Source organism: Dermacentor silvarum, chromosome 1 (genome assembly GCF_013339745.2).
Source record: "Dermacentor silvarum isolate Dsil-2018 chromosome 1, BIME_Dsil_1.4, whole genome shotgun sequence".
NCBI lineage: Eukaryota > Metazoa > Arthropoda > Arachnida > Ixodida > Ixodidae > Dermacentor > Dermacentor silvarum.
This window is the reverse complement of record NC_051154.1, coordinates 2,536,177-2,659,525: the sequence shown is the minus strand read 5'-3', so window position 1 is coordinate 2,659,525 and position 123,349 is coordinate 2,536,177. Positions and strand designations below refer to the sequence as shown.

Genomic DNA, 123,349 nt, shown 5'->3' with positions numbered 1-123,349 from the left:
AACAAATTTACTCCACTCGGTTTTATATGTTCAACTTATGATCGAATAGCTACTCTAACCCCAAATAAAGCTAAAGTTGAATTTGTAACCCGTAAACTGATACAGTGAAACCCGGATATATCGAATCTGAAGGAGATCACAAGAAGTTCGTTATATAGGTAATTCGGTATATAAAATAATAGGCCCTCAGGTAAGCGGTGGCTTACCGGTTAGTGCATCTGAGAGCCGCTAACTTACTGCACGCAACTTGGGGGAAAAAAGCAAGCACACTTTATTTACCCGCAAAAAAAAAAAAATGCTGGTTCACTTTCAACTTCATTGAAAAGTTACACTTGTAGCGGCCATCGCTTGCGGAAAATAAACTCGTGAATAGGCACTCAACCCACACGACGACGCCTCGAAAATCGGATATAATGAATGTGACGTCCGAGGTAGCATGATCGAGGGCTAGCTGAACAGCCTGACGGGGCTCAACTGACTGCACTATCTCTTCTCCACCTCCAGGTGCCAGAATACCTCAAAGTGTACAAAGGAGTGCACTATGAGGTCTTCTGCGTGGCGCCACGTTTGATATATCGAATGTGCTGGTGAACGAGCGTTCTTTATACGCGTGCACCAGCCCGATACATTTGCATGGAATTTTCAAGGGGATTTTACAGCTGTTCGATATACAGAATAATTCGTTATAAGTTGGCTTGATATATCCGCGTACGACTCTACCTCCGTCACCATATATATGGCATCGTATTGATCAGCTGTACAAAATACGTATCAGATTTAGTCACATTAACTTCCTTCAGCTCTTTCTGGCCTCACACAGCCCTTGAATGGTATCGCCTCCCCAAATAATCATAAAGAGTACAAATAAACGCAAGTTTCATGCAACATCAACTACCGTACGTTGTGTAATCTGAATTTGTTAATTACTTACTATGTTCCTTTTAAATTCTTTGTAAGGTCAGGTAATATGGTATAATTGTAAAGCTGCCTTCGTCGTGCGCACTGAACTTTTTTCCACGTACCACCAGCTAAAATTATATGATTAGAAACTTACTTTTTAATCATTGCATTATTTATTTAGCCTGCTTAACCCACTTCCTTCCGTAATGCCTTCGAGTGCTGACGGCGCAAATAAATAAATTATTAAACTGTAAAAAATATTTCTTGGATGAGAGGTGGTCACCTCCGGCAATGTTTCATCATCATCATCAGACTATATGTATGTCCATGGCAGGACGAAGGCCTCGCCCAGCGATCTCCAATGACCCCTATCCGGCGATGTATAAAATATGCGCATTATTTAAAGCTACATAGTTTAACACTACGTAGCTAAACTCAGTTATTCTTCTGAAATAACTAGTCAGTTGTTCCTCTTAGCCGCTTATTTTGTCTGTGCATGAAAGTCTCTCGTTTTATTTGCTCAAATGACAACCTAATTAACAAGCTTTTGAAACTTATATCGCTTTGGTAAATAAGTTGCTATGTGATTTTGGACTCACGCGCTAAAATAAAAAAAAAAACGTACATTGCTTTATAAATGCAGTGAATGAAATTGCTGTGAGAAGACAAAGCCGTGTAATACATTTGAGCTTTTCATTACATGCCTATAGCCAGGAAGTTTATGCAACCAAATGATTGTGTATTGTTACATTCTCAAATTCCTACGACATTTCCCCTATGTGGAGAAGCCAGTTTAACTTTTAAATGATTGACAATTCGACTTTGTGATGTTTCGACCATATATTTGATAGATAGAAATGTGCATGACCAATAGGAACATATGTTGGAGGCAAAAATTCTTAGCAAATTTTGCAAAATAATCTGTGTTTACCAACTGAACAGCATATTTCTACCCTGGAACAGATAGGAAATTGAAATGAATCACGTGCATAAAACTTTGCAGTGAGAGTATTATGAAGTACAGTTTCAGTTTTATTTATTTCAGTTTATGATATATGATAGTTGATGTGATGACTTCAATTTCTTGTTTTATGTTTAGGCTACTGACACTGCACAAACTATATTTTTTGTCATAACACGGAATACAGGCCCAGAGTGCGGCTCATAAACACATCGGGATAATGAGGTGTAATTTGTGGATACATTTCTCGCTATGGGTAATATAGGAGCCCCTTTCTCGCAAATATGTCTTGGTTGAGAGCGCGTGTGCTGAAAGTAGACTGATTGTCCTCGCTTTCCGTGCAGCTACCGAAGCGACTGTGACAGCCTTTCGCTGTTTAAAGGTTTAAGCCTTTCGATGCCAAGCACCTGAAATATACACAAACAACGCGCTTGTCCAGAACCAGAAAGGTCGCAAGCATCATGCGAAGGGAGGGATTACCCTTGTACGGGTTAGTTGCATCCTTGAGCAAAAAAGAAAAACCGGGGAGTGACAAGTCATTTTTAACGACGGGCTGTCACTCTTATCGTTATCACAAATGACGACTTACGGCAACGTACTGCGCTTTGTCGGGAAGCTGTTGTGGTTCATTCTTTAGAAAGGGTATTTATTTTTTTCCGCAACGTAACTTACGTCATCGGGGCAGATTTTAAAACATAAAGGTCTTGGGTCAGGCGGTGGTACCTAGGTGACATGAACGCCCGAGAAAAATGGACTTGTACAGTCACTTTTTTTTGGAAGCGCTGATAACGTTGTAATTTTAACCACAATAGCACTTCGTACATGGCAGTAGCGCACCCAGGATCTCTGCCAGGGGGGGGTTGACAGTTTGCCAATACCATCTAAACATCACTAATTTTGATTTCTTCACGGGAAATTGTCAAAAAAATGCGCTTTTTGCGAGTGTGCAGGTGATTGCGCGTCTTACATCTCAGTTTGAGTGCTCAAATGCGTAAGGAAAGAAAAGGGGTTAAACAAAAGAGGGGGTTAAGTTGGCCTCAGGGGGGGGTTACAACCCCCGAATCCCCCCCCGTCGGTGCGCCACTGGTACATGGTAATTTTCCTAACAGCTTAACAGAAGGCTAATCAGTCCTCATATTAATAAACTTATAACTTTTTACCAGAGACACTCTCAGATGACTTCAATATATTTACAATAAAGGGCTCCGTAATTTCCACCATGGCTTTACGTAGGTACGTTGGCGCACTTCATGTAATAATCCCAGTCAGCCTACTCACATATAGCACATTACTAATCACATCTACCATGGCCTCGGCTACATCCCAAGAAGCAATTTCCTACCTATTTTGATTACTTAAGACTCGGTAGGCTTAAGACAGGCAAAAATTGGAATAGGAATGCATAGTATGGAATTAGTATGGAACCTACAGTGATCTAGAACGTATGCATTACACTCGAGTCTGTCCAGAATTAGACAATAACATTCATTTACTCTGACTATTCATCTATCATCAGTGTTAATAAACTAAACGCATGCTGTGCCGATCTTTCCCCCCACCTCACCCCAAATTCAGCTGGGCGCAGGCTACCACCCTGCGTCTGCTACAAACAAATACGTACCCTTCACTCGCCCGCCTTCACCTTACATTCCCTGAAGTCTACCGTACACCCAACTGCCGGTGCTGTGGCACTCACCCGGCTATGCTTCCGCATGTGCTGTGGGAGTGCCCAGCACTGTACACACAAATTAACACCACGACCCCCTCGTCGAGGTTGCGTGAGGATCTGCGGAGCTCCGCCCTCGACGACCAAACCTGGGTGACCCAGCATGCCCGTGAGGCAGCGGCGAGGCAAGCCCTCGACGTCCCCTCATGGGAGGCTTAGGCCCGGCCATCATAAAGTGCTGGCTCTACAATAAATGTTTATTCCTCCTTCTGAGCTTCTATCGCTAGGTTTGCGTCGTGAAGTCGCCTGAGCTTGCACAAGTTCTACAATTCTACGCTCCAATATCCCATCACCAAGAGCTCGGCGCTTGTCATCACGAATAAGCTAAAAAGCAACCTCGCCTTCAGAACGTATAGTCAGCGTCAGAAGCTTTCGTACCCCGGAAGGTGAAAATATATTTATATTTCTACGCCTTAGTCACGCATCGTAGTATTCGGATTTACAGCGTATACTGGTCTAGAGTAAACAAAACAAAAGTTTTGCATAGTTTTACTGGCTGCGGGGTAGCTGCGTTGAAGATGAACTTATTCGCAGAACCTCGGCCGCGTAAACTTTTGGCGGCGACTGTGCGATTGAACACCTGCATTTTCTTTATTCTGCACACAATTTTTTTTAATGAATGGCCTTCCAGCCAACGTCATGCAGTGCTTACACCTGGTTAATTTTCAGGACAGCAGACTCAGACATGACTTATTAAGTAGAAGAACTGAACTATTATGTAGCACGTCATTATTATCACCAATCAGGTGTAATAAATATGTAAACAAATAAAGGATAATAACATTGCTTGTGAAATTTTACTAAAATCTCAGGACTACTTCAAAACTTCGCCTGTTCTTCTTGTGTACGTCCCTATACTTTCTAGCAAACTGAAAGGGAGAAATTCAAGGGTGAAATTGACATCTCTAGTGGCACCATGGCAGAAAAGGGAAGGTGTAGCTTAGTGGGCCCATATGAAAGGATCAGCTGCGATTGTGCTACTCACGCACAAGGAACGACACTTTTGTATTTTTTTTACAGGCAATAAAGTGATAAATGGTGTCCGTGGAAGCTGGAGTGATCATGACAATACCACCGTACCGATATGGGTGATAAACGATTCTAATAATGGAACATTTCTGCAAACCTCACGGTCCTTTCTCACGTTTCTTCAATTGTCCAAACACGTTAAATTTAGCGTAGGAGAAAATTCTTACAGAATTACTGAAGAATTGTACCAGTAATTATATCATGGTGCTGCGATCTGATTCAGCAATAGAGTTAGTTAAGAACAGAACAGCAGAATGCCATAGTAACTTTGGTGATTCTAGCCGAAAAAAATGTCTTCTTGCAACGCTTTGTGGGCATAACTCAAAAAGGGTGTGGTCTGTGATTGGAATGGTTCTCTATTTTTACACGACAAACTACATTAACACGCCCCGGTGTCTTTTCGCATTATTTCCAATACTCCTCTGCGTACGTCGTGGTAAAAGGGTATGAAGACCATTAGTATTTCGGGAATTTCGTGAAGGTATATGGGAATGGTTCAAATGATAAGACACGTGCGCTGCATATTGAGGATAGAATGTTTATGTTTCGAGGTATTGGTTTGTACTAAGCAAAAAAGCTTGTGAAATAATTCGGACAGCCTTCATTTGCACCGAAGATCCGGTACGCAAAAATTATGCTTTGATATAATGCAAATATACTCCGTCAAATAGCTTCTGTATTCTTTTGTAAGAATACTACGTCTGGGGCTGCAGCCAAGTTTTCTACTTCTGCGTCTTTTAATTGCACACACGGGAAGCTATTTATTTTTGTGGTACGTTTCAGGCTGAACAAAAGTCGCACAAACACGCCTTTCCATGACATAGCTGAATAGGCAAAAATATTTCTTAGTAATGTCTTCTTAAATGTTTGCCTTAAGAAAGAAATCAACTTTGAAAACACAAAGTTGGGTTTATTGTCTAAAATACATTACACCTAAAGTGCAAAAGAAGTTTGGAAGCACGTTCGCATGTTCACGAAAGCAGCCAGACATTTTTTTTAGGAAGACGTTGGTACAGTAGAATGAAACGAAACAAGAACCGCAACTAAATGACCTGCGTTTCGGAATATGCCATCTGGCGGGAAACCGCCAAACTAAGCAGCGACAAAGTGATAAAAAAAAATATAGCGGCGCCGCTGGCTTCGAACCTGCAAACTGCCAATCGTGGTATCAGCGATCCTAATCGGTGGTCGCGCAGAACGCTCGGCTATCGGTTTGAGTGCTGCCGGAGGCAAAAACTAGGTTTATATACGTACCACAATAAATTCTGCGACCTTGTTATGAAAACTGCGATTTTGGAACGACTTTTTTGCCATTTCAAGAGTTGCTGCTGCAACTAGCTGAAAGCCGAGTCATTGAAGTAGATAAATCCCCAATAATACGTCGATCGATGCAATAGGCTCATCGCAAATTGCTTTTTACTGGTCAAAAAAGCCTCCAAAATTTCGCCTTTTCCATAGACTCCCATACTTCGAACTTCGCCCGCAATTTGGAACGGGTTTTCTGTCGTAAGTAATGGTACCGCTTGCATGAGATGTCGGGCTAAGCTCCTAGAGCCTATTTCCACGGTAATATTTTGAAATATGGCTTCTAAGATTAGTTATTTGGGGAAAACGACGCCCTCCCATAGAAAATGCGCATGTTTTCAGAGGCGGCCGCTAGAGGCGCTGTTCGGCGATGTCCCAGATTCCTGGTATTGATCATTTTGCAATCTATCAGCGCTCGCGGCTTTGAAACTACAGCGTTGGGCGCACGCTTCTGATAAAGAAGCTTTGTGGTGGACACCAGATCGTTCGAAGTTCTCCGATTCGGCGCTCTCAACGGCTGAGCACAACAAGGAGGCCACCGACTGGGTGCGCCTAGCTGTGCCACTTTGATGGAAGTTCTTTCGCACATATATATATTTTGCACTTTTAATTTTCTGCTTTGAGGTACAAAGTGTGTAGGATACTTACGGAATATCGTACGTATCGATTTGATTTCAGACACGATTTATTGCGGTGAAGATAGTTGAAAACGCCGTTCACGATGATAGTGAACGTGCGGTCGATGAAACGGCTTTTTAAATACTTTTCACACACCACAGCAGTTGGCGTCTGCGTTTTGTCGTTTCTCTTTATCCTTCGTTCCCATTCTGCGAGCCATATGCCATCAGATGGTGCAGTGAACAAGAATACAAAGCCCTTCACTCGAGCAGTAACTACTCCAACACAACCACGCAAAGCAAGTCCTCTCTTCACTGTCGCTATGGTTTCAACATTCTTTCACCGCCGTCACATAGCCCTCCTCACAGCCACGGGGGCAGACAACCACAAACTCACTTGAAGCTTTTATGGCGCAAGAACAAACACGCAACACCGCAATGACAATGAAAACGCAAACACAGAAATCGATGCAACCACTGCAAAACTGCTCCAGCCAAGGAGACGACACGCGGAATCTGCACCCACACTGTATAGCTGCGACCCCTGTCGGCCACCATGGGCATTCATTGCAGACGGTGCCACGCTCCTCCATTGAAAAGAGTGGGTGGTCGGCACACTAGCCAGTATATTCTAGGCACTATAATCAGGCCGCTCACGTACGTCTACTACGGTGGCTAGATGGGTAGGTGTGCCGACTGGCGCGTCTGGAGCGTAGTTCACCGCTTCTCCGCGTCATGACGCAAAATTGGCGCTGCGGTCAGTAGAATGGTTCCGCAGCGCGCGTCGTCTGCTACAGGGGGCTGGCGGCGAGCAAAAAAAATTAAATAAAAATAAATCCCGTATTGGAATAGTTGTATGTCGTCTGTTCGTGTCAGTTTCAAAGGTGAAGAGCTCCGCGTCTCTCGTACTGTTTGCAAGTTCCTAAGCGATGTGGAGTGTTCCAGGTCGGAAAAATGACCGACGAGATTAGCGGCGGCATTGCGCGACCAAAGAAGACCACCAAGGAGACTTACCGCCGTATTCAGAAATGCAACTTAGCTTGAAGCCCATGCTTGACTTGATTTAAAGGACGCCTGGCGTGAACATGCTCTGGACGGTCATTGCGTTTTCTTCGGCGTGTTCACAATAGGCGTCACTTAAATCAAGTCAAGCACGGACTTGAAGCGAAGTTGCATTTCTGAATACGGGGGTTACTGTTTCGCTCCCAACTGCAAGTCGGGCTCTGAATTTGCGAGAAAGACAGCGGAAATGTTCGCCCCGGGCTGCTCAGTAGCTTGCTCAGTATCGGTGACGTTAATGAGCAAGCGGTACACCGAAAAGCGTACGTCCATGAGCCCCTCGACGTTGGAAATTTGCAAGCCGCACATCAGGTGCTCAGCGCCTGCGACATCGAGCAGCGCTGCGCTGCTACAGGGAAAAGAAAAGTGGCTCTAGGATGATATTATATATAGCAGGCCATGTAGCAAGGAAGTTCTTGCAAAGAACCAAGTGCTCCGATTGCTCAGGGACATTACTGAATTCAACAGAATGAGTAGGTCAGGGCTGTTGCTCCCTTCTGAAGCACTAAATAGACTGGTAGCAACACTCGAAGACGCCTTCAATCTGTGCTTCAGTTTAAATGAGTTACGAAGGAACAGTATCGCCAACTAGCTTTGCATCCTTTCTGCAGCTGAATCTTCCGAATTTGATCGGCTGTAAGCGGCACCAGAAAGAGCTCACAAACGATGTTGTGAAGTCCTATTCAATTACAGGCCTTTACTTTCTTGTCAAGGGCAAGAACATGGCACGCGAAAGCAACAGGGAGAAGAGTAATCACCTGAAGCGGGGGCCTGTGCTGTGAATAATGTTATGATGTGGTGGACCAACCTTGCTGGCGCTAGGCTATTTATGTTGGTGCGTCTGCTGACTCAAGTTATGAGAGCGTTTCTTGTCTTTTAAATACACTCATGAATGTAGCCCAATACGTATTGCTTTATTTTATTGCAACCAAACAGTGAACCATATGCACTTACTAACACAATTCGTCTCTTAATTAACAATTTCAATACCGTAGCTGAGGCAGCTTTAAACACAATAGCTAGATTTCTCGAAATTGAAACGTTAGAAATCACTAAATATCACGTAAACACGTTTGCATATACTGTATAAAACCACTGCAGTATTGTTTTATGCATGAAAAAAATGCATCTATGTATTTAATGCAATGGGCTGGAGCGCCGCAGTTATACCAATAAATGTGACCAATCGCCAAGCTAGAAAATTCACTTCAGCATATCGTGTCTTCTGACTAGACGACAGCAACAAAATCCCCATTCTGGCTTCGCCTACACTGCTCAAAACGGCATTGTATAACGCGTACTTCAAAGCTAGAGCAGAGGCAGCGATACTATCAAACACGCTGCTTGTCTACGCAGCGCCGCCGACGTTGCGCGCAGCTCAGCCGTTATACTGTCCGCAGCGCCACTTTCGCGTCATGATGCGGAGAAGAGGTGAACTACGCTCGGTCGGCACACCTACCCATCTAGCCACCGTACGTCTACGAAGCAGGGCTCTCACACTCTCAAGTTCAACAAATGGCCACAGAGGGCGAAAAAATCGACCGCGCGGGCGCGGCTAATAAACCAAGCTTAGTGCGTTTTCAAAAAAACTGCCCCGGTGAGTTCCGTCGTCTTCCGCTAGAGGCGCCGTAGTAAGCGCAACTTCAACCTACAAACTTACTTCCATGCTTATCGAAGTGTTATTTTATGACAAAGAGTACATATTTATGATTCTTAATTATATATTCTACTTTTGAGTAGTGACACTATTGTTATTTTGTCATTATAGACGCAAAATTACGTTCATCATCATCGACCTCTTACGTGACTTCTCGCCTGGATTTAAAATTTTACCGGTATTTTCGGGACAAGGCAAGCACGGATTCACTGGTCGGTACACTTATGCTGGTTGCTTACTTGTGCTAAAAACCACTTTATTACGCTTCGACACCTCGCGTTGTTTAACTTGGGGTGAAGTGACGTGTTTGCGAGCTGAGATGTAAGCCCGAAAGCTAGGTTTTGGTCGTGAACCATGCGGAACAAGTATGCATCAACCGGGAGCCGGATTCTGCTGCGACTGAGGATGTCAATACCGGTGAGTCGTTTAACATTGCTGCTTGAATCGTTATTTAATATTCATCTCGTTAATTCACAGGCGGAGACAAGTTAACGAACTAAATCCTGCATTACATATGGGTAGTCGGGACCCTACGTTGCCGTTTCTGAAATAAACCTGTAGTTGCGAGACCGTCGTTATACACTCACGAAAGAAAGAGAGCGATAGCGGAACGCGCAGCACGTTTTCCATCTCGTTGTAGCCGTGACCTTGGGCGACTGAGTAGCCTTATCAATGTATTTTTTTTTTCGTCGAGTCCGCCGGCAACTTCTTTCGTCCAGAAAAACCGATTAACCCTTTGGTAAACTAAAGTGAAAGTACTGAATTTAATGTATTAAACAATTGCAAGCATAATAATTAACCCATATTTCGTACTTGTTGGTTCCAAGTGTTCTTGCTGTTAAGTTTGGTTTACCTTAGGGCAGTTATTTTTGCAGTAGTGGAGCGGTGCATCGCAGTCATGCAGAAAAAAGAATGCATTATTTGCAATACATGAAAATTCATGTCTTTCATGCGTTTGCTTGTGGAAACAGCAGTGTGATTTCTTCTAGTGTATAAATGAGCGCAAAAAATGTTCTCATTTGTGATCCTAATAATACTTCAGGTGTTCAAGCACATTGTAGTTAGGCAGACATCAATTTTATGGACAGTAGCAATATTTGATAATTAACATGCTGCTTAAGCTCCCTAGAACAAACGGTGCACATTTACATGTGTTGTGCAGTCAGAAACCATTACAATATATATATATATATATATATATATATATATATATATATATATCACAGCTTTTTGCATTTCATATTGTGAAATTGTGTTTTTTTTTTCAATTTTTTGATGCAGTCAAAATTTCTCTTCCAGGCATGAAGTAAAGAGGACAGCACCAGTGTAAAGCAACACACTACACACACTAAAGAGAAGCTACTGCCTGCTACAACCAGGTCATCATGTGGACTTTTGCTGCTACTACAAGGTAAACAACACCGGGTTCAGAAATAAATATGCTTGATATACATTGTCATTTGTTTGTAGCAGATGATATGAATGTTTGTTCATATTTACGGTGCAGCATAATGGATTCAAACATAGAAAGCACTATACGAGTTTGGGTAACCTCTGCTGTATCTCATGTGTTACTGTTCTGCCCCAACAGAGTCTGCACCAAGCACATCTTGGCACTCGATCACAGGAGCCCTCATATATCTACACCGACAGGAAGTGGCTGGAGCCGAACTCACAAGGCTCTTACACAAGTATTTGACTTGGTATCTCATCCACAAGTATTTGGATGAGATACGAAGTCTACGTAGGACTGTATCAAGACTGAAAAGCGCCTCAGCCGTCATTCCACCAGCACGCATATTGGCAGAGTCATCCAGGTACCTCAACAAAAGGTGTTCCTCTGAACAAGCATGCACGATGCTGGCCAAAAGAGTTCCATCAGTTTGCCCTTCCTTAATCAGCTTCCTGGCCTTGTCAAATTCAATTTGTGCCAAGCATAAATTTTTTCTACGAATGCAAGCTTTTTCATTCCCCATTCTTGCTAGATATCATTCTTCTTCCTTATCCAAACATAAAGGTGAACTGATTCTTTGCTCATACTTAAGGTCTGTCATTGTCTATTAGCATAACATCTTTGTAGCAGTATTCTCTACTGTACGTTGCGATGTTAAATTCCTCTCCTGAAATAGCAGATGCGGCATCGGCATGTGTCTTGCATTAAGCTTTGCACCGTGTGCTATGTAGCATTTCACTTTTCTTAATGTTATTGGCCTTCACTGCTTGCAGAGCAGAGTGGCTTGCTGAATGCAAGCTTTCTCATTCCCATATTTAATTCTTGGTCTCGTTCAAAACTGCTCTTCTTGCTCAATAGCCTGGGTTTTTGTGCAAGCTACACTGAAGTGGTTGATTGCAGAATCTGGTTGCAGAAACTTGGTCGTGGTCACTGTGTTACGTTTTTCGGATGTGGGGGGCCTGATAAGTTGCATTGGGAAGCAGTCTCTCGAGGTAAGCACCTCCTCCTGCAGTCCGTACAGCGACATAGACTCCCAATTTACACGCACCGTGATTGGTGCTCCCCATTCTGTCCTTTCCTGCTGCAGCCGTGTGCAAATTTTGCTTGTGGCCTTCGTTGGCCGTGATTTGGCATCAACAGAGAGCAGCATACATGTTTACATGGTCTGAAGTGTATGAAGTTGATAGCCACATGGGTGGAAAGGCCCACAGAAGTGGCTGCTGAAGGTGATGCCCAAGAAACCGACTTGTCCATATTGAGACAAAGTGGGGCACCAAGTGTGAGCCACATATTAGCGGTCCCCAAAAGAAACGTGCAGGCTGGAAAGGAGTTAACGCTAAAATGCTGGGTAGTCGATGTCGCTGTGTTGGCTGCGGCAGCAGATGCCAGTGTGAGCCGAATGCTTCTCAATGCAAGTTGCTTATCTTCAACGATGACTGTCGGTGCAAACAGGTGGGATATGCTGCCCAATCGGTTTGCGTTTCTTGTTGTCGCTTGTTACCAGACCACCATGTGCAACGAAGGCAATCACAAGCACTGTGCCTGTCGTTGGACTGCTGAATGCGCCTAAGTGACCCGTGTACGTCATTCCTCACTGTTACCATGTGGATCTTAGCCAACTTATAGTGTATTGTCTGAACCTTATGAGGTGATTGAATGCGGAATCTCATTTTGCTGTTATCTCACTTGTTTATGGTCGCTGTATTACGTTTCTTGGATGTGGCGGCCTGGTCATTTGCGTTCGGAAGCAGTCTCGAGGTAAGCACCTGCTCCTGCAGTCCGCGCAGCGACATAGACTCCCAATTTACATGCACCGTGATTGGTGCTCCCCGTTCCGTCCTTTCCTGCTGCAGCCGTGGGCAAATTGTGCTTGTGGGCATCCCGAGCTGCAATTTGGCATACGTGCTTACATGGTCGTAAGTGTATGAAGTTGATAGGCCACCTGGGTGGAAAGGCCCGCAGAAGTGGCTGCCGAAGGTGATGCCGACGAAACCGACTTGTGCATATTGAGAGAAAATGGCGCACCGAGTGTCGGTGACATATTAGCGGCCCCGATAGACAAACATAAACGTGCAGCTTGGAAAGGAGGTAATGCTAAAACGCACGGTAGTCCATGTTTCTGTGTTGGGTGCGGCAGCAGATGCCTGCGTCACCCGATTGCTTCGGTATGCAAGTTGCTTATCTTCAACGGTGACTGTCGGTGCAAACATCTGCTTGCGCTGCTGGTTGTCGCACGTTACCGGACCGCCATGTGCGATGACGAAAGTGAGCAGTTTACGAGCTCGCGTTTGTTGTTTCAGCGTATCTCAACATGCAAGTTTTATTGCTGCTCTTCTACGAGAATGTGCACTGCTTGTCTTCGACCAATAAAGTCGTACGTCCTGTTCACTCACTTGTGGCTTGTTTGTATGGGCGTCAGTAGAGGCTCTTTGGTCTCCTGGCAATTAGAACGCACAAGCTAAGCGGCAAGGCACTGAGGCACGCCGCAACGCCAGCCGGGCGAGCGCGGCGCGTACCAACGTGCGTGACCGGTAAAAAACAGCCATATTGGATTTTGCACAAAAAAAATGATTTCCGCTTCCTGTTTGAGCAGCGCCATCTGTCAGGTACCCCAGTGAGTTCCATGCGCTGCCGCTTCTTATTTTCGTACCACTGTGAAAGGTACAGTTTCCCTTCTTTAAAGTTGGTCTTTATTCTATGTATGAAGCTCCTTCATCACAGCGGTATGGAGGGGCTTTAGTTTACTCTCTGGCTATCTGTCAAAACACCCAGCCCGCCTGTGGTTACCGGAATACCGGACACACTCGGCGCTACGACAGAACGCTCGCAACGCACGCTGTTTGATCGCTCTCGCAGGGGTTCGACGGCCGGGTGGCTAGCGGAGAGGTTGGAGAGTCTTCGCGCGCTGGCTCCAAAACAACCGGAAGTAGACGACAACGTATGTCACAACATGACGTAGAGGCAGCGAAGGTGGAGCTTAGCCCCGATCACTCGGCGAACGAGTTAAGGAGGAAATGCATGGCTAGGCAGGAGGGCAACTTGTAATCGTCCGTAGCTCTCTTATAATATGAGACGCTTCTCATATTGTGACGTGAATGTTTTACTGTAGCTGTATCCTACACGTCTACAAAAGTTGTCCGAACCGTTTCAGGGACTCTTTAACCTGTTCAGTCAAAAGTAGTAAGTGGTGACCGCCAGATAATTGTTTACTTTAGTTGTTTTCGTGGGACAGTGCTGGCCTACGGGCTTGGTGTCCGATGATAGGACGAGCACTCTACGCCCTAAGCGTTCGTCGGCCTCCAAACAAAGTATGTTCTGTTAAGCAATGCGAATTCGACACAAGGTCGATTCACATAGGTCGCGAAGCTTCGGGCGAAAAGCGATTCAGAACGAATTGTCACTGACATCAGCAATGGTGGTTATGGGAGCAGCGATTGAAGCGCGACTATGTTTGGAGGGAACAAACATTGGCAAAAAAAAAAGTGTTTTATAAATAAAGAGAGACACAGTTAGATTCATTCAACGAAAATGCAATTCCTAGTCAATTTTATATACGCATGGCGAGAAAAGAATAACTCTATTTCAATAAATACCTTTTTTCAGCGCCCACCGATAGCGGCGGGCATTCAAGCCGCTATCACTTGCAATGCAATGCAGCTCTTGAAGTGTGCAGAAAGGCGCGCTCGTAAAGTTAACCTATTATAATATGCCTCCTTCACATGTTGTGTTGTTTTGCTTGCCGACGTTTGTCTGAATTTAGTGACGCGGGTAGTCTCCTTGTTTCTTAATCTATGCAGTCAAAGGCAGGAAGTTGCGACCGCCAGATAATTGTTTAATTTAGTTCTTTTCGTGCGACAGTGCTGGCCGACGGGCTTGGCGTGCGACGAAAAGACAAGCACTCTATGCCCAAAGCGTTCGTCGGCCTCCAAAGAAAGTATTGCTACACGCGTGTGGTATTTGGTTGTTTGAACGAGGCGCGCGGGCACCTAGACGAAGAAGACGAACTGCTCTGGGCTCTCGAGCTATCGGCTGATCTGGCCAGCGCTGCAGCTATCATTTTTAAATATACTTGTAAATAGTCTCCTGTACTTAATCCTTCGTTCGCGTAACATTTTGGTGGAGCATGCCGTTCCCCGTCCTCACCACGGAGCTCCGCAGCGGCCGCACCGTCCAGCTTTCCGCCATGGCTCCTGGTAACACCTCGTCTGCTGCTGCTACTGCAACTCCAACCACAACGTACGTCACGGTAGCCACTCCCCGCGATCCTGGCATATTCTCCGGCCAAGATAATGTCGACGTTGATGACTGGCTACGCATGTATGAGCTTGTTAGCCGCAACAACCACTGGGACCCTACCATAATGCTAGCTAATGTCCTCTTCTACTTGGCGGAACGCCTCGTGTCTGGTTCCGGACACACGAGGAGGAGATCTCTAGCTGGGACGCTTTCAAGGAGCGATGCAGCGATGCCTTGGGGAATCGAACCTTGGGGAAGTGGGCCAAGTATGCGAGAAAGTATAAAAAAGAATGGGAGCAAGACCCCGAGTTCAAAGGCGGGTCCTGGTGCTTTTACTCATATATGGCTTGCCCGTAACGTCACAGATGCAGGTACTCATTGAGCTAATATCGAAACATGTTTGCCACGATGACATCAGTGCACTACGTCACTTGAACGTCACCTACCGTGTTAGCATAGCAGGTGTGGTGTCATGCTGGTGGCTTAAAGGCGTGCCACGGCGGTCGCATTTCGATCGAGGCGAAATGCAGGAACACCCGTGTACTTGGATTTAGGTGCACGTTAAAGAACCCCAGATGGTCAAAATTAATCCGGAGCCCCCCACTGCGTCATGCCTCCCAATCATATCATGGTTTTGGTACGTAGACCCCCAGCACATCAACATAGTTTGCTTTTTCACAGTAACCGGTCTTCACAGGATTACCACTGTTCTCGATTTGTCGTTTACCTTTGCTCTTTGTGCACCGTTGCGGCTTTTACCATTTCATTTCATTTATTTTACCCTCAGGGCCAATTGGCATTACAGAGGGGAGTAGGTTGTTATACAAAAAAACAGTTGAACAAAAAAAAACAGTCAGTACAGTTAATTCATACAAATGAAGCTCGTAATTATACAGTGCACACAGAAATAAGTGAACAAAAAAACACTCAGTACAGTTCGTACAAATAAAGGTCGCAGCTATACAATGTTAGCTAATGCATCATGAAACATGATTATCGTTAATACTAACAATGTCAACGGGAAGTTCGTTCCACTCTTTTGACATACGAGGCAAAAATGAGTTCAAGAAGGTCTTTGTGTTGCATGATGGAATACCTACTTTGTGATGATGATCGATGCGGCGGGATTCTACTGTGGTTGAAGGAGTAGTTGGTCATGTAGGAAGGAATGGTGATACAACATGTGAAACAGTGTTAAACGAGAAACTTTTCTGCGAGATGCTAAAGAAGGAAGTGCTAGGGAAGTTTTCATGGAGGAGATGCTCGCAATTCTGTCATAATTAGATAATATAAAACGAACGAAGTTATTCTGGACGAGTTCAATGGAAGTTACAAGATTGTCATAGCTTGGGTCCCACACGGCTGTAGCATATTCCAGTTTAGGGCGTATTAGTGTCTTATAAAGCTGCAACTTTAAGCCACATGGAGCAGTAGAAAAGTTACGACGTAAATAGCCAAGCATGCGGTTAGCATTGTTAATAATGTACTCAATATGTAGCGACCAAGTTAGATTATTCGTGTTGTGAACTCCCAGGTACTTGTAATAGTTAACAGAATCCAAAGGAATGTTATTAAGATAATAAAGAGGAGAGCTAGTGGATGTTCTAGATACACGCATGACTTTGCACTTTTTAATATTTAGGTCCATTAACCATTTTGCGCACCAGTTAGATATAGCGCGAAGGTCAGATTTCAATACCTTAGTGTCGTCATCGTTAGTAATTTCCCGAAAAATGACACAGTCATCAGCAAAGAGATGAATGTTAGATGATATAACTCATGAGAGGTCATTAATATAAATGAGAAATAACAGGGGGCCTAAGACAGAACCTTGTGGAACGCCGGAATGAACTTAGCAAAAAGAAGTATGGCCGTTTGCAGCAACAAATTGTGATCTCTTAGTGAGGAAACATGCAATCCATTTTAAGACGTTACTGTCAAGATTTAGTTGGTGCAGTTTGTAAAGTAACAGTCTATGGCAAGCCTTATCAAATGCTTTTGAAAAGTCGAGGAAAATGCAGTCGGCAAGCGATGATTGATCAAGAATCTGATGTAAGTGATTCGTAAAGGATATTAACTGTGTTTCACGTGAATAAGTTTTCCGGAAGCCATGCTGTGCTGACGTGAAAAATGAATTATTCTAAAAAATTGACTAGGTTAGTAAATACGTGCTCGAGCAGTTTGCAACAAATACTAGTTAAAGAAATAGGGCGGTAATTAGTTGAGCAGTTTTTATTACCAGATTTATGCAGTGGAACGACCTTCCCAATTTTCCATTGTCTAGGAAGTGTAGACATATCCAGTGACTGTTCGAAAATTTTTGTTAGTATAATGGAACTGTAAGCACTAGTATTTTTCAAAAATTTTGTTTTAATACCAACATAGCCAACGAGGAGAATCATTATTAAGTGCTTCAATCAGTCGTACGACGCCAAGTGGTTCAACAATCACTGGTGACATAGGTAAATAATTGTGTGAACTCACAGTAGGTAATTTATTATGGCTATCCAAAGAAAAATTTTTAATGAAAGATTCGTTAAGAACAGTGGCGCAATGGTTTTCACTAATCTGGTTACCGGATGAGTCAATCAAGGAAATATGGTAGTCAGATGGAGGGTTAATGAATTGCCAAAATTTTTTTGCGTTAGTTTGTAACATAGACGGCAAAACGTTAGTAAGAAAGTTCTTTAGCGGATTTGAGCGCACCTATGTAGATGGTCGATGCAGATTTGTAAGCAGCCCAGCGGGGGTGGTTAGTAGGCAAACATCTGGCGGCACGATAGAAACGTTTCTTTCGGTTAGATAGACGTTTGATATAAGTATTGTGCCATGGCGCATGTGCGTTTGAAGTGATAAAGCGATTAGGGATATATTTATTTGTTAGACGTTCGACTTCATTATAAACATATCCCAGTTCGACTGCACTGAACGGGTATTGAAATTGCTTAAAAAGATGTCTAAAAAAGTGTTAGTTTTTGTAGTCCCGTATCATTTTCATTTTTTTGTTTGCCTTAGGACAGGGTGCATTCAATGAAAACGAAAGCAATGAATGATCACTGATGCCTGGCGTATAGGTGATAGCGGTAGCAAAATCTGGTTGAGTCGTTAGTAGTAGATCAAGAATGCTGGAACTGTTATTTCATGTCCTGGTCGGCAACGTTACTAGTTGCGTTAAAGAAAAAACTGAACGTATGTTAAGAAATTCACAAGGTTGTGGCAAAGACGGCAATGAATAGGGTGGAATTGCATTCCATATTATAGTCGGAAAGTTGAAATCTCCTAGTAGAAACAAAGGATAGGAAGGAAATCGTGTACAAACTATATTCATTGCATTATGCAGTTCATCGGTAAATGTTGAAGGTGAGGAGGGAGAGTGATAGCATAAGCCTAATATAATCTTGCGGTAACTAATGGTTACTATGGCCCAGACTAATTCAAGTTCAGTGTTAATATGAATGCATGAAGAAGTGAAGAAGGAACATCCTTTGAGACGGCAAGAAGGACGCTGCCTCCCCTACGCATTGTCCGATCACAACGGTATATGCGAAAGCGGTTCGCGTCGTCAAAGATTTCATGATCGCGGACATGCGCGTGGAGCCATGTTTCCGTTAAGGCAACTATATTTGCGCTACACGTGTCAATAGCTGATGATAAAGAATTATACTTGTTTAGTACACTTCTGACGTTAGAAAAAAAGAACTGATACCTGAGGACGTGATTCGCGGCCAACTCCCCTCATGCGTCCCATTGTAGACGTGCTAGCCGAAGAAGTATGGGCATGACTGGTATGATTGATGCGTTTTTTAACCTCTAGAACTTTATCACACTCTGGAAAATACATGTAGCATTTGTTATTAATGAGCACTTTGTTGTAACGTAACTTGAATTGTGGTGAACCGGGCAGAGCTTTCCAAAAGTCAATGAGTTTTTTACAAGCTTGTCGTGTTGCGATTGAAAAGTCTTCGCTCACTGTGATGTTCTTATCCTTTAGTTGATTCAGAGTGACAGTACTTTCTCTTTTATTTTGAAGCCATTTCGAGCGAGTTACGTTCGGGACGTGCTCGTCACCGAAAACGACTGCGCGCTTTTTACGCTGGTGTGCCATTCTGCGCAGTAATCTTTTACAGCTTCGCTTACACCGATTCAGGCAGTGAGTGGCGCATCTGTTGTCTGTCACTTTTTTAACACGTGTTCTTGCCGTGCTAGAGACCTAAGATGACGGCCAGGTAGATGTAAATGGACAGTATATAGAGCATGTACCAGCTAATCCGGGCCTGACTAATTGAAAAAAAAAATAAAAAAACCAGTAAGCAAGATAGCACGGTGAGACAAATAACGCGAGATATCATAGCGCGGAAGACTGGTTTTGGCTCATAAAAAAGGAAGCCGTGGGCGCGTCACCGTCGCAGACCACTGGACAACTGAACTTGTGCTACGCTTTAGGCAGAGGTCAATTGAGAGGTGGATGATGCTGAACATCATTTTGCGTTCACGACAGCTAAACGCAGAGTGTACAGTTAATATTACTGCAAATAAATAAAAATAATCACTTAGTACTATCTGTCATAAAATAGAAGCACTGCGATTTTGCCCTCTGCAGCGATTCGCTAGAACTTGAGAGCTTCCGGGACCAGCCAAAAAGTGTTCTGTGTGCAAGCATGATGTCGCTATTGTTGAGGTCAAGGGTCGGCTGCCACGGCGGCACGCACACTTTGTTGCGACGAAAAAACGATTGCGGTAGTCGAATGTGAAAATATTTACACAGATAAAACTGCAAATAAAAATGGCTAGATTTGGCTACGAAATTTTTATGCTCTTTTTTGGGTTTGGCTACATTTGGGCTACAGTTTCTCTAGCTTTGGTCTACGCCCCCTCCTTAGACCTGGCAACACTGCTCCAGAGGTGGCTCTGATCGAGTAGAAAGAAATCTAGAAGGCCATGTTTTAGCTGGCAGTGCGGTTGTGCATGTGTGTGTGTGCGAAATGCCCCCTAGCCTCCCCCTCCCTCCCTCTCTGCGCCGTTGTCCGAGCCGGCTTTGATCTTTGATGCACTTAAACTTACACCATGCTGCATCGTCAGACACCCAATCCTCGGGCATCGGGATGCGCCTGGGAGTAGAGGGCCTTTCACAGTACACAGTACTAACATGGCTATGCTCAGAAAGGGAGAGCAACAAAATACGGTCGGGCAATCGTGGCGCCGACATGAAAGAAGGAAAGCACGGGTAGAAAACATGCTCCAGTGTGTACACGGCCATGGCTTCTGGGTGAAATATCACACGGGGCACAGCTTTCGACCTGCTCCATGTTTCTCACGCTAAGCTTTACTGCTATTTTTCTTTTCCTGGGAGATGAATTTGTGTTCGTGCTTAAAGTCAGGCAGCCGCTCTGATCCTTCTAACTATCGTCCCATTTCTCTAACAAGCATTGCCTGTAAACTCCTAGAACATATAATATATTCACAAATAGCATGTCATCTTGGGGATCATTCCTTCTTTTTTCACAATCAACACGGTTTCCGGCCTGGTTTGTCATGCGATACGCAGCTTTTTGAATTTGTTACTGATCTTCACCTGAACTTAGACTCATCAATTCAGACTGACGTCATCTACCTAGACTTTGCCAAAGCACTCGACTGTGTTCCCCATCAGCGACTTTTGGCCAAACTTTCATGCCTCAATCTCGACCCTCTCGCACTGTCATGGATCCATTGCTTCCTAACAAATCGCCTCCAGTACACAGCTGTCGGAAATCATTGCTCTGGCACTTCTAGCGTGATCTCCGGCGTACCACAAGGGTCTGTCCTCGGTCCCCTTCTCTTTCTCATCTTCATAAACGACCTTCCTAACGGCATTTCATCCTCTATCAGACTTTTCGCAGACGACTGCGTACTTTATCGTCGCATCAAGGACCAAACCGACCATGCAATACTTCAACAAGACTTACATTTAATAGAAACCTGGTGTTCCAATTCTCTTATGAAACTTAACATCTCCAAATGTAAAGTTATGCGGATCTCCCGTAAGCACTCTAACAAGGAATACCAGTATTCTCTAAACTCGACAACCCTATCCACCGTTGAATCATATCGTTATCTCGGTATCACCATTAACAGCAAGTTGACCTGGACCGACCACATCACAAAATTGGCTACCGACACTACTAAATCACTTGGTTACGTCAGACGCAACCTGGCCCTGTGCCCCCCATCGACACGAAAACTAGCCTATGAAACTTTCATTCGAAGTAAACTTGAATACGCCTCAGCTATTTGGAGCCCGCACCAAGCTTACTTGATCAACACTTTAGAATCAATACAAAATCGTGCCGCTAGATTCATCACTTCCGGGTACAGCCGCCAAGAAAGTATCAGTAAGATTAAATCATCCTTAGGACTCGATCCATTGTTGTTGCGTCGGAAAATTGCAAAGCTGTGCCTTTTCCATCGAATATATTATAACTTCCCCCATCTGCATGGAAAGCTTCTTATTCCACCAACCCGTACATCTCGTCGCCTTTTTAACTCTTGCAGCATCCAGCGCTTGCATGGTTCAACATCTTCCTTTAATCAATCGTTTTTGCCTAGCACTATCGCAGAGTGGAACAAATTAGCAGATAGAGTTGTCAGCGAGCGTAACCACATTATCTTTAAACGGCTGCTTACTGATTACCTCAAACTCTAACCTTATAATGACCGTACTGTGTTTTCCTTCTTTCGCTTTTTCTTTCTTTTTTTCTTGGTTTTGCATTGTATTCGGTGTGCCGCGAAGTTTTTCCTTTTTTGTATGTGTTCCTTTTTTCTTTTTAGTTGTGTTCTCAAATGAAATCCACAGGCTGTAGGAAATTGTAACCATGTCTATATTCCTATTCCTACCTCCTGTAACCTCCCTTATGTAATACCCCGACAGGGGTCCTTAAGGGAAAATAAATGATGATGACATTCAAGATTCATTTCGATAGGTTGGATTTAATTTCGGATCCTCCTCGGAGAGGAGAATCGAACCAGGGGGAAGTGAGCCAAGTATGCGAGAAAGTATAAAAAAGAATGGGAGCGAGACCCCGAGCTCAAATGTGGGTCCTGGTGCTTTTAGTTATAGATGGCTTGCCCGTAACGTCACAGATGCAGGTACTCATTGTGCTAATATCGAAACATGTTTGCCACAATGACATCAGCGCACCACGTCACTTGAACATCACCCACCGTGTTAGCTTAGCAGGTGAGGAGGTGTCACGCTGCTCGCTCGAAGACACGGGTTTGATTCCCGGCCATGGCGGCCGCATTTCGATCGAGACGAAATGCAGGAACGCCCGTGTACTTAGATTTAGGTGCACGTCAAAGAACCCAAGGTGGCCAAAATTAATACGGAGTCCCCCACTGTGTCATGCCTCCCACTCATATCGTGGTTTTGGCACGTAGACCCCCCGCAATTATTAGCACATCAACAGTTTGCTTTTTCAGTGACCAGTTTTCGCAGGATTACCACTGTTATCAATTTGGGGTTTACCGTCGCTCTTTGTGCGCCGTCACGGCTTTTACCATTTCGAGCGAAATACGTTCGGGACATGCTCGTCGCCGAAAATGACTGCGCGCTTCTTGCACTAGTGTGCTGTTTTGCGCAGTAATCATCTAAAGCTTCGCTTACGCCAATTCAGACAGTGAGTAGCATCTGTTTTCTGTCACTTTTTTAACGCATGTTCTTGACATGCTAGAGACCTAAAATGGCGGCCAGGTTTATGTAAATGGACACTATATAGAGCATGTACCAGCTAACCCGGGCCCAGCTAATTGAAAAAAAAAAAAATGGAGGACGCTTAAGCTCCGCCTTTAAGAGTGGAACGTGATAGCGTTATCCCCGATCTGATCCCCGTTCGGATTGCACTTTTCTTTCTGAGTAGGCTTCACTGCAACATAGAAAGTGGGAAAGCCAGCTTACAAAGACCAAGCTTACACCGATCCCCTTAAAGTCGGTTTCACTTTTAAACTGAAATGCATTGCTGGAAAGGCGTTTTTCCAGGGGCAATATAAGTCGTCTTATATTGAAATGTGAAGGCCATACGACCCTTTTTTAATAATTTATTAATTCTTTGGCGTTGCTCCGACGCGCGCGCGTCCAGAACGCATTAGGCTATCTAAGTCCCAATTTGACCTGCTAAAGATGCGAGCGCCATCTGGATATGATTTTCGCAAGTACCCTACACGAGCTCGCCGATGTTGGTATGGTAGAAATGCTGGAAAAGGGGTTCGTGTTTGTTCGTAACAGAATTATGTTTTCTCATACATTCAAATTACAATCCGACGCCACAATGTCTGTATGTTGTGGTTAAGTGGTACTTCATCATTTTTCTGACGGATTTCACTGTGAGAAATTCAATTTTTGTTCGCTAACACCTTGCGCCATGCGGAGGGCCTGCGTGGTCGGGGTGGTTGGGGATGATTTTTGTCCGCCATGGACACCGACGCCGGATTTTCTGCGACACGGGACCCTTAACGCTGTCGCGTTAAAAACAACTCGAAAACAAGATAGGAAGGACGATAAGACAAATAACGCGAGATATCATAGTGCGAAAGACTGCTTTTAGCTAAAAAAAAGAAGCCGTGGGCGCGTCGCCGTCGCAGACCGCTGAACTTGTTCTACGCTTTAGGCAGAGGTCACTTGAGAGGTCGATGATGCTGAACATTATTTGGCGTTCAGGACAGCTAAATGCAGAGTTCGTAGTCAAGATTACTGCAAATAACTAAAAATAACCACTTAGTACTATCTGCCATAAAATAAAAGTACTGTGATTTCGCCCTCTGCAGTGATTCGCTGGAACTTGAGAGCTTCCGGGGCCAGCCAAAAAGAGTTTGGTGTGCAAGCATGATGTCGCTGTTGTTGAGGTCAAGGGTCGACCGCCATGGCGGCACGGACATTTTGTTGCGACGGCTTGTGCAAAAAAAGGATTTCCGTAGTCGAATGTGAAAATGTTTACACAGATAAAACTGCAAATAAAAATGCCTATATTTGGCTACGAAATTTTTTGCTCTTTTTTCTGTTAGGCTACAATTTCTCTAGCTTTGGGCTACGCCACCTCGTGCGACCTGGCAAGACTGGATGAATATGCAAGAAATAATAGTTCAGAATCTGTTAGGTTAAAGTGAAGCTGCCTTGCTATCGCTTGGGTGAGAACGCATCCTCCTGGCACCTGGAGATGCGGACATTTATGCTTTTTGCTGTTGTTTGCCTTTCTGTATCTTTGTGCTGGTTATTCTTTTTTTCATTTGATGCATGTGGCACCTTCTCATGGTTTTACATGTTTAACTTGGTGGTTGGTCCTTGACAGTAATTGTTTGTGCTGTGGGGCTTGAAAACCATGACACCTATTCTTTATAGTACGGTTTGTTTTCCTTCAATAAACTTGAGTTGATAATCAGTACTATGTGGTGGTGTCTCCGTTTCTTGGTCCTTGTACTTGTGTTTTCTGCAGTTATGAATGTGTACCAACTTGCCCTATTCTGTGTCCTTTAGCGACTTTTCGTGCCATTTGTTTTTCATTTGTTTCTTTTTTGTTGCACGCAGCACTGCGCACGCCACGCAGGTGGTATCATACTTTGTAGCAGAGACAGAAATGCCACACAGCAGTTGTCTATATTGCAGTAAAATTGTGGAACTTCCATGCGTCTTTTGCGCACACACGCTGTGAGCCAAACTGACATGCGCAGAAGTCAAGTCAGTACAATGCTTCTAGAATGCATAAATGCGTGAAATGCTTCAATGCGGTTGTGATGGTGCACAGACAACCACGCTGTACGAGACACATTAAAATTATCAATTTGGTCCAGCACAACCGACACATACCAAATGTGTATGTGTGCGTGTATGTATTCCTTGTCTATATGCAAACAAAGCAATTCATTTGTACCTTGGAAGACAATGCTCCATCTCCACACTGTTCATGCGTGATTCATTATCATTATCAGCTTATATTTGTGTCCACTGCAGGACGAAGGGCTCTCCCTGCGATCTCCAATTATCCATCTTATGATAGCCGATTCCAACTTGCACCTGCAAATTTTTTCCTAACTTCATCACCCCACCAAGTTTTCTGTCGTCCTTGACTGAGCTACCCTTCTCTTGGTATCCATTCTGTAACTCTAACGGTCCATCGCTTATCCATCCTACGTATTACATGGCCTGCCCAGCTCCATTTTTTCCGCTTAATGTCAACTAGAATATCGGTTATCCCCGTTTTCTCTCCGATCCACGCCGCTCTCTTCCCGTCTCTTAACGTTAGGCCTACCATTTTTCGTTCCATCGCTCTTTGTGCGGTCCTTAACTTGTTCTCTCGCTTCTTTGTTAACCTCCAAGTTTCTGCCCCATATGTTAGCACCAGTAGAATGAAATGATTGCACATTTTCCTTTCAACAATAGTGGTAAGCTCCCAGTCAGGATTTGGCAATGTTATTCTTCTATAAATTTCCTTCTCATGATCAGGGTCCCCTGTGAGTAATTGACCTAGATAAACGCACTCCTTTACAGACTCTAGAGGCTGACTGGCGATGCTGAATTCTTGTTCCCTTGCCAGGCTATTGAACATTATCTTTGTCTTCTGCATACATATTAATCTTCAACCCCACTTTTGCACTTTCCCATTTAAGGTCATTTCAATCATTTGTTGTAGTTCGTCCACATGCATGATTATAACCAACCTTATTCCATGCATGTTTCAAAACACAACTCAAGATGCCTCAAGCGGCTGGCCACGGCACCAGAGGACAAGTGTCAACAAGGAGTGCCCCAACCCCCGAGAAACGTCTACTTGGAAGGAGCACAGTACAAGTGAGGGTCAGCAGCACTGAAAAAAAAAGTGCCTATACACACAGGCCCAAGGGTGCAACCTGTGCAGCGAACAAACTAAGTGCAATTAAGTGTGTGTGTGCTCCATTGCCGAGGGGCTTACGAGGCCAGAAGCCTTTACAGCACTTCCACTGAACTTAAGCTACTGTAAACAAACATTTGTATTATAAACTGCTAAGCTCTCTCTGAGACCGTTGCTGACATAGTGTCATGAGTAAGGGGCAGGCGGAGAAAGAAGAACGACGACGACGAAGAGCGTGGAGCGTTCGAAACGGCACGAGATCTCGTGACGCGTGACCCGAGCCGTGATCGGGAGAAAAGCAGCGCTGAGCTGGCATTGTCTGCGTGGCTCCGGTCGAAGAAGGTTGTCTCGCCAGCACTGCACTGGCAACGGGGGAGCAGCAGGTGTTTGGTTCCGGAGGCTGTCACGCTGGCATCCCGAGGCGTGGCCGTCAACCTCGGCGACGTTCGAGCGAGGCTCCTCGGACTTGCTGCAGCCTCTCACAGAAGTTCCGGGCACCCCAGCAGCAATCCCCCTTCAAAGGTAGGCCAGCAGCGTCACGCAAGGTAGTCCCCGGGGCGCATCTTCGACACGTGAGCAAGGCACAGGACAGATGTGGCGGCCGAACCCGTCGCTAGGCCTAACCTGCTAGGTCTCACTGCCACGTCATCGATGACTGGGACACAGACATCGGAGACAGGCGGATTGTCCGGTTGCTACACAGGCGACAACATCCACAGGATCGTCGGGAGTACCGAACATAGAAGAGATGTGACCAAGCATGGGCATTGAGGCAACACAAGCCGGTGACAGAAAGAACGTTCCCTTCGTGCAGCGATGCAGCCAGAGAGGCTAGGACGGTCAGACTGCTTGCTCTTTAGCCTATTGAGAACTGGGGCGCTATAGCTGGGGTGTTTCTAGAGTTATTTGTTGTATCAGTCCCTTTTTTGGCTTGTTCATTTGTGCGATGTTTTTTTTAGTGTTGGAATCTTGTCGCCTGTCTGTTTGTAGAGCACCTAAATTCATGACACATTGCCTTCCCTGACCCGGCTATGCTACTAAGGCCCTGGGTCACAACAGTATGCACTGCGTTTCTCACCAATGTATTGTGGGATGACCACAAGTGAAGTGGTGCTACAATGCAGGCACAAGGAGGTCATTCGGCCAAATTAATCACCTCAGTTATACCTACTGTAAGCCTGCTGTTGGAAAAAGTTATTAATTTCTTTATTTTAGCTTGAGAAGCTTGACATCACCGTTTCCTTTCCTTTTGGTCCCGAGGAACGGAACGGCTATAAAGAAAGGGTGAAGAGATGGTCGACAGAAGGTTGCTGATGGTCCTTTCTTGACGAGTGAAACACAATGGGATAATTGGTTGTCAATGGTGGGTGCCTGTCGCGGTGACGGCGCCGATATGAGACAGGTGTGTGGCTCATGACACAGGCTGATTATTAGAGACAGGATTTTAGGCAAATGCCTTTTTTGTTCCTTGCGCTCCTATCGCCCCACTTTGATATATGAGCATGAATTCGAGGTTAAGAAGGGCTTTTATAGTGTTTTTATAGTGCCTATAACTGCCTATTTTCAATATCGACGCCTATATGAACACTATTTACCCTCAAGTTTTGCTTTCGAGTGCAGTTAGAGACCGTTATTCTAGTTACCGGGTAACACTGACTGTTAGGAACTCTACTAGGTTTAACCTAGTCCTCTAGTTCAACCAACTCCTGAAAAACAACTGCTAGCAGCAGTGAAATGGGAGGCGCCGGCCAGCATACGCCGCCGCGCTGACAGGGCGCGAGTGGTTGGAGAATGTGAAACCGCGGAGAGCTGTCAGGGGAAAGGAGAGTGAAGAGCAAAAGAAGGAAGGAAACTGTGATGCGCACGCAGCTTTTGTTTTGTTTGTAATTTACTTTTTAAGGTGTTCACCGCCGTCAAGCATTCGTTCTCAGCGTACAAGAGGCACAATTTTGACTCCAAAAATCTGGAGATGACGGTAGTTTGCTATTGTTTCCACAATCTTCACAGTGATTCTTAGATTACGTTCCGCGTGCCCTCTAAACAGATTTCTTCAAATATGTGCACTTCAAATGGGCGGAAGTGTATTTGGCAGTGTTGGGATGGTTTGCCTGTACAAGTCGGATAATGTCATTGTATATGAGAAAATTGCCAGAGTTGTACTTAACAGTCCTCAAGTAAGAACATGTTAATTTCTTAAAATAAATCGTAGTCTCTCTTGCATGTATTATTCATCTGTTTTTGTTGTGTCTTAATATAATTGCATCAAGGTAACATAAAGTAGCGTTTTCTTTTAATCAGTTTTCTCAACTTTCAAGTATTCTTTTTCGTGCCTCTTTCACTATATGCGACGCTCGAGTACAGTGGCCGTTGAACATGAATATGAGCAGTGTGCTTGTACAATTACGCCAATTGCTCGTCATTAGTCCAGCAGTTTGATGGGGCAATTGCACGGCTATGTTCAACTGTTGGCGCCTTTGTGCCATCATACACAATAACATTTCTTGTTTTTTTGTCGTAGATAAAGGTCGCGCACGTCTTCGTTTGAAATAATTGGCATTTATGTAAACATTTATTGTGCCTATATTTACGAATTTGGAGGCCTAAAACGTTGTTTTGCCGGCCTATTTTGGCGCCTAAAACGCGCTTTTTTAGTGCCTAATGATCCGGCCTCTACTGATTATACCCGACACACGGAGTGGCTATTAGAGCCAGCAATTCGTGACGCGTTAACGACCCTGGTCGTCCTGGTAACCAGATATACATGCGAGCTGGCTGGCACTGAGCAAACATGGGGGGCACATGATGACGCGATTGATGAGGATGGCCCGCAATTATACTACAGTATAGATTATTGCAAAGGTTATACACAGGCATGAGCGTGGGATGGGGTGACACAGCACATATCAGTCACCCTGCCGCCTTAGTTTGCAGCTGCTTCCTGCTGTTTCGTTACGGCGGGTACGACTTTATTTTGCGGTGCGTAAAATTGCTTTGCGTTTATGTCCCTCTCCCTTCTGCGTTTCTATTTGTATGTTGTTTTACAGTGTAAGCTGCTATGGGCTCATTCCAATAGCCGTTTCGGGTCGCGATGATGCCGCTGCCGGTGTCCGCCACGTAACCGCTATCGCCGGAAACGTGAAAAAAGTACCCGATTTCCGCCGGGATCGAACCCGCGCTCGCTACGTGGGAGCCAGATACTCTGCCACTAAGCCACGCAAGCGCTTGCTATTGGGCCGCGGAAAATACCCATATATAAGGCAAGCACGCAGGGAGAGACGACTTGAGCCTCTGCCAGTATGGTGGTGCCATCTAGGTAAGATGCCTGCAAACGCAGCGTCTGCAGGCGCAGACGACGATATGCGATTCAGACGAGGCGCGGAATCAACGCGCTCCCGAGCCTCCACCAGTATGGTGGCGCCATCTGTTAACGTGCCTGCAAAGGCGGCGCGCCCGACATGTAAGTTGCAGTTCTAAGGCTTCATCGGGCTCAGCAGACTGCTGTGCAAAGAGCATTACAAGTTGCAGCTCGCCGTCGACGCCGGGCGGACAGCTCAGATCGTTCTCGTCAAAACGAGGCAGACTGCCACGAAGACCATGTTGTGCATGGTGCCCAAATTGGAGCTACTCTTGGGCCGCTCCACCAGCTTATGCTGTGACTGTGCTGCGTAGGCTGCGCAGGCCTGTGACGTTTTTTATGGAGAGGAGCAAACAATTTAATCGGTGGTAAAGAAAGGGGGTGTAGACGAGGCTCAATGCTTTAATAGCTGGCAGATCATGCACACGATGATCTTCGTACAAGATTGGTGATTGGTGTGCCGGCAGACCACTCTCACAGCCACTCGGTTGGGCTGTAAATGTTTAGGGTGGGGCACCAAGGGGATAGAAAATGTAGCCCCGTTGCCCCGACCAAGCGGTCTGGACTCGGGTGCTATGCACCATCGGTTCTGCCGGTATAGAGTAACCCTATGTGTTCCAGTTCCGCCTTGTATTTATATGTGTATTTCTTGTAAAAAGTTGTAAATACGAAGTGTCTTCACACTTCCTCTGTATCTGCTTCCATCCATCTGAAGCCTCCAGCGAACTTATCGCCTCTATCATTGGTGACAGTATTCTTCACTTGCATCTGTGGCGGTGTGTCTCAGATGCCCAAGTGGACAAGCAATCCCTCGAGAGGGAAGAATTAGACCCTGGATCTTACTCCTACACTGATCGCAAACAATCCTGCACAAGTGTCTTCAAGCCTTGGTCAGAAGTTGCCCGAGCAGATGATGAGTGCTCTCCCATGAACAGCTGCTGACTTACCAAATTAGCTAAAGAACAGTGCTTGTAGCTTTGTTTCAGCATATGGACAACTTTAATTGCTTGCTGGAAAGACATGGCATCGACTGAGCCAACATTCAATGCTTTAGTAAGAACCTGAAGCAGTTTTCAGTGCCTGTTTGTGTTTCAGCGAAAATAATTCTACAAGACACCATCTGTGAAAGCACAGCAATAAAAACTGTGCTGCCATATTTGCTCTACAAAGGTAGACGTCAACGGGGAAAAAATCACGTGGTTTAATCATTGTTGTCTCCTTAATACAGACTTGCTCACTCAAGGATTAACAGGTGGAATGCTCATCCAGTCAAACAGCAAATCATTTGGCCTTAACTCCTTTTTTGTACAGTGGTGTCTGCCACAGAGACAGGGAAAACGCCGCCATAAGTCTCTCACTTCAGGGATCTCAAAAATACATTGACATGTAGATATCCTCAATAGAAAAAAAGATGAAATCTCTGACAAATCAACAAAACAGTAAACATAAAACATATGATAAAAAAGCGACAACAAAGATGACCTAGTCACCGCTGTGTAGGGTCAGCGGGACCAACTCAACAAGGTTTTGCACTAAGTGTGGAATGGGCGCCGGGCGCTGTATGGCAGTGCGGTTAAGTCCACTGGCCGCCCAGCCCAAATTATGCGAAAAATACTCTGCGTGGAAAAATAGTCTTTCTCTAAGTACACCGGGCAGGCACTTGGCAGGGACCCACAATTGGGCCCCGAGGCACGAGATCCGGAAAGCGCCGTCATCACAGTCGGCCCAACAGCAGTCCAATATAAAATACTCTCTCTCTCACCGTGGTCATCACAGAGTAGACTAGCTTATCATGAGGGACGCTTTCCGGCCAGGCGCCGGTCACTTGTCCAGCGTGGACTTGATGAGCGCCTCAAGCAGACCGTCTGGTTGGCGCCGCTTCTTGGGCCGCAGCAGATGGCGCTCCTTGACCTTGTATTCGAGCGTAGAGTGTGGGACACCAAAGTAGGTGCCTGCACGGTGTACGCTCATCTCACCCCGCTGCACAGCAAGCACCGCCTGAATGAGGTGGTCACGGTCATAGTTGCGGTAGCGGCCCCGCTTGGGCCGTGTGCGCTTTTCCTCGGTTGGGGGTCCGGCGGCAGCCTCCGACGAACTGCTCGAGGCGGCAGCGGCAGGGGTGGCGGGGGGCACGGCTGGCCGGTACGAGGGCACCTTGAGGATGACGTCCGTGGGGGCGGGACGGCGCGCATCTGCCAGCCGCTCTTGTGCCAGCAGACGGATAAGGTCCGACACAACTGGCAGCGCAGGTGCCTTGGGCACCTGCTCCTCCTCCTCGGACGTCTGGTGCAGCGCCAGTTGCTGGATGCTCGACAGGAACTGCATCACAACCACGTCCTTCACTACCAACTCCGAGAAATTATGCCTACTATAGGCGATTCAATATATTGTGTCACAAAGTGCTTGCCAGTAGCCTCTTGAAGTGGCTGGGTTACCTATTGTTATTAATGCAGGGTGTTTCGCTTAACTTGAGCCAAACTTCAAAAATATGCAAATGCTACGTAGCTGGACAGAACCAAGGTAATGTTGTTTGCCATCGCTTGGAGATTCTCAGATTTTTTTTGCATTCTGCCTAATTACATCATTAGTCTCAATTAATTAATCAACTTCTCAGTTACTGTAATTAGATGAAAGTGTCAATAAGAAAATTATAGAGCAACGTGAGGAACTCCCGATACAGCTTTTTGTTGCTCAATACGTGCTACGTAAAAGCGTTTTTCCGAGCGTGAAAGTTGCCCGCAAATACACACCTTGAGCGGCCAGTTGTGCAGCAATTTTGCGTGTATTCGTGGGCATCTTTCACGCTCTGAAAAACACTTATGTAGTGCATATTGAGCAACAAAAAGCTGTATCGGGAGTTTTTCATGTTGCCATTCATGTTGCAACAATTTTTTCATTGACACTTTTATCTAATTATAATAGTTAAGAAATTGATTGAGGCTGATGATGTAATTAGGCAGAATGCTGCAAAAATAATCTGAGTATCTTCAAGTGACAGCAAACAAGATTACCTTGGTTCTGTCCAGCAACATGGCATTTGCATATTTTTAATGTTTGGCCCAAGTTAATTATAATACCCTGTATATCCCAGTGATGCTACTGGCCCATGCCATTTCAGGGCAGCTTTTGGAGCAGCCAAAAATGCATTTTTGCAAACGAGCAGAAGTATGGTGCAGTATTCTAAATATTGCCCTAATAAAAAGTATTAAATGCCGTAAAGACCAGAATATAGGTAGAGTTTTTCCCCCAGAAAAAGTTAGGTGACAAGTGCCCCCTCATTTAACATAGTGGTCTTTGGCACAATTTCAACTGTCTGGCCACTACAAAAAAAAAAAAAAAAAAAAAAAAAAAAGCATTACGCCATTTTTGTTCTTGTTGGTACTGCGAATGTGCCAACGTGCATTACTATTGCAGTGCAAATGGACAATGCACAAAGATGCAGTCCACAGGACAAGTGCTGACTTGCAACTAGTACAATATGCAGTTTCACCAACTCGCCCAACTTTATTGCGCTACTACCGTCTCGAAGTGCAAAATTAGTAGACCATGGCTTGACTTAGTTCTGCATTCGAAGTTGATAGAATTGCAGAAGTGAATGGGAACATGGTAGCACTGTACCAATTGGTTTCTGCTAACAGAAAGCAAAACAGTGAAACTGTCGACTTTCCCTGAAAACTTCGTTCTGCGATTGCTACACTTTGGAATTTCTTCACGAGCATTGTGCGCTAGTTCTCACGATAATAGTAGATTCGATTCCTTGCAAAGGCAGTTGAATTCACTCATAATTACGTCACTTCAAGCAGCGAAAAAGGCTCAACTTTTCGTCATCAGATGAGCTTTGAGCACTTTGTAATAAGAGCGCAGCAGAAGAATGACTATCTGTTGGGAAAAATGGCCAGTGTGGAAGAGAGGTTTTACCGCAGGCGGTGAGAACACAGTGCGACAATACTGCTATCGACCATCAAAACAAGTGAAAGGCCAGCAGGTCGATGGTGTGCCACTCATTGCCCGTGTTTAGTCCTGCGTAGCAAATTCTCCGGATAACACCCTGCTGTGGGATGCCAAAAGTAACTAGCAGCCATCCCCGGATAAGAATAATGACAGTTCACTTCTTGTCCGTGATGAGCGCAGTGATCCAAGAAAGCATGGTCTGTAGTTAACTGTGACAAATATATTTGAAAAACAAAAAATTCACTTAGCTCAAATCAGGGGTCAACCTGTACTCTGCATTAACTTATATTGATTTTTACTGTACACATGAAAAATGAATAGGAGTTCCTTATGCTACAACTAAGGCGACTTGAAGGTGAAAGCCCAAGCGCCGCTAACTCAATGACAACCACTTTTTACGCTTTGTGAAATTTCTTTTGACATTTTCTTTACACATTTTGCAGTCATTTTTGCAAGTCATCCTTATTTCACCAAATTCGGACCGTGACTCGGCACTTTTTTTGCTGAGTCATCATCACTCTGAAACCACAACTTAGCCATTTTTGCAAGTCGTGTTTTAGCAAGTCACTCTTCCTTATCCCCGTATTCACAAATGCACTTCCACTCGACTCGACCCTCCACTCGAAATGCTCCTTGAGGGTGGCTTTTCATTTCACAAATCGCCGTCCACTCGAAACACGCCTTGAGTGAAGGAAAGCTCAAGCATTTCACTCAAGAACCTCAAGGTAGCCTCGCAGCTACCTTGAATCACTCCTTGCGTGCAGTTAGTGCGCAAACATTGCTGCGTTGTGATTTGTTGCTCGCCACGTCGGCTTTTTCCGATGGACGCCAGTTGCCTTCGCAGTTTTTCTTGTTAACGATGCTGCGCATCTTCAAGGGCATCGTTTTACGGACCAGTGCAATCCTCTGGAGCCCTTCGGTAACGGAGTAATTCTACTGCGGCGCCGAGACAGGTCGGCCGTCCTGTCAAGAAGACTGCCAGCTAGTGCAGTGTCATCTTATTCCGTGCATGAGCCAGTTGATGACCTACATACGTGTATTCTTCGTGCAAGTGCTCCAAAACTACTATCAGCGCCAGTGCATTGATGTGTTTCTCGAGGGTGATCATAGAAAGCAGCATCAGTTCCAAGCACGGCGCGATACATAATTGCAGCGGACTTCGAACCTACGAAAAGAAAACAACTGCAAAGATTCCTGCCATTAGTGCGTGTACTGCCCGTGTGCTCGATTGCTGGATGCGGATCTGGCTGCGGCATTTGCCCTACCTGAGCTTGGCCACATCCCTGACTACGCTATTCCAAGGATGGCGAAGTGCACCGCGGCAAGGTGAGCTCCTCTATAAACGACCAGGTGCATTCACTTTTTTAAAAATTATTTTCTATAACTTCATGCATTATTGTTCCGTGAGTGTAAGTACCCGACGCTCCTCAGCTACCTCTGCCCACTCTGCAACGTTCCCGACACGCTGGCACACTTGCTCTTGGAATGCCCATGGCATGAAGATAGTGAAATGCAGCCGGAAATGGACGCTAACCGAGCACCACAAGCAAACGAAGACCACCTATTCGAAACGTGGGAGGCCAAGCTCGCCCTCGGGGACCTGGAAGACCAACGACAACTCGTCGCCAGGGCCAAGAGGGCAGCCGAAGCCAGAGGGTTCCTGGACTAAGGAACCTTCCCACCTCAGGGTGATACCGGGCCTCACTCGGGACACTGTTTCAAGAATAAACGTTTCTCTCTCTCTATATAACTTCATGCAGATAGTTGCTCTAGGGAAAACAAAGAGTATACTGTAATTTTGCGTGGGAAGTATGCAGTAGCTGGTATTTAAAGTCGTAAGCAATAATTACGTGAGCCTTGCTTTAATATATTCAGTTTATTTGCTTATCATGCCTATGAACATCCAAGCCCGAGGAAGTGACCAACCATGAAATGGTTTTCATAATTATACCTGCATGTATACACAGGGAATGGAATGTTTTATTTCAATACAAAACACAGAATAACAATACAACAGAGGATAGTTTTTGTACATCACATTATTTTTATTGTGATAAAAAAAGCTGTAGCAGTGACCCAGCTCCTAATACAGAAAATGCTAGCAAGTGGTAGTAGATATGTGTCACACATCTTTGTTGTACACATTCCAGCTATTAGTGGGTGCATTTTGTAAGTGTTAGATTGATGTATGTCGGGGTCTGGCCGTGCAAACGCCAGACCAGCTTAAAAATGTATCTTTGCAAATATGAATGTAAACAGACCGAGCTTATCAATGTAAAAAAAAAAATCGGCTTCCTGAACACAATGAAAATCTTTAACGAATGTATTTACAACGAAAAGTAAACTGAAGAAAATGGATACAGTACCTAAGGTAGTTTTTGTGTGCGTTAACATCATTATATGTTTATAACCAACTCTTATGTAGAAACCAGGCTGCCAACACAACCACGCAGAGCCTTTCCAAGTGTACTGCGCTTGCATTGGTCTGCAAGTGGAGAAGAGCTCCAGTTAAAGTGTCCTGCTGCACTGTAGTCGTTGCCGCACTATTATGGCTAAAACCTCTATCTCCTTTCTGACATCCTACCATGCATCTGGTCTGTATTTTTCATTCAGGTTTCTTTTCTTAAGCCATATTTAATATAACAGTCTGTGCCCCTGAACTATTTCTCATAAGTCCAAGTGTCAATCTCTGAAACAATAAATTAACATTATCCTCGTCCTTCTGTGTTCTGATAGGATTGCAAAAACAGCGTGGACTCTGATCCTACAAAAACAAGCAGTAGTACTACTGACAAAGCTATTCTAGAATAAAACATCATTCGTGTTCTAGACAGTAGACTGTTGGGTGTAGGCACCCGAAGGTATGCAGTGGTAAATCTTTATAGAATATACGCTGTTTAAGCTCTGGTTCTAGCTTCAGTTTAAGATATATTATGAAGGCCGGATTAATGAATTTGTTCCATTCAATGCAGATGACAGTTGGCTTCCATGGGGCTTGCAGAAGTTTAGCAATTGACCGAGGAACAAAACGCAGGGTAGCAGCATATCTTGTGGGATCCCACAACAGGCCAAATGGCGATGCTGAAAAATACAATGTAGAGCGCATTAATACCATTAGGTCAAAAAAGCCGAGATCAACCATTAAAATTATTGTATAGTTCTTGATGTACACTTACTCATGAAAAAGGAGCTTCAGCATACCACTAAATACTTAAGTGCTGCATTACAAAATGTGGGCAGTAAGAAAAGCTCACGTCTCAACCGTAACACATTATGGGCAACTGATGGCTTTATACATCATAATCATGACTATGCTCTTCAAAACAAGAATATATGGCTGTTTAAGAGGAATGAAATACGAGTTTCATTTCAATATGGCATAGCTATTTCATGTTTGTGGTTCTAAATAACACGGTGTCCATTTCACCATTTTGTCAATGTGGCAAGACATAACATCAATATTATTAAACAGTTGAACAGTATGAAAACAAGCACAGACTAATTACCGGGCAGATCAGTCAAGTACTTCTGCAGCACCTGGGTACTTTCAGGGAGATGGTGCAATTCCAGCAGGCAGACACCGTATCTATTGATGCTTTAAGGTCTGCCACACAAGCCTTGCTGTGCAGCACAGACATCGATTTCTTCATCAGCTAGTCTTTCCAAGGGCCACATCCTGCACCAGAATGCCAAAAATTCAATGTATACAGGGTGTTCGCGCATTAAATAATTTCAGTGTACCTAAGCAACCGAAATGAAATGACAGAACAACTAAAAAGACGTGGCCGTTGCATGAACTTGAAAGTACAGTTTATGGAATGTGCATGATATGCTATAACACATTGAAAAAGGTAAAGCAAAAAAAGTCTCAGTTTCGCCCGAAAGGCAAAGCATCGATTGTGATAGCAAATTAGTGGACAGCCATAGTACAAAGTAAGGATAGTAGTTTTATTGGCTTTATCGGCTATAAACTTGTAAACATAGGCACACTAACTAAATTAACAAGCATGGTGTCACGCGCACACAAGCAAACATGAACGCATCTCACTCGATGACCGCAGAAACTCGGTGTGAGCGAATTGAGCTTCGTGCTGGCACTCGCATCAACGCGATCTTAGCCGCAAAAACACAGGGAGGGCGGACTCTGCTCCCGCCACAGATGGCTTTCAAGATACAGCCGCGCAGGCGACAACGATGGCAGAAGTTCGCCTAAAGTGTCCATTGCTATCGCAATAAAAAAAACACTAATGCTGGTAATGAACTATTGACAAGTGAAATTCTGGAAGATTAAAACATTGTATAGCATATATGTGAAGTGAGGAAGCACTGGAAATGCAGACAACAGTGCTGGTTCATTTACGACATGTGCTACAATTTGAACAAACCGACTAACCACCACGGCTTCTAAAACAAAGTACAGGACTCAAAAACGCTTGTTTCCTTAAAACTGCTGGAGCTACGCACTCAACCATATGCATTCTGGCACATGCATACCACAACTGCTACTCTTCTACTGAAAGATTTCTTACGCACTACTGGAATGATCATTGGACACACTCGCCAAACGGTACCTTATGCTTTATGTTTAAAAAGCTGAACCAATAACAGATTGTCGCACCGAATCTCCCACTAACTCCAATTGGCAAAAAAACATTTTGCGCAATCAAGTGCTAAAGATCGTAGCATGAGCAACTGGAGCCAGTCATGCTTGGATAAATCGGAAACGTTTTATTGACAGCGTGGCGGCAACTTCACGTAAACTGCAACAACGTAATGTGCTTTCATGGAAAAATTGCTCACTCACCCATATTTTCTGTCCTTTTGTTGCTTTCAGAAAGCTTTCAGCAGCACTCGGTCTTGAAGTTAAAGAAAGCTGCCCATTGGCCGGCCGTTGCATCTGTTGCCCCCTTCGAAGTCAATCCGGCACGGTCACGACACTCACACGGACAATATCACCCATAATAACCACAATTAACAACTGCAACGTGAACCACAAATTAAGCACAAGGAAACAAAGATCAGCAGACAAATGCGCGCGCAAATTTTCTTCAGTTCACTTTCTTAATCATCGTTCCACCCTTAATCGTGGTTTTGTGTGCATTATTACTTCTTATCCTAAGGGACCACTTCGTGTCGACGACGTGGTTTTGAAATGGCCTTGAAACAGAGATATCATCATGAGACATAAGGCTTTTACCTTAAAATTTTGCGCTTTGAGTGAAATTCTTTCAGCTACAATTGCTCCAAAATTGAGTTTCCTCTAGCATATACATCTCGTTATTAGTACAAACATCAGATGAACAATTTTTTCCAGCTTAACAAATATTTGAAAAATTCCCGTCCATAGTATCCTATATACTTTCGTGACCACCCATCAGTGCGAACAGCGCTGGGCTCCAGCCGTTGTGCCTAGTTGTGGTGCTTGCTTCCAGTCGACTAGTCTGCCATATCAGAATAGAGCAGAAGAGGCTATAGAGCGGCACTTGCTAGAGCTGTGCACCTTCTGTCGTTTTAGTGAATCTAAACGCCAGTAACACCTACAATGGCACAAACAGTCTGCCGCAAGCTGCATATGCCACAAAATATTATGTGTGCAAGAAACGAACAAGCATTTGAGATAGTTCTCATTTTACCCAAGATGCTTTCTTGTAATTTTACATATTAAAGCTGTATTACACGCTAGCCTCACAAAAAAGCAATACGAAATTTGAAAAGTGCAACACACACACAAATATTGCCAACATTTGCAGCTACAGCTTTCTCTCCAATGCTATTCACTGCATGCTTAGAAGTATTCAAGCTCTTAGACTGGGGAGGCTTAGGAGTGAGGATCAACAGCGAATATCTAAGCAACCTGTCCTATTCAGCAACAATGGGGACGAATTACAACAAATCATTGAGGACCTTAACCAAGAAAGTGTAAGAGTGGGGTTGAAGATTAATATGCAGAAGACAGAGATAATGTTCAATAGCCTGGCAAGGGAACAAGAATTCCGGATAGCCAGTCAGCCTCTAGAGTCTGTAAAGGAGTATGTTTATCTAGGTCAATTACTTACAGGAGACCCTGATCATGAGAAGGAAATTTATAAAAGAATAAAATTGGGTTGGAGTGCATACGACAGGCATTGCCAAATCCAGACTGGGAGCTTACTACTGTCGTTGAAAAGAAAAGTGTACAATCATTGCATTCTACTGGTGCTAACATATGGGGCAGAAACTTGGATGTTAACAAAGAATCTTGAGAACAAGTTAAGGACCGCACAAAGAGCAATGGAACGAAAAATGTTAGGCCAAACGTTAAGAGACAGGGAGAGAGCGGTGTGGATCAGAGAGCAAACGGGGATAGCCGATATTCTAGTTGACATTAAGCAGAAAAAGTGGAGCTGGGCAGGCCATGTAATACGAAGGATGGATAACCGGTGGACCATTACAGTTACAGAATGGATACCAAGAGAAGGGAAGCGCAGTCGAGGACGGCAGATAACTAGGGGGGGTGATGAAGTTAGGAAATTTGCAGGCGCAAGTTGGAATCAGATTAGGCAAGACAGGGGCAATGGGAGATCCGAGGGAGAGGCCTTGATCCTGCAGTGGACATAAATATAGGCTGCTGCTGATGATGATTATGATGACAGCGGCTTCTGTGCAAACAGTTTGGCCATGTTCTTATCTGTTACCTTCAGGCTAAATCTCATAGCGAGGCCCCCCCCAAAAAAATGTCGCCTTCAAAACAAAATTATTTTACCCTTCAAAGCCCCTTCTGGGGTACATATTACATAAGAGGGGGGGGGGGGGGAGGTGGGAGAGGTAATACAAAGAAAAATTGATATATTGAAACGTGGTTTCTTAACATGTACTATAACTACACATTTCATAGGACACTTCAAAAATTAAAGAGGAACATAACATGCGGCGAGGAAAACTGAGGACTGTTGACTGGCGTAAATTTGACCTCGGTTAATTCAATTTTTCAATTTAATTAACTTAGATTTCTACTTCGTTTAGGAGCTTTACTGCTCTTCCTACGTTAGTTGTCTCCTTTGCACACATAGAAAGTGGGTGCGTGCTTAATTCGAGGGCACGTTAGCATAGGGCAAATAGTACTGCCAAATGAATCAGTGGTATGTTTTGGTGTTTTTTCTGCTTCTTGTTTAATTCGACCCACCAGATAAGTTTATCAACTTCGGCAGTCCCACCAGGGTTGAATTAACGGAAGTAGACTGTTTTAGTTTCTAAGATGAATTGGTAGCATGTGCTTGAATTTTAGGGGGTTTCTTCCATTGATTGTTAATCCTGGTAGATTATTGCGTTCAATTGCTGTTATTAAAAGTTGTCGCAGTTTCACCCGAAAGGCGAAGGATCAATTGCGATAGCAAATTAGTAGAGAGCTATACGGAGTAAGGATAGTAGTTTTATCAGCTGTATAAACTTGGACATGCAGCAGCACTGGCCACACGCAGAACTGCTGTCGATGCTGTCAGTGTTTTGCCAGCGTTCACATCAAACGCGCGCGGCGTTGGTGACTGTTGCCAGTGCCTCTGGGGGCGGCTCGGAGGTTTTCAACGAGATCAGAATGGGACACGTGTTGAGCAGCGTCGGAAGTCTTTACACCTGCTCGCCTCACAACATTTTTATATAAATAGGCAGTTAGTGCCGCAGCTAAACGTCGCCTCCCCTCCCTCCTCCCTCCACGGCCTTTCATGCGTCAGAAGAAGTCGCGTTTGCCCTATATATATGGTGATTGTAAAGGAGGAAAGAGACGCTTAATTCTGCAGCCCTTCATGGAGCACGACGCAGAATGCGCGTTTGCTCTCCGCCGTGAGTTCGCTCACCGTGCAAGCGCGTGTCCCTCACGCCCTTTCACTCACACATACAGCGTCCGGAGCGCGGCGACAATTTCATCGCCATTGACGTCATACGGAACCTCACGGCGACGGCGACGACGGCAGAAATCCGCTTTGGAGTGTCCATATAATTGCTATCGCAATAAAATGACTGGTTAAATTCAGCTTCCGCTTGCATATACAGCGACATCTCATTGCTATGAACCTAAGATTAATGATCTCGTGATGACTTGGATCTGAATACTTGCAATTTACGCTGTCACAGCCTTTGAGCGCCGTTATCGCCAAGGTCACGCACCCCTAATTACCATCATGCTTTCGTGATCAAATGACACTAGTTGAACACCAAAAAATGCTTTCAGGATGCAGTATACAATCGACAATGTTTCCACTACATGTTGAACAGGGGCCACTATAATCTTGTGACTGTCGGTGATGATGTGCAGAATGAGAAAGCCGACCAATTTAATTTATTTTAGCATGCTGCGCATGATGGTATGAAGCCCTTGACCAATGCCGTTATTTGCAGAACAGTAGGTTACTAAAATTTAATAGCAAACTAAAAGTCTGTTTAGTACAAAGCACTACTATGAATTTGCTAGGACAGGCTACTCATCTGGGAAGGATATGCCCATAGTGAACTTCAAAGATGAAAGAGCCTTTTTGTTTTACGTACAGTGGCCACTGCTTCATACACATTTTATTCTTTATCCTCAGCTGCTGCTTTATCCAGGCAAACAGGTTTTGTCACGTTTTAGTAGTCTTCCAGACTTACACATGCTACCTTTACGCCTTTTCCGCAAGCTGGTCATGGCTCGGAGACGCTTTGATAGCGCCCCCAGAGAGTGCACTGTCAGCCCAGCATCAGTGAAATGTGAGGACGCCAGACAAGGAGGTTGAACGACGCTGGTGGAGCACAGGCACAGAAACGATAGAGGACGCTACGCCCCAGCCAAAAGCCAATGTTTTAATGTAACAATATTTCAGTACTCCGATTTTAAAACACTGAAAATTTCAAAATAATGACCAAAATTTTATGCTTTCTTTGTATTAGCAGAACTTAAAATGACGAATCTGTAAGCTTAAATATCATGCCCATTTGTGACTTGTAAAACTGATAAATTAGGCGCACCATCATCAGCAGCCGATGCGCAGCTGCCTTATCACCCGCAGTAATGGTGGCCCCCAGAAATACAAACTAGACCTAATACTTTTAGTACAATCTAAGGGCTCATTCACACTGCCGACTAACAGAGGTCACGCTACTGACCGTGACGAGCAACCAAAGAGCGACTCACAGCAACCAACATTCATATCAGCAAGCACGACCTGCTCCGTCGCCACATCAAAATGTCTCGCAATTGATATCGTTAATGCCTGCTCACGCTGCAATCACCACATAAAATAAGCATCAGTATATACAGACGTACTGATCCTGCACCGCTAATTGGTTCAGTTTGTGACTGCAGTCACGTGACTGAACAATTGAGCGGCAAGCTACAGAACCAAAGAGGAAAGCATGGTTGCGCAAACAGGAAAAGAAAGACTTGGAAAGAAAAGTAGGAAACGATAGGTCAGGTGCTGATGCTCTACTACTATGATTCTATAGTCGGATACAACTTTAGAAGACAGCGGCATTTGCCCCTCAAAGGCGGATGCACACGAGCCGGCACCAATAGGCGCGCACTTCAGGTGACGTCATGAGCCGAACAGCCGGTGTCCCCGCCGACGGAGAACATGCCTAACATGGCCGCCCTCGCTTCGAACTGGGCCGAGTCGCGTCAGCTCTGTGCGTCTCCCTTCGTCAGAGTGAATTCGAATTGTTTGTGGTGGTCTGTCATGCCGGAAATATTGTGAGTTTACGATGCACAATTTGTGCCGCGTTCGTTTGTTCTGAGCCGTGAGCCGGCGAAGAAAGATCGCAGCGAACATCAGTGGCGCTGCGCTGCGCTTCGTCTGGAAACAGGATCCCGCGACGACATACCGCTGCAAACAAACACCGTGCGAGTTTGTTCCATGGTGTTTTGTTTTGCTCCTAAGTGAAGTTACGACGAGGAGAGTTCGCCAAAGTCTGGTACCGACTGTGAGCGGCGGGTGTGTTTGTGTACTGTGCCCCTGCATTTCTCGTCGGACGTGGTGAAGTGATGGAGCAAAACCATTATCAGGATAAATGAGAAAAGCGTGCGCGGATGAAACCAACCTGCGAGTTTCTCAACAGAAAAGATTTGTGAAAGCAACCTCCGACGCAAAGATTCGCTGCTGCCAGCTCAGCGTGCAAACGACCGATCGTTGGCAGCAGTGTGATAAGATAGCCGAGCGTCTAGCAGTGTCGTTCGAGTGTTCTGTAGCACCGTCGATTGATTGCTTTCCACCAATGCTAACAATGAGTGACTAACACGCGCTGCTTGAGCGAATGTCATTGGATTGTTAACGGTCAGGCGTTTGGAAGCAGTGTTTGTTTCCTTAATGTCAGCCTCAATGCTAATATAAAATTATGACTGATACACTGGTGCCGTTTCAAGGGAGCTATGCATGAATTCGCGTCGCTGTATGGCTTAGAACTCTTCGCTCACTGCACGCGCCAGCTGTAGAAAGCCTGCTGTGACACAATCGCGCATAAGCTGTGCTGTCAGCGCTCGACTTGCTTTCCCACAACACAGCTTCGCGCTTTGTCGTGACATGTCGCTACTAAAAAATTCCTATGACAATGAAGGCAACAGAGCCAATATGTACATTTAAAAAAACGTACGACAAAGTAGGCACAGCTGCTTGTGAACTGACTCCTATAGTTCTACTCGCGTCTGCGTTAAATGTGTGTTTGTGTATATTTGTTATTTTGCCCCTTTTTTGTATTTTATATCTTAGTTTTCGCGCTCGCGTTTGTGTTCATGTGTGTGAATATGTGAGTTCTTCCATGCGTGTATGTATTTATTCCTATTTCTATCCTTTTATTTTTGCATTTGTTCTTGTAAGCATGCTGCAGCCACGACTTACTTTACAATTCCATTAACTCGTCTCATTCAAAGCACCAAGTCCTGTGAATAGCAGGGCTGGCCTCTTCGATGTCATTAAAGCCATTCTCTCTTGTCTACCTTGCCTCCTCAGTCTGCCATCTTGCTGATCTTGCTTCTTGTGCTGTTGCTGCAACGTGATTAATCAACTTGCACCAAAGAAAGTTCTATCAGCTCTGACAACAGAAACATTGGCAGATACAAAATGTTAAAAGCATCACGTGGCTTGCACAGTTACTTCGTCTCTTTCCCCTGTTAATGTGTTTATGCATTAGTGCATACGGTAGCTTGCCAGAAGTGCACATGAAAAGGTGCCATATTGTGAAACAGCACCTTGCTATGTTGTTGCATTCAGTCTTAATAAGCAGATGGTTTTGCTGCCCGTCACATGTGGTGGTACACATATATAACATTGTGCAGTAGGGTATCATTTCCGGTCTTGGCGCTTTCATCATTACAAATGCAGTTTCCTAGTGAATGGAGTCCAGCAAAGCAGTGCTGTGAGAGCTTTTGCAATTTTCACCATTTATTACTTCCCCAATATCACTGTCTGAATCTGTCTGTCACTTTGCCTACGGCTTGTAATGAACAAAGTGACTCACTAAAACATGTTCAACTTTACTGAGCATTTTTCCGGTACGTAAATATGACAAAAAAATGCTAGCAAAGTTAATCACGTTAATAATTGTGCTTGCATTCGCATTACTTGCTCGAGTCAGATTAATAAATTGAAAATTGGCTATGACAACACTTCAATTTTCAGTGCAGACTGCTAACGGAGCCATAAAACATGCTCCGACTAATTTCACTATGGGGCGTGTCAAACTCGACGGTGGCTGCCTGAATGAGCATTTTGGGCCTGACTAAGCTAATGATGTCTTATATTTGTTCTCTTAATTGCATTACTTGTGTGAGCCAGATAACAAAATAAACAATGCAACCACATGAATGTGCTTTGGCATTCAAGCTGCTGACAGTGGCTGTCAGTTTGGTGTTGTCTGCTGCTATTTCACCACCACTCCTTAGGACATGACTGTGATTTCCAGTGCAGACTGCTAACAGAACCATAAAGCATGCTCTCACTGCTGCTATTTCACTATGGGGCGCGTCAAACTCGACGGTGGCTGCCTGAATGAGCATTTTGGGCCTCACTAAGCTAATGATGTCTTATATTTGTTCTCTTATTCGCATTACTTGTGTGAGCCAGATAACAAAATAAACAATGCAACCACATGAATGTGCTTTGGCATTCAAGCTGCTGAAAGTGGCTGTCAGTTTCGTGTTGTCTGCTGCTATTTCACCACCACTCGCTATGACATGACTGATTTCCAGTGCAGACTGCTAACAGAACCATAAAGCGTGCTCTCACTGCTGCTATTTCACTATGGGGCGCGTCAAACTCGACGGTGGCTGCCCGAATAAGCAGTTTGGGTCTCACTAAGCTAATGATGTTTTATATTTGTTCTCTTAATCGCATTACTTGTGTGAGCCAGATAACAAAATAAACAATGCAACCACATGAATGTGCTTTGGCATTCAAGCTGCTGAAAGTGGCTGTCAGTTTCGTGTTGTCTGCTGCTATTTCACCACCACTCGCTATGACATGACTGTGATTTCCAGTGCAGACTGCTAACAGAACCATAAAGCGTGCTCTCACTGCTGCTATGTCACTATGGGGCGCGTCAAACTCGAAGGTGGCTGCCTGAATGAGCATTTTGGGCCTCACTAAGCTAATGATGTTTTATATTTGTTCTCTTAATCGCATTACTTGTGTGAGCCAGATAACAAAATAAACAATGCAACCACATGAATGTGCTTTGGCATTCAAGCTGCTGAAAGTGGCTGTCAGTTTCGTGTTGTCTGCTGCTATTTCACCACCACTCGCTATGACATGACTGTGATTTCCAGTGCAGACTGCTAACAGAACCATAAAGCGTGCTCTCACTGCTGCTATGTCACTATGGGGCGCGTCAAACTCGACGGTGGCTGCCTGACTGAGCATTTTGGGCCTCACTAAGCTAATGATGTCTTATATTTGTTCTCTTATTCGCATTACTTGTGTGAGCCAGATAACAAAATAAACAATGAAACCACATGAATGTGCTTAGGCATTCAAGCTGGTAACAGTGGCTGTCAGTTTCATGTTGTCTGCTGCTATTTCAGCACCACTCGCTATGACATGACTGTGATTTCCAGTGCAGACTGCTAACAGAACCATAAAGTGTGCTCTGACTACTGCTATTTCACTATGGGGCGTGTCAAACTCGACGGTGGCTGCCCGAAAGTGCATTTTGAGCCCGCCAACGATAATCAGGGTTAACAATAGTGTTTCAATTCAGATATGCCAGCCTTTACATGTGTTTCTATGCCACTTCTTAAATCGAGCACAATGTGTGCAGGACGTTGCTTATCAGAATTGAGCTTCTATTATAAGGAATATGCCATAAATAGAACTGCTTATTTATTTGAGAGGTCACAGAATGGATGGTTGGCTGTTGCGAAACCACCGGCAAAATTTTGGTAGCCCTAATAAGGGCTGTTCTTTTTTTAATAAGAAGCCTTTATGCTTCGTCGAGTGGCTCAATGCCAGACAGCTCGCAGTCGGAGTCGCTTTCTTCATTGTCATCTTCACCCAGCTGGATGATGATGGGTTGAATGTGCTTACTCCCAGACGTGTCAAGTCTGAACTTTGCCTCCAAGTCCATCACATGCTGAATGCTCTTCCTCCAGTCTTCCGCCGTTACCTGCTTGATTTTCTCCCTCAAGATGACGTCGACCGTCGACAGCTTGAAGTCTCGTGTTGTCCGCAGCGATGCCATTTTTGACCTTGGCCCACACAAGCTCAATGGGATTAAATTCACAATGGCACGACGGGAGCCTGAGTACAATGCAACCGGCCCTTACAGCTGTGTTGTCTACGATGTAGCTCAGAAAGCGTGACTTTACAGATGCCACCAGCTCAAGCAGCTGCTTCTTTATCGTCCTTTCACCGTAGGTGATGTTCTTGCTTGTTAGCCACTCCTGTATCTTTTCCTTCTTCCAGGCCGTCGTCGGCAATTTCTCTTCTCGCCGGGCTTTGGTAAGGTGCATTGTCTAAAACAATGACGCTACCAGCTGGCAACTTCTGCGGAACGTCATTGAACCAGCCCTCAAAGCAATTGCCGTCCATTTCCTCATGGTAGTCGCCTGTCTTTTGGCCTCTGAATACATCTAAGCAGCCGTCGACGAAACCATCCTCGCTACCGATGTGCGTCACCGATCAGGCGCTGACCTTTCCCAGATGGTTGTTTTAGACTCATAGTCAGGCCATTTGCTCGAGCGAACAGGCGTCCGCGCTTTTGCACCATGGTGTCTGTCTACACGATCGACCGAGTGTGTCCCGCCGTCTCCCATGTCTCATCCAGGTAGAAGATCTTTCGGCCTTCCGCCCGGTAGCGCTCCATGTCACGGAGGTAGCGATTCCGCCAATCGGTGATGTCATCCCGGTCGATAAGCAGCGAGTTGCGGCTTCTCTTTTCGTGCTTGAAGCCGATCTCAGCAAGCAGGCGACGCACAGTACACCGCCTTAGTGATGGTAGTTCCATATGCTCCGAGAACTCGGTGAGTGAGTGAGTGAGTGAGTGAGTGAGTGAGTGAACTTTATTGGGTAAACAATAGACGCGAGTAAACTCGACGTCTCGGTAGTTATCTTCTCGACCATCGGTATCTCATTGCGGCGAAAGAAATCGTGCACACAGGATCTCAGCGCGCACAACGTGAAGCTGTCAAACTTCGCGCTGCGTCTCCTCTTCTCCGCATTGCGTGGGCGCTTTCGCGAGAGCGTCGTCAGTTTGCCACCCGAAAAATGCGAAGCTTTAACTTCCTCCCTCACCCTGAACACAGTCCTTTCGCTGACACCAAGCATGTCGGCGACAAACTTGCTCGTGTCCTCCACGCTGCGTTCAGGCTGCCTGTTATGCCAAAACGTGTAGCAGTGGAAGATTATGTTGCGTGAATCGCTGTTCAGGATGTGGCCGCTCTTGTTCTTGCCGAGGCTCCTTAGTGGTGTGGTCATCGAGGCGACACAAGGCTCGTTTGGCAACAAAGGATCCGTTCCGATGTCACCTCGCTGGGCTCCACATGGCGGAAAACTTGCACGGAATGCCGCGCGCGATTGTGCGCGAACTCACGAGATCGCAGGTTCGCAACCGCGAAAAAAAAAAAAAAAGATTAATTGAAAATAAGCCGAACACATTAAAAAATAAGGTTGTGCAAACACACAAAAAGTATATATGAATCTTATGCTATTAAGCCAGCAACTGCTACGCCCGGTGCCGTCGATCTTGCTCCGTAGCAGACAACGCACAGCGTTGTAGAAGGCACGGAGTTATTTAGTATGTGCGGTAGCATTTCCATCATGATAGTTTTACCAAACCACTCGTCAAGATACACAAATCTTATTTATATCGACAAATACTCGTTTTAGAAGCAGTCACAATTTTTTGAGTGCGACTATTTCTTTAGTCGCGGAGGAATTGGCTGCTGCACTTCGGTCAACTGGGCGGGGCCTCCTCCTCTCTTCTAAAGTTGTACCCGACTATACTCAACTACAGAACCAAAGCAGTCACTTTTCGACCAAAGTGACCATTTGCAAACGCTTGCATCCAGTCGCAACCAACTTGGTTGTGTGACCTCTGCAAGTAGCTGGTCTAAATGAGCCCTAATAGAAATTACGTAATTACTCGAATGTAACGCGACCACGATTGTAACGCAAGGGGTGACTTTTTGTTGCATCTAGCAAAAAAAAAAAAAAAAAATGAATAAAACCGCTAAAGTAATGCGAGACCACCCGATGCATGAAAAAGTCGCAGTTTCAACCGAAAGGTGAAGCATCAATTGCGATAGCAAATTAGTAGAGAGCTATACGTAGTAAGGATAGTAGTTTTATCGGCTGCATAAAACTACTGCACATTCGCTTACTAACTGAATTAACAAGCATGGTGTCAGCGCGCACAAGCAAACATGAATAGATCCCACTCGATGACCGTAGACAACCACTGTCAAAATGCTGGCGTGAGCAAGCCCGGCTGCAGCAGCGAACGAAGGTTCGTGCGGTCTATCGCTTCAACAGAAACTTAGCGGCGAAAGCACAGCGCATACAAAGGCAAGAGCCGTGTGGAGATCGCTTTCAAGATATGGTGCGTGCGACAGCTCTCAGCCGCGTAAAGCACAAGTGCGCTGTTGCTGGCAGAATAGAAGCCGCATCTCCTCACTCCAGCGCTGCCTTCCCGCTTTCCTCCTTTCGCGTGGGAGATGGAGTCACCAGTTTCCCTTGTGCCTGGTCGCAAGATACGCGTTTGGTGCCGCAGCTAAACGTTGCCTCCCATCTCCCCACGGCCTTTCACACGACGGAACACGTCGCTTTGCTCTCCACCATGCGTTCGCTCTCCGCGAAAGCGCACGTCCCTCACGCGCTTTCACTCGCACATTTCACTTGTTGATTAGAATTGGGTGCATCTTTGCACTTTTTAGACAACTTGAACATCGGCATTCGATTGTAATGCGAGGATCGACTTCAGGTAGCAAAAATCTGGAAAGAAACTCACGTTACAATCGAGTAAATACAGTACACAAATCAGCACCATCGCCATGGCACTGTGAACTTTGGTGTTTTCTGGAACCGCAAGATTGTGATGACACCCATTGCATCGTTCATGGTTGCTTAAAATGCCACCTGACCCTGAGATCGATCAGCAAGCTGGCGAACGACACAAGGAAAGTGATAAAATTCATGTATGCTTTGGGGTTTTGCTAATGTTTAGCGACGATGCGCAATGGCGCATCGTGCAGATCTCAGATATGCAAACCCTGCAAGCGCTTGCTGCACATGTTGCTATAGTCGGTTACCACTTTAGAAGGCAGCGGCATTCGCCCCTGAAAGGCAAATGCACATGAGCTTCCACCAATGAGCGAGCACTCTGCACTGACGTCATGAGCTGGACAGCCGGTGAGCCCGCCAACAGAGCACATGGCAAGCTGCGCTTCGAGCTGAGCCGATTCGCATCAGCGGGACTATTTCTTTAGTCGCAGAGCCAATCGGCTGCTGTGGTTCGGTCATCTGGGCTGGGCCTCTCCTGTCTTCTTAAGTTGTACTCGACTATAGACAGTATTAGTTTAAAGGGGCCCTGAATCACTTTTTATTGAAGTCGAGAAATGCGATTGAAGTTAAGTTAAGAAATACTCTGCCGCAAAAAGTACTTTATTGTGTTCAGCAGAAGCAGAGTTATTGGCAATCAAACGTCCCCAACGTGGTGCTTCCGCTCCTTCAATGACTTGCACTGCGAAGGCTACAGCGGAGCGGGGCCTGGCCACAACGTTCCGCCTACTGAACGTCACTGTAGCGCGCAGTTCAAATTTGATTTTGGATGTTCACATAGACACCACTACGTCTGATTTAGGCACCTACAACGCGCCAAAACGCAGTTGTCCTCAGCGAGCCACAGTGCGCTCAATCAGCGGACTCGTATCGGCACCCCACGGCGGCCACGGTATCTACGCTATGTAGCAGACCACAGCTACACGCAACTGTAGTGCGTATGCGCAGTGTTTGCTTTGTGCATGACAGGGCTTGAGTGCACACTCGCACTCATATGCTCCAGTCTGGCCGTGCTAAGTGGTGCGCACCGGCTTTGCCCTGCACCAGCTTGCCCGACGGATAGTAGCCACATCCAACTGGTGCATCTTAAAGTGCTATCAATAGCTCAATACAAAGCGAAGTCTGCCAAGGCATCTAACGAGGAGCGGCCAGGGGTGAGCACGCGCTGGCAAGCGTGCGTGTGGTCTGACTTTAAGTTTCGTGCGTTTCGAGGCTTGTTGAGTGTTCAAAGCTAGTTGAAATTTGCGAGACCCGACGGCTACGACACTGATAAGCAAGGTAGCCAAAGTTCAATTCCTACGCGGGTAGCCACAGCCGAGCATTAGCAGATGATACTTGGCGTCTTTCGGAAGTACGTAATAATTATTCTCAAAATTCAAAAGCCGATTTTCGCTTATTTTAGTCTGTTTATTACACTGTGTCAATAAATATCGTATTTACTCGCATAATGAACTCCCTTTTTTTTCCCGAAAAATATACGCAAAGCTGGGGGGGGGGGTGCATTTATTATGTGGAGTAAAATTTTTAGCGATTTTTTTTTCGTGGCCACCGCTAAACAAAGCCACAGTTTCACCCGAAAGACGAAACATCGATTGCAATAGCAAATGCATAGACATCTATACGAAGTGAGGATAGCCGTCTTTTCGGCAATATAAACTTGCAAACATCCGCTAACTATGTAGATTAACAAGCATGGTGTCAGTGCGCACAGGCAAACATGAACACATCCCACTCGATGACCGTGGACACTCGCTATCAAAACGCAAACCGAGCGGTGAGAATGGAGAACGCACAAAGGTATAAGCCGCCGTCACACCTAGACTCAGCCTCTGATGCAGATCACTATCAAGATAGGGCGCGCACGGCTGTGCAATGAGCAGTTGCTGCGTCGGCCCCCTCCCTTGCCGCCTCCCAGCACAATGTGCGCGACGGAATACGGTGCACTCCCCACTTTGCTCCCTCGAATGCGGGAGATTGAGCTGCAATCGTCGGCGCCGACGGCAAAAATGCGCCTGGAGTGTCCATGTGATTGCTATCTTAATAAAAGTAGGAGACACGCGGTACGATTCGGCGTCAGATACAATCGTACCTGCCGGACGCCATATCGGACGCCGAATCGTACTGTGTCTCCTACATCATGGCAGCAAGTTCAGGGAGCGATCATTCGGTGAGGAAAAGAAAAAAACACAGCTACAGCGCGGCCGTTCGCAGGACTGCAGGGGATCACAGTTAGGGGTGCATTTATTATGCGGGAGAAAAAAAAATCCTGATTTTCACGACTAAAGTTAGAGGTGCGTTCATTATGCGAGTAAATACGGCATACACAGTAACAGTAGGAAGAAGCGCACTGATCCAAGCACCTTCTTGATTGATGTCAGCTATTGGCCAACAGCAGCCGCGCATGGGAATCTCGTACATTACGCAATAAACCATCCAGAAAAGATTGAGGAGCAGGCTTCTGTTGAAAAGAGAGCGTTTGAGAAAAAGGCGACTTTGCGCTCCGCTTGCAAGCTCCACGAGCCGTGCACTACTGCAAAATATGGCCGAGATTCTTAGAGCAGCGTGTGCTATCCTCAGACTGTGTTTTTTCACCAAGCCTGAGGGGTGGTTCACGACCCCTTTAATGGCAGCGTAATAGCGGGGTAACAGGAAATAGTGTCACCGCTCCGCAAACAAACTTTGCAGAACGTGATTGAACTATAAAGGCGCGTACACACTAGCAGAAAAACGCTCACGGTGCACCGGCGGCGGCAAAACAATTGCGGCAGTCGCGTGACAGCATAGACTCCTCCCCCCTTCTCGAACTATCCGTCAGCTCCGTCCGGGAGCTGACGCGTGCAAACGATAGTGCGAAACGAGTTTCCGGACACTGGATGCGAGTACGAAATGAGCGGTTGGGCGGGTTCACATGAAACCAGTTTCCCGCACGTACGTCACAGAAGCGATCATCCGCGGCACGCGGTAAACCACGAAAAATCGGTCCAGGAGCGATCCCTCCCGCGGCAAGAAAAACCTGCTTCGCGGCTGCTTGTGCGGCGAGCGTCTTGCCGCCAGTGGCACACCGCGCACATTTTGCCGCTAGTGTGTACGCGCCTTAAGTATAGTTCAAGTTTATTCAAATAGGACGAGTACACAAGAAAATATTTTACAAAACATCTGGAGCTCAAGGCTAGTTGGATCCATGCTAGTTAGTATTCACAATCTCAACAGCAATACAGCAAAGTGTAAATAAATAATATGTACATAAATATGCATTTATAAACAAAAGGCAGGGTGCTTCTACTAATAGGTACGAGAAACCCACAAAAAGGAATTTTTACTTAATAATTATACACTGGAAATGACAAAACAGACAAAGGCCCCGACAAAATACCCTAAAGAGATAACAGTAGTGAATGATAATGGTATTTCAATGACAATGAAAAAATTCTGGCTTGTTTTACTACTGATGGTAAGTTGTTCCAAAGGAGTGCTCCAGTGCTCCTCCTCCATCTATATACATTATTAATTTTTGGCAAGAGAAAATTTCCCTTAAGTGCGCAGCGTGTATTGCTTCTGGAGTATAAAAAATCTGATGAACTCAACAAGCAGTTAGTGGTTATGCTATTATGAGTACTTATTGTCTTAAAATTCAGTAATAAATTAAAAGGCAGTATATTTAAACTTTGAAACAGTGGCATTGACTTAGCATTGTAATCAGAAAAAGTCATAAATCGCAATGCCCTTTTCTGAAGACGTACAACAGGTTCTACATATGAAACGTACGTGTGACCCCAGATGCAATACAGTAGGATAGATGGCTATGGAATATGCTAAAGTAAATTGCTCTCAGAGTGGCAGTGTCAAAGTAATAACGGCATTTGTACAGTATAACACAAACTTTGCTTAATTTTTTACAGAGCTATGCAATATGAGGCTTCCAATGGAGATGTTCATCTAGTGCGACACCCAAATATTGAACAGAACTTACCCGTTCAAGTACATTATGGTTTAGAGAAACCGAATGACATTCTCTTAGGGGTGCTTATCACGAAGAAGTGAAGATAATATATTTCGTTTTCTTGGTATTCAGAGTTAGCTTATTTGATGTAAACCACTGGTTGACACTCAGTAGTTCATTATTAGCCACTTGTAATGTTTTGTCCAAGGAGTCTAGCGCACAAAGTAAAACAGTGTCGTCTGCATACATTACAGCAGATAAGCCGTTTAAGGCATTAGGAAGATTGTTTACAAAAAAAGAAGAATATTGGCCCCAGTACTGAGCCCTGTGGGACACCTGTAACAATGTCAGAAACGTCGAATTTGGTATCTGCAATGGTAACTAGTTCTTCTGTTTTTAAGATAGCTGTGGAAAAATTCTAGAGTTAGGCCTCGAAAGCCATAGCATTCTAACTTATTTAGCAGTATGTCATGATCTACAGAGTCAAATGCTTTTCACACGTCTAGACAAATGCCTAGGACAGTTTTGCTGTTGTTCAAGCGGGAATTTACGTAGTCGCACAAAGCTAATAGTGCTGTATTTGTCGATCTTTTAGCTCAAAAACCATGCTGGCAATATGACAAAATAGATTCACGTTCTATAAATGCAGTGATTCGTTTGACAATAAGTTTCTCAAAGATGGTATTCAGGAAACTTAAAACAGAAATAGGACGGTAGTTTTCTAACAAATTATGGTCCCCTTGTAAATGGGAATAACCTTAGCTATCTTTATAGGGCTGGGTAAGTAGCAGTATAGAAAGAGGGATTGAATATTTTTTCTAATGGCATGTACAATAGTACAGTCGAATCTCGTTTATTCGAACACGCTTAATTCGAACTGATGCTGTGGTCCCGTCAAAGTTATGTGTATTTCAATAAGCGAAAACGCAACGCTTGGTAATTCGAATGCAAAAGAATTTGCGACGGTTAATTCGAACATACCGCGGACCGACAATGCTCTCAGCAGCGCGCCAAATAACGCGGCAGCGCCTCCGACCGGCATTGCTCCGACACCGCCATAGAGCAAAAGCTTAGGAGAGACCCCTTAATGCAGCGGCAGAGGCCCAGTCCGGCCAACGAAACTGCCCACGCCGGCAAACGCTCGCTTCCCGATAACGGCAGAAAACGAAACTTGAGGGAGCGGGCTAATCGGCGCTGGCCGGCATGGCTGCGGGCATGCACGGAGACAGTCAACGGGGAGGGAGCTGCGAGGGAGGGGAGCTACCGAAGCCAAATCCGCTTCCCTTCTGCCCTCCTCCTCCCCCTTCGACGGTCTCCACGCCCGCCTGTCGCCATCCGCGCCCTCAAGTTTCGTTTGCTGCCGCTATCGGGAACCGAGCATTGGCCAGCGTGGGCGGTTGCGCGCCGCGATATTTCACGACTCGCACCGTTCGTGCATCTTGCTATGGTGCTCGAATACTTCAAAAATACGTCCTTTTTTTAATTCGAACTTCTTTTAATTAGAACAAATTTCCGGGCCCCTTCGAATTATCGAGATTCGACTGTAGTTCCATACTCAGCCTACGAGATAAAGTTATTGTGAAGGGTGATATTAATCTTCCTGCAATCAACAGGAACCAACTGAAGCATGGATGTGCGAGAGCAATTGTCATCTTGGACAGGTAATGTTTTCTGATTTTAAAGCAGACGATGCATCAGTGCACAGGTGGGAGATCCATTCTCAATCTGGTGTTTACTTACAACAGAAATATTTAATAGTGCGTCGGCATCGATGCAGCAAGAGAATTTCAGATCATGGATTTATTTTTGTTGGCAGGTAACTAATAGTAGGCCTAAGCATACAAAAACTTTGTGAGTAATTCAGGATTTTGTAACACCGACGACGTTTCAGTAACTGATTATAGATATTAATTTCAATTTCACTCAAAATAACATCAAGATTTCGTGGTAGAGGTTCTGTGAAGCTATCAAATCTTATGTTATGAAATTTATACCTACTAAAGGAGCATTCTAACCCTTGGATATCGAGATATTATTAAAAAAAGGAAAAAATTAAACAGCTCCGCAAGCAGAAAAATACTTGTCATTTTACTGAACTGAAACTCAACCTATCAGAAAAAGTGAAGCAGTTTTGAAGTGCTTACTTGAATCATAATCTCAGTCTATTAAACTTGACAGCTAGTAATTCCGGCGTATTTTGAAGGAAAGTAGACAGGATGTTTCTAAAATGAAAATTGGTGAGCGCATAACTACTGACGTTCTACAAATTACAGAGCATTTCAATAATTACTTTCTTAGTGTCTTTACAAGGGGCGATAATCATGTATCTCGAAGCGCAGGTGGTCTAACAGAGACGCATGAAGGCATGCTTCTTCATGTTAACCTAAAGAAAAGCCTCAGGGCTGGATGGTATCCCAAATGCCTTTCTGCGTCGGCATGTGGAACAATTTATGAGAGATTTTTTCAATTCATTGACTGCAACAGGTTATATTCCAGATGAGTAGCGCGCAATGTCTCCAATTCACATAAAAAAAGCCGCTTGTCTATTAGTGCATAACTAGCGGCCCATATCTACTCAGCGCTAATCATCCATTGATCACTATTTACCATTTCTTGGCGCTCTTTGGCCATACTTGGCCCTTGCGCCAGTAAACACTATACATCATCTACTACAAGCACCATGTTGTAAACCCGTCATTTCAAAGCAGATTCTTCATTTCCTTAAAAGGTGCACCCTATCAACAGGGCTGCCCACAGTTAAGGCCCGTTTATAGTCCGACATAATGCGGGCGAGCATTGCTTGTGGCCACTCACGCTGTGCCGGCTGTGCTGCGCCCATTCCCTCTAACTTGGAAGCGCGCGCGCGCCATCGGCTGCTGCCTTCGGAGCATGTGCAGAACGATTCCCAACTCGCGCGCCGCTTTGAATGCATTGTGGGTCGGTGCAGTCGGCATGACCAATGCATGGATGGAGTAAGAGCCATCTCGACGTAGGGCACGTCAGTACACGTTGACTGCGTTCGGTTACGTTGGCTGCGCCAGTGCACTCAACTACAGATGCTGTTGGTCTCGCCAACGTGACGTAGTGCGTGCGCACTCACACTACATCGGTTTATATCCGCGCTTTTATAGAACTCGTATCGACAGTTCACAAGTTTGCACATATCCTTGACATGGCGGCTCAGCTGGACAAGCCTTAGACTTTTCAAAGGCATTTGATAAAGTGCCACATGAGAAGCTATTACACAAGCTATATTGTTTGGCTCCTCCGTTAAATATTATTAAATGTATTAGTGCCTACACCTTCAACAGAGGCGAAAATGTTTTGGACCACTCTTCAGAACTGTTGCATGTTACCTCGGGAGTGCCTCAGGGCAGTGTATTGGAGCCACTACTTTTATTAATTTATGTTAATGACGTATTTGTTCCGTGCCTCGTTACGAGGCACGGAACAAATAAATGAGGACAAGTGGCTCTCCGCTATCAAGAGCCCCGATGCCGGGGCGCAACTATGGGCTGTCCAGAGGGCCCACGATGCGGCGGTCGGGCATGGCCTGACTGTCCCAACGTGGGAGCGGCCCGCTGCGCGCTGAGTCGCGTACCTCAGGACGTTCATTAAAGTTTTCCATCCATCCATCCATCCAATGACGTAGTAGACTTGATTCATGGTGGTGTTAGCATTGCAGGCACGTGCAGGCCCTCAATGTGGAGTTTGGACATGCTGAGGGTCAGAAAGAGCATAAGGCTAGCCTAGGTGCTCGATCATTGTGAACACGTTCCCCTTTCTCTGCGCCAAGTACAGTTAAACCTGGATATAACGAAATTGACAAATTCCCGAAAAACTTTGTTATAAAGAGGATTTCGTTATATGCAGGTTTCGCACGAAAATTCGAAAAAGAAACGCTTACCGTATTCACTCGATTCTAAAGCGCCCTCGATTGTAATGTGCACCCGTTTTCTGTGACCATAAGAGAGGAAAAAAAATCCTTTACAATACCGCACACCTCATACTTTCATACAGAAATACAACTATCGCTCAAGATTTACTCCCAATACACTAAAGTTGCGATGAACAATAAAGTCCCAGTTTCACCCGAAAGGTGAAACATCGATTGTGACAGCAAATTAGCAGACAGCTATACAAAGTAAGGATAGTAGTTTTATCGGCCATATAAACTTGTAAACATTCGCTGTTTAACTGAATTGGTACTGGTACTGGATGCGTGGACACGTGTTGTTTCGCACAAGCGCGAGGCGTCGAAAACGAAGAGTGAGCGACACAATGGCGTCGTATAGTGTCACCTAGTGTCAGGTTAGTGAAGTGAAGCGCAGACTTGGGCAGGTAAACAAAGAGTGGCGCTGCCAGCACGTTGAAAAAAAAAAAAAGTTTTTTTTTCCTTCGGCAACATCAACTGGAAAATGAGAGTGCCGGCTTGATGGGCTAGGCCAGCTACAGCAAGCGGCGGGATCAGGTTTGAATGAAGGGAGGGGGAAAGGTCATGCCCGTGGCGGCAAGATCACCAGGACGAGGGATGCAGGCCCACCTCGCGTGTGCTCGCTCTCGCTTTGAAGCCGCTGTGAATTCGAGCACGCCAAGCGCGCCGCCGCCGCTTCGCATTCTGTCGCGGCAGAGAAGGTGCTTCCGGTTGCTGCTTGCGCAAAAATGACAAAATTTGGGGCGAAATCTCTAGGTTGTTGGCGGGGAAAATTCGTTATTTCGAGGGGTCTCCCGCTGCCACTTCGTTACGTAGAGGTCTCAAATACATGTGCTTCTATAGAGTCACGACGGGGAATAGATAAATTTCGTTATATCCAGGAATTTGTTATATGGAGGTTCGTTATAAGCAGGTTTAACTGTAGTACCCCAGTAGTATGCAATCCTCGAGCTGCTCCAGTAAACCTCTGAGGAACGCAGTGTTTTAGTTGACGCACTTCTTCGACAAAGCTGCGGTCTTCCAAGAGCTTCTTTGTGACCATCAAGAGCCGGTTGGCGTGCATGGGGTGGGAAACTTGCTCTTGAATTGCTGTTCGTGCGGAGGCAACCACTTCCGGTGTTCTGCAGCCGGATGCCATCTGGCTCAACGCAGGTAGTACACAAGAGGTGAGAGTCAGATGACAGAGCTCGAATGATGATGATGCCACGACCACCCTGGCAATTGCGATAGCAAATTAGTAGACTGATATACTAAGTAAGAATAGCTGTTTTATCAGCCGTATAAACTTGGAAACATTAGTTTACTAAATAAATTAACAAGCACGGTGTCACGCACGTACAAGGAAACATGAACACATCTCCCTCGTTGACCGCGGAAACTCACTGTCAGAACGCTGGAGTGACGAAGCGCAGCGAGCGAATTTACCTTCGTGCTAGCATGCCTCTCGCTTCAACGCGACCTATAAGCGGCGAAAACACGTCTCAGATCGCTTTCAAGATAGGGCCAAGGCGATCGTATCGCTGAAGTGGATCATTGCAGAATGTGTCCTGCTTCGGTCCACTGAAACCCTTCCGCGTTGCTTTGCTGGGGAAAATCCTCTCCTGTTTGCGCCAGTCCCGCACGCAAGTTTCGGATTCTCCAAATGCCCGTGACGCAGCCCGATTTCTGCCTGCCTCCCCATACATGATCACTTTCCTTTTAAATGCGGCATCGTGATGAACTCGGCACTTCATGCTGACAGAGCAGACACAGAAAACGTGAAGACAGATGGTAGACTAATGCGTAAGCACACTTACTGCAGAACATGGAGGAAGCTACGGCAGCTAGGCTAGAGTGTAGCGAGGCGGCCATGTTGAAATGCCAACATCTATATGGTAACGCAGATTTAGGGTCGTACTCGATTCTAACAAGCATGCAATTTTTGGACCCGTTTTATCCAAAAAAAAAAAAAAAGTGCGCGTTAGATTCGAGTCAATACGGTACATCTTGCTCTTTCCTATGCCCCGTTTCCTTCGCAATGATTTCATGCTACCCCCACTTTTCGCTGCTTGCTCATCTTTCCAATGTTCCAATTTTGAATTGCACTAAAGCCTAGACCATGCGCACGCAAGCTCCCATTTGCGTGCCTATGCATGCGCAGAGGGTGCCGGACAGCTCGTCTGCGTTCAAGTGCGGTGCGTGCGCAGAGATCTATTTTAGACATATCAGCGCTCGAACTACCTTGTCGCCATGTGCCTGGCTACGCAACAACAGCGTGGTACAATCAATTCTCAGTGAGGATGATTTATGTCGTGTGAGAAAAGCTTTTTCTTTTTTTTTTTGCACTGATTTAGCAACTATAAAAAAAAATTCAACAATTAGATTTACAAATGTTCAAGCATTTTGAAGCACTGTCAATAACAAAGTAAAAAAACTATGCCTACCAAGGCGTTTATGAGTGCATCAAGTGAGCATGCGTCTCTCACAGATGCAAACCGCCTTTCCTCGCGAGGCACAGTAGGCGTACTGCACTTGCCTGCGCCAAAGCCTGTGCGCTTTGGCAAGCTTACATGTGGTCTGGCGTTTATTTTTTTCTTGTTTATCAGCTTTTGACAGTTGAGCGAATTCTGTCTGATCTCTCGAGTTAGAAGCTTTCATGTTTACTTTTTTTATTAGATCCTTTGTTCCTTGGGAGAGCCAACCTACTTGGTGCCGTACCTTCCACTTGAATTTCTGCTTCTGAAATCAGTCTAGTCATGGTTGCACTCATTACCTCTTGTTCTAAGACTGCATATCTGTTAGAGTACCAGCCTGAATTCATCTGCTTTCACTCTTACTGCGTCTTGACTGATTTTGCTCTTTCTCTCTGCAAACTGAGAGCAATCCTAGACCTCACTAAATGATCAATGCCCTTTAAGACTTCTACTTTCTTCTTGCACTATGCTGGGGTTGGCACAGGGTATGGGTCATTTCTTGTTTCCTCACTAGGGCTTTTCCAGGTTCACTACTGCGCTTCCGGCAGACGATATTGGTGAGTGCAAAGGTGGATAGAGGGTAGCGTCCACAAGGCTCATTAAAGCATAAGGACGACTTATCAATGCATACAAAAGGGGGTGCGGGGAAGGGCTGTGAGCGCTAAAGTGCTGGCATGTCTGAATTAGAGCACAGCACGGGCCCGGGCTTACCCGAAAGCCCAGGTCGGATAAGGCGATTTTTGGCGGGCCTGTGCCTGATGCCCTCGAGCCTGGGCCGGGCTCGGGCCTGAAGCCGCGGGCCCGGACCGGACACGGGCCCGTTCGCTGATGGGCCTAGGTCGGGCCTTCAAGCACACGCGGGCGCTCTGCATAGATCCAAGGTATTCTGTGTGAACCTCAAAAGACAAGTTGGAAAAACTGGCCCCTAATCATCTAAGCAAACACAATATGAAACAATTCCAATTTTTTTTGTTTCTACAAAAACCAACTTTGTTCCCGCAAAAAGGTACTACAAGAGCACTTGATATGGCCTGACTATTACAGCTTTTGCGACTGCAATTTTTTATCGCTCTCTGGGAAATCACTTGTGGGGAATTCCATATAGAGAGCGAAAATCACTCTCTATATGACTATTTTATTGCAAATGCATAATTTTACCACTTTTTATTTAAGCATTGCACCACATTGATGATTGCTTTATGGTCGCTGCAATACACATAGATGGCTTCCACCTTAACTGCCTTCGCAGTGTTCTTCGTGGGTCTTAAATTTATACATGGTAAGTGCTTTGCCGTGTACTCGGCAGGGTTGGTGTGGCAGCACATTTCCGACCTTCAGTATTTTTGCGCCCAAGTTACAATACATGCGCATTTGAAATTTCAATGGCTCTTGCACCTAAAATAATTTTAAGCTATTTCGTGCTTTTAGAAGAGCAATTAGGACGCGGGAGGCACGTTTGGGCCGCCATGCTGTCACGGCATGCCACATATAGGAGCATATAGAGACGCATTTAACTGAAAAAGCATTGAAGCCAAGTAACCCTCATGCAGGGCCAGACTGCTCCAGCGCCGTACGTGGCATGAGTGGCACACAGCTCCGTGCTTACCACACCGTGGTGCATACACACTGGTCTGTGTAGCAGTAAACGTCAAGCAGTTTTCCTTCGATCATGGGAGGACACGCCAGTGCATGGTGTACACCACCAAGCGCAACAGTCGACGCTTTGCCTTTGGGAGAAACTGCCACTTTTCTTTACAAGTTTGGTGTTTGCAACATAAACTGTAGACAAGAGTTTCAAATGAAATGCCCTGCCAAAAATCTTTAACCCAGCCTTTGCTTTGCTCGGCCTTTTTTATGTTAACTGTACACGTGCCCTTTAGGAAAAAGTTCTATTGCAATTTTTTTATTGTCACTGCAGTTTTATTCTAATGTCATTTGGCATACCACCTAAGCAATAACACTTGCAAGGCATGTACACTGAGTTCCTTCAGCGAGCCTGAGTAGGGTACATTTACACAGTCGCAGGTCTGGTTATTCTTCAAGCAGCGGGCCCGGGCCGAGCCGACGCCGTCGGCCCGCGTAGTACTCTAGTCTGGATGAGTTCCAGTGATCCCAGTGCATGAGTGAGACACATACCAAGGTAGCACCGCTTCCATGTCTTTGTGTGGCCTCCAACATTTAGGGTTCAGCATGTTATCTTTAATTTCAAAGGCACATTATCTTTAATATTTAACTCCTGAACAAGTAAATTCATTCCCCATGTAACTCTGTGCACCGTAATGCAGCGTGCAACATATATATACAGGGTGTCCCAGCTATCACGCAGCACGATTTAAAAAAAGAGGAACGGCGTTACGCGAAGCAAACCTAGTGCGTATTGTTTCCAGTACAGTGGAGTAGCCGCCAGTATTTTTTTCGTTACTGAGATTTATTTAATTAATTGTAATTAATTATCTAACTCGAGAAGTACTGTCCTAATTATCAAAGTGTCAATGAGAAAGTTGTAGAGCAACATGAAAAACTCCCCGATACAGCTTTCTGTTGCTCAGTACGTGCTACATAAATGTGTTTTTCCTAGTGTGAAAGAAGCCCGCGAATACACGCAGAATTGCCGCATGACTGGCTGCTCGAGGCAATTTGCGTGTATTCGCGGGCTTCTTTCATGCTCGCAAAAACACTTTTCTGTAGCACGTATTGAGCAACGGAAAGCTGTATCGGGAGTTTTTCATGTTGCTCTACAACTTTCTCATTGACACTTTGATAATTAGGACAGTGCTTCGCGAGTTAGATAATTAATTACAATTAATTAATTAAATCTCAGTAACGAAAAAAATTACTGGCAGCTACTCCACTGTACTGGAAACAATACACACTAGGTTGGCTTCGTGTAACACCGTTCCTCTTTTTTTAAATCGTGCTGCGTGACAGCTGGGACACCCTGTATATATATGGCTATCATTTCAGGCACCGTGTGCCTTGACACAAACGTGTTGAACGCTCAAAAGCTTTATTTCAAGCAACCAAATGGCACAAATGGCAGTGCAGAATTGTCTTCACACTAAGCCTAAATGCCCACAACGCCCGGCATGCAGCGGTGCCCCTTGCGTGCATCGAAACACTTGTTGCATGTTTTTATTATGAATAAGGTAGAAACTGACACTATGCGGTAGCAAACGAGCTTGTACCGAAACTGTGAAACTGCGCTCCATTACAATATGTCCTTTAAACAGCTAATAGTATCATCAGCTGTTGGCATCAAGAGGCAGACACAAAGGCTTGCATGCAACTGCCGCATCTCTCGAGAATGCTACCTACACTCCATCTCACAAGTCGCTTCCAAAGGTATGTGGCGTACACAGGGCAATATCCTTTCACAGCGAAATATAGTTACAGCTGTAACTGTTTCATTAATAGCAGGATTAAAGAGTTCTGTTTTTGCTTGGTACATGATATGCAGCGATATGTGACATGTTAGGACGTTTGCACATGCACATCGTATACCACAAATTCAGCAGCAGCTGAGTAGACGACACGACACGGATGAACACATTGATGCAGTGCCATCAATTCTGCTCCCGCCTACCTCTCTAAAGTGATGCCCCCCAAAAAAAGGACAACGAAGAATTCTTTGGGACTGGCATCACAACAGTTGATTAAGACAGCAAGCTGTTGTGAGAATGCAGAAAGATCCCAGGAACGAGATGTTATTGATGCCTGCGCTAATGGCGACGACAACTTTCAGTTTTCTACACCTACGTAGGCTTGCTGAGATCGTCAGCTCGTGTGTTCTGTGTCACGGCCGCTGGACCCGGCATTCAGTGGAAGGTACAACGGCTGCCGCGTTTTTCGTTTGCGTGAAAAACAGCAACAACATCACGCTTACTAAAGTCATCCTCCTGGAAGCTTGTGATCAAATTTGCCAGCAAATGTTTCTGTAGTAGTGCAATGAGTGCAGAGGACGCCAGCTCCCTCTTTGTGGAAGTAGACAAAATGCTGCCATGCCAAGGCAGTAAAGCCATATATAAATGTGCTGCCATATGCCAAACAATAAAACACAATAGCTGGATTTCTTGAAATTGAAACATTAGAATTCGTTAAATATTGTGTATATACCGTTTCTATATACCGTATAAAACCATTGCAGCATTGTTTTATGCATGGAAAAAATGCGTCTATGACTTTAATGATGACTATGACTTGATGTGACCAATCGCCCAGCTAGAAAATTGACTTGAGCATTTCGTGTTTTTTGACTAGACTACAATAACAAATTCTTCATTCTGGCTTTGCCTTCACTGCTCAGAACGGTATTATCACGCGTACATCAAAGCTAAAATCAGAGGCAGCGATACTATCAAACACGCGTCTACACAGCGCAGTCGAGGTTGCGCTGCTGAACCGTTGTCCGCAGCGCCACCTCTGCGTCGTGATGCGGAGAAGTGGTGTACTACGCTCGGTCGGCACTATAGCTCAGCTAAATTTTGCACTCGCGCACAGTGCACGGGGCTCACAAGCGGAGTGCGAAGTCACCTTTTGCTCAAACGCTCTCTTTTCAACAGAAGCCTTCTCCTCACCCATTTTGTGGCTACCATATTTCATCACCTAGCAGATACACGTCTGCTATTGTCCAATATCTGACATCAATCAAAAAGCGTGAGCTGACTGTCATCTGCTGACGTAGGAATGAAACTTTGGCCACACTGCTTATTGGTGTCTCACTAATATTGATTAGTCTGGAGCACTTAACCTCGAACTACACGAGACATACGCTATACCTGCCACACTTCGCCATGAATGCCATCTGCAAGACCCTCCTGGCCGCGCCTGGCTAGATCATGTTGAGTGCCAAGAAGTGCACAATCTAGATTTGTCTGCACAGGACCACATAGCACGGCCAGGCTGGAGCACTTTCCAGCCTTGCCATGCACTTACAGTTGCACAAAGCTGCATCTGCTGCGTAGTGCAAATGCTGCCGCGGGGTGCCACGACAAGACCTCTCGCCGTAGGTGTGGCATCGCTACTCTACCAACACTGGCGCTCCTACGGAACGAAGGGTGTTGATGGCGAATGGGAAAAGTAAATACAAGTATCTACACTCATACTAGGTCTTTTTGAAAAATTATATCGGTTAATATATTCCTGGAAGGCACAATACTCATTCGAAGCCGTTGTTGAGGATTAAAACAAACATGGTTCAGTGCCCCTTTAAAGGGCAACTAAAGGCAAATACAAAGTTGACGTGGACCTTTTAATTACCATTCCAGAAACCTCGCCAATGCTTTGGTTCGATTTTTCGTGCAAGTAATGTCTGCCACTCTGCTCAAGGACTAGAATTATGATATCTGCTACACGCAATTTTTAAGATTTCATAAAACTTAAATATGGTCACCCCGTGTACTAGCTGCCATCGGCTGAGCAGCAGACGACGAGGAGAGTGGCAGCACGTTCGCAGTGCCTACTGATGATATTGGTTGTTGACTTCAAAAATTTTTTATTGCTTCAAACAAAATTTACTCATATAAAAATTTCTAAATCACAAGCTAAGGGGTCAGTATGTACATTGAGTTATCTGACATATCTTTATCTGGAGGGCCTTAATCCTTAAATTTGGCCTGACTCTCGCAAGAAATTCATTTTGCAAAAAAGTGTCGCAGGTAATTTTCGAAAAAAATAAATTTCGTAATAATTTCCAATTATGTTTAGCATACACTTTAGCAACAGGCGAAAAGGGAGAATAGTGTAGCTAGAAAATTAACGCCGCATATGCAAAAAAATGATGAAAACGCAACTTTTATTGCTTTTTTTTACTGAGCCAAATAAATGCGGAAAATTACAAAATGCATTGAATTATGACGTCATATGAAAGAATGATGCCAATAGAATGCTCTAAAATAAAATTTGTCATTGCACCTACTTTCAGACTTGAATAAAAAAAAATAACCTCCAACCAACCTTTGCTTCTTTGCAGAAACTTCAAGGAGCGCTCACGTGATCAACAAATCTTTTTAGATGAATATACTTTGGTGAAATCTTATTCACATAATAGCCCAGGCAAAAATAACAGCCTACATAACTTTAGTAAGGCCTATTCTTGAATATGCAAGTTTAATTTGAGATCGCAGCCAAGTCTATCTTATCGAAAAGCTTGAAAAAGTACAAAATAAAGCACTCGGGTTTATATAAAGTAAGTACTCACCTCACATCAGTGTAACTGCTTTAACTGATTTTATCCCCTCGGTGGGCGATCGCTCGCTCTAATGATTATTTTTACAGCGAAGCTGTATACGGCTAGTTTCCAACGGATCGATGTCCGTAGACAAAAAAAAACACAGTGGGCCGATCCTGAAGATAGTGCAATGCCAGGCCGACCCGGGGCGGAGGTGAAGCAGGCTTCAAGCACTCCGCCAACTTGCAAAAATAAGTTCAATATCTTGGGTCCAAATACAACCCGTATCAGATGTTAAGCTGACAGGAACAGATACTACACTTTAACTCGCATCAGCCATGTCTAAGTTCGCACCATACACGTGTATGCCAACCCGCATATTCAAATTAGTGCCTACCAATCTGAGTGTCTCCTGACGTCATGCTCTACGTAGGCTCCTCAGTTCTGCTTCGACTGTGAAATAGGTAGGCCGCGTGTTGTACGGTCTGACGAAAACAGTGTGCCTACCAAGAATGACGGCGTCACCGGAAAAGGAAATGGCGGAAGGAGACCAAGCCCGCCAGGATCGTTAGGCGGAACGAAATGTGAACCGTCCATGTGGCCCCGATCCCACAAACTTGGAACGTTTGACCACAGCTTCGCTGATCATCCAGCTTCACAGAGTGCAATGGCACTGAATTTTTTTACTTTATCACAGAAGCATAAAAATTGACAAGACTACCTGAAGCCACCGTACTGGCATTCTGGGAGAAACAACCACGACAAGTGCATTTGACCGTTTATTGCACGGTGTAATACTTTTAGAGATTCTTTCTTTCCGAAAGCAATAGATTATGGAAAAAACTGCCAAATACTATTGTGAATTCCTCTAATGCTGATGTGTTTGTCCGTGAGGTTGAAATATTTCTTGAATCGCAGCTTGATCGATAATACTGGGTTCATAGTGTCCTTGATTTGCATAATTCTGATAGTATGACCTGTTCACAATTTTCATTAATTATATTTCCTCTGTTTCTTTATAAACTCTATAAACTTTATAAACTTTTTTTCTGCAATGTGCTGACACTGTACTTGTACCAACTTCCTGTATCTCTGCCCACCTCCTGTATGAGCCTGAGAAAGCTTACAGTATGAATAAATAAAAAAAAACGCAGTTATCGAATTTATTCAAATCTAAAAATTAAATTGTGGGGATTTACGTACCAAAACCACAATCTGATTATGATGCATGCCGTAGTGGGGGACTTGGGAAATTTGGACCACCTGGGGTTCTTTAACGTGCACCTAAATCTAAGCACACGGGTGTTTTTCGCATTTCGCCCCCATCGAAATGCGGCCGCCGTGGCCGGGATTCGATCCCGCGACCTCGTGCTCGGCAGCCCAACACAGCCACTGAGAAACCACGGCGGGTTTTATTCAAATCTATAAAAAAAACTATCGGCATAGATTTGAATAAAAATCTATGCCGATCGTTTTTTTCAAATAATCATACGCCAAACTGTAGGGTCAACTTAGATTTGAGGATTTAATAAAACGCAGCAGTTTTAATAGAAATTGATAAATATGGTGCACAGCTATCTAGCGCCATCTAGAAAAGTCAGTATCGCAGCCGCTACTAGCCGTGCCAGTAGCCAACTGACGAGCGACGTTGCGATTTTGACCTGCGTCATATTGGCTACGGCGTGGCGTTATTTAATGGCACCAAACAGGCAATACCACTACAGTGGAATCTCGATAGAATCTCCACGGGAACCGGAAACGTCTCATCCGAAATACGTTGCTCCTTTGCATCGCGACAGCCGTGCAGCATGGTCCGTGAGCCCCCGAGATTGCACCAGGGAGATCTTGGAGACCAGCTGCACGGCGCCGTTGCGCATGGCCCCGCAGGGTGGCGCAATTAGGCATGCGCAAGAGAGAGAGGTCAGTGGAGATAGTGAGCTGCGGCTTGTGAGAAAGACCAGTTTGTTCGATGACGTATTCAACGCGGGAGTTTTCAACTGCCGCAGCAAACGAGTGCTGAACCCAGCCGAAAGCAATGTACTCGGCGCACAACAGTTGGGTATTTTTTGGTTTCAGATATTAATTTAGTTCGTTATATCCACTGCCAGAACAATTTCACTTCGTTAAAACAAGGTTTTAAATACATGGATCTTTATGGGGATTTCAAGGGGGATTTCATTGACTTTCGTTACATCCCGTTTCATTATAACTAGGTTCTAGTGTATAAGAAAATATACACACGAACGTGGAAGGCGTTAGCATACCTGCCAACCTCCCAACATGAAAATTCGGGAGACCGCCGCGTGAGGGGGGCGGGGTCAGAAAAGTTTTCACCCCCCCCCCCCCCAGTGTTCCGCCATGCGAAATGGTGCACGTGGTACAGAGTCCATACTTGTCACAACTCCGCGAAGTGACAAAACACAGAAACTCAGTCGTCTATGATCTCAGAAATACTTGCAAGGACCGAATTTTCCGGTGTATAAGACGCATTTTTTTTTCTGAATTTTTCATCGGTGTGTCTTATGGAACAATGCGACATATATACTTTTTTTTTACCAGAAAAACTGCCGTCAAAGTCTGATTCGATGTTATGGCCACGCGAAGCGCGCTGGTTGACTTAACTTTGCCAGCACATTAAACAATAAGAAACAGATAGATGCCATCCGTCTTGAACTGTCGAAAGCATTCGACAGAGTGCTACATGCAGAATTGATCGTAAAACTGACTGATATGGGAATAAACGTGAAAGTAGTAAAATGAATAACCGCGTACCTCCGGGGCAGAACCCAATACGTAGAAGTCGAACACATTAAATCAAAGCCATTGAAGGTCACGTCAGGTGTCCCGCAGGGGTCTGTGTTAGGTCCTGTACTATTTTTAGTATGTATAATGACATTTCCTCTGCAATTGACGAAGGTATCACAGTGCGACTTTTCGCCAATGATTGCTTATTATACAAAGAAATTAATAGCACGGAAGATCAGCAATTACTCAGTGACGCTCTTAAGGCTATAGAAGAATGGTGTGACAAATGGAAAATGAAAATAAATGAGAGTAAAACTGTTCTATTGCGCATAACGAATAAAATAAATCATATTTTCGATTTTAATTACACTGTGAATTCTTCGGTGCTTTCCACGGTTGACTCGCTGAAATACTTAGGCATACATATATTCGCGATTTAAGCTGGGCAAATCATGTTATGAAAATATGCGAAACTGCGGAAAAGAAGCTTTGGTTCTTGCGACGGAAATTGCAGTTAGCCTCACAGTCAGTAAAACTAACAGCTTATTTAACTTACGTTCGGCCCATGCTAGAATATGCCAGCATAATCTGGGACCCTTATCAGTCAGGGTTAATTGAGAGACTGGAAAGAATTCAACATCGAGCAGCAAGGTTTATCTTATCACGTTATTCTTGCACAGATTCTGTCACCGAAATGCTCAGTTTGCTGAACTTGCCTATGCTCGCAGAACGCAGGCGCATAGCTAGATTAAAGTTTTTTTTTCTTCTCACTAAAAACACATTTAACATCAATAGTAAACAGTATTTGATAGCACGACAAGGTAGAACACTATGGAAAAGCAAAGATAACACTTTTCAAATACCCCAGATGCGCATTAACGCTTACGCATTTTCTTTCTTTCCAAGAACCATTACAGAATAGAATGAATTACCGGCGTTAACGCAAGAAAGCACCAGTGCAGAACAATTTGAGAAAAGCTTAAAGCTACATTGAAAGATGCAGCATGTACAGTAAAATCTCGGTGATACGAATCTCGCGGGGTCGCGTGAAATATTCGTATCATCCAAAATTCGTATCATCAAAACACACACAATATCAAGAAAAATGAATTTATTTTTACCAGAAAGGATTTCTAATAGTGGAACCCCATTGATACCCTCCTCGCTACTGCGTTTTCGCGGTCCCGACCTGAATCCCATCGACTTCCATGTATAGTCGAATCTCGATAATTCGAACTCGAAGGGGCCAAAAAATTTGTTGGAATTTAAAGGACTTATTTTTGAAATATTCGTGCACCATAGCACGACGTACGAAGGGTGCGATTCGTGAAATATCGCGGCGCGCAAGCACATATCGGGCGAGGGCCACGAAACTGCCCGCGTCGGCCAACGCTCGCTTCGCGATAACGGCAGAAAACGAAACTTGAGGGGGCGGGCGGCGCAGGCACGACGAGACAGAGAGATTGTGAAGAGGCGTCACGGCGATGGCCGCGCGCGGGGACCGTCACAGGTGAGGGAAAAGGGCGGCAGCGAAGCGGATTTGGCCTGGGCAACTGTCGCTTCGGTGGCTCCCCTCGCCCTCTCTCTCAACACCCTCATAGCCCCCTTACCTTCGACTGTCTCCGTGCGCGCCCGCCGCTCCCGCCGGCGCCAACTTAACCCGCTCCGTGAAGTTTCGTTTTCTGCCGTGGCGTTGGCCGGACTCCGCCGTCCCTTCCCTCTGCGCTGCAGCGTTGGCGTGGGCACGCAGAAACGGTGACCTTGCCGTGACGCCGCGTTTTTCTTCTTTCTCCGCGCGCCGTTGAAGCTTTTGCCGGTCGGAGGCGCCGCCACGTGATTTGGCGTGCTGCTGAGATCATTGTCGGTGCGCGGTATGTTTGAATTAACCATCGCAAATGCTTTCGCGTTCGAATTACCGGGCGATCCCCGTGATACTTCGCCAATCTATAATGTTCCTGCATGTTACGTTGTGTTTGAATGTGGCGGTCACGTAAATTTAGCGGTGCAGCCAGCTTGTACATTGCAACAAGCGACCGATGCGTTGCAGATACGACGCACCTGCGCGGGTGCCGTATCCCTGAAAGCGATCTGCGACGTGCGCAAAGTGCGCGCCCACACGGACCTTACCGTCAAAACGATCTGCGATGTTGACAAAGTGCGCCTAGTGCCAGTAGCTTCGTATGCGCTGTGCCTTCGACGTTTAGTTCGCGTCGAAGCGAGAGACTGCACAAAGGTCAATTCGCTCGCTGCTGATGGTGCGCTTCCGTTGCTTCACCTTTCGGGCGAAACTGCGGCTTTTTTTTTTTTTTTTTTCGAGGTCGCTTGAAAAACGTTTTAACGGGACGTTTTCTTCTTGCCCAAATCGTCAACGATCGCCTTCCGAAAGGCGTATGAGTGCGCTCACGTGATCTTGAGAATTTTTTCGCACGCCACTGAACGCCTGAGCACGTCAGTGCAGGGAGCGTTTTGGCCGCCGGGGCTGCGCCTCAGTCGTCGTTGCAGCAGCGGTCCTCGTCTACTTTCTCGCTAAGCATAGGCTAGGCTGTGATGTGGTCCGGTCGGCTCGACGTGGGAACCAATGAGAGATCGCACAGCCGCGTGACGTAGTCGGTTGCGTGGCGACTACGGATCCCGCCCAGATCCCGCTGTGCCGGCTTGTCTGTGCCGGTCGCCCGCTGGCTCGGCCGCCGCCGCTGTTGCTCACGCGTTCGTTTGATCCGCAGCGGCGCGGCAACACGTTCGGAACAGCCGATTTTTTTCGTATTGTGAGCAATGTATTTCGGCCGGGGAATGTTGCGAATTCGTCTCACACTGAAATTCGTATCAGCCGGGTTAGTATCACCGAGGTTTTACTGATATGTGCTCCCCGCGGTTTTTTTTTTTTGTGTACATGAGCTCGTTTGTCAACACTGCTTATAGTCTTGTATTATTGATCGGAGCATGTGCAGAATATTTTGCTTATGTATGCTTATGTTTTTTTATCTTTTTTGTTCGCTTATTCATGTACTGCCTTATTCATGTACTGTACTAATTGCCGAAATGCTGCTATTGACCTGTTTTTTTTTGTGCTCTATGTAATGTTGGAATTTTCATGTATTGTACTAATTGTTGAAGTGCTGCATTTGACCCACCCTGTAATGGCCGACAGGCCAACAGTATGAGTAAATTAAAAAAAAAACTGCTCCGGCTTCTGTGCGCGATATCGAGGTGCCGGGTTCTTTTCGTGATCGAGTTCCCGAGCGCCGTGCGAGAAGGGCGGAGCAGCAACGCAAGCGGCGGCAGGACGACCGCGAGTCGACCAACCCCAAAGTCGTGACATCTGCAGATCGCTATCAAGATACAGCACGTGCCGCTGCGCAAACTACGCAGGTGCTACCCGAGTACAAACCCCCCCCCTACCTTCTGCGCTAGCGCGCCTTCCTCCCTTGTGCGCGATTCGGCTCACTGTCGCAGGCTTGCACTCACACATACAGCATACGGCGCACGGGGACGATGTTATCGCCCTTGGACTTTATACGGAACATTGCAGCAGCCAAGACAGCAGAAATGCGCCTGGAGTGGAAATATATGGCACTCATATGCTTGCGCGTGACCCGCATTCACCGAGTGAAACGTCACTAATTATTTTTTTTTAAATCGCTTACGAAACGAACAGCTGCGTCTTATACACCAGTGCGACTTATATACATCTTTTTCCGGAAAAACTGCCGTTCTGAATGGGGGTGCGTCTTATACAATGGTGCGTGTAATACACTGGAAAATACGGTACTTATTCTTGGCTTTTGAAAGTGTCATCGATCGTTCCAACTCTAAACTCAGGAAAACAACGAATAGTTCGGCATTCGCACTTCACTCGACAACCTGACAAAGCTAACTGAAGCCTAGCGCACTCACGGTCATATAACGACTGGATTGCTAAAAACGCTCGACCCAGCCTGAGAGGAGCCAATCCGGAAAATCCAATATGGCAGCGCCCGTCGGCTGCTTGCGCTCGTGGTGGTCATGGAGGAAGGAAAAAAACTAGGAGGGAGCATCACGTGACAATCTTGAAGCCTAGTCATAAAAAATTTAGAGAAATAGGATGATGGGAAATAGGCCCTCCCGTGATAGGCAAGCGGTAGATTTTACACGGCTGGCTTCGGTTGCGTCTGCTGCGGCAGTTTCGGAATATGTGCACATAGTAGGCGTGGTAAACACGCGCCGAGGTTAGTGAAGGAATTCGTGTGAAGCAGTCGAGTCTGTGTTATGTCAATCAAGTAACGCGCCGAACCACCACGCGGCTCGCCGCTTAAGCAGCAGAAAGGCGCCAAGGCTGTTGTGACCGTAGGCGTCGGGTAACCGGCATTTTTGTGCCCAACATTTAACCCGGGAGGACCATCTCAAGGACGACTGGTTGCGTTTCGGGGTGGTTTCAGGGAAACGAGGAAACCTTTCGCCCTGCAAACGTGTGAAGGCAACCAAGCCGCCCTTCCGACGGCGATTCGTTGCCTTTGGGGTCGTCTTTTGGGAAACAATGATGCCTTTCGCCCACGCAAAATGTGCAGGTGATTAAGCAAGCGTACACATAGGGTCTGAAGCGACAAACCGCGGTGGTAAGCGCGAGTGACGCCTTGAAAATTTTCTGTCTTCATGAATCAGGCGCCGCAGTCTCGCGCCACGTTTCAAGGCATCGCATTTGAAGCGAAGAACCCCCGACGCGCGCAGTAGCAGAAAACCACTCGTATATGTGCCTCAAAGCCTGTGACGGCAGGCGCCACTAAAGGTTACCACGTACCAAACAATCGCGAATTGTCCGGAAATTTTGTGGGCCTATTCCTACCCAAAAGACACCGCGCGCAAGGCCCCAGAGAGAGGGAGGGGCGGCTTCAGAGGAGGTTGGCTTGCTGAGGCTAGCGGAATCACGTGACGCTCCCTCCTAGTATTCTTCTTGCATGTCCATGGTGGTGGTGCCAGCGACCGCTACCACGATTCAGGGGTGCATGCTGGTGACGAACTGCTCCCGCGCCGCTTTTTTGCATGGTTATATTACAGGCCGTAAAGAAAAAAAAGTGGCAGCCACTTTTGGTAGATTTGCGGTCGAGTCCGTACAATCGGGAGGTGCGAGAAAAATTCGGGAGGCTCCGAGACAATTCGGAAGTGTTGGCAGGTATGCGTTAGTGGTTGTGGCCGGCTAATCATCCCCAGACCCAACCTCTGCTTCACACATGTTGACCATCAGTCCAGCTTGTGCACGTGATCTCCTGCCCGATTGTTGAAGTGGTCTACTGGTACAAATACATTAAAGCCGAACTTCCTACAATGGCTTGCCGCATGCCACACCCGCTGGCTAGGCCTAACCAGTGCCGCTTTGTCGGAGTCGGTAACTTCAGTTGCAGTTTGGTGCTAAGGGCAGGATACAGTAGAACCGCGCTGATACGTTTTTCACGGGACCGTAAAAAAAGAGAAAAAAACAAGAAAAAAACGCAAGAGCCAGGAAACAGGAAAAATTGAGAAATGGGAGTAGTGTTGAACTGCACACAATATTATTTTAATTCTTACGTGTGAAAAAAAGTCGTAGTTTTGCCCGACAGCCGAAGTATCGATTGCGATAGCAAATTAGTAGACAGCTCAACAAAGTAAGAATAGTAGTTTTATCGTCTGTGTAAACATTCGTTTATTAACTATATTAACAAGCATGGTGTCAGCACCCACAGGCAAACATGAACACATCACACTCGATGAGCACGGACACGCGCTGTCAAACGCTGGAGTGAGGAATTTAAGCGCCGCTGCAGAAGCGAGCGAAGTGACTTTCGTGCTGTTGTCTATCGCTTCAACGCAAACTAAGTGCTGAGAACACACAGCACGCACAAAGCTACGAGCCGTGGAAGCACCTACACTGCATAGACTCTGCCCCCAACGCAGATCGCTTTCAAGATACGGCTGCCGTGCAGTACGCAGTTGATGCCAGAGCACAACGCTGCCCGCTATCCCTCCCCCCTCGCTGTTGCCTCGAGTGCAACGGAAGAAGGCGCGCTTCCTCCCTGCTTTTCTTTCTTTCGCGCTATTTAGACGAGGTCGTCGGCGTTATCGCCCTTGGACTTTATATGGAACATTTATGAGCCAAAACCAATTTTAGGGCCGCAACGCGTCATAGACACCATCTTTAGATAGCAAATACAGATCTCAAGGGCCATACTTTTGCTGGCGGAAACTGAAAATACGTCATAAGTGTCGCCCCCGGCACTTTGGGCGGCCAATTCCATCGTCAAGCAACCAAGCCAAGCGACATGAAAAGTCAAAATGGCCGCTCGAGCCGGCGCGGGGTGGCAGTTCGCAACGTATGATGCGGGAACGGTCCCACGGTTGCGACGTACATAACAGCGGGGTTACCAATGCATTGGGTTCATGGGAGCTGTGCCGGGACCAGCCGAAAACGACGTAACAGCCGGGAAAACGCAGCACCCGGGAAACGTAACAGTGGGGTTCTACTGTATAGTGACGATCACGGCAATGTTGGCAGGACAACTAGTGCCGTCTAGTAGCAGCTTGGAGAAAGTAGCCAGCATGCTGGCATGCATCATCATCATCCTATATTTATGTCCACTGCCGGACGAAGGCCTCTCCCTGCGATCTCCAATTACCCCTGTCTTGCTTGCTGGCATGCATACTTGTAGTTTTTAATTTTCACACCCTAAAGTGGGGGTGCGAGCTTTACATGAGGGCAGGCCTTACACAAGTAAATATGGTAGGCATTCTTGCTATCACCGTGGCCTTACAACTGTCTTTTGCAGTCTGCAGCAAAGTGGAGAGTGAATGTAATCAATATTACTTACGTCAAAATGCTGTTGCTTCCCGGCACATGAATTTGCAAAGCAGAGATTATGTTTGGATTAATGCATTAGGTCTCAAACATGGTTCAGCCAAAAAAAAAAGTGTCAACTGACCTGGGCAAAGAGGGGCCCCAGGGCTGGGCTGTGCTCCAGTGGCTGCTTGGCTGGGGTACACAGCAGCTGGCGCAATGAGTCAGGGGGGGGGCTGCTGCTCGTGGTGGTGGCTGCCGCTGCACCATTGCGTCGCTCCAGGGCCAGCTTGTAGACCTTGTTGCGCAGAGTGGAGCGGGGTATGCCGTAGATGACTGCAGCGCGACGCGTGCCCAGTTTGCCACTCTGGATGTCACGCAGGGCTGCCTGAAGCTCGGCCTCTGTGTACGACCGCTTGGCCCCCTCTGGCCGGGCAGGGCGCCTGCACGACATTTTGGCCTCAAGTTCCTCACACCTAGCCTCAAGTATAAAAGGTGTTTGAATACGTGTACAACCTGACAAGCGCTCCCTTCAGGGCAAAAGGGTGCACACATAAGAACATACACAGCACTGCGTTCAAGAAAGACAAAACAGACTCACATCTTCTAGACAAATGAAAGCATGCTGCGTATTTCCGTTTTCTCAAGGAATGCAGACACGCGAGAGATACGCCGTGTTTGCCTGACTTTTGCGTGCATGCGTGAGTGTGAGAAAACATCTGAAGACTGCGCCTCAGTACTACACAGGAGGACGTGCTTTGCTCGTTTGTCCCTAGCCGAGTTGCACTACGCAATCACGGATAAATACTCCGGAATAAGCTCTGAGCTCGTGGTTTCGTGGCGTAGCCGTCAAAGCACTGCACTCATGATTAGAAGGTCTGTCATTCGAATCGTGTGCTTGACAGGTTCTTTTTTTTTTGTAATCTGAATCATTATATCATTTCGCCCTTTCCCTGCAGTAGTTGTTCTTGACCTATGCTTCACCACTAGGCCTGACCCGGAGAGTTTCTACCAAGGGGAGCGGTGCGACCCAGTGCAAGGTGCAGGAGGGGTGGGAGGCTGAGGAGATGCCACTTTAGCGGCCACAGACCAATGAATAATGAGACGCTGTTAGTGTGAATTTGTGTAGTACGCTTCGCCATTACAGACTCTGTGTCGGCCACTGTGATCCCGTTTGGACGGAAGTTAAGTGCCGGTTCTCATGTAGTACACATTGCCATCGGCTAGGAACTAACGGAGCAAATCTTGTCCTCCTTCATAGTACCTAGGTGCAGTCTCGATTTTTCTCTCGCAACTCACACATGCACACAAGTGTCGGGCAAAGGCGGTGCGCGTGTCTGCGCCCTTGACAAGACGTAAATATGCAAGCATGCCACAAGCAAGCCCTGCAGGCCGGTAGATGCATCACATACAAGGGTGCCACTTGCTTACGAAATGATAGGCTTACATACACAGTGGGGTTACCACCATTGTGAAAAGTGCTCAGCAGCCAAGAGGGATTCCCTTTGTCTCCAAGTAATAAAGCACACTATTAAGCGTCCCACATTAGATACATGCATATTTCAAGCAAGCCACATTCTACAACCCAAGTAGGCGCAGCAAAAATGACAAGAGCCACACACAGGCAAACAGGGATCCAGCACAGGCAAGGAAGTGCTTCCAAGTCTTTTTGATGTGCCACTGGCGGCACCAAGGGACTCTGGAATGGAGCAAATTTTGGACCTTTTTGATTTGTAGCATTTTTTACACGTCTTTCCTTTATGGCTCTTGCTGTGTTTAAAAAAAATTCGGGCAGAACTCATCTGCGATGACTATCTAAGTATGCGAAACGCATTACGTAGGAGGCATGCACTGCAGCTGGGCTCCTTGTGTGCTCTGCACTTGCTGGTGCTGCCATCCAGTGTTGGCGTCAAAGCGGTTCACCGAGGACACACACACACGAACCGCCCAAGTTTTTGGTGGATAGTCAGAAAGAAAACTAGTTTGACAAAGCTAAAAATACTATTCACATTAAAAATGCCTTTCATTTGTCATAGATTCGACTTCACAGGGCACAAGAAACTGCAGTGTTCAGATTTCTTGTACTAAATGCATAAGCATTTCTATGCCTACTGAATGAGGAAACCCCACCGCCACGTAAGACTATCGCTTTCAAGGTGGGGCCTGCAGCAGCAAGCAAATTGACCTTCGTGCTGCCTCTTGCTTCAACGCGAACTAAGCGGCGAGAACACAGTGCAGACGAAGCTAACAGCACTCGCCACACTCTGCCCCATCGCAGATTGATCGCTTTCGAGATAGGGCGAGCACGGATGCGCCCCCAGGGTGTCTACCACGTTTACATTTCCAAATTCCCTCAGTTTTCCAGGATTTCCCCGAGTGCTTTTACAAAATTCCCTGAGTGACACAGAACTTTGTTTTATGTCAAGATGGGCTGACACAATGTCGCCCGATGCTGTCACTCTCTAGTCAGCATGTTAAGAAATAAAAAACGACTGAATCCAGTTTGAATAGTAAGGAGTAGTGTTTATTTCATTCAAAAAGAAAACAGAAGGGAGAGGTTAGTAAATGCACAGCAAATAAGATATCTTGAGAAAAAGAATTGTAAAACCCATTGCAAATCGAGTCAAACAGTTTCAAATACAAATAATAAAAAGGAGGTGCATACAGAAGCAGATATTTTCAAAGATGAGTTATTTCTATCAACTGATAGCTACCCTATTGGTATGAGGCCCAAACTTTGTCACACGTGAGATTCTCTCTCAGCAGCTGGAAAGTCAACCACCCTGACATACTCTCAGGCCGCGCAAAACGCCTCACTGCTTTAAATAGTTTATTTTGGTTTGGATGAGGGACACTTGCATCTCGGCGCCAGCCAACACTTTGTTTTTTTGAGCTCAAGCTCCTTCAAAGAAGCGGCGGCACGCTTCCTTTCCGTTCATCCCTCAATGCCCTTTCTGTTCTCGTCCTCTCCAGTTCCTCCTTCCACCGCCCATTCGCCCCACAGACCATTTGAATCATCCTCTTGACCAGTTGTACACTGGCAACTCCTCCAGCCAACGACACAGCATCAAAGACGATTCATTGGGCGACCAGAGATTGTTCCTCCTGATTTTCGACAAGACAGTCCTTATTAATAGGAAATGCCCGCTTCCGTGCGTAAGAAAGCGAATTATCTTAGCAAAAGTGAGTAGTTACTTGCTTGAACCACAGATGCCCGTCAAAAGGGCATCCAGCTGATGCGTGCTCCTGTCAAAATTGTTCAATGCTGCTTGTGTCAAGGCTAAGAAGCATACATGTCTGTAGGACCGCGTAGCCTAATCAGCTTCTGCTCTGGTCATCTATTGGTGATCCGTTACAACTTCGAGTGCATCAGTTAAACACCTTTCCCCAAGCTCGGGAATAAGCCCGCACGCGGGATCCAGAGATGACGATCCCCTCTTCACCTTGAACTTCAACGGCGACCTTTCCACCATCTTTTTGCCACAGTTCTTCATAAAAGCGGCACAGTCCCTTCTGAATTCAAGAATAGTCAAATCTGAAAGTTTCGGGGCGCATTCTACATAGCAAAGCCAAGGTCTATCTTGGCTTTGCTACGTGGCTGCTATCTTGGCTTTGCTAAGGGTAAATGTTGCTCCCGGTGACGCAAGCGTGTTCAGCGCTTTGGGCAGGTATGCATTTCAAGAATTCATGCATAGTTCGGAGAGTTCCACGAGTTGCCACCATGTTGCCGCGTGTCCAGTTTTGAATGCGCCGTCCACTACATGAAGGCCACAGCTTTCAACGTCAAGAATTTGATGGCCATCATTGGATTCACACAGTTCTTGCTTGATCTCACGGAGAAATTTCATGTTTAAGTTTGGCCCGTCCATTGATATCTGAAGAATTTTCGATCGTGAGAGTCCGTCTGTGGCACTTCTAAATTCGGACACCAATTCTTCAGCTCGTGTGCGCCCAAGAAAGCATGACTGCAAGTAGCGTCACGCTCTCCTCTGCATTCGACCGAAGGCAAACCAACACGTCCATTTGCTCTTTTGACAGCGAAGCTGTTTAAGCTAGCCGTAAAAAGTATGGTGTTTCACCGAAAGCCAGCCGTGCCGTTAGCCATGCCAACCAGCGACGCCACAGCTGCTAAAACACCTGGCGCAACCTACCGCCTGTGTACTGTGCATGCGCCAACCGCGAACGCGTGTTCCGTGTTCGCACCAGCGTCAGCAGATCACGGCAGGGCGCAAAGCTATATTCCCCCTCTGCTGCGCCACCTGAGGTAGAAATGGATGCTTCCATCAAGACGTTGCACAGCAAGAGTTCATTTAGGACTTGTATTGGCAAGCAGAACGTCGGAACTAGTCTAGCCCACAACGTTTTCTGTCGCCTAGCTGGAGCTGTCTAGAATCTGGGAAACAACAAGGGGGCGGCGGCCGTAGAAGAGCTGACATGCGAGCCGTACAAAGTGCGTTCTCTCATTACATGGCGTCATTGATGACAGTACCAGGAAGTGCCCGCTTTCGACTCTCAAAGCATCGCAACACTTTTTGCCGCTTTGCTGGCACGATCTCTAGACAGCACAGTGCAGGAGGCCGGCGGTGGCTGTGGAGGGGATGTGCTTCGTATGAGCCATATAAAGTGTGTCCTGTTACTCGAGCCAGCATTGCCACGACTTTCGTTCCCCTTCAATAAAATTACAGCCCTCACACACAAATTTCCTGAGTTTTCCCCGAATATTTCCAAACTATTCAAAATCCCTGAGAATTCCCGGTTTTCCCTGCATGCCATCAGCAACCGCCACCGGAATACGGTTGATCATGGCTGATAATGGTTCGATGCAGATGGGTAAGGTGCTAAAGAGCGTTAACGGTGTATAATGATCCAAACGTCATCAGCATGCCTGGCGCCACCACCTGCAATAGTTTCCTTGCGTCATCAATTCACCTTGCACCGCCATCCGCAGCAGTTCGTGTCGCTGCAGCGCTATCGTTTATAGTGGTCTGATCAAGTTTCATAACATTGATAAATAATGACACTGGGCTGTGTGGAGTGCAAGTGGCACTTTGCTTTCGCATACTCAGACAGAGAAGTTTCTTTGTCAATGTAAGGGTGCAGCTCTTAGGTGCCCGTTTTTGTGGCAAGCGTCAGCGTAACCGAGCGAACGAGCACAGCGAAAGATGAAAGCGAATGCCAAGAGCAGTGGGGGATGAAAGATGCGAGGAGGAAAGCAGAAGAGGAGGGTGAACCATGAAGCGGAAAGCGGAGGAGGAGGGTATGGCGAAAGGAGGAGAAGCGTAGTGCAACGACAATAGCTACGAGTTGGCGCCAGAGTAGCACGCGTCGTCTGGAAGGTCTGTCAGCGGCGCTGTGAATAGCGGCCACACGTCACCCACACGCTGCCCCTCGCTATCTGCAGATTAGCGAGGCAGTCGCGCCACACTTCGCTGTGTTTGTAACGTGCCACACGAAATAGATTGTCCGCGCCAGCCAATATATCGCAAAATGAAAACACGTACAGTGTAGACCGCTTATAACGTTAGTCGCCGGAGTCGTGAATATCTGCGCTATAAGCGGTACAGCACTAAACCAAAACAACGATTTTCAAGCCCTGCACGTATGCAAAACATGTACACTAAGCAGTCGCGCGTATCCGAGAATCGAAGCGTGCGACTGGGAGTTTTGCATCTGTTTAAATTTACTAACGTTGAAAGCTTAATGTCCAAGTACTCACGATCTTTGCATGAAGCAAAGTAATTATTTTAAAAAATATGTCTCAGTTTCGCTCGAAAGGAAAAGCATCAATCCGCCTTTTTCATTTTCTTGTGCTGTCCTCTGCCGCACGCCACCGGAAACGTTTTGAAAGGCTCCTGGGGCTTCCGCCGGTCGATTTGTAAACCTGCACCCTTGTTGAGTGCGCATTGGTTGTGCATTTCGTGGATCGCAAATTATTAATGGCTTCTGCGGGGCAGCATGTCATTCCTGGAAGCCATGTAGCACTCACCAACTATATACAGGGTGTCCCAGCTATCACGCAGCACGATTTAAAAAAAGAGGAACGGCGTTACGCGAAGCAAACCTAGTGTGTATTGTTTCCAGTACAGTGGAGTTGCCGCCAGTAATGTTTTCGTTACTGAGATTTAATTAGGTAATTGTAATTAATTATCTAACTCGAGAAGTACTGTCCTAATTATCAAAATGTCAATCAGAAAGTTGTAGAGCAACATGAAAAACTACCAATACAGCTGTCTGTTGCTCAATACGTGCTACATAAAAGTGTTTTTTTGAGTGTGGAAGCCCGAAAATGCACGCAAAGTGCCTCGAGTGGCCAGTCTCGCAGCAATTCTGTGTGCATTCGTGGGCTTCTTTCACACTCGGAAAAACGCATTTATGCAGCACGCATTGAGCAACAGAGAGCTGTATCGGGAGTTTTTCATGTTGCTCTACAACTTTCTCATTGACACTTTGATAATTAGGACAGCAGTTCTTGAGTTAGATAATTAATTACAATTACCTAATTAAATCTCAGTGACGAAAAAATTACTCGCGGCTACTCCACTGTACTGGAAACAAAATGCACTAGGTTTGCTTCGCGTAACGCCGTTCCTCTTTTTTTTTTTTTTTTTTATATCGTGCTGCGTGATAGCTGGGACACCCTGTATATAGGGTGAGCAGGCGTGAGTGCGCTGTTTTGTTTATAGTGTGGCCAATAAAGGCACGCTGAGTTCCCTGTGCCGGCGCAGCTGCTTTGAAGTTTGTTGTGACTGACTCCTGCACTTGCACCTCGCTTTTTTTCAATTCTTCTTGCACATTCTTTAGACATTTTGCATAAAAAAGAAGTTTTCGAGCGCGCAGCCATCCGCGTCGGATTTAGCAAAGTGGTGCACTTGCTTACATCGACATCTACAGCCACAGATTGTTGTTAGCGTCAAAAATTGGGAAAAACGTGCATCGCTGATATGAAAAAAAAAGTCAAAACGTCGAATAAAACACACACACCTGTTCACATGAGCCGCGTTATTCCACCGTGAGACGAGTCAGTATGAATGCCTGAGCTACTCAACAGCGACTGTGATCCAGTTACAAATATCGGGCTGTTAATTTATTACTGATTCTCACTTTCTTTAACTTCATCATACTTAGTTTTCACGTGTCATAAAGCATTAGAGAAAATTGTGCTCACATAAGCGCCCATTTAAAGGCCATGTTGTTCTCCTGCAAAAACGCGGATGCCATCGCTGACACTGTTGGTATATAACTGAGCGAGGCGGCTGTTTATGATGCTGTACCGTATGTGCCGTCTCTTGTTTCGCATTTGACGTGGAGATAAGCAGTGCATCTCAGGAATTAAGAAATGTGTCAGCATACCAACACGTACAAACCCACCCATCTACGTTGCGAATACGAGCGGCAGCCTACGGGAACGGTGCCGTGCAGATGCTGGCACAGCCGTTGGGCACATCGATAAGGCCAGAACTGAACTATAAAAGCGGTTTCCTTCATCCTAACTTGCTTACTTTTCAGTACAGGCCAGCCAGTAGCGGGTGCACGAACTCGACGGCGCCAGCCCTAACCTTCGTTGAACAGGATCAACATTTGCTCAAACTTCATGTGCACAGCTTGAGAGGGTCGAAACTTGCACATTACAACCTTTCAACTTTGTAGGCACGTTTTGACTCACTTTGAGTGCGATTATTTATATATACCAAAGAAGGCGTTGCGGCTATCCCGTTATCGGTTCAACGGCCTATCGCGCGGGGTTCGGTAGAACGATGGTAGGCACGGTGATTTTATCGGTGCCGTCGACAAGAAAGCCCATCGCAGTACCAAAGCCAGTCTTGTGCTACGCACGCTTTCAGTACCGCACCGACGTCGAGCTACCAGTGGAGTTTCGACGCGGTACACGGCACGAGTTGGCAGTAGCGCGCGTCCGAGCACTTTTTTTTTTATTTCAGGGAACGTTTCCCCGAGATGGGGCCGCACGACGGCACGCGCGACCCTTTCAAAACGTTTTGCGACTAATCCACCAGGGCAGGGCGCATGTGCCGTCGGGCCGTGAAAAAGGCAGATTGCAATAGCAAATTAGTAGAGAGAGCTATAAGGAGTAGGGAAAGTAGTTATATCGGCTGCATAAACTTGACACATTCACTTACTAACTGAATTAACAAGCGTGGTGCCAACGTGCACAAGCAAACATGGATAGACTCGAAAGACCGCTAACAACCACTGTCAAAACATGGGCGTGGGGAGACGCAGCCGCCGCAGCGAGCGACAGTTCGTGCAGTCTATCACTTCAACGGAAACTGAGCGGCGTAAGCACAGCGCATGCAAAGGTCAGAGCCGCTTTCAAGATACGGTGCGCGCGACAACACCGAAAGCCGGCATAGGCGCAACCGCATTTGTTGGCAGAGTAGAAGCCACCCTCCCCCCTCCCACGCTGCCTTCCCGCTTTGCTCCTTTCGCGTGGGAGATTGCAAGTTGCAAGATATGCATTTAGGGCCGCAGCACAGCGTCGCCCCCCCCCCCCTCCCCCCCTTCCATACCCCCGCGGCCTTTCGCGCGATGGAAGTCGTGTTTGCTGTCCGCTGTGCGTTTGCTCTCCGTGAAGGCGTGCGTCCCCCGCGCGCTTTCACTCGCACATACGGCACGCGGTGACGATTCTATCGCCCTTGGACTCATGCTCCTCCTCCTCACTGCCCTCGTTGATCTCCTCTCCCATCGGTGGGCGCACCTCGTTGAGAAGCGTGCTCGCTACCGCCCTTGTTGGCGAGATTTTCCCGCAGAAGCCGCATTATAACCGGTATTTCGTCTCACGCGGCTGCACTGTAAGCGGTATGCGTATACATGTAGTGCTATGAGAAAATTAACGGGAGTCTGAAAAGACCATACTATATCCGGTCCTGCACTATAAACGGTTACGTTATAGGTGGTCTATACTGTATATAGCTGCGCTCAAATTTCGCATTAGGGAGCATCGTATCTTCGGTGAATTTTTTTTTACCAGATACAGTGCAGCCCCGAAAATTCCGACTCCCATAACTCCACTAATGGATAACTCAGATCGTTTTCAGGCCCGCCATGGTGGCACACATTTAAATAAAGAAAAATGAACGGTATTCAAACACGCAGAGGCGAGAGACAGTCACTTCAAGCGAAATTCCGCCTACCGTTTACCACGAAAAATGTGATGCCCGAACACAATTTTAAATTCAGGCCGAACACTAGTGTGCGGTTTCTTTTTTTACTTGCGATGCTATTCCAGCACAGCATATTCTGAGGAATTTCTGCGTACCACACAACGGCCATATAGCAGTGGAATCTGCACGCTGCAGGAGTTGTTCAAGTTCCACCCATGGTTTGACACAGGCCATGGCAGAGCACTCATCCATGCCGTCAATGACTGTAGTGAATCCTCCTATTGGCATAACTGCGGCCGAACAGTGCAAGTTCCCTGTCGCACCTATCAGTTTAAATATGCCCATGCTCCCTCCGCTTCCACATTAGGCAGGTAGCCACCGCATGGCCAAACAAATTGTGGTCACTAGCATGTTTCAAACACAACGCACTTGTGGTGCACTAGCTCCCAGATTTCAGTGTAGGTTTCCATCAAAGGGATTGCTGTTAGCTATTAACTATACACTTTATTTTTTATTTATTTTAATTATTTAACAATAAGCCTTTTGCACAGGCCAAACAGGAAGTGGGTTGTACAAATGCAAGTGAGCATGGCAATAACAGGAAAAAAGAACAGGAAACACTGCCAAACAACAGCACAGGCATTCAACACAACAAGAAACTTTCTTTGTTTCCCATGAATCAAGAAGGAATAACAAAAGGTGCTCACAACAATTACAATATAAGTCGTATGGCATTATTGTAGTCACGGAGGTTCAATAAAATACCACTCTTCAGTACAATGCAATACTTACATTTAAAATGATAAGTAGCTTACATGCACCACTGCCCAAGCATTCATCCAACCCATTATATTGTCAACTACGCGCTCAAGTATACGCTCGTGCACAACCAAAATATGGCTCAAATTTTACGACAAAGCCATCCTCAGAATGGATTTTTTTCCTTTGGCAAGGCAGTTTCACATAGGATGGTACTGCAGTTAATTTTCTTCGCAAGAAACCTAACATTCTGAAGGCCTTCGTACATGTTTTATCAATATGAGTATTCCATTTCAACGAACTTGTAAAGGTTATGCCTAAATATTTTACTGTGTCAGTTTGTATTAAATTGTTACCCATTAATCTATATATGAACTTAAAGATAGTTTTTCTATTAATTATGGTCATATACTATTTTGGTTTTTTAGGATTAATTTATATTCCCCACACGTTACACCAATGGGCTATATTGTTTAGCGTAGTATTTAATCTAAGCTGGTCATCAATTCCTCACACGCAAGTGCAAATTATTAAGTCATCAGCGAAGAGCCGCAATTTCACTCCATTTCCTGTGCAAGCAGCGATGTCATTAGGGCAACAGTGGTCGCAATACGGACTCCTGTGGCACACCTGTGTAAACTTCGAGTTGGTCAGAGTCATAACTATTTATGGCAACATACTGCGTTCGGTTTGATAGATAGGCTGCTATCAATTCTACTATATTGTATTCAATTCCGATAGACCTAATTTTCTATCGATTAAATTACAGTGCATGACACGATCATAGGCCTTCGGAAATGACAAGTATGCTCATTTGGTCGGCTATGGGGATGTGAGGCATGGCTTCGCGATACCAGCTTTCTAAGCAGGTCTGCAAGTAACACGGCTCAGTTAGCTTTGGACACTTTCTTTGTTAACAAGCATTCCATTTTTTAATCAAGGCGTCAACTGCGTTGCACAAGGCCGAGCTTGAGTTTTGTAATGGTTGTGTCTGACATGCGCGGTAGATCTTGCTGATATGACTTCACACTTTAATATGAAGGAGTGGTGTGACGCATGCACTCCAACGAGTTAATAAATCGGTGGTGCATTCATAGAAGTAAAGAACCTGCACTCTCAGCTCAGGTGCTTTACTATAACAATGTCACATTCTGTTCTGACTCGGAAATCCACTAACAGACTAGGCAAGGCATCCGACATGGCTTTCAAAGCCGATTTCTCTTGATCATTATGATGAGTGTGTTCCTGTTGTTCATCTGTGAAAGGTCAGATCCTGTGCCCAAGTGACGCATATGAGAAACGATGGAGATGCAGCACTCCGCCACCATCCAAAGTGTCACATAAGCTGGATGAAACAATGTCACCTGAATGTTTATACAGTTAAACCTGCTTATAACGAACCTCCATATAATGAATTCCTGGATATAACAAAGTTTTTCTATTCCCCGCCGTTACTCCATAGAAGCACATGTATTTGAGACCTCTACATAACGAAGGGGCAGCGGGAGACCCCCTCGAAATAACGAATTTTCCCTGGCGACAACCTTGAGATTTCGCCCCAAATTTTGTCATTTTTGCGCGAGCAGCAACCAGAAGCACCTTCTCCGCCGCGACAGAATGCAAAGTGGCGGCGTTGAGCTTGGCGCGCTCAAATTCACGGCGACTGCGAGGCGAGAGCGAGTGCACGTGTGCGTGCATGCGCAAGGCGGGTCTGCATCCCTCGACCCGGTGATTTTGCCGCCGCGGGCTTGACCTTTCCCCCTCCCTTCATTCAAACCTGATCCCGCCGCTTGCTGCAGCTGGCCTAGCCAGCCAAGCCGGCACTCTTATTTTCCAAACAACCTTTTTTTTTTCAACGCGCTGGCAGCGCCACTCTTTGGTTACTGCGCAAGTCTCTGCGCTTCACTTCACTAACTTGACACTAGGCGACACTATATAAGGGCCGTTTATAGTCCAACGTAACGCGAGCGCATGCGCGCACGCTACGTCACGTTGACGAAAACGACCCCCTCTATAGTCGAGCGCACCGGAGCAGTCAACATAACCGGCAGCTTCCGACGCGCCCGGCACTGAATTGGCTCCTGACCCATTCCCGTGTTGGTCGCACCGACTGCGCCGACCAACAATGCCATTTCGTGCGAAGAAATAAAGGCGCCGACGGTCGCAGACAGCTGTTCAAAGCGGTGCGCGGTCTTGGGATCGTTCTGCGCATGCTCTGAAGATAACAGCCGACGGCGCACGCGTCGGAGTATAGTAGAGATGGCATTTCGGCTAGCTCAGCGCAATCGCCGTAGCGTGACTGGCCGCAAACGACGCTGGCCAGTGCGCCGATAACGTCGGACTATAAATGGGCCTTATACGACGCTACGACGCCATCGGTAAGCGGAAGGAATCTAGTAGATACGGTAAGAGTTTCTTTTTCGAATTTTCGTGCCGAACCTGTACATAACGAAATCCTCTTTATAACAAAGATTTTCGGGAATTTGTCAGTTTTGTTTTATCCAGGTTTAACCGTACTCACAAAGTGACACCAACCCAACTTTCACAAGATTTAACTCAATGCACTTGCATAATGCATGCACAGGCCAGGAAGCTGGCAGTAAACGTGGACCATCGCGGTCCTAGACCTTGGAAAGTGCAAACCGTGTGGCATCCCTGAGAGCACAGAGTTTACATTTCTCCGCACATTTTTCCGCATGGCCGCGGAAAGAAGCGTGAAAGAAAGAAGAGGCATGCGCAGAAAGAAGGGTGAAAGAAGGAAGAAACACGCCTCCGTTGCTAGGCGACACTTGTCTGGACAGAGCATGCGCTCGCAAATCCCGATGCGTAGTCGCCTCCGCAGTAGAATTTAAAAAATAAACAAAAATAAAAAAGGAAAAGTCCCCTCCTCTCGCCGTTTTTTCCCCTCTGACGTCGTGTCGGGTTTTCTGAACTCGTGCGCCGAGTTCAGAAACCACCCAACCACATCCTGACAATATCACTGTCTCACCACCTCTACTTTTTGCCTACTCCTTAACGCTGTGTGCAGCAGACGGAGTGCTTTCGCATTCTGTGACAACTCCTGCGGCATAGGTCCCGGGGCTTGTGTTTGTTATATTCTGTGATAACTCTTGTGGCATATGTCTCCGAGCTTTTGTTCCTTACAGTCTGTGATAACTGCTGTGGCATATGTCCTGGCACTTCTGTTCATTACATTCTGTCATAACTCCTGTGGCATATGTCCCTGGGCTTGTGTTCGTTACATTCTGTGATAACTTCTCTGGCATACGTCCAGGGGCTTGTGTTTCTTACATTCTGTGATAACTCCCGTGGCATGTGTGTCAGCGCTTGTGTTCTTTACAGTCTGTGATAACTCCTGTGGCATATGCCCCAGTGCTTGTGTTCATAGCATTCTGTGATAACTAATGTGGCATATGTGTGTGGAAGCTTGTGCTTGTAACATTTTCTGATAACTCCTGTGGCATATGTTCCGGGGCTCGTGTTCGTTACATTCTCGGATAACTCCTCTGGCATACGTCCAGGGGCTTGTGTTTCTTACATCCTGTGATATCTCCCGTGGCATGTGTGTCAGCGCTTGTGTTCTTTACAGTATGTGATAACTTCTGTGGCATATGTCCCAGCGCTTGTGTTCATAGCATTCTGTGATAACTCATGTGGCATACCGTATGTGTGCCGAAGCTTGTGCTTGTAATATTTTCTGACAACTCCTGTGGCATATGTCCCGTGGCTTGTGTTCGTTGCATTCTGTGGTGACTCCTGTGGCATACGTCCAGGGGCTTGTGTTCATTACTAGTAAGATAACACCTGTGGATTACGTCCAGGGGCTTGTGTTTCTTACATTCTGTGATAACTCCCGTGGCATGTGTGTCAGCACTTGTGTTCTTCACAGTCTGTGATAACTCCTGTGGCATATGTCCCAGCGCTTGTGTTCATAGCATTCTGTAATAACTCATGTGGCATATGTGTGTGAAAGCTTGTGCTTGTAACATTTTCTGATGACTCCTGTGGCATATGTCCCGGGGCTTGTGTTCGTTACATTCTGCGATAACTCCTCTGGCATACATCCAGGGGCTTGTGTTCATTGCATTCTGTGATAACACCTGTGGCATACGTCTAGTGGCTTGCGTTTCTTACATTCTGTGATAACTCCCGTGGCATGTGTGTCAGCACTTGTGTTCTTCACAGTCTGTGATAACTCCTGTGGCATATGTCCCAGCGCTTGTGTTCATAGCATTCTGTGAATAACTCATGTGGCATATGTGTGTGGAAGCTTGTGCTTGTAACATTTTCTGATGACTCCTGTGGCATATGTCCCGGGGCTTGTGTTCGTTACATTCTGCGATAACTCCTCTGGCATACATCCAGGGGCTTGTGTTCATTGCATTCTGTGATAACACCTGTGGCATACGTCCAGTGGCTTGTGTTTCTTACATTCTGTGATAACTCCCGTGGCATGTGTGTCAGCACTTGTGTTCTTCACAGTCTGTGATAACTCCTGTGGCATATGTCCCAGCGCTTGTGTTCATAGCATTCTGTGATAACTCATGTGGCATATGTGTGGGGAAGCTTGTGCTTGTAACATTTTCTGATGACTCCTGTGGCATATGTCCCGGGCTTGTGTTCGTTACATTCTGCGATAACTCCTCTGGCATACATCCAGGGGCTTGTGTTCATTGCATTCTGTGATAACACCTGTGGCATACGTCTAGTGGCTTGTGTTTCTTACATTCTGTGATAACTCCCGTGGCATGTGTGTCAGCGCTTGTGTTCTTCACAGTCTGTGATAACTCCTGTGGCATATGTCCCAGCGCTTGTGTTCATAGCATTCTGTGATAACTCATGTGGCATATGTGTGGGGAAGCTTGTGCTTGTAACATTTTCTGATGACTCCTGTGGCATATGTCCCGGGGCTTGTGTTCGTTACATTCTGCGATAACTCCTCTGGCATACATCCAGGGGCTTGTGTTCATTGCATCTGTAGATAACACCTGTGGCATACGTCTAGTGGCTTGTGTTTCTTACATTCTGTGATAACTCCCGTGGCATGTGTGTCAGCACTTGTGTTCTTCACAGTCTGTGATAACTCCTGTGGCATATGTCCCAGCGCTTGTGTTCATAGCATTCTGTGATAACTCATGTGGCATATGTGTGTGGAAGCTTGTGCTTGTAACATTTTCTGATGACTCCTGTGGCATATGTCCCGGGGCTTGTGTTCGTTACATTCTGCGATAACTCCTCTGGCATACATCCAGGGGCTTGTGTTCATTGCATTCTGTGATAACACCTGTGGCATACGTCTAGTGGCTTGTGTTTCTTACATTCTGTGATAACTCCCGTGGCATGTGTGTCAGCACTTGTGTTCTTCACAGTCTGTGATAACTCCTGTGGCATATGTCCCAGCGCTTGTGTTCATAGCATTCTGTGATAACTCATGTGGCATATGTGTGTGGAAGCTTGTGCTTGTAACATTTTCTGATGACTCCTGTGGCATATGTCCCGGGGCTTGTGTTCGTTACATTCTGCGATAACTCCTCTGGCATACATCCAGGGGCTTGTGTTCATTGCATTCTGTGATAACACCTGTGGCATACGTCCAGTGGCTTGTGTTTCTTACATTCTGTGATAACTCCCGTGGCATGTGTGTCAGCACTTGTGTTCTTCACAGTCTGTGATAACTCCTGTGGCATATGTCCCAGCGCTTGTGTTCATAGCATTCTGTGATAACTCATGTGGCATATGTGTGGGGAAGCTTGTGCTTGTAACATTTTCTGATGACTCCTGTGGCATATGTCCCGGGGCTTGTGTTCGTTACATTCTGCGATAACTCCTCTGGCATACATCCAGGGGCTTGTGTTCATTGCATTCTGTGATAACACCTGTGGCATACGTCTAGTGGCTTGTGTTTCTTACATTCTGTGATAACTCCCGTGGCATGTGTGTCAGCACTTGTGTTCTTACAGTCTGTGATAACTCCTGTGGCATATGTCCCAGCGCTTGTGTTCATAGCATTCTGTGATAACTCATGTGGCATATGTGTGTGGAAGCTTGTGCTTGTAACATTTTCTGATGACTCCTGTGGCATATGTCCCGGGGCTTGTGTTCGTTACATTCTGCGATAACTCCTCTGGCATACATCCAGGGGCTTGTGTTCATTGCATTCTGTGATAACACCTGTGGCATACGTCTAGTGGCTTGTGTTTCTTACATTCTGTGATAACTCCCGTGGCATGTGTGTCAGCACTTGTGTTCTTCACAGTCTGTGATAACTCCTGTGGCATATGTCCCAGCGCTTGTGTTCATAGCATTCTGTGATAACTCATGTGGCATATGTGTGGGGAAGCTTGTGCTTGTAACATTTTCTGATGACTCCTGTGGCATATGTCCCGGGGCTTGTGTTCGTTACATTCTGCGATAACTCCTCTGGCATACATCCAGGGGCTTGTGTTCATTGCATTCTGTGATAACACCTGTGGCATACGTCTAGTGGCTTGTGTTTCTTACATTCTGTGATAACTCCCGTGGCATGTGTGTCAGCGCTTGTGTTCTTCACAGTCTGTGATAACTCCTGTGGCATATGTCCCAGCGCTTGTGTTCATAGCATTCTGTGATAACTCATGTGGCATATGTGTGTGGAAGCTTGTGCTTGTAACATTTTCTGATGACTCCTGTGGCATATGTCCCGGGGCTTGTGTTCGTTACATTCTGCGATAACTCCTCTGGCATACATCCAGGGGCTTGTGTTCATTGCATTCTGTGATAACACCTGTGGCATACGTCCAGTGGCTTGTGTTTCTTACATTCTGTGATAACTCCCGTGGCATGTGTGTCAGCACTTGTGTTCTTCACAGTCTGTGATAACTCCTGTGGCATATGTCCCAGCGCTTGTGTTCATAGCATTCTGTGATAACTCATGTGGCATATGTGTGGGGAAGCTTGTGCTTGTAACATTTTCTGATGACTCCTGTGGCATATGTCCCGGGGCTTGTGTTCGTTACATTCTGCGATAACTCCTCTGGCATACATCCAGGGGCTTGTGTTCATTGCATTCTGTGATAACACCTGTGGCATACGTCTAGTGGCTTGTGTTTCTTACATTCTGTGATAACTCCCGTGGCATGTGTGTCAGCGCTTGTGTTCTTTACAGTCTGTGATAACTCCTGTGGCATATGTCCCAGCGCTTGTGTTCATAGCATTCTGTGATAACTCATGTGGCATATGTGTGGGGAAGCTTGTGCTTGTAACATTTTCTGATGACTCCTGTGGCATATGTCCCGGGGCTTGTGTTCGTTACATTCTGCGATAACTCCTCTGGCATACATCCAGGGGCTTGTGTTCATTGCATTCTGTGATAACACCTGTGGCATACGTCCAGTGGCTTGTGTTTCTTACATTCTGTGATAACTCCCGTGGCATGTGTGTCAGCACTTGTGTTCTTCACAGTCTGTGATAACTCCTGTGGCATATGTCCCAGCGCTTGTGTTCATAGCATTCTGTGATAACTCATGTGGCATATGTGTGGGAAGCTTGTGCTTGTAACATTTTCTGATGACTCCTGTGGCATATGTCCCGGGGCTTGTGTTCGTTACATTCTGCGATAACTCCTCTGGCATACATCCAGGGGCTTGTGTTCATTGCATTCTGTGATAACACCTGTGGCATACGTCTAGTGGCTTGTGTTTCTTACATTCTGTGATAACTCCCGTGGCATGTGTGTCAGCACTTGTGTTCTTCACAGTCTGTGATAACTCCTGTGGCATATGTCCCAGCGCTTGTGTTCATAGCATTCTGTGATAACTCATGTGGCATATGTGTGTGGAAGCTTGTGCTTGTAACATTTTCTGATGACTCCTGTGGCATATGTCCCGGGGCTTGTGTTCGTTACATTCTGCGATAACTCCTCTGGCATACATCCAGGGGCTTGTGTTCATTGCATTCTGTGATAACACCTGTGGCATACGTCCAGTGGCTTGTGTTTCTTACATTCTGTGATAACTCCCGTGGCATGTGTGTCAGCACTTGTGTTCTTCACAGTCTGTGATAACTCCTGTGGCATATGTCCCAGCGCTTGTGTTCATAGCATTCTGTGATAACTCATGTGGCATATGTGTGGGGAAGCTTGTGCTTGTAACATTTTCTGATGACTCCTGTGGCATATGTCCCGGGGCTTGTGTTCGTTACATTCTGCGATAACTCCTCTGGCATACATCCAGGGGCTTGTGTTCATTGCATTCTGTGATAACACCTGTGGCATACGTCTAGTGGCTTGTGTTTCTTACATTCTGTGATAACTCCCGTGGCATGTGTGTCAGCGCTTGTGTTCTTTACAGTCTGTGATAACTCCTGTGGCATATGTCCCAGCGCTTGTGTTCATAGCATTCTGTGATAACTCATGTGGCATATGTGTGGGGAAGCTTGTGCTTGTAACATTTTCTGATGACTCCTGTGGCATATGTCCCGGGGCTTGTGTTCGTTACATTCTGCGATAACTCCTCTGGCATACATCCAGGGGCTTGTGTTCATTGCATTCTGTGATAACACCTGTGGCATACGTCTAGTGGCTTGTGTTTCTTACATTCTGTGATAACTCCCGTGGCATGTGTGTCAGCGCTTGTGTTCTTTACAGTCTGTGATAACTCCTGTGGCATATGTCCCAGCGCTTGTGTTCATAGCATTCTGTGATAACTCATGTGGCATATGTGTGGGGAAGCTTGTGCTTGTAACATTTTCTGATGACTCCTGTGGCATATGTCCCGGGGCTTGTGTTCGTTACATTCTGCGATAACTCCTCTGGCATACATCCAGGGGCTTGTGTTCATTGCATTCTGTGATAACACCTGTGGCATACGTCTAGTGGCTTGTGTTTCTTACATTCTGTGATAACTCCCGTGGCATGTGTGTCAGCAGCTTGTGTTCTTCACAGTCTGTGATAACTCCTGTGGCATATGTCCCAGCGCTTGTGTTCATAGCATTCTGTGATAACTCATGTGGCATATGTGTGGGGAAGCTTGTGCTTGTAACATTTTCTGATGACTCCTGTGGCATATGTCCCGGGGCTTGTGTTCGTTACATTCTGCGATAACTCCTCTGGCATACATCCAGGGGCTTGTGTTCATTGCATTCTGTGATAACACCTGTGGCATACGTCTAGTGGCTTGTGTTTCTTACATTCTGTGATAACTCCCGTGGCATGTGTGTCAGCGCTTGTGTTCTTTACAGTCTGTGATAACTCCTGTGGCATATGTCCCAGCGCTTGTGTTCATAGCATTCTGTGATAACTCATGTGGCATATGTGTGGGGAAGCTTGTGCTTGTAACATTTTCTGATGACTCCTGTGGCATATGTCCCGGGGCTTGTGTTCGTTACATTCTGCGATAACTCCTCTGGCATACATCCAGGGGCTTGTGTTCATTGCATTCTGTGATAACACCTGTGGCATACGTCTAGTGGCTTGTGTTTCTTACATTCTGTGATAACTCCCGTGGCATGTGTGTCAGCACTTGTGTTCTTCACAGTCTGTGATAACTCCTGTGGCATATGTCCCAGCGCTTGTGTTCATAGCATTCTGTGATAACTCATGTGGCATATGTGTGGGGAAGCTTGTGCTTGTAACATTTTCTGATGACTCCTGTGGCATATGTCCCGGGGCTTGTGTTCGTTACATTCTGCGATAACTCCTCTGGCATACATCCAGGGGCTTGTGTTCATTGCATTCTGTGATAACACCTGTGGCATACGTCCAGTGGCTTGTGTTTCTTACATTCTGTGATAACTCCCGTGGCATGTGTCAGCACTTGTGTTCTTCACAGTCTGTGATAACTCCTGTGGCATATGTCCCAGCGCTTGTGTTCATAGCATTCTGTGATAACTCATGTGGCATATGTGTGGGGAAGCTTGTGCTTGTAACATTTTCTGATGACTCCTGTGGCATATGTCCCGGGGCTTGTGTTCGTTACATTCTGCGATAACTCCTCTGGCATACATCCAGGGGCTTGTGTTCATTGCATTCTGTGATAACACCTGTGGCATACGTCTAGTGGCTTGTGTTTCTTACATTCTGTGATAACTCCCGTGGCATGTGTGTCAGCGCTTGTGTTCTTTAGTCTGTGATAACTCCTGTGGCATATGTCCCAGCGCTTGTGTTCATAGCATTCTGTGATAACTCATGTGGCATATGTGTGGGGAAGCTTGTGCTTGTAACATTTTCTGATGACTCCTGTGGCATATGTCCCGGGGCTTGTGTTCGTTACATTCTGCGATAACTCCTCTGGCATACATCCAGGGGCTTGTGTTCATTGCATTCTGTGATAACACCTGTGGCATACGTCTAGTGGCTTGTGTTTCTTACATTCTGTGATAACTCCCGTGGCATGTGTGTCAGCGCTTGTGTTCTTTACAGTCTGTGATAACTCCTGTGGCATATGTCCCAGCGCTTGTGTTCATAGCATTCTGTGATAACTCATGTGGCATATGTGTGGGGAAGCTTGTGCTTGTAACATTTTCTGATGACTCCTGTGGCATATGTCCCGGGGCTTGTGTTCGTTACATTCTGCGATAACTCCTCTGGCATACATCCAGGGGCTTGTGTTCATTGCATTCTGTGATAACACCTGTGGCATACGTCTAGTGGCTTGTGTTTCTTACATTCTGTGATAACTCCCGTGGCATGTGTGTCAGCACTTGTGTTCTTCACAGTCTGTGATAACTCCTGTGGCATATGTCCCAGCGCTTGTGTTCATAGCATTCTGTGATAACTCATGTGGCATATGTGTGGGGAAGCTTGTGCTTGTAACATTTTCTGATGACTCCTGTGGCATATGTCCCGGGGCTTGTGTTCGTTACATTCTGCGATAACTCCTCTGGCATACATCCAGGGGCTTGTGTTCATTGCACTTCTGTGATAACACCTGTGGCATACGTCTAGTGGCTTGTGTTTCTTACATTCTGTGATAACTCCCGTGGCATGTGTGTCAGCGCTTGTGTTCTTTACAGTCTGTGATAACTCCTGTGGCATATGTCCCAGCGCTTGTGTTCATAGCATTCTGTGATAACTCATGTGGCATATGTGTGGGGAAGCTTGTGCTTGTAACATTTTCTGATGACTCCTGTGGCATATGTCCCGGGGCTTGTGTTTGTTACATTCTGCGATAACTCCTCTGGCATACATCCAGGGGCTTGTGTTCATTGCATTCTGTGATAACACCTGTGGCATACATCTAGTGGCTTGCGTTTCTTACATTCTGTGATAACTCCCGTGGCATGTGTGTCAGCACTTGTGTTCTTCACAGTCTGTGATAACTCCTGTGGCATATGTCCCAGCGCTTGTGTTCATAGCATTCTGTGATAACTCATGTGGCATATGTGTGGGGAAGCTTGTGCTTGTAACATTTTCTGATGACTCCTGTGGCATATGTCCCGGGGCTTGTGTTCGTTACATTCTGCGATAACTCCTCTGGCATACATCCAGGGGCTTGTGTTCATTGCATTCTGTGATAACACCTGTGGATTACGTCCAGGGGCTTGTGTTTCTTACATTCTGTGATAACTCCCGTGGCATGTGTGTCAGCACTTGTGTTCTTCACAGTCTGTGATAACTCCTGTGGCATATGTCCCAGCGCTTGTGTTCATAGCATTCTGTAATAACTCATGTGGCATATGTGTGTGAAAGCTTGTGCTTGTAACATTTTCTGATGACTCCTGTGGCATATGTCCCGGGGCTTGTGTTTGTTACATTCTGCGATAACTCCTCTGGCATACATCCAGGGGCTTGTGTTCATTGCATTCTGTGATAACACCTGTGGCATACGTCTAGTGGCTTGTGTTTCTTACATTCTGTGATAACTCCTGTGGCATGTGTGTCAGCGCTTGTGTTCTTTACAGTCTGTGATAACTCCTGTGGCATATGTCCCAGCGCTTGTGTTCATAGCATTCTGTGATAACTCATGTGGCATATGTGTGGGGAAGCTTGTGCTTGTAACATTTTCTGATGACTCCTGTGGCATATGTCCCGGGGCTTGTGTTCGTTACATTCTGCGATAACTCCTCTGGCATACATCCAGGGGCTTGTGTTCATTGCATTCTGTGATAACACCTGTGGCATACGTCTAGTGGCTTGTGTTTCTTACATTCTGTGATAACTCCCGTGGCATGTGTGTCAGCGCTTGTGTTCTTTACAGTCTGTGATAACTCCTGTGGCATATGTCCCAGCGCTTGTGTTCATAGCATTCTGTGATAACTCATGTGGCATATGTGTGTGAAAGCTTGTGCTTGTAACATTTTCTGATGACTCCTGTGGCATATGTCCCGGGGCTTGTGTTCGTTACATTCTGCGATAACTCCTCTGGCATACATCCAGGGGCTTGTGTTCATTGCATTCTGTGATAACACCTGTGGCATACGTCTAGTGGCTTGTGTTTCTTACATTCTGTGATAACTCCCGTGGCATGTGTGTCAGCACTTGTGTTCTTTACAGTCTGTGATAACTCCTGTGGCATATGTCCCAGCGCTTGTGTTCATAGCATTCTGTGATAACTCATGTGGCATATGTGTGGGGAAGCTTGTGCTTGTAACATTTTCTGATAACTCCTGTGGCATATGTCCCAGGGCTTGCGTTCGTTACATTCTCACAACTCCTGTGGCATAAGTGCCGGGGTTTGTGTTTGTTAGTCTGCGTTCATTACATTCTGTGATAACACCTGTGGCATATGTCTTGGAGCTTGTGTTTGTTAGTCTGTGATAAGTCCTGTGGCATAAGTCTCGGAGTTTGTGTTTGTTACATTGTGATAACTCCCGTGGCATATGTCTTGGAGCTTGTGTTTGTTATATTGTGTGCTCATCAGGAGTAAGACTTTATGCGGACTGTGTATTATATTCTGTGATTAACTCAAGTGAGGATCACCTTCAACTAAACACATAACTTTATGAACTGTTTCAGATGTGCAACACATGGCAAATGTCAGTGTTGTCATGCCTGTAACAAGTAAGGCGTGCATCCTGTTATTTGACTACATACTGGATTGCGTCGTGCATTACAAATATTTAGCTCTTCATATTTGCAATAATCTGTGTCGGGACAATCACATAACCCAAATCACTAACCAAGCACTGTCGACGCTGCAATTACATGAAACGTTCCCTTCGCAATTCTTTAAGGGAAACAAAGCTTACATCATTCAAGACTATTAGTTCACCCCTTCTTGAGTACGCTAATATTATGTGGGACCCTATTCCTAAGGTTATTATCAACAGGTTAGAAACAGCTCAAAATTAAGTGGCGAGATTAAATTTTAATCAGTATGGCAGGGTATCAGTTTTGATATTGGTGGCAAAAGCTGGTCTAAAACACACCTTGGGGAGGAATAAAATTGCACGATTGAGCTTGATGTTGAAAATCATTAAAGGGCACTTAAAAAGTGAGACATCTAACTATGTACATTTTCTACAAGTTATGCTACTAAGGCGACAGTCTTTCAATAGTTCCAATTTAGTCCAAAAAATAATACATTTCAGTATTATTTCTTCCTGTGAATGATAATAGAGTGGAATGACTTAAGGCCAAACTGCACATGCGTGCCAGCGCCCACAAGTGTCATGCATGTCCAGATGGTACAGGAAAGGTTGTACGCGTCGCGGCGCAAGCACAGATATCTAATGTTTATGCATGCTAAGAAACAGCGTTGTCCAACATGGTGGCACCCAAGGCTGCCGCTTCAGCGTGAATTCTCGTGATGAATATGTTCTCAATCACGTTGATCAACTATTGAAATTAACTTACGCTTTCTCTAAATTCACCTGAAACGTTACTTATGAGCGCATAGCGCATCCAATTTCTGAAATCATTCTGCAATTCTGGCGCCCGTAGGTCTAACGAGCAAGTCCGCATAGCAACAGGATGGTTTGGGTACGTTCTGGTACGAGACACCAGGCAGCACCCCGTCTTCTAACGTCTTCCTTTCATTTGCGTTTCTGTATGTTAAACTAAACTGTTTGAATGGACGCACACTGAAACGTCCCGCAAAGGTGCTTACGTTTAATGTACATAAGGCAACAAACACTATTCTAAAGCTTTCTATGTGCTCCAGACAAACATCAGTGCTCTGGCTGCCTCACAAAAATATGAAACGATGTCCACCAAGGCGAAAATGTGAGCTAAGTATGCATGCGCTGGCGTGCATCTTGTAGGTTCAAACCACCATTCCTCGCGAGGCGCGGCATAGGCAAGGCACACGGGGGCGAGCTTTCGCACACTGGCATGCATACATGTAGTTTGGTCTTTAGACTCCCGCGCAGTTGAAACAAGATATAGAAAATTTTGTAAAATTTGTTACCAGCTGATCGGTCCTTTGTATGCATTTTTTCTCTTTTTTTATGTATGTATACATATTTGTATACAGTAGCCGACGAACTTTCGGACTCCCAAAAATTCATACTTCATGAATATTCCGGACTTCATAAATGCACCGTCAGGGTTCCCATAGAGCTAATGCATTTTCGCAACCAATTTTTCGGACTAATTTATCATGCCATATCATATTTTATTTCCTTTGAAAAGGAGGAGTATGGGACTAAAAGCTAAAACAGCTTGACGAGGCCCCGACCCCTTACAAGTTGGCGAAAAAGCAGGATGACGGCCAGTCATACATAAGAATTGCAAAGTGGACAAGCATTAGAGAGTGACGAGCAATACAGAATGGAAGTAACAGAACGGCAAACAGTCGCACAAGCAAAAAATGGCAGAAAAATTAATAAACAACATGAACAGCAGCGGTCAACTAGAACAGGAAAAAAATGGAAGGCATATACTAGTCTTGCAAATAAATAGGCTGGCAAAAACGTTTGATAATACAGTTTTGGTTGCATGAAGGATCAAAATCTTGTAGGTTTAATATGTTTAGCAGCAAAGGTAGTGTGTAAGACAGATTGTTCGTCATAGAAAGTTCTAGGGGTGGGTACGAACCATATCCCTTTATGTCGAGTCTGACGAACACTTGTATTGCCGTGTAGTCTTGCCAGGTGAATTGCATCATCAATACCAAATTTAACGAAACCTTTATAACACATCAACCTGTAATTGTAAAAACAAAACACAGGAAGAATTTCATATTTCAAAAAAAGAGGTTCTGTGGAGTAAGTATACAGGGTGTTTCAGCGAACACTTTCAAAAATTCTTAAAGCGTGCCTGTGGCAGATAGCCCAATTCTAGTTAATCAGCTGGTCTACTCGAAGAGGCGGACATTACTTGCACAAAAAATTTACATGCATAATCGACTAATTAACAAAAATTCACTAATTAAGTTTTTACCTAATTATCTGATGGCCCATATTGCAATTTACAAATTGTAGCCGTGGAGTTCGCAAGGCGGATACACTTGAAATTAATTCTCAGGATGACACCACTATCGAGATATTAATTCCCGAACTTTGCGGAGAAATGCATTGGCGTTCCAGTTAATTTTGTGCTTCAATGCATAAAGCGACATTCTTTAAAGAATTTAACTGGAACGCCAATGCATTTCTCCGCAAAGTTCGGGAATTAATATCTCGATAGTGGTGTCATCCTGAGAATTAATTTCAAGTGTATCCGCCTTGCGAACTCCACGGCTACAATTTGTAAATTGCAATATGGGCCATCAGATAATTAGTCGAAAACTTAATTAGTGAATTTTTGTTAATTAGTCGATTATGCATGTCAATTTTTTGTGCACGTAATGTCCGCCTCTTCGAGTAGACCAGCTCACTAACTAGAATTGGGCTATCTGCCATAGGCAACCTTAAATAAATTCTGAAAGTGTTCGCTGAAACACCCTGTATAATGTACATCAGCTATGTAACGCATGGCTCTTTTCTGCAGCAAATGTAGCTTGTTTGTTGCACAAGTTGTGCCCCACAACAGGATGCGCATGATAGATACCACCAGAGCATTATATAGCATTACCTCAGTAGGGATGTCGCATACATGCAATGACACCAATGGCAGATAACACTTTGGATTAGAGGTAATCAACATGCTCATTCCATGTAAGGTGCTTTGAAAAATCCACTCCAAGGATATTGACAGAACCTACCTGCTCTAATTTCTGACAGCCCAGACACAAATTCATATTAGTGGTCAACGTTTTACCTCCAGGCATGTACAAAATTACTTTCGTCTTCATAGGGTTGATTTTTAAACAGTTCATAGCGGCCCAGCGTTCTAAATCAGACAGCATCTTGTTAGCCTTTATTTCTACAGTTAAACCTGCTCATAACGAACCTCCATATCACGAATTCCTGGATATAACAAAGTTTTTCTATTCCCCGCCGTTACTCCGTAGAAGCACATATATTTGAGACCTCTATGTAACTAAGTGGCAGCAGGAGACCCCCTCGAAATAACGAATTTCCCCCGCCGACAACCTAGAGATTCCGCCCCAAATTTTGTCATTTTTGAACGAGCAGCAACCGGAAGCACCTTCTCCGCCGCGACGAAATGCGAAGTGGCGGCGTCGCGCTTGGCGCGCTCGAATTCACGGCGACTGCGAGGCGAGAGCGAGCGCACGCAAAGTGGGCCTGCATCCCTCAACCCGGCGATCTTGCCGCCGCGGGCATGACCTTTCCCCCTCCCTTCATTCAAACCTGATCCCGCCACTTGCTGCAGCTGGCCTAGCCCGCCAAGCCGGCACTCTCATTTTCCAGTGGATGTTGCCGAAGGTAAAAAAAAATTTTTTTTCAACGCGCCGGCAGCGCCACTCCTTGGTTACCTGCGCAAGTCTCTGCGCTTCACTTCACTAACCTGACACTAGGTGACACTATCCGACGCGACGACGCCATCGTGTCGCTCGCTCTTCGTTTCCGACACCTCGTGCTTGCGCGAAACGATACGCGTCCACGTATCCAGTACCTGGTGTGACATTCCAAGGATGAGTGCTTCGACAAAGAAAAGCAAGAAACGCAAGGAAACGGGTGCCTGTTACAATCGAGGGCGCGTTAGAATCGAGTAAATACGGTAAGGGTTTCTTTTTCCAATTTTTGTGCCAAACCTGCATATAACGAAATCCTGTTTATAACAAAGTTTTTTGGGAATTTGTCAATTTTGTATATCCAGATTTAACTGTATATCCGATTCCAAGTTGCCTGCAATAAAAATGGTTGTGTCATCAGCATACGAAACAAATGTAGCATTATCTGTGCAGTGTATAATAGCATTTCTGTAAATCTCATTTATGTAAATCAAAAATAAAAGCGGTCCCAAAATGCTGCCTTGTGGCACACCAGTGATAACTGACTTCCTTAAAGATTTCGCGTTACTAGTATCTATGAACTGTGACCTGTTGGAAAGATTTAAGAAGCGAGTGGGGGGTTCTTAATTAAATCAAAGGCCTTAGAGAAATCCATGTATATGCCTAGTGCCATATGTTTACAGCTGTAATAATTTGACTCAGGAGGGCTTTTTCCGTCGAACGGTGCTTTCTGAAACCATGTTGGAAATCTTGAAGCAAGTTGTAACGGGAATGATAGTAATCGCACATGCATTATTTTCTCAATACCTTTAGAAAATACTGAGATTATTGATAGAGGCTGATAACTATTCAGTGATGTTTTATCACTGCGCTTAAAGACGGGAACAACGCCAGTAATTTGCATATTCTTGGGAAGGGTACCTGCAGACAATATGTTGTAAATATAGGTGAGAATAGGGCTTATAATATTGAGCACATACTTTACAGGGCGTATCTGGATAATATCGTCGACATCTAATGACTTGCTATTGCTTGTAGCTGATACAAGGAAAAACTTCAGGGGAGCGATGGAAAAGCGATGCACCATTCCTGTTTACTGGTTGAAACTGAGCGTAGTTGTTGAGGTTGTTATCGACGTGGGGTGCTAGGGTAAAGACTTCATTAAACGCTATACGTATTGCATCTCTGGAAAGTTGCTGCCCATCATGACGCAAAATATCTAGAATAGCTGAGTTGGAGTTAAGCTGTAATAATGCATTCAATTTGCACCAAAGTGCATCACTTTGTTGGTTAGCAGGGTCACTAAATATTCCTAAAAAATAAGCATATTTGGCATTCATAAGCTTATTTGTTAAACTGCTTCTATATTTATTAAACTCTCTAAGCCAGGCTTATTCTCTAGATTGCACAAATTTGGGATATAAAGCATGTTTTTGTTTAATCATATCAAGAAGCTTATGAGTCAGCCAAGGTCTCCGTGCTCTAGATGGCCTTGTTTTTTTGTGTTTTTTTCCGTGGGAAGTATGTATGACATAATGGTTTGAAAATATTTGTAAAATAGGAATATGCAGAGTCGCTATCTTCTGCCCATTAAACGCAATCCCACGTTTGTTGAGCAATGGCACGGCGAAAGGCCTCAATATTTGGTGACGTAATTGACTGAACATAAACTGGTTGCTTACTTTTTCGAGTCACATGATGGATTTTTCTCACTAGTAAAATTATACCTAGATGGTCACTAATATCAGTGTACACAACGTTGACAGGTTCAGCAACAATATCATCTTTGAGAAATATCGCAACGCCGCTCCCTTGCTTAATCTGACGACTACGAAAAAAATATTTATGACCAGGAAACTGGAACAAATACGATGCAGGTGTTAACCAAGTTTCGGTCAACATTATGACAGTAATCGGTGTTCCAAAGCTGTGGATTAATGTGGTCAGTTCATCTGTTTTATTTGTGAGAGATCGAACATTTTGACGAAAAAACATCACTGCTGGCTTTTTAGCCGATACAAAATAATTTACTTCAGAAGGCACATAACTCATATTTCAAATAAAGAACCAGAAGAAAACGCTCACATTTGTTATTCCTACGTCATTTTCTGCAAGTCTTGAATCAAGATGGACAATGGGAACAATTGGGCTGCCTTCAGATTTTCGGGTGAAGATCTTGCCATTGCAATACCAAGCATATTTCCAGCCGAATGCTTTCTTTTTTGCCGTTCACCACTCCAAACAAACGTTTCATAGCTGGACATAAGTGCTCATTTATGTAAATCGGAGTGCAAGGCTCCAAGTCTATGTCTTCAGTTGTCAGTCGTTTTTTTCTAGCTTTCTCTAGGAAACAGTCGCGCTTAGCCCTGTGTGTGAACTGTACCACAATGTTAGGACTATCACCATTGCCTGTAGACCTCACCCAGTGGCAAGCCTCAACATGGCAATCCTCAAAGGGTACATCAATTGCATCTGCAAGTTATCTGGTTATTTCCAGAGTGTTTTCATTCTGCTTCAAAGGTATCCCTTTGACTTCTACGTTGAAACACCTGGTGTGCTGTTCATTTTGCGAGAGTCTTACTTCATGATCCTTGAGTTTTGCAACAGGTCATTTCGGTCCTTTTACAGACCCTCCACTGTATTCTTCAGATCAGAGTCTTCATTTTCCAGCTTACTGACCGATGTTTTCATTTCCTCATAGTTCTTGTTCACAAATTCCAAGAATCCCTTCTTAGGTCTTTTCTTGAGTCTCTTTCGAGGCATACACGTAGTTCTTTAAATTCATTCTTTAACTTGCGTTTAAGTTCCTCGAACAATTTGGAAAGCTCTTGCTTGCCTGCCATTTCCACCAGAGTGGGAGAGAGAGATAAGCAAACAAAACGTGAGCAAAATGAAAGTTTAGCAGCACGGGAATACAAAAAATAAATGTGCGTGAACAGCAATTTGGAAGCAGCAGCTATGGTAGAATGTCTATCCCACTATTTCAAAGAAGCCTATGGAAATCGCCAACCTGTACAGGTGGAAAGAAATGGCTCAATATGCGTGCATGCGGCTGCAACTGCTGCTGCCAACTGATGCAAAGGTTCTTCTTGCAGGGCTTTAAAACCATGAGGCTTGGGGTTCCGCGCAGGCGCACTGCTGCAGATACTGTCAGGAAACTATTCTTTTTCTTGAGGTGGTAAGTGGCGCAACAGGGGTCGACGAGAATTCTTGCCAGCAGTTCCGTGCAGCTGTGTTCCGCATTTTTGCAGCTGCGTTCCACAATTTGCCTTGCAGCTGCATTCTGCAATTTAGGCCTCAAAGTTGCATTTTTCTGACTAACTTGCTCGTTCCAAGCCACGCTACCCGAATGTTGGAGGCCGCCATGTTGGATGTTGGCGTGTGCCTCCAAGATTGGGAGGCATACGCCATCCTCCCATCTCGGAGGCCATGCCCATTCTTTCTTGGCTGACACACTCCAGGGGACGGCACGTTTTTGCTTTTTCTTCTGTTTTTCGGTCAGCACTTTCGTCATAATCATGTAATGCGAGATCCTTTTCTTTTAAGTTTTGATTCCTCTTTTGCACGTGGTGTGTCCACAGAGCAGGTGTGTCTCGGAGACATTGTTGCATTTTCGTATGTGTGGCTTCGCATTTGTGTGATTGGCGCCATCTCCTGTGCCTTCACGAGCCAAGCGGTGTGAAGAAACATACCTCGTTTCTTCGATCTCCATGGCGATCTCTGCCAACGGAGATCGACAACGCAGTTACGCTCTTGTCGAGCGTATACGGAGACATCACGCTTATGCAAATCCAAGCAAATCATCACCTCCAAGCGTAGTATGAGGCAAGGCATTATTGGTGATTTTTTTAAGCTGTTCTAAGCCTAATAAATTTTTATTTTTATGGGTGCACAAGTTTTTCGGACAGTCAGATTTTTCGGAGCATTTTTCGGTCCCCACGATGTCCGGAAAGTTGGTCGGCGACTGCATATGTAACCATAATGTACTTTTTTCTCTTTTTTTACTGCACTCTGTTTGAGAGACTTGCCATAATGTAATCATCGTTTGCCACCCCCTCTGCAACTCCCACTGGATTCAGCACTATTGTATAATAAATCAAATAAACAAATAAAAGCTTTAGTTAGAGTTAACTTGATAAAGTATGTTAAAGAGATAAGTTAGTTAGCTCCTTAGTCGTAGTGAACTCTTAAGTTGGCAAGAATGATTCGATTTACCAAAAGCATGCTTAACCTACGACAGAGGAATGGAGGCCAAAAACGGCGTCACAAACAGTTGCACCCTGCGGGAATCTACGGTGACTTGCCACACACCCAGAAGGCATGATAGCAGGCAGCCTGTGCCCCCTGATGTGCGAGTAAAGGTATTCCTTTGGCTCTCATTCACTGCGACAGCAGCATCTTCCTTGAAGACCACCATGCTAACTTTGCATGCATGCTTTTCCCCAAAATTGCCCTCAACTACTACGGTTCAAGGTTATTTTGTACTTTGCTGTACTTGAATGATTAATAATTAGATTACAGGCAACACTCTAAAGAGATAAGAGGGCACAAAGCGTGTTTGTTCGTGTGTGGAAAAATAGTATGCAACAATATTTATTACACTTGTAAAATATGTGAGTTATCTTGTCACTAGGCATGCGTGTGCAAGTAGCAAACAATCATAGAGAAAATGCTTCACTAACTGGAATTAGAGGAAAGGAATAATGGGCCAGCTCAACCACTCCAGAGTGGGAACGATCCACAATTCTGAGCTAAAAGGAGTCCAACTACACTCGGGCATCGACATGCAATGCATTCACCCACGGCCAACCACGCCACGATGCACACATTCACTGTTCATCGCAAGCTCTTACATTTTGTTTTTTAAATGGCGGTGATCAAGCTGACCGCACTTGGGTCGTGTTCTCGAAAAAGAAGCGATAATGTTGCAACATGCCCATTTTGCACGTCGTGACTCTGCCAGAGAGATCACTCAAGTCTGCAAGTTTTTTCAGGCAAAGCAACGTTGGAAGCAATGTCACAATATTATCTAGACGCAAACTATCTACACCATTTGAAATGAAGGTTAGTTTGCTACATTCCCCTTTCTTAAAATTATCATTGTCCGTTACGTGTATGTGCTTCCACCGTGGAAATTAAAATTAAACTGCATGGTGTCCTGAAACGGCACATAAGGAGGTTGACCACCTGCTCGGTTCTGCACCCAAATGGACACAAGCACAACGCAACACCACAGAGTGGACATGAACAAATATTTAAGGTAAAAAATACACGAGTGGGCCAGCGCCAATGCATCCCTGGAACTCACAATACTTAGGCTGAGTGATAAAAAGCCAAGAATGCCCACATCGAGCTGCTAGCCAAATGCGAAATTAGAGAACTCAAAAGAAGCCTGCCAATGGCAACGAAAGGGGGTCGCATGGCGATTGCTTTTTTGCCTCGTTCCAAGCTACCAGTACTCTAACAGGACAAAGTATTCCACCCCTGAATTAAATCCTTGCATTTTACCTTATTTGAGCCTCGCTTCAAAGCTTGTCATGTTTTCGGTTCAGTAGATTTTCTAGTGCGATAAGACCCACCTACTCACTCGCAAGTGTACCCAGTTGATTGGTTCTTGCTGCGATCTGGGCTTAAAACATACATGTTTTTAAGTGTTGCAGCAGCTGGCAGAAAATACATATCACCGAGGAAATGCTCATCTTAGAACATACATATTATATAAACCTCCAATGGTTGGCATACTCATTAACAAGTGCATATCGTTCTAATACGTAAGGAATTGAGTTGGTGTGAGTCTAAGTTTGAGTGTGGGTAGATGTTAGTTGATGCTTCCCCAAATAGAAAAAGTATTTACGAGTGACTGCCCACTCATTTTCACAAGCCATATTATTCTTAAAACTCTGCCTTTCATTGAAAATAACTGTTCCGCTTCAGCAAAACATTTTTTGGTGGTTCAACATTTTATTTTAGTGTTGTGGTGCTAATGACAAACAACACATAACTAGACAGAAGCTACAGCTAGGCAGAATTAACGAAACACTGTTCATAACTGGTACATCTTTCTTTTAATGGTTCTACGTTGCCCTAAAAAAAACATTGACCAGCTTTTAATACAGAGATCCCCGTAAAAACGCCACAGTTAACTAACCAAGCAGCCTTATCATAAAAGTAGATGTACCTAAATTTATGACTCCTCTCAGCAGTATGTCATTACTCTACACCTGTGTTTCACTTTAAAACGGCACAGCAGCTCTCAGTCATAAAGCACTTTGAGGAGTGGCACTATTTCAGTTTACACAGAGCCCTCTGGTTTGAAGTAGGCATCAATCGTCCCAAAGCAACAGGCTTTCAACCACGTGCGCATAATTCCATCCACATTGGAACAGCTTTTGCTGGGCGCCTTTCTAGTGAGCGAACTAGTCTGCCAGTTTCATTCAATAAGGGCAACTCTGGCACTAGCATGATGGGCAGTACTTGCCGAAACTTGGTCCTTCTGGCTTCAAAATACTTTGTACACCCATCATTTTCAACAAATAAATAATTAAACATTATTAAAATTGCCCAACAGCAGACCTCTAGGACAACAGCCTAATATTAAAACCATTACACCACGGGCATGGACAAGCGGCATAACACGGCTTTTCTCGCGGGCAGGCCAGTGCCTTGAGAAGCATGGTGCATTTCAATTTGGCCACCTTGACAAGCTCAGCCGTTCAAATTAGTAGCGACTATGTGTGAACCTTCCACACTTTGAAAGATTGCTCTGAAATGTAGGACAATGAATGCAGAGACAAAGCCACAAGAACGTCTCAAGCCCCAAACACGAAGAGAAATTCATTCCCATGGCGGCTGCAGTGCCAGATCTGGTAATTATTGCAGGAAATTCTATCTGCTCCATGGATATGCCTTGAGCTTGCAATATATGCAGAATAAGATAAAATTGACGGCCAAGCCATTGTTGCTAAATGTGGTATCCTTCCTTCGGCTGTACTCACACAACTTCAGGAGTCTAAGAAAAAATGAGTAAACATCACACTGTCTAGCAGCTAGACGGCAATTTGGTATCCCTGAGCGCAATTCCATCATTTGTACAATGTGCTTAAAAGTAGATGGCCAAAGATAATAAACTGACTGAACCAAACGATGCAGCATGTGCGCATGTAAAAAAAATTGAACATACCAATAAAGTGAAGGAAGCGGTCTTTTGGAGCAACTTTAGGTGCAGGAGAAATCGCAGTTTGGAGCACAAGTTCACGCTTTCGAAGCAGAAATTAGTTATGAAAAATTGCATCCATTATGTATTATACCGAGACGCAAGTTTTCTTTTTTCAACGTGCTGCTCCGTTTTTTAATACAAGATTTTTAACCCCGAATTCACAGTTAATTCTGCATTTCAATAAAGACCTAATTCCCCCACCTAATTCCTTGACTTCGTTATCCATTTCATCTGCTAAACGTTTCATTTGTTAGAGCATTTCAACTGCTGAACTTGTGTCCACAAGTGGAATACGCACAGGCGCCCAATTCGTTAATAACATGGCGCAAGTGCCGTATCATCATGCATTAATAATAATGCACCTGGATAAGCTTATGCTTAAAGCACATCTAGTCACAGCGCTAAAAACACAGACAGAAGGAAGAACACGGGACCTGAATACAGAAGGAAGAACACAGGTCCTGTGTTCTTCCTTCTGTACATGTTTTTAACGCTGTTTTTTACACCGTGAATGCATACCAACGAGCTTGCCTTCAGACCCTTTCTAGTCACAGCGTATGGTACACAGGCAATCAGCCGGGAACTACTGCAAACTCGCCTAATATATGATTGCGTGCTTACTGGATGGAAGGGCGTAGGCACAAGGCTAAAAACTAAGAAAATTGCGTGCATTGCGCACTTCACGACAACGTGCGACGCACATCAGGCTGCGTGACGAGCCAAGGACAGGCGAACGCAAAGTGCCCCTGCGGCCACGACCAATCGCATTGTTATTGACCCTTTTCGCGGCGATCCCGTGGGCACTGCCATGTTTGATCACATGACACGTCCACTGCTTGCCTGAGCTACCTCCGTGTCTACAATAGATGTACAAGGCGCCCGGTGCGGCTCAGGAAACCTCCGTTTCGGGAGATAGTTGACTGAGTGGACGACACGAACCTGTGGCCAAGCTTCAGAGGACATGTAAAAGAGGTTTCGGAGCTCATTTAAGCTTTGTCCAAACAGCGCTAACAGCGTATATGGTACTTGTTCTAAAAGCTAGGCGAAAAATGTATTCCAAGCTATCCAAACCTTCCGCGTATGAATTGAATCAGGATCAGTGCGTTTTGCTCTTCGTTCTTTATTAGGCAAATACTCTGAAGCAGCGGCTTGTCACGTTTCTGACGCAGTGAAGTTCGTCGGTCTGTGAAGTGCGGTCCCTATCTGATTATTTTCTGCCTAATCGCTCCTGGGTGTTTTCAGTTGCAATAGATTTGTTCTTGCTGCACACAAGGCTTGGAACGTAGCTGTTCTGTACTTTGTAATAGCTTGTAGCAAAGATGTATAACTGCTAGTAACTCATTTACTCCTGTGGACCGTCACGAAACATTAGCTTCGACCATTTGTGTGGTGTCGGTGTAGTCGTTGTCACCCATGCTTTGGCGTTTCAAGTGTGCACCCATTCACATATTCTTAATACGTTGGCGATACAGCAGACGTAAGTTTCCGTGCCAGCTGGGGTAGATGTGTAAAGATAACAAGCGCGAAACCTACTACACCAGGAAGCAGAGCTACTTACTCCCTTTGTCATTGTTTAATGAGAAGTACTCACTCTTGCCGATGTTCTGGGATTGAAGACTTTTCTTTGGAGGTTAGCGATACAATGCTGGCAGATGAGTGAAATTTTTTTTATCCACGAGGAAAGCCGTGCATCGCAAAGGGCCGGCAACACAGGCTGTCCGTATGTAACAATGGTCCGTGAACTTGGTCGCACATATTCATTCCATTCCTTAATATGCCAGTCACTATTTTTGCAGCCAACCACTGCAGACATCTTCAATCCACCCCTCCACATTTTGCAGCATGAATAGAGCACATTGCGTAAGCAAAACCCCAGTTGCATTTCCGACAGCTGATCGCACAGAAACAGGGCAGAAGTGGTAATGATTTCGTATTCGTGCACTTTTGCTGAGGCTACATGTGGTGTGTCGCCGTAAGCACCATCTCGTTTCTCGAGAACAAATTGCTCCGCGAAAAGCGTCAATAAGTGGAAGCTATTTCAAAGAAGCACAACAGAGAGAAAAATTAGGGGTTTTCTTCATAGCACTGGCATTGTAAAAAAGTAAGAAAACTGATCTTTACTGCAAAAGTGTTGTTTTTTTCTGCTCGTTCATTTGGAGCAGGTGTGCGTTGGTGCAATACCTGCGATAAACGACAATCTGGCGCAGCGCATAGCAGCATTTCCTTCACGGCGCAGTTTGGCACAATCGACACAGCACTGCCAATAAATCTATGACAAGATCCCTTCCCATGGCCACAGATTTACAATACAATGAAGCGAAAGTGCTTGACCCACCCCCATTGCAGCAGGCATTCTCGCTGTGAATAACCAAGGAAATGCAGTTGAACTTGCACGCAGTATACAATAATAAAGAAAAAAAAAGAAACTGCATATCAGCTTGCGAGATTTATGAGATATGTCGCTGTGCAATGCATATGACTGGCTGCATTAGTCGCATATATATGTATTCAACTGTTTCCACTTGCAAATGGAACTTTTATGTCGTACATGTATATGTGCACTTTAAAATTTGCCACTGGGAGCTCCATGGATCTTCTGCAAAAGCTACCGTGCTTTCTATTTATGTGATAGTACGTAGAGCAAACTCTGGCCCAAATTGGCATGGAGCAACACCGGATATTCTCATACAGCATATCAAATATTAGAATCGTAATAAAGAACAAGCATCACTGCTTAAAACTACTACAACCAAGCAAACTTCCGCATGAGTATGACGAAAAAGCACACGATGGCGCTGAAGCAGACGCTCAGGCATGTAATCCAATTTGACACGTCATTCATTACACCGGATGTCACCACGGTGATAAAAAGAGCCAACAAAGGAGCCTCCCACTGCACACACATCCCCACTGCGGTGCACACGTTACCTTAGTTACTTGACCAAGGCCTAATTGGTGGATAAGGTCTTGTTTTAAAGCTTCCTTTGCCGAACGCCTAAACATAGGGGTTTTTCGCCTGATAGGTATGCAAGCCATGATCCAGGATTGACCATTTATGAGTGATTTAGCGCAGTTCTGTTGAGCATCATCAAACAATAAATGGTGCCATAAATCCTGTGCATGTAATGTCATTTCTAAAGCACACAGACTGCTCAATGAAAGAGTGCATCATATTCTGGGGGGATACCCCATTTGTGGTAACATAACCAATGTGACACAGGTCCTCGGCACAGTTCGAGTGTCCCTGTGACACAAGGAATATTATTAAATGCACAGCACACTACACTGTGCATCCCCATTCTTCCCTCGACAAGAATCATACCAAGTGACATTAATGCGTCGATGTCTGACACTATGCCTCCACCTCAATTGCATTTGGCATAGCTCGTGTACAATGTACTACACAAACATAACCACTGCCTGAGATAAAACTTGTCAATTGAGAGTGAACATTGCGGTTGCATCAGATTACACGTTGCACCACATAAAAATAAGCACACTTATATACTCATTGCATTTACTTAACTGCTTTACTACTCCCATTAATTCCGATATGTTCGTTCTGCATAAGTTTTCTTTGCCACAGAATAATAACATTGTGGCAACAACGGCTGGACACTGCAAACAAGCTAACTGACGGAAGGGCCACTTTAATGAAGCATCATTTCAAGCTCAACCAATTCCTTTTCGACTTGCAGCCCCTCGTATACCCTGATAGTCACATGTGGTTCACATACCATAAACATCAGAAATGCCTGGACCAACCTGCCATGACAAACTAGCAGAATGGTTCGTCCTTTACAGGCTCCACTACTCTGTACAAAAACCCTCATAAGGGCCTCTGCTGTAGTGTTTGACCACTGTGCAAACATCAGCATCAAGGGGCATAAAGTAATGTGCGGGAATGATTCAATCTTGACACAAGGACAACAATAAATATTGCATGCATTGTTACATAACCTATCAGGAATGACGTGTCCATTATCTATGTTAGCAGAAGAACTATACGGCACGGTCAGGAGACATAATCAGTGCACAACTTTTTAAGGTTAAAGCAACGTCTGATTAAGAGAAGGAAGCTTCCACACAATGAAAATGCTGCAGACACTGCCAAAATGAAGTACATATATAGCTTTTCATATGAAGAGTAAGCACTGCGAGAACAACATTAACACTCAAGAGAATGAAAATATCATGTCTGGATCAGAAGCATGAACACGGAGCTAATTTTCCCACACTTATACTCAGAAGTACCCCAGTAGATGACTGAATAGAAATATTGGAAAGCCCAACTTTTGCACATTAAGAAAGTTTAGAGCTGCATGATATGACAACTACTCACAAGCCTAGTGTTCTGCCCATAAATTTCCTGCTAATCCAAATTCCCCGCCAAAATTGTGTGCTGCGAACAGGAAATGTCCGACAGCATGTGTGTTGAAAAGCTTTGAAATATGTACAAACTGCAACACCCGTTGTAGTTTGTCCATATTTTTTTCCAACGCGCTCACAAATACGTGACTGACCCGAGCGTGCGCTCCTCCTCGTCATTGGTGGCCCTGGGGTGCAAGCTCAGGTCCAGCGGTTGCTCGTCGTTGTTGACCGGTGGCTCAGGCGACCCTGCGCATGCACGCAGCCATCACTGGAAGTTTGGGGGGGGGGGGGGGGGGGGGGGGGGGGGGGGGCAGTTAGTAGTAAGGGTGCAGTCCTCCCATGCGCCGTGATTAGTGTCCAGACGGGTTAGGCCGCATGCCTCCATGGTGCTCCATGCAGGGAGGCACTCACCTCTCAGGGGCTAAGGAGGCTGCCCTTTCCTACAACGGCCGGTGCTGCGAGACAATTACCTGAAGCCTGATCAGAACCTGTCGACTGTTCGTCAAGGTCCAAACTCTTAAAGCTAGTATAGTCGCTCGGTGGTCCGGGAGGCTCCTGCACACGGAAAGCGGCATCAGCGGCCGCCCACGCGGGGCTGCCCGACTCACCGGCAAGCGCTGCGCGTCGCAGAAGTGGCACACTTGGTCCGGCACCCAGTCGACGAGCTGCAACTGCTCCTCCAAGGCTGCCGCGGGGAGAAAAGCATTAGCTCCCACCGCGACAGCGGCGCGCGGCCTACCGTTTTCGAGCTGTGTCATCCGGTTCCACCGCTTGGAGCCCATCATTTCCTCGGCCACGCGCTCCAAGCCTGCACAGGCGGCGATCAACTTGTTGCGCCCGCGGCCCCCTCCTTCGCCGGCGAACCTCATCGCCCAACTAATTAGTGACGAAAGAGTATGTTTTATAGCGCCCGAACCTCCACCCTGCCTGTGATGACCCGTGCGCACAGACTAACCCTAGCAACATCGCAACCGTATGTAAGGTCCCGTAATGCAATACCCGAAATTTCGGTGACCTACTAATGCAATAATTCCGCAGTTTCGTCCCCATCAGGTCGCACAGGGTCATTTAAAGCACTCGCACTAACGGCTTAAATGTTTAACGTAACTCACCGATGACAAACAGCATATCCCGACTCCATCGTTGAAATTCCTTTCGAAAGGCGCGTCGCTCTTGCGCACAGCGGGCTAAGGGGCACTCCGCCATGTTTCGTGTTCACCCTTGCCCTGACGTCATGGAAAAACAGAAAAAAAGAAGAAAAAAAGGGGGGGGAATCTCGACGTCGAGCAGCACGACGGCGGAACTGCCCCACGCGTCACGTCCGTTGCCTTCGGAAAAGCAACCGGTCGAAAGGTTGCGCCGCGCGGGCGCTTTGACCAACGTTAGCGCTGCCGGTTCCGCGCGCGCGTGAGGACGCGCGCGCGGCGCTCGTTTGGCACCCTGGCGGCGGCAGCGCATCAGCACGATGAGTGCCGCATGTGTCAATGGTACTAGGGTACCCTGCTTTTAAGTGTAGGTAATACTGCGCCGAAGAGAAACTATTATGCGGGTTACTTGCTACTTGACGGGTAAGCTCGCGCGCAAAGGACAAATTGTTTATTTATTGGTTTTTGTTCACGTACACAATCAGTCGACTGAAAGACCAAGCGGGTGGATTTGAAAATAGATAAAGCAAACAGCACTTGAATTTTACGCGTTGCAAAAAAAAAAACGAAAAACAAATTGCTTCAAGTAAAATAATTCACTGCAATTACAAGATGTGATCCCAATCCAAACAATACAAAAAGTTCAAAAGATATCCGTTCGTCCCACATCCAAATGAAGACGTGCGGTGGACATACACGTTCGGTCTCCACGACATTTGTCGCGTCTCTCGCAATAAACTGTCAACCTTGTAAAAAACATCTTAGTTATAAGATATTTTATGCTCTTTTATCGCAGAGCGCTACAACAATCACCATCAAAACCATGTATACAGTGCGCAATCTGCCGCGCAGATTTCACTCCACGCACATGTGTCGGCTGGCAATACGGCTATAGCTGAAGTATAGGCAGCGCCTGTACTTCATTTCTAACCACAAAATTGTGCATCCTGCGCTTGTGTGGTTCAAATCCAGCGCTAATGCAGCTCCACTGACGTGAAACCTTGGGAAGTGTGAATAAGCAGTGACGCGCCGGTGTTTCTCTTGTGTTTTCCTTGTGTTTATCTTGTTTTATCCTGTGTTTATCTTGTGTTTCGCAATCCATCATCCGTTTTGATACCTGTGCTAAGGCACAACTGGTGGGAAACCGCCACGCACATGGAGCCAAAGCTTTTGATGATGATAGTTAGAAGCGATTTTAACGAATTTCTGTTAATTAATGCGCTTAATGCTTGATTATTCCGTTGTTTTAAATTATTCTGAGTCGTGTTATTAATTTTGAACTGGTTTTGATCAATTCTGCACTTGTTGTGACCCTGTTTTTAGCATAGGCGTATCTACCGGGGGGGCAGAGGGGGCAAAGCATGCCATTTGCCCCCCCCCCCCATTCGAAAGTGGGCGCTTTCGGCTACACACTGGAAAGTCCAACAAAACTACAGCTGAAGCTAAATTTTATTTCTTAATAGAGTCACCACGTTAATAATGCTTTTCTTTACTACTGATCCCCGGTTTGGGCAGCGAGTATTGTGCCTCCTCATGACGCGCTGTAGTGGGCAACGTGCGAGATTCGCCATACACGCTTGCATTGCGCAGAAGTCCTGGCGCTGCATGGACAGTTCCCGCAGTTACATATTGTCACGTGCAACAGAAGGCCTTCAGAGCAAGAAGTCCTGCACCGGCAGAGACGAGTACTAGCCAGGAAGATGGCTGACCCCAAAAACGAAAAACCTCTTCTTCTCTCCTTGCCTGAATGCTGGCTCGCGCTCGCCGCAGCTCGAGACCTCGTGGCATTTTCCCCCTGTGAAAAAAACGGGCATCGTCCCGATGCTAGCGCTGGTCGATGTAGGTAGAGGGAAAGAAAAAAAAAAGGAAGGAACATAAAGTAAGCACAAGGGGGGGGGGGGGGGTGAGGGAGAGAAAAAATAAAGTACATCATAAAGTTGAGACGCTGTCGCACTATCGCGCGAAATAAGGTTTGAGTCGTACAACGTGCACAATCTCCGAGTGCTGCCTTCGACGCTGGGGTGACATGGCACTATCCGGGAGAACCTCGTAGTTCACGTCACTAACGCGACGCAGCACTTTGTAGGGTCCAAAGTAGCGACTGAGCAGTTTCTCTGACAACCCCTGGCGGCGCACCGGCGACCACACCCAAACTTGATCGCCCGGGTGGTATTCCACTTGGCGATGGCGAAGATTGTAGCGACGTGCACCGACACTCTGCTGTTGCGTGATGTGTAGGCGTGCCAATTGGCGAGCTTCTTCGGCGTACTGCGTAAATTGCTCAGCGTCAGGGGTGAGCAGCGCGTCGTAATCGTGTGGAAGCATCGCATCCAGCATGGTCTGAACCTCACGTCCATAGACAAGACGAAACGGCGTGAATCGCGTCGTCTCCTGGATGGCAGAGTTGTACGCAAATGTTACGTACGGTAGAACCTGATCCCACGTCTTGTGTTGTACATCGGCGTACATGGATAACATGTCGGCGATGGTTTTGTTCAATCGTTCCGTCAACCCGTTGGTCTGCGGATGATATGCAGTGGTCTTGCGATGGCTCGTGTAGCTTAGCTTGAATACGTCGTCAATCAGCTGGGCCGTGAAAGCTATGCCTCTGTCAGTGATCACGTAAGACGGGGCTCCATGTCGAAGAACGATCTGGTCTATAAAGAACTGGGCAACATCGGCAGCCGTAGCGCGTGGTAGAGCCCTTGTCTCGGCGTATCTGGTTAAGTAATCTGTGGCGACTACGATCCACTTGTTGCCGGCTGATGATAGTGGAAAAGGCCCGAGTAAATCCATGCCTATTTGATCGAATGGTACCCTGGGTGGTGCGATCGGTTGCAGCAGCCCCGCGGGCTTCAGTGGCGGGGATTTGCGGCGTTGACATTCCCGACAACTCTTGACGTAGCGCTTTACAGATGTAGATAGTTTGGGCCAGTAGCCCACTGAACACAAGACGTTTTGTAGCCGTCTTGGACCAGCCAAAATGAACTAGAACGTCTACAACTATTCAAGATGGCTACAAGACGTCTTTATATGTACGTCTTGAAGATGCCTTGCGAGGGACGGCTTGAAGGTGTCTTGTTAAGCTGTTTAAGCTATCATCTTGCTAAGACGGCTACAAAACGATTTGTAAAAACGTCTCGAAGATATCTGTGCGGATCCTTATCCAGGTATATGTATACAATATGCATTTCAGTTCTTTCCGCTGCTTTATACGGTTGTTATATATTTAGCACCCATACTGGCCACGCAGTCTGTACTTAAAAACATGTACATGCACTGACTTTCCTTTGGTTTGTCATATTACCATCCTGTAAGGTGTACAATTCCATTGGCTGCGCTGTACGTGCGGTCGTAGCGTCTATACGTATTTCACGAAGAAAAAAAAAACATGAAGCAAACGTAAAAAATGTGCTAGATTGAAGGCAGCATACATGCAAGACCTAAGGCCTTTAACCACGTTAATTGAGGAAACTGAAAAAGTGAAAAATAAATTCAAGGGTTGTACGTGCCTAAAATATGAAGCAGACCGTAGGTGGAGACTCCGGATTAATTCTGACCACCTGGGTTCTTTAAGATGCACATCAATCTAAGTACACGATCGTTGTTGCGTTTCGATCCTGTCGTACCCGCGATCTCTAGCTGAGCAGCGCGATGCTATAGCCACTTACCTACCGTGGCGGGTAACAGAAAAACGTGTGCCTACGCTGAGCAGCGGCGCAAATTTAGTGTGAGCGTTAATTTCAGATAGATGAACAGGTGAGTCCGATGATATATTTTTGTGGCAGAAGATCGATCGGGTTTTTACCTGTGCGGTTTTCTGCAGGCTGCCACAATGGGCGTTTTTCGCACGATGCTAGTTCAACCTCCCCGCCAGCGCGTTATTTGACAGTTTTTAGCTCCTACGGCAATCTGCACATTGAGCTGCATCAAAATTCCGCTGTCAGCTGTTCAATCCAGTAAAAAAAAAAAAACTATAGTATCGCAACTTCATCAATTTCTTCTTACACTTTTCACCATCGTGTACTCCGAAGTTGTGAGACTGAATCGTTCATTTCATCGCTCTTTCAAATTAAATACCTATATACGCTCAAAAGCTATAGCTAAAACTGGCGCTATAAATAATGATGTGCACGTTGGGGGGAGAGCAGCATATCATGGCATTTCGTCTAGACGTGTTCGTTTTGCCCAGTTATTTGCAACCACGTACCGCACGGCGATTTTAGAAGTGCACCACATATTGTAGTAAGCTTTGCCCGAAATTTTAATACTGCAACGTTTATTTGCGACATATTTGAAATGTTTTGCATGACCTTGCTTTGTATATTTACTTGGAATATTTTTCACAATAGAAGCGCGCACTTAACAAACTCGTAACACTGCACCAAAACCGATATTGCAGTCACCAGGACTGCGCACGGTTGGCCAGCAGCTCAGTGCAGCCATATACAGCCGATGCATGGCGGGGGGGGGGGGGGGGGGGGTATTATGCCAGCGTCTACCTAGATTGGAGCGCTTAAGGCGGGCAAATTTGCTTTCGAAGTAAGTTTGTAGTCCACGTGCACTTCTCACAACGTTTACAAGGGCTTTGCCCAACATAAAACACCTTCGATAATTCGCGGTATCTTTCAGAGCCGCGTATACTGAATCTACTCTGTCTGCTTTGGACGTGTTCTTAGGTGCGCATTACAAAATTGCGATATCGTTTAGTATTGCTATGTCGCAGAGTTTTAAACTTGACACTTTCCAATTTTCGAGACTCTTTCGAAAGACAGCGCCGACATTAAATCAACATCTGCTTCCAGCCCATACTTGATTTTACATTTTATTTTAAATGCAAAAAACGTCATCGAAATCGGTGTAGCGATTCCTGAGAATGTCGATTTCACCATTCCTAACTATCCGGAGCTAACGCTGCAAGCGTTGCGCATTTCAGTGCGCGCGCTCTACACGAGCGCGTTTCCGGAGTTTCCTTTCTCCATGCTAACGAAAGGCTAACGGCGCCGTGACTGGCAGACATGGAAGGAGGATGAGATTGGAATTTTCTACCTCCCCCCATGCCCGACGGCCCTGGCTGCATAGCGCCGTTGCCTCTTCACAACCACTCTCTCTCGACGCCTCCAACCTCACTTTGCCGTTCTCTCTCACGACCTGCCCTTCGAATCTTTCCCCTTTCACATCTTTCACGGCGGGAAGCGGCGCCGGTTGCTCGGGCAAGTCGGTTCTCGTCCTTATTTTGTAGCGTTAGCTACACTGGCCTAGCCAAGCCCGTTTCGCGCGGCACATAAAGAGCCGTGCTGCGCATGCGCAAGGATCAGTGATGTCACACGGCTTGCGCACCGGAGCCACCGGAGCCGGCACCTCTCGCGCACTCCGCCGCCGCCGCGCGCGACTCACCGCCGCCGGTCTGCGCATTCCAAAGGAGTGACGTCGTAGCCGTGGTAGACGCACTGGCGCCGGCGCTCGCTCGCGGTGCAGTCGCCGTCTGACACTGCGCTGGAGCCGCTGCGCTTCTGACTGGCGTTTGCCAGTGTGGTATAGCCATGGAGAAGGAGAGCGCAAATGCTGCTCAACAGCGCAGAAGAACGGAGAAGCTTGACTCATCGGATCCCGAAGTAGTTGCCTGGCAATTAGCGGTTGAGCGTAGGAGACAACCAGGAAAGCTAAGAATAATCAGCTGAACCTTTGCTAACGCTACGTATATCCTGGCATAGCCGAGCTAAGCCACTGTAACTATTTTTGTCTTTGAAAACTAGCAGAGCGTGCTCTCCATTTTGTGTCTACGATGCGTTAACCAAGGACCATTGCTGACCCTCGGAGTACGCGGCGTCGCTTCTTTGACTCGGAAAGCGGATCCTGCCTCGTCGATACGGACAAAAAAAGTGAGTACCGCACGAAAGTGCCTTATTTCTGGGAATTGTTACCCCCAAATGCCCTTTGTATGGGCATGCCACGTTTGCGCGATGCGTTCGAAAAGTATACTGTGAGCTTGCCGCTGTCTTGAATTAAACGTTGATACATGTTTGTCACAGATCAAATAATGCTTGCGAATATCCATTTGTGAATAACTTTCATGACGCGTTTTCGTGTTTTCCTCGATGATCCTGGCAACGTGCGAGATATAGCGCTGCACTGACAAATTTAATTCCTTATTATATTGCAGTCATCCATGGTCCGTGGAATGCGTTCGGGACAGTTAGTGTCCCTGTGGGGGCGAAATGCTAAAACACCCGTGTACTTAGATTTAGGTGCACGCTAACGATTCCCAGGTGGTCCAAATTATTCCGCAATTCCTCACTTTGGCGTGCCTCATAATGCAGATCGTGGTACTGGCGCGTAAAACCCCATAATTTTTGAACGTTAAGGAGAGTCAAATACTCATGACAGGTTTATCACAGCTGCTGCTGTAGGCATGCCGAAACTTTAGGGCTTCAACTAGCGTCCCTCGTTTGGCGATACAGAACGCTGCTTCCTCTTATAGTGGCCCACCATTCCCGCATTGTTGGCGATCACGAACGCGATCAGGCAAACTTGCGTAGCCGACATAATTTGTTTGGCATGTTTATTGTTATTCAATTCCTGGCTGGCGCGGTAGCGCCGTTCAAAATATTCCCGCCTGGAATCTTGATGCCCATTGTTCTTGCGTAAAATCGCGCGCTTTCTGTTGCGTGTTACTGCGCTTGCTTGCAATGTGTTACGTTTCAACTCGTATTGTACTGTTTGCGTGTGGGCCACCTGTTTTATTATTTTGATTTCCGTTTAGTGACGGTAATGTAACTTGTAATATGCATTCGGTCGAGCTACAGTGACCCACGTTTCGAATCTATTGATTGCTGGTTGGCACTTCTAAAAATGTCACAGTTTCGCCCTAAGGGCGAAGCAATGAATGCGATAGCAACACAGCAATGTCATACGAAGTAAGGTGAGCGGCTTTGGTAGCAACAACACGCAGAACTGTTGTCGACGCCATCGGCGTTTTGCCCGCGTTAGCTCAAAATGCGTGCGGCGTTGGTGACTGTTGCTGGAGCCTCTGATATAAATAGGCACTTGGTGCCGATGATGATGATGATAAGTGGTTCTTGAGGGAAAGGGAAAGGTTAAACGTCGCCTCCCTTCCCTCCCCCTCCCCCACGGCCTCTCGCGCGTCCGAAGAAGGCGCGTTTGCTCTACATATATGGTGATTGTAAAGGAAAAAGAGACGCCTACTTCTGCAGCCCTTAAGCGAGCACGGCGCAGAACGCGCGTTTGTTCTCCGCCGTGCGTTCACTCCCCGTGAAAGACGCGCCCCTCGCGCCCTTTCACTCGCACATACAGCGTTCGGCGCGCGGCGACGATTTCATCTCCAAATGACGTCATACGGAACCTCACGGCGACGGCGACGCCGACGGCGACGGCGACGCCGACGGCAGAAATCTGCTTTTGAGTGTCCATATAATTGCTATCGCAATAAAATATTGCGACTTTGTGGGTGCCTGCTCATGGATGCAGACTCAGGAACACGCCGTTTTGCGCATAATTTTTCTTTCGCACTATCAATTTAACCCAGTAACTGTGCGTGGCTTAAATTAATTCGCATCGGCGTTTGTACTGCAAGTTATAACCTCAACTCATAATCTACTCGCGCGTAGCGTCAAGCGTTGAGCAAACTTAGACACTTGCAGCGTTGTATCAGCAAGCTGAAGCGCTGGTAAACAGACCGATGCATGAGAGAGTGGTTTCCTGTGATGCGCATAACGATGGGCCTTTGTTATCGCAAGACTAATTATTTGCACCGCTGAAAAGGTCATTTCTTATTCCTATTGTTCCATAGACATGCGGAAAAGTCAGGCCGCATTATTGTTCCAGAGCGGATTATGTGTTCATATACATGGTGTCTTTTTTTTAGCGGCAACAATTTAAAAAAAATGCCTGTGGCAGATAGCACAATTATAACCCTTGATCAAAATTACTCGATAAGGCGGCCATTACGTTACGAGAAACCAATATGCTTTTCGAATAATTTACTTAATTGCGCTAATAAACACGAACTACTTTGCAGCACATATTTTAATCTACGCACTGTAGTTAGTGGGTATGAAATGCATATCGACTTAGAACGAGATTTGAGGACTACGCTAGTTTCGATATAATAATTTTGAATGTGTCCACCGAAATGCATTGGCGTTCCAGTTAGTGTGTGCTTCAATGTATGAATCAGCCTTTTCTTAAAAATTAAGTTTAAAAACTGTGCATTTTTACTGCAAGTTTGATACTGCATATATCGAAACCGTTGCCATCCTCAGAATTTGTTCCAAGTCGATATGCCTGGCATAATCACTAGCTACGATTAAAATATGTGCAGTGAGGTAATCAATAAAAGTTCTTTAATGTAACTGTCAATTGTTCAATTAAAAGTTTTGATTTTTCGTAGAAG

General features: G+C 45.7%; 1 protein-coding gene, 1 long non-coding RNA gene and 1 pseudogene across 3 annotated transcripts; all 3 read right to left on the bottom strand.

The window, feature by feature from the left end:
• Nucleotides 1–30,333: 30,333 nt before the first annotated feature.
• On the bottom strand, nucleotides 30,334–115,192 carry LOC119456128 (mushroom body large-type Kenyon cell-specific protein 1). 2 transcript variants are annotated; one of them, XM_037717743.2, is made up of 8 exons: nucleotides 114,904–115,192; nucleotides 114,531–114,599; nucleotides 114,400–114,476; nucleotides 114,262–114,346; nucleotides 113,944–114,037; nucleotides 75,757–76,054; nucleotides 60,631–60,785; nucleotides 30,984–31,473 (listed from the first exon to the last, which is right to left on the bottom strand). In XM_037717743.2, the coding sequence occupies exons 1-8, from the start codon at nucleotides 114,995–114,997 to the stop codon at nucleotides 31,122–31,124; spliced, it is 1,224 nt and encodes a 407-aa protein (XP_037573671.1). In that variant the 5' UTR covers nucleotides 114,998–115,192; the 3' UTR covers nucleotides 30,984–31,121. The 2 variants fall into 2 exon arrangements, with proteins under 2 accessions (XP_037573679.1, XP_037573671.1); XM_037717751.2 differs by lacking the exon at nucleotides 60,631–60,785 and having other exon boundaries at nucleotides 30,334–31,473; nucleotides 114,904–115,186.
• On the bottom strand, nucleotides 31,496–38,073 carry LOC125944306 (uncharacterized). The gene is made up of 3 exons (XR_007466199.1): nucleotides 37,910–38,073; nucleotides 36,612–36,781; nucleotides 31,496–36,186 (listed from the first exon to the last, which is right to left on the bottom strand). It is a non-coding gene; the product is annotated as an uncharacterized LOC125944306 (long non-coding RNA).
• Nucleotides 66,246–66,425, bottom strand: LOC119437781 (U2 spliceosomal RNA; annotated as a pseudogene).
• Nucleotides 115,193–123,349: the final 8,157 nt, after the last annotated feature.

Excerpts from the sequence above, each read along its gene's own strand:
- LOC119456128 (XM_037717743.2), bottom strand. The coding sequence starts at position 114,997 with ATGGCGGAGTGCCCCTTAGCCCGCTGTGCGCAAGAGCGACGCGCCTTT. Across the intron at positions 76,055-113,943 it reads GAGGAGGAGCGCACGCTCGG|GCGCCCTGCCCGGCCAGAGG; the intron begins GTCAGTCACGTA and ends AATGTCGTGCAG. Across the intron at positions 31,474-60,630 it reads TATCCGACCTGGGCTTTCGG|TTCCTGTCGAGCATCCAGCA; the intron begins GTAAGCCCGGGC and ends GTTGTGATGCAG.